Source organism: Lagopus leucura, unplaced genomic scaffold (genome assembly GCF_019238085.1).
Source record: "Lagopus leucura isolate 7727_CA_CO unplaced genomic scaffold, USGS_WTPT01 Super-Scaffold_1, whole genome shotgun sequence".
NCBI lineage: Eukaryota > Metazoa > Chordata > Aves > Galliformes > Phasianidae > Lagopus > Lagopus leucura.
In genome coordinates this window covers 20,230,353-20,374,531 of record NW_024962250.1, presented here as the reverse complement: position 1 = coordinate 20,374,531, position 144,179 = coordinate 20,230,353, and the positions used below count along the sequence as shown (strand labels likewise).

The following is a 144,179-nucleotide window of genomic DNA, read 5'->3' as shown; positions in this document are numbered from 1 at the left end:
ACATATCCATATAACTACAGATAACAGAAAAATTGATTCCGGAGTTTACTTAATTTTGATTTCCCTGTTGCCCTGGTTCTGTATATCCTGCTCCAGGTCCTATTGCAATTTAATCAGAAAGTGGTAATTAATTCACAAGGTAAAATAAAACTCCCAGCATGACATTAAAATTGATTGTAAATGAAAATGTGCAAACTACTTAACAATTACAAAATAATTAAGAGAAAATGTAAGATCTGTTATTTTTTGTGACCATAGTTAGACTCCACAAAGTTGAAAAACCATCAAATGGCAGATCACATCTGTCTGTAGCTTGTTTGAGCATACTATGGGCAAAACAATTAAACACTAATAAACGTTCCTTAATTGCAGGAAGATTAGTAATATTTTTAAATAAATTTAAAAAACCCACAAACATAATTTCATGTGTGCTACTGTCTTATTTACGGAGCGTTATCCACAGAAAATCTAGGAGGTAGGATACAGCAAATTACATGTATTTGTAGGTAAGTCTCAGTTCAGGCCTCACTGAAATTAACAAAGGGCACAATTAGCAATCTTGCCAAAGGATATTATGCATTATTCTGCCAGAACTATTTAAAATCTCTTTTGAAGGATTATTACTAGTGTAAAATCCATGACAGAGCCATCTAACTATGTGGATTTTCATTTTTAGCAGCTTTCTGGATACAGAATGTATACGTAATTTTTTGCCTTACAGTGAAAAATACACACATACATGAAATGGTTTTATTTTCTCTGCCTCACCTGACCTACACTTTGGTTACAATTGAATAAATGTAGGTGAGTTGTGGCAGACATTGTTTTTAAAGGGCTGAGTGGCATATCAATTTTGCAAAGCAACATTGGCAACATCTCACCTACTGCTGGCCCCAAGCAGCACTGGTCTCCTACAATGCACATCAGAAATCTCATTCACAGCAGTGAAGCTCAGCTGATCTTAAATACCCAAAAACTGCTTGATGAGACACATTATATCATTCCAGTGTGCAGCATTAAATATGCACCAGTACTCAGCCATTTAACACAGACAAGTAACTGAGAGTGTTCTTTACAAATAGCAGTATACCATTCTTTTATACCTGTTGTGACTAAAAAGATGTAATTGCCTGACAGCTCTCTGTTTTTACAGATTTGTGCTTTTAGACACTCGTTTGAAATTACACGACTGCTTGCAACTGCATCTGTAACTACCTCAGATCATTTTCCATATAAATGGAAAGAAGATGAGACTCTCCCTAAATTTTTTTCTAACCACAGTGTTCTCTTAGAGTACAATGTAGAGTACGGTATAGGTTTCAGAATGATACAACTTTCACTTGAAGTTTATGATGAATCAACCAGGTATGAAGTACCAGTAATTGGGAATGGAGTATATTCATCCAAGTCAAACAAAATTTGACAATTTTCAGCCTCAAACTATTCGCTTAAAAGTTCATCAGCAATGCAATTTACCCTGTAAATATTTTGTGAACATGGATCTCTTTATGACAAAACACCTTAGCATTTTATTGTACATTCCCTAGCGTTCAGATGATGTGATTTTCCTCATACTCTGTCTTGGGAATAGTGGGACACTTGCAGTTCTGTGCTAGTCCAGAAGGAATGCTCTGGGACTCAGATGAAATGAAATGCTAAAAGAAAGCTGCAACAATTAGAGTGCTCTCTATGTCTTCACACTGAAAGTAAAAGAAGTCCAGAATATTATTCCAGATGTATATTACTCCACTACAGATGCCATAGCCATGTAATATGAAACATGTTTGACTAGACAGAAAAGACATCTAACTAATACTGTGAAAGCATTGATGTGACTGATACCAATTATGTAGAATTAGTCAGGTATGCATAATAAAAGAGGGATTTTAAAATTGTGAAGAATGCATGGAAGAATAATACAAGGACTTGAGAAAATGGCTGACAGCACAATATACTGCTGCATGCGACATCAATTCAGACAAAATGTAGGCCTCAAGTCTATGAGTAATTCTACATTTCTCCGTAAGGACAGCTTCAGGATTGCTCAGAAACAGAGATCTCTCTAACTGCTGCTGCAGGCTCTATCTCCATGCAGGTTTCTACACATCAACAACCTGTCTGGATGTGTTCAATGTCTCCTTAGTCTCTCCAAAAAACATCGCCGATAATGAAGAAGACATAGACCTCAAATAGTCTCTCAGTCTGGCTTGCTCAACTGTCATTTCATTAACATCAAAAAGTACTGCAAAAGATTTTACACAAAGACTGCACCAAGCAAACTGCCCAAATAGACAAACTGCAGCCAAGTTCTGGAAGAGTATAACTGTGTCAGAGAAGTGGCAGTAAGGATGAACTGCATAAATATACTCAGTTGAATATATTCTAATGAATAATGGAATTGGCTTTTATTGAGATTGCAAACACTTGCATCAGAGGATATTTTAGCACCAGGTTTGAATAGTAGCCAAGAGCTGAGCAACCAGGTGCTAAGAAGAATATCTGTGTAATTATCATTCAGAGTACAGTTGTTTTTTTTTTCCTCCAAGACGCATGGAGGACTTTAATAGTACCAATTTCATATGCTTCACAACACCCTTTCAATAACCACTCTATCGAGAAGCTCTGGCACTGTGTTGCCCTTTGGGTCATTATCTACAACAGATCCAAAGTAAATATATAAAGAGTATAAAGCTTTACCTCAACAGTAGTCTATTTTAGCAAGTTCTCCATACAAAAGACAATCACTGCTGCAGTGGTATAGTCTTGGTGAATGCTCCAAAAATATCACTCACTGAAATCAACTTTGTATCCTAGTCAAAGAGCAGAAGGAAAACCTGCCACCTGGTTCAGTAATTTAGCTGCAAGATATTCATTTTTCCTTTCCATTATGCATTAACCTCAATACAAGTACTTGCACTGCAAATATTTTCAAACAGAAGAGTAATCCCAATGGAACAATTTGTGTTCATCAGGTTAAATATATGCACAGAGTAAATCAAAGGATGGGAATAGCCAAGTTGTATATGCAATGGGGGCACTGTACCATCAAGATTTTTAAGCAGTATTTCCCTCTGTAAACAGTGAAGTGCTCTGATTTATAACTTCTTTGCACAGAATACTAAAAGTATTTACTTAAAGAACACTGCTGAAATGTATGAAACCAAAACTAGGTTATATATCTTCCGAAGTTGAATAATGAGATAAAATGTTAATTCTGAAGAATGTAGAATGTGCAAACAGTACAAACATGGGTCCAAGTATAATCAGCAATAACAAATAGAAATCCTGGAAAAACTGTGGAACATAATTAACATAAAAGCTTTTTTTTTTTTTTTTTTGGGGGGGGGGGGAGGGTGGATTACAGTCATAGCTTTGAACAGCAATCTCTGATTTCGGACAATTATTTCAAATGCCTCAGGCAAACGTGCTGAGGTTTGCTGCTCTTTGTACACAGCCTATGCTCCTTGAACTGAAAATTCATGATGTACCAAAACCATTGCATTGCATTTTCTGAGCATATTTATTTGCAGGTTTCCCTGGTAAGCTTTACTTTTGGCTCAACTTTGTGAAACAGAAGAATGGGTAGGAGCAAATTATCTTCCTTTTAAAATTAGAACTAATACCCTAATAGTTGCTATCTCCCCTTACAATCTACTGCTCTTTAAAATGTTATCACTCATTCGGTTTTAGAATCATCTATATAATTTACATACTATCATTGCACTTGCAATAAAAAATACAAAAAAAAACAATTGTTTACTGTGGACTAGTTAGCGGTTTTGATGGGTCTTGAAAATATTACAGGAGACTCATTAAACATTTGCATAGAAAGGGAAAGAAAACACATAAATATTTTAAAAAGCAATACTGAAAGAATAATTAAGTATAGCATAGGCAAAGAGAAGAAAAAATGTTTCAAATGAAAAGAGGTTAGGGATGGAGACAGGAAGGGAAAATTCTGTGAACCAGATTTACGGCTAAGGAAGATGGGTGCACTGTGTGAGCTACATTTGCAGATACAGGTAAAGTTTTATTTTTGAACAAGACCTGAAAATGTAGGAGTATTTAAACTTCAGCAAAGAGAAGAAAGGCATCTGCCTTAATTTTATGTGTGTGTCTGCCAACTGTATGGGGCTGCTGAATACAGCCTGAACCTCTGATTAATCACCTGAGGCAAGCAATGAGTCAGCCATGGGAGTACAGGTGAAGGCAATTCACCTGTGCTGCTGGAAGGGGTAGAGCCTGGCTCCACCTCTCCTAGACCCATTTAAGAGCTCACTGCCAGCAGGAAAGGATCTGTTCTGGACATCCACTCCACCAGAGTTTCCTATGCAAGCCTAGGATTGGGTGAGTGTCCTTTTCTGCTCTAGTGTAATAACTACATAAGCCAAGCTCTCACATATACTATATTATCTGTATATTTATTGATTGTACAATTGGTGAGCCAGGCAGGCCAAATATGCTTTACATCATGGCTTTTTTGTGGAATTTCTATGAAGGGGTCAGGGGGAGCACATCATTCCCCTAGATAAAATGGTCCCTGGACAGATCCCAATGTTTCTGGGATCTCCTCATTAGCAATTAGCAACCATAGTTGAGAAATGAGGTCCCCTGTATACTATGGGGAATATTTCCCCGTTCCAGATGACAGAATACTTTCAAGGATGAGACAGAGACATCCTAACTACAAAAGACAGTTAGCTGCATCCACAGTGGCATGGCCACTGTTAAATGCCTTAAATCAAGCTGAGATAAGATCAGACACCTTAGAAAGTGAAAATCAGCTATTAAAAGCTTGTATTGAAAAACTGGAACAGGAACTTAATGTATTAACGGGGGGGGAGAAGAAGAAGGAAAAAAAAAAAAAAAAAAAAAACAATTTTACAGTCCCTAGGTCAGATCTGCAGTTTTTCAATAGATGATAGACTCACCTCTGAAGTAATGGACCTGGTTGAACAGGAAAACAAAAACTCTAAGTCAGATTTAGAGGTTCCACTTACGGTGGATTCCTTGGAACTCTGTCCTATTATAACCCAAAAGACAAAGAAAGACAAGATAGACCAGCAGGGGTGCCTCCTGACCAATGCCCTCTGCTGAAACGCATTTACGTGTAATGGCTAGGCTATATACACCAACAGAACTAATGGATATGGTGCAGCAATTTGGGCAGAGGCCAAAATAGAGCATACCTACATGGTTACTTAGATTATGGGATTTAGGGGTGGATAGCATCATGGTTAATGGGCCAGAAGTATCAAAGTTAGCCACCATGACGCTACACCCTGCTGGCAGGCAGAGACTGTATGCTGCTGTTCAGTATAGCAATGAGAACCATTCAATAATAGACTGGTTAATGGCAGCATGTTGCATGGTTTGGCCTAACAAATCAGATATTCCATCAAACACAGGATTATGGTCCTCCATGGAGGACCTTCAAAATTATATTTGTGAATTGGGCATAAGAGAAGCGATATACAAGGACTCATTTGATAGCCTAGATAGGGTAAAGTTTTTGGCAGATATGCAAGACACAATCTTACCACAGGCCCCTTCTTAACTATATGGGACCTTTTTTTTCTATATTAAACCCTCTGGTGACCTCGTAAGCTGTGATTCAACAGATTGCCCAGTTAGTAGCTGATCTGGGGGAGACAGAGCATCTGCGCGTTAGGCACAATATCAGAGTAGTAGAAGAAGCAGAGGTGCTTCCAGTAGTTAAAACTAAGAGGCCACCTGTGCAGAACTCTCAGTCAGGGCCTGTAAGGGTCTCATGAAAACAAATGTTTAACAACCTTATTCGGGCTGGGGTCTGACTTGCAAAGATCGACCACCAGCTCAATCGCCTCCTCCTTCAGCTGTCTCCACAGTTGAAGGACAATCAGAGGTTCCAAAACTACCCTAAGAAACCAAGAGTTATAGGAACAGTACTGATGATGATGATGTGGAATTTAGAGGATTTCATTGTTCCCAATAGAAAAAAGAAGTCCCCTCACGTGTCTCGGGCTACAATGCCTGAGCTACCTGAAGCAAAAGACTTGACTTTGGTCCAGTTCATGGTGTTACGAGGGATGTTAGTCCCCCTAGGGCCTCCAGATGGGACTGGAGGCCTATGTAGAGTTGACAATTTACTGGTCCCGGAAAAATGTCCAGAGTTATGGCACTTGTTGATACTGGAGCAGAAACATCAATTATCTTTGGCGATCCAAACAAATTCCATGGAGACAGAGTGATGATTGGTGGTTTTGGGGGACAAACTACTCCTGTCACCCAAATATGGTTAAAATTGGGGGTTGGGTGTCTCCCACCCTGGGAGTATAACGTATCTATTGCCCCAGTCTAGGAATACATCTTGAGCATAGATATTCTATGAGGTGAGTGGGAGAGTTCAGACTTCAACAGATATGTATTAGTATCCGGGCGGTGCAGGCAGTATTAAGAGGCCATGCGAAACATGAGCCTCTTTGCCTGCTAAAACCACACTGGGTTACTAACATAAGACAGTATAGACTCCCAGGAGGGCAGAACAAAATATCAAAAATAGTGCAGGAATTAGAAAAAGTGGGCATTATAAGACCTGTTCACAGCCCATATAATTCCCCCATATGGCCAGTGCAAAAATCAGATGGCACATGGAGAATGACGGTAGATTATAGAGAATTAAATAAGGTCACGCTGCCTATTCATGCAGCCGTACCCAATATTGCCTCCCTAATGGACACATTGAGTAGGGAGATAAAAACCTATCACTGTGTCCTAGATTTAGTGAATGCATTCTTCAGTATCCCAATTGCTGAAGAATCGCAAGATCAGTTTGCGTTTACGTGGGGAGGCAAGCAGTGGACCTTTCAGGTCCTGCCACGGGGGTATGTGCATTCACCAACGTATTGTCATAATCTAGTGGCACGTGATGTAGCTGATTGGAAAAAACCTGATAATGTTAACCTCTATCATTATATTGATGATCTCCTGCTGACATCCGACTCACTGGAGGCAGTAGGACAGGCAGCTAATTCATTAACCGCCTATTTACAACAGAGGGGGTGGGCTATAAATCCCCAAAAGGTGCAAGGTCTGGGCCTGTCTGTAAAATTCCTGGGAGTAGTTTGGTCAGGAAAACCAAAGTACTTACCCAATGCTGTCATAGATAAGGTTCAGGTGTTCCCAGTCCCTACAACATCAAAACAGCTGCAAGAGTTTCTAGGTATATTGGGTTATTGGCGTTCTTTCATACCTCATCTAGTGCAACTGCTAAGGCCACTGTATAGACTCACAAAAAAGGGGCATCTATGGGACTGGGGGAAAACAGGACGCTTTCCTACAGGCAAAATTGGCAGTTACCCAAGCCCAGGCATTGGGTATACTTGATCTTACCCTCCCAGCCGAGTTGGATGTTCATGTTATTCAAGATGGCTTTGGTTGGGGCCTGTGGCGATGCCAGAGTTCTGTTTGGACCTCCATTGGTTTCTGGTCTCAGGTTTGGCACTGAGCAGATGAAAGATACAGTATGATTGAAAAACAGTTATTGGCTGCCTATTTGGCATTACAGGCGGTAGAGCCAATAACTCAAACAGCTGAAGTTATAGTCAAGACCACCCTGCTGATTCAGGGGTGAGTGAAAGATCTGACCCACCTTCCTAAGACAGGGGTGGCCCAAGCACAAACAGTGGCACGATGGGTAGCCTATCTCAGCCAAAGGAGTAGTCTGTCTTCATCACCCTTGAAAGAAGAACTCCAGAAGATCCTAGGCCCAGTAAGGTATCACAGTGATGCACCAAAAGAAATACTGGTTGTTCCACCAGAGAGGAGTCCGGTTCAGGAGGGAAAATATCCCTGAAGATGCCTGGTATGCAGATGGGTCCAGCAAGGGCAACCGGAGCAAGTGGAGAGCAATAGCATACCATCCTTCTACTGAGACAATATGGTTAGACAAGGGGGATGGTCAGAGCAGACAATTGGCAGAACTGTGAGCCTTGTGGATGGTTGTATCTAAAGAAGCCGGTGATGGTATCCTGAGTATCTGTACAGATAGTTGGGCTGTGTACCAGGGGCTCACTCTTTGGATTGTGCAGTGGACCGCCCAGGAATGGACTATCCAGGCCTGGCCAATCTGGGGCAAGGACATGTGGTTAGACGTATGGAATATGGTCAAACGCAGGACTGTATGTGTCTACCATGTTTCTGGTCATCAGCCCCTACAGTCACTGGGAAACAGTGAATTCAACAAGCTGGCCTGAGTTCGATGGATTGAGAATTCACCATCTGAGAACATCGCCCATGGGTTACATCAGAAGCTACGGCATGTGGGACAAAAGACAATGTGGGCAGCTGCTAAAGCATGTAGACTGCCCATACAGCTACCGGACATCATCCAGGCATGCCGGGATTGTGATGCTTGCTCCAAGATGAGACTGAGATTGTTGCCTGAAACAACAGCCCATCTTGCTAGAGGACACAATCCTCTCCAGCAATGGCAGGTTGATTACATTGGGCCCCTTCCTCAGTCTGAGGGGGCGAGATATATTCTGATCTGCATCGACACTGCAAGTGGGCTACTGCAGGCCTATCCAGTGCCAAAAGCAAACCAGGCATATACCATCAAGGCACTCACTAAACTGAAGTCTGCCTACGGATCATCTCAAGTCCTTGAGAGAAACCAAGGAAATAGTTTTAGTGGTGCAACGATACAGCGCTGGGCAGAAGAAAATAATATTGAATGGCGATTCCACCTGCCACATAATCCAATGGGGGCAGGCCTCATTGAATGTTATAACAGTATTCTTAAGGCTGCCCTGAAGACAGACTCCCAGTCCCTACAGGGATGGATGAGAAGACTGTATGAAACCTTGCGGGACCTGAATGAAAGACCCTGAGATGTCAGACCCAGTGCCCTGAGAATGTTGCAGATGACATGGGCCACCCTGCTTATGATCCAAATTACGGGCACTGATCATCAGGTAAGACCCCAGATTGGTAATGAAAATAATGTTCTTCTCCCTGCCCCTGTGAATTTAGATCCAGGTACCCATAAAATAAAATGGCATTAGAGGGTGCAGGTAGGACCCAAGTGGTATGGCCTACTTGCACCTTGGGGGAGATTGTTGGAGGCGGGAGGCTCAGTAGTCCCTCCAGTAATACGTACATGGCCTACTGATATTGTGGTCAACACTCCAATTTCCTTTGCTAAAGGAGCTCCTATCATGTCCTTATGGTAGATCAGGACCCCTCATTTGGTGCCTGATATTATTATGCTGTGGCAGACATCCAGCCAGAAGGTGTGGTACAGGTGGCCAGGACGTGCCCCAGTACATGTGGAAGTGTTGACCAAGGATAGAAATACAGCCTGTATCTTGCCCTGGAGGGCAGACCTTCCCCTCTTGGTACCTCTGAAACATCTGTATTACACCCTGTGGGTCTTTAAGCCTTCAGGATCACCAGAAGGAACATAATGTCATCAAAGCGTTCCAGTGTTACTGTCAGATCACATGCAACACCCGGTGATGATCTATATGGGACTGATGGAACATAGGACAGACCTGCACCTCATGGCTGCATGCCTCCAGTAACATCATCGAGCACTGCCCCATAAAAGAATATCAATGTTCACTAATTGTCACTCATCTTGAATTCTACCAACATGTGGTGTGATGAAATTGTATAAGCGTCGTAGTATATTGGATCTCTGTATTAGGAAAAGCTCACCCATTAGTCAACCTAATCATTGGTTCATGCTGTGAAAGGGTGGAGTGTATGGGGCTGCTGAATCATGGCCTGAACCTCTGATTAATCACCTGAGGCAAGCAATGAGTCAGCCATGGGAGTACAGGTGAAGGCAATTCATCTGTGCTGCTGGAAGGGGTAGAGCCTGGCTCCACCTCTCCTAGACCCATTTAAGAGCTGACTGCCAGCAGGAAAGGATCTGTTCTGGACATCCACTCCACCAGAGTTTCCTATGCAAGCCTAGGATTGGGTGAGTGTCCTTTTCTGCTCTAGCGTAATAACTACATAAGCCAAGCTCTCACATATTATTATTAATATTTATTATAATATATTAATAATATATATTAATATAATATATTAATAATATATATTATCTGTATATTTATTGATTGTACAATTGGTGAGCCAGGCAGGCCAAATATGCTTTACATCATGGCTTTTTTGTGGAATTTCTACGAAGGGGTCAGGGGGAGCACATCATTCCCCTAGATAAAATGGTCCCTGGACAGATCCCAATGTTTCTGGGATTTCCTCATTAGCAATTAGCAACCATAGTTGAGAAATGAGGTCCCCTGCATACTATGGGGAATATTTCCCCATTCCGCATGACAGAATACTTTCAAGGATGAGACAGAGACATCCTAACTACAAAAGAAAGGCAGTTAGCTGCATCCACAGTGGCATGGCCACTGTTAAATGCCTTAAATCTCTTTTCTATTAGGAACAATGAAATCCTCTAAATTCCACACTATATCATTGATTGTACAGCATCCCAGTCCAATCTTGTTTGGCTTTTATGACCCTCTTGCCTTTCATTCCCATCTCTGAGACCTTAGCATGGAAAGGAGGTGAAGCCCACAGCAGGGGCACTTCCTCCTCGTACAATCTGCAATTGAGAATAGGAGGGAAGGGGAACCATAAAACAGACATGAAGCGAAATCGCACCAAGTGGAAATAGAAACCTGCTGCATTCTCTTCTGCATTCTCTCTGAGCAAAGTGTTCATGTAAGAGTTAAATAGAAAGCTCTACACATTTGTTGCAAGGCCTTTGACAGTAGCATGAAGACATGAATGGGAACAGCTCCAGAGAGCTAGTGGCTTAGATTTTGAGGAATTTCTTTTGTCATTGATTATAAAAGGTTTGTCATTAACCCCTTTTCACTCCTGCCCAGCTACACAGATTTGCCTGGCTGTGTGACATTCAAAGAGTAACTTTAACATGAAACATTTATAAGTCATGCTTACTGCTTTAGAAAGCAGGCAAATTAGGGAAGCCAAAAAGGCCTTTTTGCTTCCCAGCTGAGAGTAAAAGTAGGCAGCAGCCAGCCACCTGCTACTTATTGAAAATGCTGCTGTCTGTACCTGTAGTGTGCCATTAGCCAAACTCTTTACAAGCAGAAAATGTCAGGTTTAAGCTTATGCCTGCAAGAACTCAGCCAGTGTAAGCCTCGTTGCAGTCTATTTACTTTCCTGTTTGTAGCTCTCCTGAAGAGTCTCTAAAGTATTGCAGATTTAAAAGTACTTGTTTACTACCTGGCTCTCCCATCCTTATTCATAGTGAATGCTGATTCATTAATTATCTCCCATTTTTTAACCTGTTCTGCCAACTTAACTCTGAAATATGGGAAGCATTGCACCTCTAACACTATTTCTCTTTTCTTCTGCCATCTACTTTACACTACAAAATTACATTTACTAAAACCCAAAACCTCTTATGATCCTGTGAAATAGTTACACAGTTGTGTTCTTGGTTAAATAAATTCAAAGTCTAGAATGATGCAAGATAATTATTTATTGACAGAAAACAAATGTTCTAACTCAGTGCCAACTTGCTGGTTAACTTTACAGACTCAGACGTGTCTCAGTAATAGGGGTACTTAACTGGCAATGTCTTTACTCCACCATTCTCCATTTCTCTGAGGAAGCCACAGAATGGGTAGATCTATAATTTTCATTCTGCTTTTCCACGCCCACTTCTCATGTAGACCTGGTAGTGAGAAAATCCAACAGAACTAGAAAAGTCAGCATGGGTTCCTTTCTGAAAGCCTTCTCAAATTCATGAAGACAGTGAAAGAGCTTGGATTTGTTCCTTAGTAAAACAATACACTTTGTCTTCACCCTCCTCTGGTATCTGGAAACTCAATTGTATTTTGCAAGAAAAATTGCATCTAATCTGTAAAGGGACAATGAACTTTCTACAGGTTCCTCTGACAGATGGTACAAGTATCAGAGCACTGAGAAGTAATTAAGACTGTGCTCATAACTGCTTTTTCAATCAACAGATGAACCAAAATCCTGAAAGGCTTCAGTCCAAGCAAAATTTTTTGTACTGAGGAAAACTAATCAAAACTGTTTTGTTTCATTTACTCTTTTGTATTAGGAATCACCTCAGGTTTATGCATGTAGACAAGTAAGCAAATGAAATTATGCGTATAATTCACAAAACTATTGAAAAAAATGCTATTTTCTGCAACTATACGGTCATTTGGAGCTGAGCAACCTTAACCAGACTAGTAATTTTGAGCTGATCACTAGCTGAGAAGATCTAAGCATAACTGCTACTGCTTAAATGAATGCCCTAACCACTAGTCAACTGATCAGAATGAGACAGCACCCAGAATTTAGATCTCTACATCCTGAATTCCACTGTCTGCTGCACTAAAGGAAGACATTGTGGTACATCTAGCTCAGAAAATATATCCCAACTTATTTAGTGAGTTTCATGTTGGATCTCGAAGTTTGCACTTAAAAAATAATAATAAAAGCTCAACTATGATGATAAAAATTATAAAATTACATGAGGGCTAAAATACTGTTTAAAAAAAAAATAAGCACTTACACTTGAAATGTAACAGTGACTAACACTGAGTTGAAAAGGTGTGAGAGCTTTATATTATTATTGATAGCTTTGTAAGATTATTTTGAGAACCTGTCCTATTTGAAAACTGCTTATGTATTTTTATGCAACTATCTAAAGAATAAACCAAATTCAATTATAATAATTTCAAGGTGAAACTACTATTCAGGCATATCATGGCCAGATTTTGAAACATTTTGATCTCCCATATAATTTGGCATGGAAATAGAAAATGTAATTTAATGAAAATATATGAGCAATATTAAGTTTGAGGTCAACAAAGCAAATAGATAGTATATATATAACATCATAACTATGGAGAACACTGACCATTAAAGGGATCAGGAGTTATGCTATAAATAATCTTTATGCCACCATCTCAGCTCATAGATGATGGAAAATCAATTTAAGGAGATTTCAGGAAACCAGAGTACTTTTAGATTCTTTCTTTTATAACACAGTTTATAATATTCTGGATTGGGTAAATGTGATAACTTAAAATGAAGATAGATATTCATTTGATGCAGGACCAGAAAATCATCAGCAAGAAAAAGAGGGAGAGGAATAAGTGCAAAGACTCATGTTCCTATACAGATGATGGAGCAAAAGAGTTGATGAAGCTTCCCGAATACTCACATGTTGGATGCAAAATCAACACAGAATAGTTTATATCATCTTTAATGACAATTCCTCAACTTACTGGGAATTACTAGCTGCAGATCTGTCATAATTACAGCATTTCTTTCAGCAATATCTGACATGATATCAAACCTATAATTCACAAAGAGAAAGTCCTTGAACCTATCTTCTACAATAACACTATCACTACTAAGCTCTGATGAGTACAACACTCTAGCCTTTCTTGGTTTTGAGGGAAAACCTGAGCTCTAGGCAGAGCAGGTTTTTCCATTTAGAGACATCTGATTCCTTTTGTGTTCACTTTGGCAATGTGTAGCATGTGTAGTTCACTGGGCAGCATCCTGCTCATTTTGGTAGCTCCTTTGAGTTCCATATAGGCTATGGAACATACAGATGACCAAATCAGCAAAGTTGTACTTTATTGCAAATAGCCATGATGTCAAAGAACGTACAGCAAACGTATGTCCTCATCTATTTTCTCTGGAAATATTTTCCATCAGTTACTACAGTACACCTGAGCTCACAAGCTAGCAAGGAGAATAATTATAGGTCTTTCAGAAAGACCCTTTGAGAGCCACAAAACTCTCATGAAAGTTTCTATCACATTGATAATCAGAATACAAAAAATGTGAAAGGGCGTGCTAATAGGCTGCTTTGACTACTTTTGTTTTGCTAATGTCAATTGGATTAATCTGTATTCCTTCTTATCTTGTTTGCTCTTTCCCAGCTACACCATCTAACAATGCCATCTGCACCTGTCCTCCCTTCCTCTCTCAGTTCTGCACCCAAGAAAATTACACACCATACTACCAGCCAAGACAGTTATAGAGCAAGCTAGCCCTGCTCCCCCTCCACCTTGACCCTGAGGGTAGTTCTGTACCTCATTCACTTACAACACAGCATTATGGTCTCTATCCTGCTCTAGGTTTCCAATGCCAGATGCACTTGGCTGGTCTGACTTGCAACCTATTGTAGGACATAGGGCAATGGTCCTCGCATATCTCTTCTTTTAGAAGGAGTCTTGTTAAACAGACAAGGGTCCATCTGTAGGTTCTCCTGCCACAGGACTGGCACACGCTCTTCTTTTTGAAAAAGAATTTACCTGAGATCTCTAAGCTAGGCAGTTTGAGCATCATAGCTTTTATTCTTGCCTTTGCTCTGTGAAGCATTTTGCACAGACTCTAATTGCAGCTCAAATAACAGAATAAGAAATAAATCATTATTAATGATACATGCTGCCCAGCATCAATTTTGAAAAATGCCCAAGTGGAAACATACAAACCTTCCCTAAATCTGTTTCTGCTTTCAAAGAGTCTCTTAAATTGCCAATTAGTCTGGAACAGAAAAAAATTAACCACTGCTTTCCAGACAGTTACCCAAGAGTGACACTAGGCACTGTGGCTGGATATTCTATTGTTCTGCATCCCAAATACATAGTGTGGCTGGGAGGCAGAAGAGAAGAACAGTGCAGTGGGAGTCAGAAACAGGATTGATACAGCATTAGTTTGAGTTTTTGGTAATTAGTTGGATTTTAGGTAATCTTTAGGTAGTTTGTCAAAGCAGAAATCTGCTCTTCAGGAGGAACCAGAGTATTATCATTAGAGAGCAATGCACTGTCCCTCTTAATGCTTCTCTGTCTACTCTTCAAAAGCAGAAATCAGAAAAAAAAAGAAAAAAAAAAAAAGAAAAAGAAATCAAGCTGGACACAGAGCACTTTTCAGTTAGTCTTATTTATTAATTTTAATAAGCATGAGATTTATGCTGATTACTTTTAACTTATTCATGAAAGCCATTTTCTTTCACTCTGCTATAGTTAATAAAGATAGATTTATCTTCACTAGTTCTTGGGTTAGCCTCAGTATAATCATGGGCGTGAAATAACTGCAAATGAAATCTCAGGTCAAATTCTCTGTAACAGTTAAACTCCTGTGCTAGCAAGCAGTTTGAGCAGTACCATAAAGAAACCATTTCTATTATATCTTTTTTTGTGTGCTGTGAGTTCAGATGCGTTATTGATGAGGGCTGCTGTTAATAGCTTCCATGCTCCTTTACTGTCTTCAATAAATCAGTTATATTTGCCAGAATGCGACAAGTACCAGACTCAGCTGTAAAGACAGAGCTGCTCAAATTTGAATTTGAACATAATGCGCCTAATAACACAGGATATTATATGAAAGGTATAACTTCTTGTGATCAGTCTGTCAGGGAAAAGAAACCTTTCTTATGCTCAAATTAATTATGAGAAAGTCATTATAGTAATACATGCAATGTGTTACACTCAGAGAGGAATTATACCACAGAAGAAATAAGGATTAGCCATGTTACTGAGGAACTGTTCTTATCCTCAGTTTCGATTAAATCTCAAGGCTCTGTGACAGATGTCTCCTGTGAGTGGGCACCTGAACACAGTGATATTTCCATTAACCTGTCATCAGGTTTCCTCAGGCTTCTTCTTAGGCCATAGAAGAGGTCTTATTTTCTACCAATACTGCCTCTCATATTATTCCTTTATGTTTGGTGCACTACAAATCTTACTGCGTTTGTAACTGTAAAACTAGAACACATACAATGAGAACAATGCCAAAAAAAGGAGCTGGATTCCAACTAATTTTGTCCTAGAAAACTAGTGAGAGGGATCTGAAGTTTTTGCAGGAATTTTGCAGGATTTTCAGGATTTGATTCACTGTAAACACATTTCAATATTGTGAAAAAGACAAAACACTTAGTGAGAAAAATCACAGGTGTTCAGAGCTTTTCTGGTTATGATGCACATTCAAAGCAGAGGTCAGTATAACAGTCACAAATACCTGGATTGCTTTTCCTCCATCTTTCGCTAGGTGTTTTGTTTTGTTTTTTTTCCCCAGCATATTCTTGCCATCTCTTCCAATATTTCTCTCCCCCATTCTTTTTGACCCCCATCAACCAGGAGGGAAATTGGTTTCTTTTAGCAGGTAAAGCTGCTGTAAGGCTAAGGCCAGGACAAACCCTTATTTGTTGAGCAAATAAAGGGAGGTAAATCCATGTACAAAGCTGTGAAACAATAAATAGTGAAACCTGAGTGGGCCCATGTGCTTTGAAATCTATGGTTTCAGGAAGATGTAAAAGTGAAGACAAATTGTATATTCCACAAAGTACTCAAGAAGCGCTTTCAGGCTCTGAGGGAAAACAAGAATGTGTGAGTTATTTGGAGCAAGGTTGAACTCTAGTTTCAAGCCCAACAGTTGGTTATTCTAGCAATAAATTCCTAGATCAATAATCTTTTTGTTTCTACCTCCATCTTAAAGCAGAATTCAGAAATCTGAGACTTCGTCTCTCCCAAACCATACATCCAGCTAAACAGATTTCAGGGAACTACAGATGAAAGAAGTCTATAAGTCATTACAGTGTTAGGACATCCTCGGTGTTTTATGGCTTCTCAACACTATAAATTAGCTTCTCAGCATTACAGATTAAGTATAAATGGCCATAGTTTTATGATGGAAATACATTAAAGTGGAAACATTTTAGCCAGATCCAATAAGCATATAACAGTTCTGTGACAACAGCCCTTTAACCTCATGTTGCTTTTCATGCTCAGGACCAAGCTGTCAGCAGCAGTCAAACCATGCAGCTTTGTTAGCATTTTCAGAAAGCAGGGGAGATAGAGATGTTGTTTCTTTAATTTGCTCAGTCTGACTGCACTGGGTGACAATATGCAAAATTCAGCTATTCCTATGTGTGACGTTAATCTATTCCTGTCACTTTGGCTGTCCTGTGACTGAAAAGCCATTTGTTCAGGTCTGACAGAAGGAATTAACGTTGTTACAGAAAAACTGATGGAATTTATAACAGGACTGATCCTGGAAGAGGCTAAACAGTCCAGGTTGCTACTGACCTCCAAAGGGAGCCAGTAGATTTACAGATTTGTTATTCTACAATCTCTCACTTGCTCTAAGCGTTAAAATGTACCCTCTTTAAATTCTGGACACAGTATCATAGTAAAAATGAAGTCATACAGGACAGTTGTTTAAATTGAAGTTAGTGGTTTTGCTAAAAATGAAAGGATTCTCTCTATAAAAATACCTGTCAAATTATTATCCCCTTCCTCTCTGCTAACATATGTCATGAGCTTTTATGTCATGAGCTTTCTCTCTTAGTGTGGCAATATTTTAACAAGCTGGTAACAAGAGTGAAAAATAAAGATAGGAAAAAAAAAAAAAAAAAAACACTTTCAAAATTCTTCTTTCCAGCACTGAAACAAGTTGTCTTGTGAATCTACCTGATTCAGCCTCAAAGAGTGTTTCATGTTTTGCTTTATTTTTTATACCTTAGCTAATAGAGAACATTGGATTGGATCCTGATTTTAGCGTTATTGTATTGCTCTGCACAGACTAGGATATAGAATGTAGTGATGAGTACCTCTGAAAAATATATACATAATTCTTTCTGAAGGTAAGGCCCCCTATTTATTTCCATGAAAACTACAATAGATACAAAGAATACAATAACACCATTTGATTGAGCAAATTCTCAGCTACAAAATACCATTTTTCAAAATAGTCACCCCCATTAGCTATGCATTCTTTCCAGCCATGGGCAAGAGCCTGCATTCCACTCCCATAAACATCTGCACTAGTGGAAATGGTCCACTGTCACTGTTAGCACTGGTGGAATGCAGCACGACACCTCATCACACTCACATTCACTCTTTGGTCTCCATAAACATTCAGCAAGTGTCAATGAATGTCAGGGAGCGCCATTTTTTCCCACATCGATGAATTCATTTGTACCTCTTTGCTTCATTTGCACTCCCATGTTAGATGCCATTTTGTCAGACTGCTCCTCTGCTGCCCGCAAAAATACAGAATAATATATTGGTGGGAAGATTAAACATCTACTGCCACATCTCCAAAAGCCACCACTGACCTTGTGGACCAACATAATAAAACAAGAGACATTCCACTTGGAGCAGCCAAAACACAAGTTTTATTTATTTTTTCTGCTTTGCTTTAATTCCCAGGAGAATAAGTTTTGTGCCTTTTCATCATGTCACAAAATAATGCTTCATCAAAATGCTGAAGTCTCTACATCATAAAAGCTCATAAAGTAGTATGAGCATTTGAGTAAAAATAAGGACATTGATTAAAATGCATTCAAGATGTTGTAGTTCTGTTATCAATTGTATCTTCAATACATAATTTTCTTGCTATGTATTTCCCGAACAGGTAACAGATAGAGATTTTAACATTCTCCTTATACAGAGCTTCCCACTAGGCTTCAATACTACCCTTTAAATCAAACCTTTTCTCATCAATTCTAATTGATGAGAACTGGTTCCCTTAGCTCATTAGTCAGTCTTCTAGCCTGGGTAAAAATGTAGTGAAAAATGTATTGCCTTCACTTTCCTTCCCATATCAGACCACTTTGCTTTTGAATTTAAGTGGTTACTACCTTGACTATTTTTTACACCACTGTTTCACGTTACTTACTTTCCTGCTTATCCAAGCTAGTCTCTAGCTGAGAAAATTAGTTCCCTTTCCATAAGATGTTCTGGACAAATGGCACCAATAAACTATCACAAAGTTCAGTGCTCCAGAAAATCAAAATCTTCTTTCCCATCAGTCAGCTGTACAGCCTCTCATCCCTAAGATTCTCTCTCCTCTGTTGCTTGTAAAGGCAGAAAAATAATCTGAACTTTCCTTTGCTACTCTCCTATAGCTCTCACACCTTCACTATTGGTGCTGCTCCACATAGATCAGGCTTGCCCTGATCAATCAGCCTACCCAGCGTTACTGTTACATTTCTATATTTTTGCACATAAAATAATTTAAGTTGCAAGAGACCTCTGGGTGCCACCCTGCCAGCTTCTGCTCAGGACCTTTACATCTACTGCTGCTTTGTTTGATTTCTGCAGGGCACTGACCATGCTTTGTGGACCACAGTCTTTACAGAATCAAACTTTAAGAGCTACAGCTTTTCCCATTAGCACCTGTGAGGCACTGTGTCCTGAGGAAATTATTAGATATGATCTCTCAACGACAGCCTGGAAGCCTCTGCATTATCTGAAAAGATTTTATTGGACACTTTAAAAAAATTCTTTTCACATAGCTCTGCACTGGCACATCAGCTACAGTAAAATTAAACTGTAAAAAAGGTGAGCAAGAGCTAATAGAGATAAAAGGTTGGAGTTGAATTTCTGAACATTACAGCTCTGCCATTACTTTACTATCTATTCTTGTTTATAGAAGGGGAAAAATGACCAAAATAATTAAAGTTAGCAATGGCCCTGTCATGAAGCAGGTTTCAGCCTGGGTACAGAAATGATGTACCACCAACTGCAATAAAGACCTTATCTATATAACATGATTTAAAAGCTTAATTAAAAACTGAGGCCAAAATCACCTTGAGTGTATTGCTGGGTTTCACTAAATGGATTTAAGAATCACATACATAGAAAGACCTGCACAACGGAGCATAGATAAGGCTAGAACTTAGTGCTGCATTACCAATAGCCCAATAGAGAGCCAGAACTAATTCTGGTGTAACAGCCCTCACATTAATAGTTCTAGATTCTTCTGCTTTTTTTGGAAGCAGTAACAAGATGTGCTGCACTTGTCTGTGATGATGCCATCTTGCATCTTGAGCAAGTCTTGCAACTCATTTACAGGTTTTCAAGCTCCATGCTTCACACCTCTGTTAAAACTCTTGTATATTATTACCAAATTTATTCACCCATTATTTCTTGACATTGAAATCAATTGCACCACTTCAGAGATATTCATTATAGCAGGTGCTTTAGTGTTAGGCTACTACAGGAAACGGTATACTACACACAGTTTAGCCATGAAAACATTCTTTAACAATGAACTTTTGTAAGGTCATGCAGTAGTTAGCGTTTGCAGTCCTTAGAATTTCCTGATAATAAACACAGAATCTGGGGACTAATGACTTCAGCTGTCTGTTGATTGTCTATGCTACAAACAAGCAACAAAAACATAAAGTACAGAAAAACAAAACACAGCTTATATAGAAACACACTCTAAATCTCACAAATGGGACTGTATCTGAGAGCTGCCTACTTTTCCCCATCCATTTCTTCTAAATTGCTGAATTTCTGAAGTTCTCCTCTTAAGCCAAAATGAAGCAATTAATGAAAGCATTTCAGGAATTAAAGATGGCCACCAGCAAGTTAAGAAAGTCCTGAGAACTTTTTGAAAGTTCAGAATGTTTCTGAGAAGGAAATAAAGTGGATTTTTTTCCCCCTAGAAAGGCCTGGGTGAGAGCCTGCAGACAGAAATAATGTCATTGTTGAGGCGCTGTGAAAAAGTATCCTGACTCATTGGTGAACTCAGCTGTAGTACCCATCTGAGACAGAAAGCACATGATTAAGAATTATCTGTCTCTTCAGTAACAGAAGCTACTGGAATACTGCAATGCTGTCATCTTCTGCCTCACCTTGCTGGATGATCTGAAAATCACCTGAATCAAATCCACGAGTCTTTTCATTGAAGTGATTTATGGTGTGAGCTCAGGCTAATTAAAACAGCTACTGAAATCTGGAAAGGCCTAGCAGTACCTTCTGGAAGTGCAGGGGGTCCTCTTAGAAAAACATAACTTTCCTAAAGGCTGATCCAATTCATGGAGTAAATGCTCCCATGAACAAGGAACCTAGAACATCACTGAAGTCTTCATCTTCTCTAAGATCAAGGCATATATCCTTCTGTTTTTATGTACATGTAAAAATCTACCCCAACAAAAAACCCTATCAAAATAAAGCACCTTACTGAGCACATTACACTCCCTTCAGGAGCATCAGGAGACAAACATATGACAGATGGTACTTAAGCTGCATAATGCACTGATGAATGGTACTCAAATATGGAGATGATAAATGTGGTAGGAGAGGCTATACAGAGAAAAACAGCTAAGGTTATACAATAACATTCCGACAGTGAGAAGGAAGTCTGCAGGTAAGTCCAGTGTAGGGAGAGATACATGCAATGGATTCTGTCCCCTTCACCACAAAATCACAAATTTGTTAAAAATGTTGCAATCATCTCAATTTAGTGTGGATGTGTTTAACAATTTTTAACTAAGAGAGTGACACACTAGTTTAAAAGCTTGCAAAGAAACCTCTGACCCTCAGAAAAGTTTTTTTCCTCCATTCAGTTCCATGTGTCTGTGGTGTCATCCATTTGATAGGTATGTGTTATTAAAGGGTAGCTGGTAACCTGCTATGTTTGATGAATGTACACTATGAGGTAAGTGGCTCCTCAGATGATAAGTACTTGGATAGAAACAGTTTGACTATGATAAACGTTTAAATATTTGGAGCACTGCTTGCAAAGATGGGGAAAGTAAAGAAAAGGGGAAAAGAGAAATAGCTTTATGCTAATCTGCAATTCATCTTTTTTTTTCATTCTGCAATGAAAGACAGCCCCTCCCTCCTGCATAATTAGGAAATTGAGGCAAGTCTGGAACATGAAAGAGAAAAGGTTGAGAGGTCCCATAATACACTGGTGGGTAAGTGAAGCTATATTATTAGCATATAATCAATGAATATATGGATGTTATAATTAAGAAGTATACAAGAAAGTTAGGCTAACCAGGTTACCACGCTAAAGAAGAATGGATGGAAAGCCTACCCTTATCCTGGGCTCGCTGAGAAGAATCCAAGAGGAGTGACCTCCAAAAAATATCCTTCCCCTGTGGCAGTCAGCTCTTAAATGGGGTCTAGAAGGGGTTGAGCAAGGCTCTACCCCTTCGGGTAGCACAGGTGAATTGCCTTCACCTGTGCTCCTGTGGCTGACTCATTGCTTGCCTCAGGTGGTCAATCACCTGATGGTTCAGGCCATGATTCAGCAGTTCCCATACAATTAGCTAAATCAACATTTTTTTCTCAGGAGAAGAGTATCTTCCCCAACTTCTAAGTATCCATCTGTTTGGTAATAAATCATTGGATACTTCCACTTCAGAGTCAACATGTATAGGTCATATCTGTGCTACTCCTCAGAACATTGTACTCACTCCCTGCAAAAATCACTACCTTTTCTGAATATAGTATCTCTTGTAGCACCTTCTGTAGTCAAAGACAGAAGTCAGTAATTCAGGTATGAGATTTAAGATTGTGTAGATCTGTTGGTTATTAACAAAATTCTATAATGAATTAAATGTGTAGCCTGCTAGAGGAGATAATGAAAGAATCACAGAATATGTTGGGTTGGAAAGCACATTAAAGACCTATTATAAGACAAACTATAAAGCCTATTATAAAACAAATATTTATTTCATAGGATAATTATTTGGAAAATTAACCTGAAAGCAACTACAGTTCCTCCAGTCATTTTTCTGACTGATGCAGTTTTACTACAAAATAATTATAAATGTTGTGACCCTTTTACTAATACATATTTTCTAAAAAAAGACATTGACACATGATTGTAGTACAGAAACTAGATACTTCAGAGGAAAATACTATTAGGAAAACCTGAAAGAAAAACAGTTTGACAGCCTACATCAGAAATAACTTGGCTATTAGTTCTTCTGACCTCATTATTTTTTATTTTGCTCTAAATTCAGCACTGCAAGTAAATTAAAATAACAACACTCAGGGGAACAGTATAATTAATATATTCATGTGTGATTATACTGCATGTGAAACTTTATGGGCAGTGAGACAGAATGCTATCTTATGCCAGTGTGGACACATAGTCTGTCATAGTTTTCTGTTAAATGACTATCTGAAAAAGTTCAGATTGGTCAAGGAAAGATTGTTCCAGAGAGATGCTTTGTAAAATTACATCTATTATTTTTTATTTTATTTTTATTATTTTTTTATGCTTAGACTCTTTTTCTAAAGCAAATATATTAAATTTTTCATACTGATAAGCCAAACCAAAATATCACCATGATTTCAAAATATTTGCAGAAATATTTAGAATGTGAAGATGCATTGATTGAGAAGAAGTGAGCAAAAGCAGAAACAGTGAGCTAGAAAGGACAGTATAGATAAGAAAAATGAGATTGGTAATGAAAGATTTCCAAGGAAGAGAAATCAAGACTAACAGAACACACAAACAACAACAAAAATTTCCAGACAATTTGCAAAACACAGTACATAAAGCTTAAAACATCACATGAGAGGAAAATCAACAGTTCTTCCAATGTAATAGAACTAGAGGAAAACTGTTTACGTGGTCTAAATAAACCATGTGGGCATTTCCCTACTGAAGTCTTTCTTTTTTATTTCTGATTTGGGATTTTATTTTTCCTGTGTAACAAAAAATTTGGGGTGTGTGTGAAAGCAGAAGTACAGGAAGGTTGACAAATCCTCAGGGCAGGTCTCTTCTGGTATTAACTAACTGTTTATTCATTATTTGAGATACACAATTCCTTTCTTTAGGAAAAGACTGAAAACCTCACAACTTCACAATTTCCTGAAATGAGAAAACTGCCCTGCTTTTGGGCTGGACGATCCAAGAAAAGAGTGTGTGCTGTGTGAGCTGCTTGGGCTTTGGCCCCCACTGGAGAGTTATTAGTAATCAGAATTGCTTGGAAAAGCTGCTGCTTTTACTCCCTTAGCTTCCAAATCTACGTTTAGAACACCTGCTACTTTTTTTTTTGCTTCTGGAGTGAGGGCTTCTGTATGACTGCTCATGCAGTCACAGCCTCTTAATCTTCTTTTCTCCAAAGACTTGTCTGTGTTACACCTACCCCGCCAATATGCTCCATCTCTCCTTGGAGCAAAAAGGGATGTGAGAGCAGCTTAGTCATGAACCTGAGTCTAGGCTAAAGTCCTGCAAAACTGCAGTTTCTCTATGGAGATGAAGAGAGCATAAGTGCTTTTTGGCTTAAAACCCCATGCAGTTGCACCATGAAATGTGACTTTCAACACACAGAAGACGACGACATTCCCAGAAAGAAAGTGTTTTGAAAAGAAGCTCCCAAAGAGGGGAAAAAAATTATCTGAAGGCAGATGAAGGGACATGAGCAGTCACTGGTGACTCAGTGCCACCACTTAAACGCAATGGACTGACGATTCATATGGAGATATCACACTGTTCTAGAATGTTGTAAAATATTACTTTAAATCATAAAGAAATAAATAAATAACTGATTAAAATTGAGAATGAAGACCATTTAAATGATAGATTAAAGGGTTTGGGCTTTTTGGAAAGCACATAAATTGGTATGTAAGCTAAAAGTTATAATTATTTAAATGTGCCACAATTTGACATTTTTGACAAATAAAGACAAAGCTTATATCAACTGTAATTATGTTGTTAGAAAGATAGAACTGAAAAATGTTCAACCACTATATGGCAAAGGTTTACTTCCAATAATTAGTTAATGATTTAAAGGTAGCTTACACCATAAAGACACATGAGGCCCTGTCAAGTCTCTGTTGTCTCAGGAAATGTCAGAAAAAATTACAGCAAATAATTTGTATGGTCTAAGAATCACAAAGCAGAAAAGAAATGCTTAGGAGTATACTTAGGAGTACACTGTTAAAGCAAAAAAAGGAGTTATAAACAGTAAGTACCAGAAAGCAGCTTTTCTATTTTGAGCTAGTACTACTTAAGAAGATGATAATCATGAATTACAGCTTTAGTATGTAAGTGATAATAACAAAACAATGTATTTTCAAGTGCTTGAGTCACAGTTTTTTTGTATACAGTTTTGGAATAATCCAAGGAAATGCAATAACATGGTTGTGTAAAAAGTAGAAGGAGGTGTGCCTAGGCTTACAAATTAAAACCTCCCAGAACATAACTCAAAGCTGTGGTGCTCACAGCTATTTCTAAACAAAGCAGTATGAATCATATTAGGCTAAATTAGATACAGAGGAGTTTCTTTTTTATTTCATAGCACTCCATGAAACTAAAGCCACTCAATTATATTTAGAAAGCTTCTAAGCCATTGCGAAGGAAGAAAAGGAGGGGGAGAGAAAGCAGAACAAGTGGAGGAACACAAACCTGTGTTCAAGCTACAATAGCTGTAATCATGCTGAAGGGCTTTGCGGGAGATGCAGCAACACTTGCAATCACTGAAATCTTTTTCAAAATAAAGACCTCTCGTGAGCCATCTTGGGGGGATTACTCTTGCCTCAGCCAGCATAAGAGAGCTCCATCAGAATTACAAGTTACGCTGCCACCTGTTTTGTATACACATTCCAGTCAGCTGATACCCGCTTGCATAGTCAAACACAGGTTTTTCATCATAAGGCTGAGGAAGGTTGTTTTAGTAGTAACTAAAATTAAGTCATGAATAGGTAGTAAAAGCGAAGTCATTAGACTTTATTGTGTTTGTATGTGAAAGTTGCAATTAAATGAGAATTCTCTAAGCTAATGTAATTTCAAATCAGCTGACCTCAAGGGTAAATATTTTGTTCAGAAATAAGGTAATTTAGTAATATGACTTAAAAAGAAACAGGTTTTCAGATTTGTTATGAAATAAGATGATTCCTACAGATGCTATCCAGCTGCGTATAGCATGCAGGCTAACTTCCAGCACTGTTCTCTTTTACATGGACTTGTAGATTGCCTAAATTTGTTGCAGCATTCTTCCCATCTTTGATACTTTTCAGCTTCACAGATCTGCTTCACCAAGACCCGGTATCAGGAGCTATTACTTCTGTCTGCCTAGAAAGCAACAAACATCCGCGCTAGAAAAAAATGCCATATCTGGGTCCATAATCAAATGTCTTCTCTGTAAACATATAATAGGAAGTGAAGGGTTCACTGACTTTGGCATAGCAAACTGTGAAAGCAGTTCTATTAACTGCATATTGAGCCACAGAAAATTATAAGAAAAAGGTTGGTTTGCATTTAGAAAGCAGGCAGCAAGTGTTATATCATACTACAGGTCCTCAAAAGATACTAAAATGCCTCATGTCCAGTGGCTTCAAAGGAGACTAGATGTATGTATTTGTATAGGTCATGAATCTGTCAAGATCCAATTTTCAAAGCTTCAAAACCAGATAGGGGACATGATCTGATCTGCCACTTAAGAGCTTTTCTTTAATATTAATTTCTTAAGATTCCAAACCTCCGAACCTTACATTAAAAATTAAAGAAACATATAAGCTTAAATAATAAATATGATGTTGCAAGCATCAATCTCAAAGGCTGTGGTAGTATATGGAGAATGGACCTTTTTAAAAGATAACGGTAAAGTAAGAGGAGATTTAGGTTAGATGTTAGGAAAAAATGTTTAGTCAGAAGGTAGTAAGGCACAGGACAGGCTGCCCAGAGAAGCTATGGATGCCCCATCCCTGGAGGCACTCAGGGGACTGGGTGTTTTTTAAGGTCCCTTCCAACTCAAGCCTTTCTATGATTCTATGAAAAAGCAGTTAATTGGTTTTATTGATGGGAAGGCTGACATTCTCCAGGTAAATGTATGCCCTCATATACCTTCAGAACAATTTCCTGTAATCAGAATGCCTCTCCAAGCAAAATCCTCACATAACCATAATCTGCTGTGCACTTACCTTACTCCACAGTGATGTCTAGGATACAACTTCTGCCAACCATGCTGAACACAGCTGGAAGACTTTCCTCGCTGGAATGTCATTAACATTATGAGAATTGTTTTCCCATTTAATCACACTACCCAATGTGAGATTCATAGAAAAACGCAGTAAAAATTGCATTTAAAGATTGTCTTATTTCATCAAAACACCACTGAATGGGGCTATAATATCTGTTCTTGAAAATAGCACCTCAGTTTTGGACAGATTGAAACAGAATATTGGGTATCCAAGGATCTGAGCTCCACTTTCAGATCTACCACTCACAATGCTATCCTCAGCAAGCCCCTTAACTTCAAACGCCTGCTGCTAAATTGTTATTTATTCACTAGGCATCACTCATGACTTTTGAAAGCTCTACAGTTCATGTAAGGTGATCCAAAATAGAATGGAAAATAATATGTAATATTAATTGCTAATGAAAAGAAATTACAGTTACTTTGTTGTTTAGCCCCAGTTGACTTTCACCAAAAAAACCTGAATTTAAAAAACAGACAACTAAGTTGATATTCATATGTAACACCAAATAAAATATAATCTTCATATTATTTTCTCCTCATTTAGAGTTTCAACTGCATATCAGTGATTTCCAGGCCATCATGGTGCAGCCTGAAGCACTTCTGATGAGATTTACCAGTGCAGACTGTCTGCTTTGCTGAATTGTTTTTAAAAATAATTTCTTTCCAATTACCTTCTAAAATAACAGTTTCTCATGCAAATGAAATATCCAAAGGCCTTTCTGTGGGGTTGGGAAACAAAGTAGTCTCTCAACTACTTGCATCACTTATCTGGCAGGGTCAAAAAAGAAGCAGGTGTTTAACAAAAATACAGAGGGATTAAAATACTTCTCCAGACAGCACATACATTTAGACCATTAATGACGACTCACAGACACAGAAACCAGCACTAGATTAACACACACAGCAGGGAGGTTTGATAGGTAATGTGCATGTGTGTGCACGTGTGAATTATCTCCTCTCTTCCATGTGACTTTCAAGATCCTGGAAAGGGAAGCTAAATGTGCTTGCTATGAAAATGATAAGAAAAACACATTTATTTTAATATTGATAGAAATTGGTCATTTTTCCCTCCTAAGCCAAATATGTCACCTTGTCCTTTGAGTTACTAAATTACAGGAAACACTATCCCCTCAGTACTCTTTTCTTCTTATCTTTCACATCTTCCTTTCTTGGATTCTACAACATTCACTTTCTCCTTTCCCAGCTTCTTACTTCTGTCCTTGGTTACCCAAATCCCAATAGTTAGTACTTTCAACATACAGCTAGCTTCAGCTGTCATCTCTGTCCAGAAAAAATGCACATTTCTCAACATTTGTACTGCAAGGGAAAGGCATAAATATTCAAAATGTGCTGCAACTACTGAGGAGAAAGTGGTGAGAAGGAAAACATGACCCCTGGACATAGGCAAGGCTACAAGGAGAAAAGTCTCAAAGAAAACTGAAACCTGGAAGGGAATCTACAGACCCTGAGTTTTCCATACAATTAACCTTTGATTATTAAGGTGCTCAAATGCTTCTTTTTAATTCTTCAGTTTCTATTTCATCTTACTGTCTATGTAGTACTAACATTCAGGTGCTATAGGACTTACTTCGTGAAAAATGAATGTAAACGAAGTGACTACCACTTACTTTAAATGCATCTGTTTAATTTGTACATGTGTTGAATGCATTGTCAGGTCTCCATTTGTTGCTTATCATCTGAATCTTTCTTAATAAGCAAGAATTTTTTTAAAAAGTATATGTTTCTGTTTCAAATAGACTTTGTAGATTTAAAATCAGGTGCAGCATGTGAAAGAGAGACTAAGAATGTATAAAGGCATGTTTCAGTATAATCAGCTCTGTTAAGTTTATGTTCTTTTTTGCTTTAAGACAATATGATAGCATATGCCAAAGACAGTATTTGTTAACTGTTTACAGCAATTAATATAATTAACACTCTGCTCAAAAGGTGAAGAAGATGTCCCCTATACCTTAAAATGTGAAAATATCTTCCCAAAAGGATGAGTCTCCCCAGAGTTACATATTTCAGATCAGATAAATGTGAAATCTGCCTATGCTGCCAGATTGGCAGGTACCTGAGCACCTGGCATTACTTTCCAACAGATCATTATGTGCAGCCAGTATCATATGACTGTCATAAGAGTAAGCCAAATGTCTGGGAAAGAACTCACTGTAACGCCTAAGTAATCTGCCACAGAGTGCGGAAAACCAATCCAGTCTATTAAGCACACCACATTTCTTGTGGGTGACATGCTAGTTACATTTATTTCCCAGTGCCGTGTTACCGCACATTTAGATTCTCATTGAATTTGTCTCCGCTCCAGAGCAGCAACAGAAAGTCATTGGATATGTATTTGTCACCTGTACATTTCCTCTCATCAGCAGCAAGACTGACTCCATCTGGTCTTTAATATAACCCAGGGAGATAAGTGGTGGCAGAGATAGAAAGAGGAAGCATTCTTGTTCTGTGTACACAGACGAAATGTGTGGTTCCCGATACACAATTACTAACATCTTGTGTCTGCACAACATCTACATGGTTTTAAAAAATCAACATTTCACCAGCTGTTAAAAAACATGTTGCTCAAAGGAGTTCATCTCCAACAAACAGGCTCTATTTTTAGACACTATGATTTCTTTTACAATTTTTTCCATTCTAAGTTGACAAATTATTTGATGTAACCACAATGCTATCATTATAAATGTTTTAGAAGTATCTTCATGGTGAACATGAGGAATGGAAATCAAATATATGGGCTTGTCACAGGTACAGAGAATTTTAAAAAATGATTCTAGCTTAAGATTCACAAATAAAACAAAAAGTTAAGCTTAATGGGCTTCTAAATAACTTTCAGGATCTAATCTAGTTAAGTTCTATTTAATATTTTGCTACCTTATCATAATATTTACTCAACAATTTGGAAATGGGATCTCAATCCTCATAATATTTTGCATTCGAAGATTAAGCACAAAACCCTGTGCTCATATCAGTTGAAGCTCTTAGAAAAAGGGCAAGCAAGCTGAAAATAATTAATTCATATTGAAGATGCAATGTAGAATGAAAAAAAAAAAAACCCTCAATAAAGAGACAGAAACAATTCTTTTTCTCATGTATTAATTTGAAATTTCAACAGCAGGTGCCCCATGTTATGAAATAAGCACACTGGATATTTGAAGCATGCATGCATTATTTAGCATTGAGACAGCCTTGAAACCTTATCCTTCCACAATATATTAGTGGATATATTATATCCACTAATTATAATATTATATATATATACATATAATTATAATAATATATATTATAATATCCTTCCACTTAATATATTAGTGCTTAGAGATGTCTGCACTATAGACTGAGATTCATTTGATGAACAGCCATGATTTTTCCCCCTAACTGTCATTTTAACAATATTCTAAGAAATGCACTTCAGATTTGATAGAGACATAAAAGGAATCTATTCCTGGAGTCATAAGGTTGCTTTTCTTGTTGCAAATGACTGAAAGTTTTGCTCAAATTTCATTAGCTTTGTTACGACAGATTCTGCTTTTGGTTTTATATCCAGACTCAATCTTTTGTAAAAGGAAATTATTCTTGGATGAAAAAAAGTGATACACAGATCATGACTGTTTACCTTGTTCACTTTTTTATGCTGTGACCTGATGTGTACATTTCAGAGAATGTCTTTTCTCTTCACAATGGCTTCAGAAGAGATGATTTAAATGTTGTTTTTACTTTTCTACCAATTGCCATTGGGAGATCTCTAGGAAGAGAATCCTAAAGCTTCCCAATCAAAGAGATTAACCTGTAGTGTTTAAAAGTAATAGTTTAGACAAGTGCCACTAGCTTGTCACTTTGCTTAAATTGTTCTTTCAAGTGTTTTAGCTGGGTGCCACAACCTAGAGAAAAAGAATTAAGAAGGCATTCATGTTTTTATAGCTTGATTTCCACCAGCACTAGAAAGGTTTGCATAGAAATACCACTCACTGTGATCCAGATGGCAGTTTCAGTCATCAGACAGGCAGCAAATCTTAAAAAATCTCCCTTAAGGCAGTAAGCTAGTAGATACCTGATTGCATGGCTATAGCTGCTCTGATGTAAAGTAAAGGCACTAATTTGCAATGCCCCACAGAGCACTGGGAACAAAGCAGTGCTTGTGCTTGAGCTGTTCTGTGGAACATGAGCTCCCACATCCACTCCTAGGTTGTGGCAACTCAGCCTCAACATCTCCCTGTTGTAGTTCAGCATAGCTTGTCCTGCTGGAAGGGCTCATAGAAGTTATTCAGGACTGTAGGGTCTTGTTTAGGTCTAGCACAGGTTTTCTTTACTAAGTGCTGTACCTTTTTGAACTGTCTCCATGTTTCTTCCAGGTACAAATAACTCACCTTTCCTTCTATTCCAGAGCTGGCTGCAGGTGACACAGTGCAGGTTCAGGTACACAGCTCTGCACTCTGCACCTTCTACTGCACACAAGAGAGTGTGGCTGCTTCTGGCTCCAGTCCTCCTGCTATCAACTGATGTATTAAAACAAAAACTGCAGTGATAAATATATCCACGTGGGTCATGCTTTAAATTGGAGATAAGAAATCTCTGCCTTTTTACTAGCAGAGCAAACTAAGTTTATATTAATAGTTTCCTAAAGCTGCCATTTAGCATCTGATTTGCACATTCAGAAATCTCCAGAGATTAAAATGTTAGGTTTTGATCATTGTGTTTAGACAGAAAAAATGAATATTCTTATAGTGCTGCAAATTCCTATTTACTTACCAGGATGTCTCACTTCATCTGTTTCAAAATCAATGGGAACACTTTCCAGGAAGGAAAGACACCTCCTGGCTGAAGCTGGGTGTGGAGAAAAGGATATGAATTGGTAAGTGCTAGCTATGTCCCCCTAGAACTAGAATGAACCTAGAGCTGCAGTGTAAGGTTTCTGGTTCTTGCATGTCACCACTGCAGACTTTTTCTAGCCAGATTTCTACATCTAAAAAATATATTTCAACTGGGCACAGAGATTCTTTGTTTGGTGCTGTGCTAAATCTGATGGTAAATAGTAGGAAACTTCTTAACTAAGATCACCATAGCCCACATGGTTTCATGTTAACCACAGGAAATTGTCTCTTGTGCTCCAAAAAAGCCCAAGCAACTAAGGAAATTCTCCACTGTTTGTTAGTAATATCTGTTATCTGTCAAGAAGAGGTTCTGATACACTAGAAAACCATTAAGTGTGTGTGTGTGCGTGTGTGTGTGTGTATATATATATATATAGCACATTTATATACACGGATATGTTACATACCTGTGTGCATGTAAATACATGGTCCAGTGTAGGATAAGTACTACAAGCAATTGCTAATGGCTACAAATAGCTGGGGCAGGAAAATAACCATGTGTTTCTACACAAGAGTCTTGAAAACTTCTCCCAGGCTGCTGCATTTTTTGAGTGAGTCTGACAGAAGGGTGGCCCCTCTAATCAGCAGCAATCATTTTCCCATCATTTTGACTATTTGTTAGCAGCACGGTCAACAAAGTCGACTGTCCCCATCCCCTTCAAATTTCTGTCTTTTTTTAAGTCAAGAGTTGCCTAACATGTTACTCTTCTGTTATTCATTGCTGCTACAAGCTTCTAATTAACTTTAGAACAACCAACTTGAAGAGAAGATTGCAAAATCCAAAAGGATTTTGTTGTGCCTGGGTGTGTGCACAAAATTCCAGGCCTCTAGCCATCAGGAATGAAATGGTTTGAAGGGGAAGCAAAATTTTGTCCTAGGTATGCCATGTTAACAATGATCAATTGAGAAAAAAACTTTACTTTGTAATGAAACCATAGTCCAGCTTAAACAATGGAACACTATGGAACTATCTGCATATCCCTGTATTCAGAAAATAAATTGCAAAAAAAGAATGTTTTGGTAAAAGAAATATGAACAACTATAACAGAAAAGTTAATAATGGTGTAAGTGAGGATAGGAGAATGTGACTGGGCCCTACACAGTAAAACCAAAGTCAAAATATTTCAGATTTTCTTCTTTACAGTTGCTTTTGTATTTGTGCATTATGGTATGAGAACTATGGAAACATAAACTGAACCTGTGCAGGATTATAAGCTTATAAAATAGAAAATAATAGCCATAGAACTCCTGAGCCCAGAGTTCCCCAGCTTTGTATTTAGAAGAAAAAAGAAGAAAAAAAAAAGCCCTCATTTATAAGCAAAATATGTTGGAGGTTTTTAAACAAATTTTGTTATAAAGGAAAATGTTGGTATAAATGTCACTTTTAAATCCTGCTTTATAACAAAAAGATTGCTATCATGCAGCTCTGGGTGTGCCTAGCAGCATATGGAGCATATTCATTTTCCAGCACAGCTTTTGGCTTAATACAGGGAAGACAACATTTCTGATTGTTGTCATGACATTTGCCTCTGCAAGATTAAAGTGTTTCCATTCTAACTTCCACAGCTATTATTGAAATAAGATAATTTGTGAGTTATATGAACTTGCACCTTGCCTAGAATAATGAGTTAATGAGGCATTTGTATGAAGAACAGTGTTTCATTATTAGCTGTAAAATATATGAAGATCTTCAGTATGAGCTTCACTGCAGCTTGTGCATGATTCTTTGCTCTATTTTCATGTTCTGATGCTGATGAAAAGAAACAGCAGTTGTATTGTGGCAGCACCACACAGAACAAATTTCACTCTCATAATAGTTTCCGCAGTGTTTGGACATCAGAGAGCAGTAAGAAATCCCAGCAGTGCCATCTGAAACACTCATCTGGTTAATCTCTATGTGGCAACTGCATCTGCTCTAGCGCCTACTGCCTGCACCCTTGCAGGGTTTCTGTAGGATACCTGCTGATTCCAAGGCAAATTTACTTTTTTAATAAAAGTAGAATTCTCAGTCAGCAAACAGTGAGGGCACTTGATTGCTCTGGAGAAAAATGCAGGGAACAAAGAGACTCATAGCAGAGTAGCTGGCTGTGCAGCTGGGAAGGCTTATCTCTTTCTCTGTTGACTACTGAAGGTGTTTGTAATGATTATATTCTTCCATTAGTTGCCTCAGACAAATGTCTGAAGCCTTCATAACATCCTCCTAGGCTTCCCATGGGTGCCTATGCCACACTACTCCAGTCACAGAAGCTAATGGCAGACCACATGTTGGTCATTTGAGGTCTCAAAAATCCTCTTACAGAGAAAAAAAAATAAAAAATAAAGTCTTGCATTATACCTGGAAAAGACAACAGGGGGATATTTTAATTTTAAATTATCGAATGGTGATTATAAGCACTTCCCAGATGACGAAAGTGTGAGTGTTCATGAGTTTGACCTTCTGAAAAAAAGCCTGAAGTTAAAATTAGTGAAAAAAATGCATGGTTTGGAACACAAGAAGCAGGCATGATTTGCTGATCCACGGTTTGTCGTGGATCAAATCATATTTCTCATTATCCTTTTTCATCAGAAGCTGGGATGTGTAATGCTGTCTGTATTTGCTTTTGATAACTGTGACTGTAGTCTGCCAGCTTGTTCTGTTCTCCACAATGAAGAACTAATTAAAAGGTTAAAGATATTCCCAGTCTGAAATTCTGTGGCTAATAAATTCAAATTGAGAATGAAGGAGTATTAAAGCTCAGGTACTGTGGGTTAATCCACTTTGAAACTTACTGTGGTATGGAAATAACAATACTGCATAAAATGGTCTTTAGAACCTTGATTCAAATAAAAATCAAACTATGTCTGAAGGCATTCATGAACAGTGTTCACCCACATGAGGGGAACTTTCATATATGAATAAAGTTTTGTTCATAAGGGCACATTTGAGAAAAAAAGACAAAAACAACACACACAGACACAAAACCCAACCAAACCAAAAGCATGTTAAATGCACACAAGTATGGTGTGCATTCGTATGATTATACATTTTAATGGACTTACCAGCTCATTCAGAAGCCACACATTTAGAGGTAAATACAATCTAAAATTTTTTCAGTGACCAAACATAAAGTGTAGTTAGTAATTTAGAAGTAGCAAATATTTGAGTGAATTTTATATAAAACAGTAGATTTTACTGAGAAATTTACACACTTGCTCCTCTAAATTACCTTGGATGTTGGTGAGATGCTTAAGAATTATTCCTGGATTGTTTTGAAGCAGAGAAAGAAATGATACCTAAGGATTTTTAATTTAATTTTTAATTTAATTTCATCATTTTCTACCAGCAGCCTTCAGATAAATTACTTTCAACTTCTACAGTATGCCTTTCTGTTCATTTGATGGCACTATAAACAAACTATTTCAAAGAAATGGTCAAGTATTTCAAATTTGTACTAACTTTGCCTATTTCCTTTTTTAACTCTCAGATTAGAACAAAGAATCTTGTATGGGAATATGAATTGCCATGATAGAGTTAAAGCTGCAGCATATATTTCAGGTTTGGTGTCTATGAAGCGCTGAGAGATGTTCAGTTAAAGCTGTTCAAAGAACAGGATTGCATCTGCCGCATGGTGGGAAAATTTTGGTGGTAAAAAAAGCCTTTGCCTTGGGCAAGCTGACTCATTACATTAGAATTTTCTGCCGTGTTAATCACAGCAGCGCAAAAACTCCTCACACCACTAATCAGGTGAATCCTTGACTGTTGACTGTAACACTGACATTTTCTGGTGGTCTTCACTGGAAAACAGAGAGCTAAACCAACAACCTTTTGTTTCCAAAAAATCATTTAGCTTATCTTGCAGTTAAAATCAGACCAGGCTTGCTACTCCACAGCCACAGTCAATGCACAGAAAATGCCAAGATTCCCTTTCAAATTCCCTACAAAAGTGTGGGTTATATGGCAGAGTGGAAGAGAGTCTTTGATTCCTTTCGTGCTACAGCTATTTGCACCTTCTTTGAGAAAGAAATAAATTAAATCTGCAGCAAGAAGAATTTTTAGCTTTACAAATGTCTCTGCTGAGTCTGACAGTGTTTAGTTCACTCTTAGAATTTGCTTGCTTTCCTGTATCAGTGACCTTGCCATAACCTTCTTATATATGGCTCCATTTTCCATTCTCACATTCTCAGAGACTAGTGATTCTCTGAGGATTCAGTGACATGTGACATGACGCAGCTCTAAAATGAAGAACATACTCAACAAGCACAGTCTCTTAGCTTTGTAAGGTCATTCACTCCACACTTACTACTGAAGAAGTCATTAGAAAAATTACGTAGGTCAAACTCAAAAAATACACTGTGGTAGGTTCTGTTTCTGCTGTGGAAAAGTTTAAAAGAAACATATGAAGCCTAGCAGAGTTTTGGACTTGACAATCTCTAGAGGTCTGTTCCAACCCCTAAGATTTTGTGATTCTGGGATTTCATAATTCAAAGTAAGAGAGAACAAAATTTGGCCTGTCAGTCCAGGTGAATATCGAGGGAAAATATGTTGCCTAGGAGAAATAGTCCACAGTCATCATCGTACTAAAAACTCTGAAAAACTTCTACATAGTTATAAAAATTAGTTCCATCCAACTATTCCAAATCTTGCCAGCAAATTTAGAACATGAAGCTTAAAAAAAAAATATATATATATATATATATATATATTTTTTTCCATTCTTGACAAACCAAGTTAAAGATATTTAACATCATCTTCATCTTTGGAACTTTTCAAGGGCAAAAATTATTACCTACATTGTCAAAGGCCATGGGAAACCAAACTATTGGTATCATGAAATGCACATCATATGTCAGGGAAAATGCAATTCTACTTCTGCTTCTTGGCTGACAAAGACTGAAGAAATTGTGTATGACAAGGATACCAATATCTGCATGAAACAGAATTGGAAAACCTTCAGTGTGATTTATAGAAGATACAATCATCCACAGAGCTGGGGGGGGGGAAAGTGGAAGTAAGTACAAATATAATAATAATAAACAGGTCTTCATTGGTGCAATGTGTCAAGTTTAGGAAAAAAGCCTATTTCACTAGTAAACACTGTAGGGAAACCGTTTCAGTCAAATAAATTTAAGATAAAGTTTTTCACTATTCAAGACTGCTAATTATAAATACAGAATCTGCCTGTTACTTTTTTAGTTATTTGGCTTAACTATTCCAAATTTTCACAAATGGAATGATCAGAGAATGTAAAAATTCTACATCGTAACCAGGAAATACAAAGAAATTAGAATTAAATGCTGTAAATACCTCAAAGTTTAAACAACCCAGAGAGAACAGCTATTGAACTAGCTATTGAACTAGCAAAAACGTACAAGAATTGAAATTAGAGTGAATAAATACGGATTGTCCCAACTAAATGAAAGCTGTAAATTAGAGGAAAATGTGCAATGCTAATTTCATTATGTACAGGAAATGTGAGAAAACCTACTCTTCTCAAGATGAAATAATATCCATATTTATGAGAAAAGTTAGTTGTCTGTGGCGTCAAGGAACTTCACAAATCAAGATCCCAGTGTATCAACAGCCAAAGCTCCCAGCTCCCCTTTAAAGTGGAAAGAAAAACAAAACAAAAAAGAGGGGGAGGGGATTTCCTGCTGGGAAAGTCATTCTGACATGCCATCACCCATCCACTATACATCTAAGTCTTTGCAGTATCCTCAAAATATGCTACAAAACCTTGAGCTCCATGTCTCTAATCCCTATCAGTTAGTGAAATATAGTTAGTGAATCTTTCTTTATGCACACCTAACATTTTCACATGCCTTGTCTGGATGGATGAAGATATATTTTAGGTATCTATTTCCAATTCTGCTCAGTCAGAGTTAAATGTCAAAATACATCTAAAAACCTGGCCTATATTCTCACAGCTTTTATAGCCACTAACACACTGAAATTAAGTTTGCTGAGATACCTGCTTTATAATGAATAAATAGTATGGAGTCCAACAAAAATGTCTTTTCCTATTTAAAATTAGAACAATCTGTTCACAAGAAGAATATTTTGATGAGGTAAAAAGAGTATGCTTTGATACCTCTCAGAAGAGAAATAGTGTTATCAACTTGAGTACTTTGTTAGGTTTTTAAGTCCCTACAAGACATTGAGGCCCTGGAGCACGTCCAGACAAGAGCAATGAAACTGCGAAGGGTGTGGAGCACAAGTTCTTCGAGGAGTGAGTAGCTGAGGGACCTGGGATTGTTTACCCTGCAAAAGAGGAGGTTCACACTCTATGTGAACAGAGGTTGTGGTAAGATGGGGGTCAGCCTCTTCTCCCAGATAACAGCAATAGGATGAAAGGCAATAGCCTCAAATTGCACCAAAGGAGGTTCAGGTTGGATGTTAGAAAATGCTTCTTCTCCAGAAGAGTGGTGAGGCACTGAAATGGGCTGTTCAGGGAGGTTGTGGAATCACCACTCCTGGAGATGTTCAAGAACCATGGAGATGTGGCATTGAGGGGCATGGTTTAGTTCTGATGGTGGTAATGGGCTCAGGGGCTAGAGGATCTTAGTGGTCTCTTCCAACATTAATGATTCTGATTCTATGATTCTATTAACTGACATCATAAATCAATGACTTCCCTATAGGTGACACTGATGAACAGAATTCCAGCATGTCTCCATTTTCAGAGGTCCTTTATACAGCAAATGTTAAGCAGGAACTCTGGGTATTAGTTTTAAGGAAAAAATGCTTACTAATTACCATTTTTTATCTGTTTAGCATCAATTCTTAAAGCTGTTTTTGAATCTTGTAGTTTTACAGGCGTCTGTTGCAGCTTTTTGTCTCAAATAGTCTACATAAATTAACAGAGCAGAAGACAACTGAATTCCAGCAATATATAATTAGCTGTTGCTGGTTTTGCTAAGCAGGTCACTTTGCTTAGTGTTTTTCCCTGTAGAGGTAGGCATACTTGTGCTTGTCTGATATTTCTCTTAGAACAAGCTGCTCAGTTAATGTCACCACTACTAAAAATGTCAAGGACATACTTATGTATCTAAGTTCAAATTCTCTTCATTAAAATGAATGATTGGCAAAACTGTGAGCAAACTGCATAATTGGCTGACTCTGTGTAAAGTCCTTACTGTTCTCCTTCAAGAAAGATGCACAGTCTTCTTAGTGCCCAAAACATAGATCCCAACAACTGTGAAGGTGACTCTAATACTTCACACAAACTAATATTGGCTAACCCTGACTTCATGCTGGCAGGCTTCCATCTCCATAATAAAGTTCACTAGTCGAGTTGTGAGCATCTAATTTTGAACTGCATGCAAAGGTATGACCTTATTCCACTCTTAAGAAGAGAAAGAAAGAAAGAACAGCCTTACAGGGTAGGACAATTCAATTACACCTTTCACCCTAGGTGAAGAAAACTTCTGAAGTTTTCTCTCCAGACACAGAGAAAAAAAAGGCTGCAGATGCAATTTTGAATCTCCTGACATCAGAATAAATCAAAGCATTTTTGTTGACCCAAAGAGAATGGGGCATGAAAGCAATAGGATAAGCTACACAAAATTCTCACTTAGGATGCATCCCCCACATTCCCGGGTTTCATAACACACAGTTGATTCAAATAGAGCCTTGGATGTGCATACAACAATACTAATACCTAAAGGCCACACAGACCAGTCTGGGACAGTAATTACCAAAAGGAGACCCAATGCAGTCCAGGTGCCTGGAGTCAGCCCTTCCACCCTATGCTACAGACAAGTCTGAGACTGAGCCCTCTTTTTGGCATCATGTAGCCCAGAGGGTCCGCTCTCTACAATGAGACAACAACTGACATGTAAATGTGTTTAAAAATATATATATCATTATATGCCCTGAAGGACTGTTTTCAGTACAACCATGCTATGTTTTATAGCATGCCCCCAATCACCTAGCAAGGTCCCACCCTCCTAAGAAAGGGCCTTAGTGATTAATTACAGAGGGTAGATTAACAGCCCTGAAGTCCACTGCTAGCTAGAGGTGCCCCACCCCCCTCATGCATGACATTTCAAAAGCAGTTCAGCAATGGGTACAAACTTCAGAAATCACAAAGAAGAGCACATCTAAATAATATTTCCAGAAACCATGAAGATTTACTTCAGCTGGGTTTCAAAGCACTTCTTTGGAAGAGTGAAGGATTATTCTTAGGTTGCTCACCTTTGTTTTTGTTACAGTTTTTCAGTTGAAACCTGTCTTTCAGACACAGCTCTTAATGCTGACAGAAAGCATGCACTGCACTCTGCCACACTAGAAAGAGAAGCTTCTTAAGACCAACAAATACTCTGCTATGAAGAGTAAGGCACAGTTCAAAAGGCACAATATCTTGTGGGAACTGATAGTATGATTTTCCAACTCGGCTTTGCTGAGGAGCAACACTGATAGCTTAGAACAAAGAAAAAATGAGAGAATATTTAAATAAAAAAGGGCCCAGTGAAGCATGTAATTGGGAGAGAAACTCCCAGTAAATGGCCATTGTGCCTGTAGCAGAAAAGGGTATTGCCTTAATGATTTACATGAATGAGAAAAGATGAGTTCATAACTGCCAGAGTATTGTCACAGCAAAAAGCTGGAAGGAAATTGTATGGAAAATTTAAAATGGGAACTCGAGGAAGCCCATTTCTACCTGGTTTCTCTGAATATAAAAAGAAAAATGGCAAAGAATTTGCTAGACAATTTAAGATATTCTCATTATTCGTTAACAAAAAAAAAAAAAAAAAAAAAAAACAAAAAAAAAAAAAAAAACACCAATCTATTTGTGCATTCATAGCTCACGTTGGGATCTGAGAATGCAGAGAGCAGAAGCAACTTCAGAGTCAGGGAAGGTGAGGCATTGCTGAAAATATAGTAAGTATAGTACTGCTACAAAAGTAACGTCTCCTATTTTATTATGGTGGCCCACAGTGTCAGAAGCAGATGTTGGAGGTATGGCAGTAGACACTGAACTTTCCCACCAATACTCTGTTACATGTTGTTGTTATGTGAAGGATGGCAGAAGAGGGGCAGTCTGTCAAAATGGTGTCTAACATGGAAGTACCATTGAAGAAAAAGCATGTCATTGAATTCCTCCATGCAGAAAAAATGGCATGCACTGACATTCATCAGTACTTCTGAACATTTGTGGAGAACAACCGGTGGATGTGAGCACAGTGAGGCAGTGGGTGGTGTGTTTCAGCAGTGGCAACAGCAGATAATCTCCACTGGTGCAGATGTTCATGAGTGCAGCATACAGGCTCTTGTTCATGGCTAGCAAAAATGCACACCTAAAGATAGTGACTGGGTTGAAAAATGGTGTCATGTAGCTGAGAATGTTCTGTATCATAAAGTGTTATAATGCTTTTTGTGTCTGTTGTAGTTTCCATGAAAATAAATGGGAGGCATTACTTTTGAAGAGAGCTATGTGCGTACACATGCATATAAATGTACACATTATGTTTCTAGATACAAACACGAACACCCTCAGCATTAAGCACCTCTTTACTGAGGCTCTGAAGAGGTGGCTAGAAAGACATTTAGTAAGACTTTCAAGTCCCATAAACCCCCCACAGTAGTTTTTGATACTATTTCAAATCTGTTATGAACTAACCAGTCATCAGAGCTGAGCTTTTAAAAAGATAGTTAATTCTGCATAAATTGAATATATTTAGCAGTCTGCTAAAACATAGTTTAAAATATTCTACCCGGTTTTGTGATTGCTTTCTTCCTTCCAAGATATGAAATAAGAATGAAGTGCCTTTACCTAGCGTAGGATTTTGCCTGCAAGAATACCAAGAGAGATTTCCAAGAATACCAGAGAGCGTCTCTTCCACTGTCCTGCCTAATCCCAGTACTGCTCTTTTTTTGTTGTTTTTGTTAGTTAAGAATTTCAAAATCTTGCATGGAAATGGACTATTTTGTAGACTTTATTTTTAGTTATCTTCTTGCAAAGCAAGATAATAAATGACTAGCTATCAAAATTAACTAGGTGGGAAACAGTAACCTTGCTCACAGACTCTGTGAATAAGAATTGGTCCTTCCATCAACACTCACTCTTGGTGCAGCTTGAACTCAGTATGTTAGCAAAGATTGAGCACATTTCTCAGTATGTTCAAGTCTGCTGTTCAAACTCAGCCTTATGGGCAAGGGAAAATAATTTCATGAGAACGTCTACGTGAGAATTAGTCTCAAAATTTGAAATGCCGTGCAAAAAGCTTCCCTGCACCTATGGTGTTCTGGCATGAGAGTAATGTCATGTTTTTGCTTGCTCTAAGTACTTTTTGGACCACTTTCCCAGCTCTGATTTTTTTCCAAAGAATAGGAGAATAGTAGCAGTAATAACAGCAATAAGTCTGTTCAGATAACACGTCCAGGTTCAAACAGCCATTAATAAATGCACTGTTACCTATCAGACCCTGTTCTGCAAGTGTCCTATTTTATGGGCTGCAAGTTGCTCCCCATTTGTTATGTGTGTGTTTTGGAGTTAGACTCTCTTCTGTACCAGTGTAACTAACTGGATAGGCAAAAGTCCAGTAGCTTTATCTTACGGTTTCAAATCAACAGAAATGGCAAATACCTTTTCATCAACAAAAATATTTTTCTGAGATAAGGACTGGCTGTAGTAAGAGCTCTCTCATACACTTTACTCAAGACAAAACCCACCAGTCATATATAGTACACTGTACCTCCTGGAAGGTGTCATGTTTGCAGGGTGCTTCAGATCTTCTGGCAGAAATGTGTGGTAGAGGAGATAAGGCACTCTAAGCCATTTCAGACCACGGAGCAGTTAAAGAGTAACATTTTCTGTTGTCCTGAAGGCCAAGTACTGGTTTTCCTCAGGATACTCTGGAAATCTGAGTGTAGATGGGAGGAAGAAGAGAAATTAGCTTCTTCTCTGAACTACTGACAACTTTTCAAATGCAGGCAAGCAACAGTAACTGTAGTTCCAAGGAATAATATTTCAGGACAGATACAACTAAGATACACTGTAGTTCCCTAATATTACCAATTTATGTCGCTAAAAAGATACAAGTTCTGAAATGCATATACCTACCAGCCCGGCCCCACAGGCATCTCAGCCTGACCAAACTTTCTAACCAAACAATCCTGTCCTGGCTGGCCTCCTGGGACCCTGGAAATGAAAGTGGAGAACTTGAAGGAGAATCCTTCACTGATGCAGTGACTAGGATAACCTATCCTTTTGCAACAGAAATTATGAAGAACCTTGCAGAACCTTTTTCTGTGTCCCCAAATCATTATGCTGGCATAGATATGACTCTGAAACACATTTCAGCAATCAATTCTACTTTAGTTTTCACACAGTAAAGTGCAAAACATTATGTATGACCCTTATAATTATAAAATTGCAAGAACCATTAAAATTGCAAGGATTAATTTCAAGCCAATTAATACCACAAGTATTAATTGCTGATAGTATCTATGATCCCCTACAGCACTGTGGAAATCACAAATAGCAGTGGGAAGCTAAAGAATCTGGAGCAAACACGTTAAGTAATGCAAGCAATTCAGAAATCTAGGTGCTTTTAAGGCTATGAAAGATGCCTAAGACCCTTTTGGGTGAGATATGACAGTGGCACCTGAAGAGGTCACAACAGTTACGGAACAAAGTTGTTGCTATGCATTCTAGCAGGGCATAAATGTATGCCTTCAAGCTGTGCAATTGACTAAGCATAACATTCATCTGCATGCCAATTGCTTGCCATACTGTCCCTGGTTACAAATAACTCCTCTGACATGCAGTAGTAATCCACACATTGCTGTTAGAAATAAATGCACCCAGATTAATGTGGAACATGAGAAACTACTTTTATATTGCATGCTCCTCTGTTTCCTGGAGAGAGCTATTTCTGGTTGCTAGAAGCACTTTTTAATGGGACCGTACAGAACTGGACATTACCCTCTTATTTTACAGCAGGTGTTCTGGACTTAACTGCAAGAAATTCTGCAATTAACCCAGAGGCTTATTGATCTGGAATGACAGAGAGAAAAACAGTGTGTTTTTCTTGGTTATAGGATGTCCATAAGCCACCAATACGATGTTGCTGTAGAAAAAAGGGAAATACAATTATGAAGTGCATCAAGTAAAGTATTTCCACTAGTCTTCAAAATGAATGAGTCTTGAAGTAGATTCATAGGATAATCACAAGAATGTACAGGCTTTTCAACAGATAGGAAAAAGGAAAAATTGGATTTTGAATCCAAAAAGTGTCATCTCAAGCACTGTTAAGTTAAAATTGGTTGTGAATAAACACAAGCTGAAAATAGACATTGTTGCTCCTTTGTTCTAGAAGAGACTTGGTAAGAGCTGTGAGAGCAAAGATGGCACTAGATCTAGATATTGTAAAATACATATATGAATACATATGAAAATATTAATTTGCTCTATTTTGGAAAAGACTTTATATCTTAGCTACAGTAGTGGAGGACTTGAACAGTTAATGAAAGAAACCTTTTCAGTCTTTTAGCTATCACAACTGTAGTGAAACAATTATTTTACTTATACATCCTGTAGCAGAAAATGGAACACAGAATAAAGCAATTAACTTTTAAAAACACTTTGGGGGATGTCTACACTGACATTTGCATGACAACCAGTTTTCTTACAAGCAACATTTGCACATACAGTAGAGAGCTGCCAAAGAAGACAAACAAAGGGAGATTCAGATACTGCTGTGAACAGCATGCCCAGTGGTCCCTCTTGGTGCAATCAGCAATTTTCTAGGCAGACAAACCCTGCAAAAGAAGCACTCCCCCTGAGAAGGGCGAGCCCTTGCCATGGATATTCTGCGTCTGTCAAAAGGCAGAATAAAGAGCTGCATGAACTACCAGCCTAACCCTGCAGGGGACTTACACCTTCAAACAAAAATTTTGCAGCCTTCTCTTGAGGAACAGTAGAATTTGGACTGCTTGTTATGGAAAGATATCTTTGCAAAACAAACAAAAGACATTATGCTTGATGAAGAGCAGACTGCTCTGTCATATCCACAGTAAAACCAGTCTCCAAGGTTTTAAAGTTCATGGAATCAGAGTCCTGCAGTGTGCAACAGGTGAGATCCTCCCATTGTTACTTCACCTTTCCAGTTCTTACAAAACTGAAAGATTAAAAAGACAAAAGCAGTCCCCGCTTCCCAAAAAAGGACTGCCATCTATAGTGAATTTACTTCCAGGAAATTCTTTATGGTTTTAACACCTAGAAGCAGAAAAAGAGAATTGTTTGCCACAAAGCATGTAGCTGGCTGAGTATCATGCAGTCAGACCTTACTTGAGAGCACGTTTTGAGAAATCTCTGTATCCACTTGTCTCAAAAGTATTCCATTATGGACCTATGCTGCAGTTACAGAAATGCACCAAGAGCAATGAAAAACAGCTGCTCAAGCTCTACTATTCCATACGGTAAACAAATATGCTGAAAACCTTTTTACGACCCATGCAGCTCTGCACTATGGCAGGCTCTTGGCTTGTCTGTTTGGAAACAAATCCACTTCTCTGCCTAATAAATCTGAAAATAAATCAAAGAGTTAAGTGAATGTTGAAGCACCTTTCTGAAGTTCCTAGCTCAGAAGCAGCATTTGTAGTTGAAACTTCATGGGAAAAATTTTTGCTTGGATACAGCAGAAGTACTGCTCTACCTCATATGTTTCTCAGTGTGGAGATATGTGGATATGTGGGATATACACCTATTCCTGAGAAATGTAGCTTCTAATAAGTCAGTAAAATTTGCTTGAAAGGAAGAGGAAAACTAAAGAGAAGGAAAGAGTTTCTTTAGTGTTTCTTTTTCTACCTCTTTTATCATTTGCTTGAAGCAGATTTTATTCATCAAACCTGGAGAAGATGCAGAGAAAAAGGGATTTGCTTGTGTTGTTTACAACTCTTAGATGTCTTTATTCTGACTTGTTTGTTACTGTCACTAGAATATAAGCTGTGAACAGAGCAAGAGCCAATAGTGAGCTCTACAGGGACAATAAAAAACTTCCCAGGTATCCTTGAAGATGCAAAAGAGATTGCTCACATTGTGAACAAGTTTGACAGCAGAGATAAAACAGACACAGTTAGTAGCTGGGAACCTGTGGTCTATGCTAATGATATGTCAAAAAGTAGTATAAAGTTTTCCCTGCAGGTGATCAGGCAGATGAAACATTATAAATTAGCAGAAAGGAAGTCTGATTTGAGTCTTCTCCTTATCCATGTCTTAATGCCTCCTGTGGAATTAATTTTCCACAAGAAAAAACACGGAAGCAAAGACAGAATGGCATGCCTTAAAGACTTTTTGACACCTTCCTATTCCTCTGCACTCTATGCAAGAAATATTCCCTATTAAAAACCTGACTAGCCTCTTTATGTCACTTATATTCTGGTATTCTAGCTGATTCTTTAAATAGCTGACTTTTAAATCCAGCTTTTAAAGAAAACTAGTTAAGTTTGAAGGACTTGGAAGGGCACTGTTGGTTGTTTTTTGCTGTTGCTTTTTCCTGTTTCATAGTTTGTATGTTATTTTCATTTTTTTTATAGACAATTTCTAATCATTATACCTTCTTGCAACCCCTGACCAAGAATGAGTAATCTAACAATGTAGCTTTAGGTCAAGTTGAAAATAAGGCAAGTCTGTATTAAAAAGCTTAAAATGGTGCTGCATGCTTTGAACAAACATGAGAACCTTTTGCTTTCCCCTCAGCTGCAGAGCTACTGAGATGTAATTTATTGATTGATCTCTTTCTCTGAACTTTAATAAAACTTTGCTCCGTTTCGTACCTGGAATAATAGTTCTTAGAATAATTTCCAATTGCTTTTCACTCTAAAACATGCTCTGGTAAATTATTAGTCTCTTTACATAATTTGCTGGTCTGTGTTTTTGATTTATGCCAATTAGCATTTTCTTAAATGTTAGTATATCACCTAGCCCAATAGACTTCTATTAAGGTGGATCTACCTAAGTGAATGTAGGTAAGCTTCAGTAACATTTGTTAATGGGTATAATGCTTTGAATATTTTATGTCAGGATTTTGAACTTCTCATCTATTTTTATGCTTAGAATGATTCTGCAAAATTTCTGCCCTGCATTCAGTTTGTAGCTGGGAACACTGTTTATGGAATGAGTCTCTTATGCAATAAAATAAAATATGAGAAATTAAATGACTTAAGTAATTGCTATTTCTGCAAAAAGCAAGATGGTTATTTAATGTTTATACTAGTAAATACGTATTTGCGAAATTAAATAGTTCAGTGTGCTTTCCTAAAATGTTGGCTAAAATCACCTCAGACTTCTAAATAAAAGTAGAAACATAATCTTATGCTCTTAGACCAATCCAATAAATGCAAATTTAAATCTGGGCAGTTTCTCTTTAGCTGTAATACAGTTGCCATTGAAAAAGCCAAATATGTTTACATTTTCATTATTTCAAGAGTAGGAAATGAGGGGTGAGAAGTTCCGTGGGCTCTAGAAGCTGGTGGGTAACCCAACAGAGCAATATACCAGTCTTTGCAGTGAGGTAGCCCAGAGAGCACACCTCCAACTTCGCTCAGCTATAATAGCCATCTGAGTCCACAGGTCCTCTAGCACTTTGCACCCAGGAGTACTCAAGAGAAACCTCAGCCCTGAGTTTATTCTCTGCACTTGTGCAGTTTCTAGATCTTTGTGGATCTAGGTCTTCCTATCTATATCTATGTACGTAAGGATGTGGGCAGGTGTATCCTGAAATTCAGAGTGATTTTGCATAGCAGTAGAACGGCTTTCCAGAGCCCATTATCCACATAGGAGCCTCTGAAACCATGGGCAGTACCTACTGAACAAAGCATTAAAAATCAAGAAACAAATACCATCCATTCCCTGCTGCGAATCTGAGCAGCATTACTGCAAGGAATGTAACACGAATAATAAAAATACTCAGCCAAAATCACAATTGCCCCAGAGTTGTTCATTCTCAGAGGCCTACAGAGTCTACAGAACAGAGGTACTTGTACATTTAGATCCATCACCTTCCCCATCTTTCATATTGTGCAGACTGGAAGCTTTGTGTGCAAATGAGGTGACACGCAGAGCGAGACAGCTGGTGTGCTGCCACATCCCCGCGGAGACCTGCTGCCCTCCTCATCTCCACACGGAATGGGCAGCGCTGGCTGTGACACAGCACAGCTATCCAGCAGTGTTCATGTTGGGGAAAGGCAGAACAGACACAGTGTAGGTTATTACTAAACATCTATAGCTGAACTGTAAAAAAAAAATTTGTTCTGCTGTTAGAAAACTCATTCACTGTCAATGGAGAAGCTGTGGAAATTACAAAACAGAATTTATGTCAGCACACAAATAAAAGGAAATTTGACTCATCTCACCTTATGAAAGAATATGAGTCTAAACACAAAAAACGTAGCATTTTTTTAATTTCACAAGAGTTGTGACAGTTTTCAACACGCTCTTGAAGGTCACCATAGTACCTCAAGGTCAGCAGTGCGAGAGGAGTTACCTGAAGCAAAACACCACTGATGCTGATTAATAATGGAGGTGAGTCACTGTGAACTCCCTCAATGTTTCTCCATGGCGAAGGCAGGCTCAGACATGAGTCTGTCCGTCATTTTGCTGAATCAGAGCTAGTTGCTCTAAAACTAGAAGTACCAGCTGATAGCATGCTAACATCTTTTTTAATCTAGCACCAGGCCTTGGCAGCTCATGTCCTTCCTTCATCTGGCATTTCTAAACCAATCCTACATGACAACCAGAATAAGTTGGTCTTAGAGGTACTGGCACTTCTGTGCTACCCAGTGTCTGAGTACTGGTGCAGCGACAAGAATATCTGACATCCAAGAAGATAGAGTTAGGTACACTCATCCCATCCATAGTTTTGTGTTATCTCTCTGTGATGTCCATGCAATCTCCAGAAAAATGTTTGTGCTTGTAGTATCCTAGCTGCTTATGGCTAACCTACTTGTAAAGGAAGCATTATGAAAGTTCATCTCTTCCTATCGCAGTTACACATGCCATTTCATAACTCCATCATGTTGATATGCATTCAATAGAGAGGAATCCCTTCCAAGCATTTTTGCTTGCTGATGAGAGAAAAACATCACTGACAGATTTATGATAGAAACCAAAAAGCATATTGATTGCTCTCTTTCTTCTTGTGTACACAGGGCGTCCTCACAGAGCATGAAAAGCCAACCAAGTATATCCACAGGAACACTTCTGCACTTAAATGCTCTGCTGAGCCTGAGCCTTGACAAATGTCCTCATACTCCCTTTATCTGCCTCCCAAGTGCATCCATTTTCTTTCAAGGATGCAGATGTAATAAAAGCCAAATCTGTCTTGTCTGTAACTTGGTGCCTTAGTCTTAGTAATACTAAGAGCTATGTACAACTCTGTAACCTTTTCCTAAGCCACTGAGGCAGCATTACCAGAGCCTGTGTCAATATTTTTCCCTAACTCTTCTCAGTCCACTGCATTCTTACTGTTGCTTTCATAGCCTTGTCTTTACAAATTCTGATAGTTCTACAGTGGGTTCTCATTCACAAGTAACACAGGCACCACTGGCATGGAAATCAACTCTTGTTGCCCCTTTCATTCCATTTTGGAGATTTTGCTTTTTATTGTACAAATCCAATGCATAGTGCACAGTAAAGCAGTTCATAACCATAATAATCCTCAGCACACATTAGCCAATAATTGATGTGTGCCAACATGTAACAACCAGACCACCAGCCACTTATGCTCATTTGACACCAGAGCCCAAAAACAAAGAAGTAAGTAGACCCAAGACATGCATATTTCATCTGGATATGTGCTGCACTACATACACAATTGCTGCATGGCAGTGCACATAAGAGACAAAGGTTAAGGCTTAAAACTAGCCTGAAACCACAGTGCGGATTCTCTCAGCATGGATGCGGTACCAGGAATAACTTAATACAGCAGCAGTATTTCTGGAAATCACAGGAGTAATCTGTTATATACATCTGACACTGGTCATTAATCATCCTACCTGCAGGCTTTTTTTTTTTTTTTTTTTTTTTTTTTTTCCCCTCAGATGCTCTTTTACAATAATATAGATGTAAATGAAGAAGACACTGTTGGCCTGAAAGGCTAGTAATCTCTTGGTGTTTCAATGGTTCTGCAGTTCTGCTTTCTCAAGAGAGAAAGAGCACTGCTTCCTTTGCTGCTTTAGGAGAAGTTAATGCAGTGGTCACAAAATCTTACTATATGGTTCAGTAGTCACAGAGGAATCAGATACTGGCAAAGTCAGAAAATACCAACTGAAATATAAAGCAGTGAATAAGATTTCCTCTTGAAAGTCTCAGCTTAATTTAGAAGCTCTGGAAGTAGCCAGTCACATATAAAGTATACAGGCACTCTTCTAGGTTTTCTGTGTGGTTTCTCTGGGGAAAAGCGGAGGCCAGACACTTCTGCATGTAAATGAACCGTGCTTCTTTTAAGATGCCTATAGAAGAGAGGCAATTTTAGGTTAGATTTCTGTAAAATCCTTCTCTGTGGGAAGTGCCATATTGTAATGCATCCTTCCCTGCCCCCTGCAGCATTTCATAAACCCTTCTCTGCAGGAAACTCTATGTTTCAGCTGTTGTGTTCCAAAACTTCTCGATTGCTTTAAATTTAAACTCGATCATGATATGTTCAGTCTAAATTTCATTTCTTTCAATGAAGCATGTTTTCTTGTTCTCGTTAAAAATAAGATCTCTAAACATCATGTTTCGCCAGTGAGAGAAGTAGCATTATAACTACAATAATGGCAATAGCATGAAAATCATTGTATCATTTTACTTCTTAACAGGGTAGAAAAATAAGGCCAATAATAGAATGTAGAAGAGAGTTTCACAGGAAGACTACTCCCCAAACTGTTCACAGTACCTTCTATTGCTTGCCAACATGGTAGAACTTGTCGTCACAAGCATTGTTGACAATAACAGAAGTTCAGGTATATGCCTACAAATTTTAAAATGTGCACCCATTATTTCAAACAGGCCTCTGTTTAGAAAAATAACAGATACATGCAAAACTACCTGCACAAACACAGACTTTAGATTAGTCATTTTTCTAGAAATTGTGTTTAAGCAATGTAAAGATTTGTCTCTTTTATAGGAGAATGAAAAAAAAAGCAGTTTTCAGGACCCTTTGAAACCTATTGTCTAAGTAGGAGTTTGTATTTAATACCTCACTCCATTGCAATGACACAATATATATCAGAGAGGAAACATGAGCTGCTGCATTTCTATACCTGAGGATCAATCTTCCCCCTTCTTTGCCTTGGATATAGCCTTTTCCTATTCCATGAATGTTTAAGGAATGCACCACTTTAAAACTGACTTTAGTCATGAACGCACAGAGGAAGAATCTGGAGGAAATATCTTCGCTGCCTCAAATAAAGAACAACATGCAGAAGACATCACTGCTTATATTACCTGGGCAGTTTGTTCTCTTCTGGGGATAGAAAAGCACTGGCAGATAGCAGGAGCAGTGACCTGGATGCATCAGTCTTAGGGCTGCATTATCTGCTTCAGTCACAGCTTCAGTCTAAATGTGTCCTCAGTAGAAATTTAAACCTCCTTCCTGTCAGCAGGAGAAGAAACTGTGCTTTAAGTCCTTGGTGCTGCCTGGCAGGCACAAAACTCCCAGTAAGAGATCCCGCCTAAGGCCGTGGTCTCAGAAGAGCTACATTATCTCTCTCATGTATGTTCTTCTCTTGAAAGGAAAAGCAAACCAACAAAAACCTTTCAGAAAAGAATCAGTTATGGCTGTGTTTTTGTGAAGGGGACACTGACTGGTGATAGGACAAGAGGGAATGGCATCAAGTTGCACCAGAGGAGGAAACATTTCTTCTCAGAAATGCAGTGATGCATTGGAACATGTTGCCCTGGGAGGTAGTGGAATCATAGTCATAGAATCATACAATGGCTTCGGTTAGAAGGGACTTCAAGGATCATCAAGTTCCAACCTCCCTGCCACAGGGAGAGCCTCCAATCTCCGTATCTAATACTAGACCAGGCTGCTCAGGACCCCATCCACCCTGGTCTTGAACACCTCCAGGAACGGGGCATCCACAACCAACAGTCCCTGGAGAAGTTGAAGAAACTTGTAGATGCAGTACCTAGGGACATGGTTAGTGGGTATGTTGGGGATGGGCTGATGGTTGGACTACACAATCTTGAGGTATTTTCTAACTTTGATGATTTTATGACTGTTTATGAATGGAATAAACACAGCCAGCTCACCTCCATGTCTACTACACAGCCATCATTATCATTTGGCCACAGTTTTGGATTTAGCTTCTAACCAGTAACTTAGCATCTGTATATGTTTCTCTTGATATGACATCTCAATTCCTTTACCAGAGGAACCTTCCTAAGTGCTCCCTACAACTAACAGCACCAAGATGCAAATGGCTTTTTAAAAATTCTTTCCCATTTCTGTACCATGGTCTGAAATGCTATTCATCAGCTTTTCACTATTTTACCTTCATTCCATAAATCAAATAGGAGGATATAAAAAATATTCATCCCTCTGGTAATGCTCTGATTGGGCAATGATCCTTGCCTATGCTGAGGTGATGGATTAATGCACTTTTGATTAAATGATGGTTGTAGAGAGACACCATCATGGCATGCTATACTTCCTCTGATAGAGTGCATTGAAAGTGAGAGATGTGACTGTTTATGTCAGGCTATTCTAAGGGCTGTGAACCTGATCTTAAAAGCAAGTCAGTAGCTGAAAACAAAAATGAAAAGAAAAAAGCCTGTAGCATCCTGCCAAACACATCAAAATATCTTTGTAACAATGCATGAGTGAAGAGTAGAGAAAATCCTTTGCCAGAACTTGGCTTTCAATGAAAATCAAGAAGCCATATTCTCTTGGTCTCATTTTCTTTTCCTCTCTTTACTTCTTTTCTGTGCCTTTTCCCAATTTGTGCATTTAATGTATATTTAACCAAGTGACCTTCTACATAACCACAGTCTGCATGAATGTCTGTAAAGCAGCATGCGGTGCATTTCTACCTGTATTTTCAAGGTCTTCTAACCTGTTTTTGTGAAATATCTTTTTCAAATTCACCAAACTCAGAGGACATCTTTACAAGGGAGTGCTATAACTACAATTCACCTCAGAACATCAGCTATTTTTGTTTCATGTGTAGATAACAGTTTATTCCCCATCTCCGTTCTTAGCACATTTACTTAATTTTCTCAGGCAAACCAGCCAACCATAAAATCAAATTATTTAAAGAAGATTATAGGATAATGAGCTAGTTAGCATTAGTGTAATAACCATAGCAATGTGCAGAACACTGAATAGTTTTTTACTGTATAAAATATGGCAATATGCTAGTAAGTAAACAGATGAGTTTTCTAGTGGCAAAAATAACTGTTCTCTAAGTATTTTTCTCTCTTAAGTAGTATATTCCCTTTTAAACCTCACTCAATGAAATAAAGTTCTAACACTTGATTACATCAATGGGCATTGACTTATGGAACAAATTTTGAGTGATTTTCTCTTAAAATTCAATCTGAGTCCAGTAAACATCACACATGACACAGTGGAAACAATTCCTACTCCTTTTTGAATGCTGTAGATCATTACTTGTAGATTCCAGCTGATCTAGAGTGTGATCTTAGAGTAACTAAAGATTGTGTAAGCCATCGACATCAAGATGAAGTGAAAGGCTAATTTTTGAAACTTCCTATATCCAATGGAGGAAGATGGAGGCCATTCATACTAAAAAATATTGTCTTATCCCATCTGCGTGTCACATATGAGAATAACTCTCTAAGGAATGTGCACGGACAATGTCAGAGAGATGGTTACTTGCAGAAATCATTGTCTCTCTCTGTGGGACTGTCTAACTTTGCAAAATTGTTCATAAGAAAACAGTAAATAAAATCAAAGTAAAAGAAGTAAGAGGTTTTAAAACTCACCTCTTACTTAAGCTGATCTCGTTAAATTCATTGCATGTAAAATAATCCCAGATAAGCCTCATAAGTTCAGTTCTTACAGAGATTTGTTCATTTTTCTAACTGATTGACGTGTCACTTCCAATTTTTTCTATTTCTGAAGCAGGCAAAAAAACAAACAAACAAAAAACACAAAAGAAAAAGGAAAAATCCCCATTGATTCACTTGAGGAATTAAGATGCTTGAAATGCCTCAGAATGCACTAGTTCATGTTCACCCAGTTCCAAATAGGAGATTTCAATGTAGAAACATTTTCAATGAGATGTGGAAGACGTCCTTCTGGAGTCCTATAGGCAGAGCTATGGCAGAGGGGCTGTTTTCAAGCTGTGGATGCCATTTCAGTGAAATTCTCCAGAGAAAATTATGTACTTTTCTAAACTACAACATTTGTAGTATTAAACAGAGAAGCTGTACATTGCCATAGTTTGGGCTGCACAAAACATCCTCCTTTTTTCAGTTAATTGATTCCTGTGTCCACATAAATACGCCCAGTTTGATGTGCTCTCCATCTTTTGACAATGTTTCACTGGGTTAATTTTATTTACTTTGAACAGAACACAGAAACAAATATTAGATTTAATTTTTTTCTACAGTGTGCATTAAGGATTCAGAGAAAGTTATTGAATAACTATCTTTCCATTAGTCATAGATTTAATGAACACTCATTAATATTTCTTATATATTTAAATTAGAATGCCTCCTCTCTACAGTACAATACTGATTTCCACAGTATATTTTCTGTCCTGCAATATATTCAGAAGCTGCATTACCATTATCAGATAAATTTCACAAACTTCACTGGGTTTTAGGCACAAGACTAAAGTTCTCCTGAGAGGAACAGCTCCTTTTTACTCATGACTTTTATTTGCTAATCCCACTACGTCACTACCTAATCCTAATGTATTGACCTACACAGCTTCCTCCCTTAGGACAATGTTGAGAACCTGAGAAACATTTAACATGATTATTTTTTTTTGCAAAAACTGAGAGTATGTGATCTGATCTTCTTTATCACTTACTGAAAATACTTTATAAATATAAATATATTATTGCATACACATTTATGCATCCTTTTTATGTATACAAACTGGAACAGGTTGCCCAAGGAGGTTGTTGATGCGCCATCCCTGGAGACATTCAAGGCCAGCTGGATGTGGCTTTGGGCAGCTTGGTCTAGTAGTTGGTGACCCTGCACATGGCAGGGGGGTTGAAACTAGATGATCATTGAGGTTCTTTTCAACCCAGGCCATTCTATGATTCTATGATAGTCGTACATATATGTTCATACGCTCATTTTCCACATCTTTCTTCAACTGACTCATCTGCATACCTGGATTTTTCTTTTACATGTTTCACAAGCTTTCACTATACTGAGTAATTTCCCTCTCTTTCCTCTTAATACTTGTCAAAAGTTCCAAAAGGCCCACAACAGTACTATAAGAAAAAATGCCTCTGAAACAGATTGAAAAGTGCCTTCACCATTAGCTCTTGTCATGTCAGGATACTGGTCTCCTCTCCCCTATTTTCTGCTGCAGGCAAAACACAAAGATGCCATGCTCTTTGTTTCATAATTTTTATAGAAAATTTTAAATTTTTTTTTTTTAAAAGAGGGCTGGATACAATGTAAGAGCAACATGTTAACTATGTAAACTTATCAGAAGCACCATTACTGCTGCATAGCACAGAGTGATTAGAGGATGAGAGATAATAAGAGCCAATTTTTAATAACATGCTGTGATTCATTCAAGTGCAGAAGATGTAAAATACATTGTCTGGACAGTCAATAAGTAGAGCTAGACGGAGTACCACACAAAGCTAATTTCTAAATAGAATTTTATGTAATCACTCTCTATTATTTTGCCAGCCATGCCCTCTAATGTCTTTGGGGCCTGTCTGGGACAATTAGAGGGATCAGTCAACAGCCGCTCATTAAAAATTATCTACCTTGTATTTACAAATAAAATTTACACAGATGATTCACAAGTCACAAAAAACAGTAAATATTAGAAATTATCTGAAATTTGCTCATGCCAGATCTTTCCAAATAACAGACTCATTTTTTCTTACCTTCATCTGCTTCCTCTTTGTTGCTTTGAAGGCAATATCCTCATGTTTGACCTCCAAACAAACACCAGCTAAGCCAATCAGGAAACCCTACTGGCAGGAAACATCAACCCATCAAATATGAATCAGTTCAATCTTAAAGTAAGAAAATAGGTTTCCTGTTTCAGAAGGAATTCAGTTAGTCCGAGAGGCTGCTCTTTCTATATGGCACTTCCCTTCTACACTTGCAGTTGCATAGCAGCTAAACCCTATCTTTCCTCACCAGATACCCATGTCCACTCCAAATTTTGATAAGTATTCCTGAAATAATTCAGTTATTCATTTTTCCAAGTCAGCAGCAAACATGTAATAAAGAGAAATTAAATTACACATTTTTTTTACTGTAATCTAGAAAAAGAGATGTCTAATTAAAAATTCTTTGCGGAAGAAAAAATGTCTCCAAAAATAGACATAAAAGAACCCATTCCATGATAAATAGATCAAAGTTTTACTGTACTCTCAACTGTGTAATTCAACCAACTGGAAATATAAAAGATCAATAATATTACCCAGAACTGTACTTCACATGTACACAGATGTTTCCACTAAAACTTCCTCTTAGTCCAGCACTAGGAATTATACTGGTGCTGAGAAATTAAAGACATTTATTTAAGTAGGACATCCTTCCTGAAACAAGAAACAGTAACATCCCTATGGGACTGTGTTGTGGTTTAAACCAACAGGTGACTCAGCACTACACAGTTGCTCGCTCACTGTCCATCTTCCCAATGGGATTAGGGAGAGAATCTGGGAAAAAAGTAGAAATTCTGTGTTGAGATAAAACTATTTACTAAGATAGAGAAAAGGAAAAGGATAATAGTTATGATTATATATATGTGTGTATGTTCGTATGTGTGTGAGTGTATGTCACAAATGATGCACAAGCACAAATTCCTCATCATTCTCTGACTGATGCCCAGCCATTCCCTGAGCAGCAAAAGAGAGATTAAGTCCCATCCCCATTAAAACTCCTTCCACAAGATGTCATCTAATGTGGAATATCCCTTTGCAGTTTAAGTCATTTGTTCTAGTACTGTTCCCTTGCAGCTTCTTGGGCTCTGCTTAGCACACAGCTATAAACACCAGTATGTTATCAGCATTGTTTTTCTCCTAGAAAAATATAGCCTCATATGAGGCACTCTGGAGAAAACAATTCCATCCCACCTGAAAGTAGGACAGACTGTTGCAAAATCATCTATATTGGGACTTGACAATATGCCACACCAACTAAAACTAGATCCTTTGATTCTTTTCCTATAAACTCTCTGAAGATTTTGTACTTGATTTTTTAGTTTTACTCCAGTGTTTGGAAATAAAAACATCTCTTGAAATTGCTAATGCCCTCACAGGTGGGTAGACAGCATTGTTATTGCATAAAATTAAATATCTTTCTATGCAAATAAATACTTACTATAAAGGAAAGGTAAGTGAACTGCTTTGATCAAAGTTTCTCCACACAGTACACAACTGATTGTCGTATGCTGAATGATAAAATGCCTAACTACTGTCACTGAACTTTAGTTCAAAGTATGGATGAGCTGTTCCCTCAGAATTACGCGTATCAAAGTTGTCACAGAGCTTCAGAAAGACTTGTAGGACATATGAGAACAGATGCGTTCTTGTAAACCAGGAACAGTTCATCTATCAGAAGGCAAATAAAAAATAACTACTTCTTAAGGTAAAAAAATTGAAGAGGATACCCTTCCTTCCTTCAAGGACATAGGTATGTCTTGATCTGCAAAAAAATACCAGAGTTCTTTAGAGTCTCATTAGGAAGCCATGACACTTTAAAACAGGTCCAGTGAAATCTGGGAAAGAACACAGCCTATTCCAAGACAAGTTCGGAAGTGTAACAGAGAAGTTGTTTTCCTTTTCTCTCAGATAGATTCATTTACAGCTGGGCTGAGGAATAGGGGATCACAGTGTCATAAGACATTTCAAGGCCAAGAGGAAATAAAAGCACTCTAAAACAATAATGAAGTAATAGTAAGAGAAAATAGAGGATAACCAGTGAACTGTGCCCAAACATAGTGACAACAATGCTGAAAATTTGCTATGTCCATATCAGATTTCAGTATTTTGTCATATTTCTGCCAAAATAATATCATTTGAACAGACATATTGGATGAGACATTGCAAAAAATGTGTCAAATAGTTTTCTCCACAATTATCTTCAAAATTACTCACCATTTAGGAATTTGATCTGTGTCATATAACAGCCAAACACTGGTGTTAGCTGCTATTTGGGAACTCCATGACACTGGGCATTTGGCGTTGGCAGTCTTTATAGCAGTCTGATGATGAACTTGGTACCACTTTACTTCCAGTGACAAACACAACCCATTTCTAAGTGCACTTGTGCCTGGGGTGTGCCTTGTTCCCAATAAATTACATGTCAAATGGTACAGGTATGGTACATCTACAGATTTCCAGTACCCATTGTACACTATGTTTGTACTTTTTTTCCAGTGTCACAGTAACCAGACAAAAGCTGAGCAAGCTGACCTGATCTTTCTGCATGTGAAAGACCTGCCAAAAGTAGTTCAGACTGCTTAATTTATTCTCCATGAGAACACAGAAAGAGCTCAGTAACATTTATTGTTCACTGCACCTATCTCATTCTCGTAAGCAACATAAATAAAGAGGAAGAAAGGATTTACATTCCAGACCAACTATGTAGAATGGGAAATTAATAGGTTTCAGTTGTCTGAAAATAGAATATTTTGCAAATTCATTTAAAGATTAATGTCCTTTTCTAAAGATATTAGATATTAGTCCTCTAAGGGGTCAATATTACCCCACAAATTAAGAGTTTAGTTAAGTGTTTAATGGTTTAAAACCATTCCCCCTTGTCCTATTGCTATCTATCCATGTAAAAAGTTGATGTTTATAAAATTTCTTTAAATATTGGAAGGCTGCAGCAAGGTCTCCCAACAGCCTTCTCTTTTCCAGGCTCAGAAATTAAATTTGTTTCACTGAAAATAAAATAATGAACAATATCCATTTTGGAGAGACCCAATGTATTTTTCCACTCTTTTTTTTTTGTTTTGTTTTGTTTTGTTTTGTTTTGTTTTGTTTAATATAGCCATTATACCGAAACAGTTGCTTTTACTCTAGTCATACTTCTTCTAAATTAAAAAAAAAAAAAAAAAAGTAATGTCGGAACCACAAAACCCATTCTCATCATGTGGTCCAACATGCATCTCAGATAACAGCATTACAATGACATCAACAGACATTAAAAATGTCAGTGAAAGACATACAGAGATAAAATGTTGACTAATTAGCAAAATGTAGGAAGGGGTGCAATTATATGATTCTAAAAACAATTGGGAAAAATCTAGTTAGAAAATGTCAACACAGAAAGAGGGAGTTATAGTAAATAAACTAGAAGAGTGAAAGGTGAGAGATTCACACTCACTTTCAGCTCAGCTACAAACGTCCTGAATAATGCTGGACAACTCAAGTGGGTTGATATTTCTTAAGTTGTGCATATTTGTGCATTAAATTTCACAATTCCAACAGAATTAATACTTCACATGTCTAACAGTCATTGCATTTTGACATCTCAGATACGCATTTACAAGTCTGAATGCCTCTGCTTGAAAACAACTGTAATCTTAGTGCCTCAGCTTTCATGCTGATTGTGTAGTAGATGCTAAAACATCTGTTGCATTGGCTGAAAAATTGATAGATTAATGATGGTAATGATGACTAAAAGATGAAAACCCTAAAATGAAGTAATGTCCCAAAACATTATGTGTTATGGCAGACATCATGCTGAGGCCCTGAGAAAAGATCATTCCATTTTACACAGCATTAATGTGACTATTAGAACGATAATTTGAATTGTTTGCAATGCAATACCTTCTCCTAAAAATATTTTAATGTGGAAAAAATATACCAATGAATAGACTATTGTTAGACGAACAACTTCCACTTAGTCTTACCTGGATATAAAAAAAATAGATGAACACACGTGCACATGTACAGAGATTTACATGTAGACACAAAACCGACACGAACCACTTATCCTGAGTTTATTTGAACGTGATTTATAACTTCTGCAGGACCTAGGCTGCGTACTGATAGGGTGCCCTTACACCACACCCAATTCCTACACATTGAAAGAGCATGCAGAACAAAAAATGACATTATTGAGGCAACACATAAACAATCTCATTTTCTCATGCCACTCTCACCTATGCAGCAACTCTGTGGCCTCACCTGTGGGTTGTTCAGGATGAGCCTCAGCTGTGTCCAGTGACTACACAGCAGAAGTTGGGCTGTCCAGGCTTCAGGGCCATTGTGATGGTGGACCTTTCAAATACCAAAAAAAGAGAAGGGTAAGCATAGCAGTGGCTTTAAAAATAAATTTCAGAGTAATTTCTCATGCTAGTTCTTACTTAAAGAGCTATTTCAGGTTTTTCTGTTTCATCTTAATGCTGGTGCCTGAAGTTCAAACAACCTTTCTGACTGCAGAAAAGGTCACAAACTGAGATGTACTTCCCTATAAGAGCAACTGAAGAGATGAAAAATAATGTAATGCTAAAATTAAGTACTATTTCTTTCTTCAATGTCAGGGTATGATTTTGAAAAGAAAAAGCATACATAAAAGATAAAAATTCTGTCTTACTGACAGACTCATGTGCAGTAGTTTCTCCTATTTCACTGTTATTTGCTGTAATTACATTTATTGTGCCTGTTTCTCCATGTTGACCACTTGCCTGCTTACACAATGCTGGAGACTGTACTAACAGAATTACAGACAGCTGCAGCCATGCACTAAACAGGGGCTGCACACAGAGATAGGGCTGGAACTCAATATGATGAAAACAAATGTCATCCTTGTTAAAATCCCTATATTACCTAAGGTGGTGTGAGCTAAATAGGAGCAGGTCAGCTATAGCCCAGGTATGCTCCAAAGCTAAGAGGTAGAAACTGCAGAAGAAAGGATTGGAATAAATCACCAGTCCACACAAAACAAGGATAGTCCTGCCTGAACTGATGCTTTTTTTTATTATCTTTTCAGAGATGGGTTCATTGCAACTGCTTCTGCTCACTGAAGTCTCTAGCAGTCTTCTTGTAGGAATTCTTGCAGGAATTATTGCCTACTGAATTCAGTGCCAAGGATTAATGATATCACATCACAGACATAATAAATAACAGAATTTCTGCTAATTAGACCAAGATCAAAACTCGTACTTTCTGAGTTTTGACACAAAATTTCATAGCATGCCTGAGTTAGGGCATGGTTGATACCACACTGAAATGGAAGAGGAACCAACAGACTATCGCAGAGATGATCTGTGCTGGCAATTTTACTTGTAAGATAACACTATAATATAGGTATCCTGCTATCTTTGATTTAGAGAAACTATAGAGACACTCCCAATTACAGTGGAGACCAAACCACCACAGCAGCATCAGCAATCACACGCACTTGGACTTAACCTACCTTTGCATGGCTGACCATTTGGTTTACTAGCAGAATTTCAGTTAAGCAGAACTATTCTGACCAGCTCAGAAAACACTAATGAAAGCAAAATATCTCCTCTTTTTCATGAAAAGAAATACTGTGTGATCTTCAAATAATTTCCCACAAGTACTGCTATCTGCTGAAAGTATTGCTTGATTAGTTTCTCATTTGAAAATGCAGCCACTGGGTCATGCTGTCACTGTAGCAGATAACAGAAATGCTGCACCTGAGATCATCAGCATTTGTGCAAAACACAAAACTGAAGACAGCAAAGTTAGACAAAATTCTGCTTTCACTTGCATGAAGGTACTAATAGCTGAAAGTAAAAAAGAAAAAACAGTGGCATGAACAGAGCAGCACAAGTATGCACCAGCAAGAGGTTTCAGTGCTTGCTTTCTTAGAGTCCCTGAGTCATACAGAAAGTAAGACAGAACTCATGTCTTTACACCTGCCTTTCTGCAATGAGCTGCTTAGGCTCTCAAATTTGCTCCAGTAAATGCTCAGTCTCCTTCTCTTACCTGCATTTGCTGACTCAGCAAAATATGCACTTTGAGTCCCAGCACTATTTGAAATCTTTCAGTCTTTTTTCTTAATAAGTCTGTCAGTTGATGCTTGACGTTCCTGATCAAGCCAAACACTTCAGCCTGCATCTATTTGGAGGCATCCATTCTTGCATGCCTTTCCCTGCTTCTCCACTGTGAGTTCTCATTTCTTTTTCAGATAGCTACAAATTCTGTGCTTATTTCTCAGATAACTTATTTCAGAGTGTTGCTAATGCATCTACAGCCTCCTTTTTCTTCCATTTCTGCTTTGAAAACACCGCAGTTCTGGCAGGCCTTGTACGTAATATTTTGTTCTTTCTCTAGACCAGGATTCTGTTGTCCCTATTTCCAGAATAATTTAGGGATTCCACAGTGGCTGAGCACTTCTTCACCGATAAGAGTTTTCCCTCTTCCTAGCTATGTTTAGGAGTCCAGCAGGTGAAGTGAAATGCCACCCTCATTCCTTCTACCCAAATGCCTAACAGTACTTTCCAAGTGTTGGAAAACATTGATTGAGACGTAAACACAGATTTATCAGAAGAAAATCTAGGTCTATGATGCTGGCAGAGTTGGGCTTTGCTAGGATGTTTTAGTACTTACAGCTCAAATTTTCCACTTCCTATTCTTTTTAACATTAAACCATCATCTATGATGAAATTTAGTTTTACTATAGCACAGCTGCCTTCCAGGTACTATTTCACTCTGCTTCCTGATACCTCTTGGTAAGTACAATTTCCAAGAAGTATGCACCTCCATTTGTCATTTCTATTTCTGTATAAACCACTATGTAATTGCCCTAACTTGCCATATATTTCTACGTAGGCATATCTGTGAATACATTTAACCCTTGAAGGATAAGACAAATGAGCATGTCTACAAACAAGAATGCAGGAACGTGTCAAACAAGTTCCTGTGTCCCCAGCCAAACTTTAAATAGCCCAGGATGTTTACAGGGCACAGCACAGGTACATTGGAAGGATACTTGAGCCATGTAGTATCCATGTGCCTCTTGTCCTATGACTAATTAAACAGAGCACACTGTTGCCTGGAGGCAACTTGTCCAATTTTTACTTAGGGAGTTCAAGATCCTGCTGCAGAGCCTTAGCCCAGTTGTAGCTCATGGCCATAAGAAAACAGAGGAAATATTTGCACTTACTGAATAACATTCTACACATAAACACTTACTGCTATCTGCTTTTTATGGGTCTTGCTGAAAAAACCATTTATGCTGATATGAATAGTAGAAATTTTTACTTTGTGGTTTCATGTTCTATGAGAAGTACAGTAGAAAAACATTGCCACAGGCTGCAAACAACTATAAAAAGCAATGCCATTCTAAATCAAAATTGGCAAAGTAGCTGAAACAGTGTGCCCTGCAGTGGAGTCCTCATGGCTACATATTTGGTTGATCTCACTAAGGTGGATGCCATCACCCACAAGACTGACCAAAGAGAGAATGGAGTTGGCAGTAAGTGGGAAAGCTATCAACTGAAAAGCCGAGAGTGAAACCATGGAAAGATAATGAATGCACTCAGAAGGCAAAGCTTATGGATCTGAGGTCAGAGCTTCATTTTAAATGTTCCAGACAAAGAAAAGTGCATGAGGAAATGGACAGCTGCAAAGAAAATATTTTTCACTTTATGCCATGCTGGAACTCATGTTTTGCAGGAGGTCAGCACATCCTTGTGAGCAATTGAAGCACTTTGCTGTTCATTGTTAGTTAAAGTCACAGACTGTCAAAGCATTTGATGCAAATGTCTGCACTTCAAAGTGCTTTACACACTAAGTTTATCACCCAGAAAAGTACAAGTTTTACCCTATTCTGAGCTAGGTTTTGTTACTGAGTTTCAAAATACCTGCTTTTTTTTCCTGTCCTTTTTTTTCCCAGCCAAAACTGTCTTTGACATAGTTGAAGGCCAATTGATTTGCTATCTCACAAAAAGAAGCACGTTCCACTGAAAGGTTTTTGTGGGGTACAGTTTACTAATGACACTTCTAGGGAGTAACTGCCTAAACATCTTCATCACTAAAACTATTAAGAACATGAGTAAAGAAAATTCTACTCATGCTACTATGTGTAGTTAATTGCAAATAGAAAAAGGTTCTTCACACCACAACTCAGGTCTCTGTCTTAGAAGTGAAAATAAAATGGGAAAGTGTGTTAATCTCGTATAGAGCAGTGTCACTCTAGCAGTTCCGTAGCAACCCTTTTCCTAGGTCCTATGTGAGGAAAAATGAACAGCTCAGGATGGATCTGTATGAAGGAATAAGTTAGTCTCTGGCTGGTTGCTATATGCAGAAGCTTTTCAAAGACAGCAGCTCTAAATGTGCAGTTGGAACAGTCCACTATTGTTTAGATGTACTTTTACCGAACATTTATGATTTATGTTATGGAAGACGTTAACTGATGTCATGCCAGTTTTGGTGTTCCAATTGAAAATTCTATTATATATTAAACTAGCCTAGAAAAGATGGTTACTGGCTTCCCAAGAAGGATAACTTGGTTGACATAAAACCAAGTAGAAAGCTGCCTTACAGTGGGAGTAGTTTCAGTCATACTGATGGCAAAGAATTAAGAACGAGAAAAGAGAGACGCACAGGAACAATTGCTCAGTTGATGCAAAGTAAATCTGCACTTACCTCTGCAGAACATAAAATATTTTCCGGGAGAACTAACAATTTTAACTTGAAACTTGTGTAATTCTTGTGTTCTACATGATCCTCCACAGGATGATATAGAACAGGATGGCTTACTACTTCTTGGTTAGTTCCTTGCCTGTTAATGACTCCACGCTTTTATCTCCCTCAAAAAGATTATTACAATATTTTTTATCTATATGCTACTTATATACTTTTTATATAATATATATATATATATATATAAAAGTATATAAAATACTTATTATTCATATTAGCTCGATTTCCTGTGCTGGTTCTGCACAATAATTATCTGTAGAGTAATCCGTGTCAATTCTAAACCTACAGTGTAGCAATGGATACAGATCTGGACACCTCCATCTGTCTGCCTTAATCCCCCCTCTGAATCAGAGACAAACACACTTCATTGGTCCCCCTTTATAGCTCATAATCTTTCAGCACTGGGCAAACACAACTCTCCAAATTTGCTTGTAAAAAATATTCTGAGTTCTGATCCTGTGAGGACACCTAGTGACCAATTTCATACCAAAACAAAGAAGTAACTTCCTATAGCATATGTTACGAGTGCGCACTCAAACCTTTTACTGCAGATATATTATAATTACTGTTGAATTACAGCAGCTTCTATAGCCAGGCAGTAGTTGCAAAAGGTTCTATTAATTGCACATAAAAGTTATGTCCCAAAAGCTTACAGACTAGTCTAGCTCACACACTTTTGCAAATACTTAAAGTGTCTCCAAAACAATAAATTCACTCCATTTTAAATATCCTACTCTTAGGACTGTTGACTTCAGCTGGAGCAGGAGCCTTCTGGAGGGGCTCTGCAGTGGCAGATGATGGTTGTGGCTCCACTTTCCCAAGAGCATGGCCCCAAGCTCTGCTCTACCATGGTTTCCTCAAGCAACAGGAATTCTCTATGCAGATACAGTAGGGAGAAGAGGTGATGTGAAGAAACAGGTCACGTATGTTTCATACAGACTACACAAGATTTCATAGAATCATAGAATGGTTTGGGTTGGAAGGAACTTGACAAGTTTCTGTTTATGGAGAGAAGGAAAACGCAAGTGAGATTCAGAGCTTAAAGTAACTCCGGGTTCAATCAACAACAAGGCATGGTACAAAGAAAGGCTCGCTCTCACTGTCTGGTTGGGCTTGTTTTATTTTTCTCCTGGGTAAATTGATTCTCCCACTCACTGCCATGTTATAATTTGCTCATAGTATTTCGGTATGATTGCAGTCACTATTAGACTGAAAAAGTGAAAAAGATTGCAAAAAAAAAAAAAAAACACCAAAGCTTGCAGAAATTTGATTAATCATTCTGATGATTGTCCTTTATCTAAAATATGTGCCAAATTTTCATCAAAATAGAAATAAAGAAATGATTAGCAATAGATAACTTTAACTAGAAAATATTCCATAATAACTTAGTGAAGTTTTAAAGGAAGGAAATCCATATTTCAAGGAAGATCTATTATAATGTGTCTAATTATAACATCTGAAAATTTAGAAAAGGCTCTGGAGAGACCAGAGGTATACCTTTCAATATTTAAAGGGGGGCTATAAGTAAGAAGCAGTCTCCTTAGAAGTGTGTGTTTTGATAGGAGAAGGGGAAATTGTTTCAATCTAAAAGAGGGGAAATTTAGACTGGACATAAGGAAGAAATTTTTTTTACAATAACATCAGTGAGTGCTACAGAACAAGTTGCCCAGAGAGGTGGCGGATGTTCCATTCCTGGAGACAGTTAAGGCCAGGCTGGACCAGGCTCTGAGCAACCTGATTTAGCAGTGGATGCCCCTGTTCATTGCAGGGGATTTGGACTAGATGACCTTTAAGTGACCCTTCCATCTCAAACAATCCCATAATTCTATGATTCTAACTTGCAAGATTTAGAAAAATATCACATTCAGCTTCCAAAGACAAAATTTCCTCTTGTACAGCACAGCACACAAATAATATTTATTGAATTGTACATTGTAGTTCCCCAGGGTTTGTTTTTTTCTCTAAAAAGGTAGTGACTCTCCCCTGGAAAGATGTAAGGCTATGAATCAGTAATGTCCTAAACACTGTTTATGGCAGATGTATTAAGCACTAAGACTGCCAATTTTCACCTAATTAGTGCACTAGTGGATTTCCCCAGATCCTCACTATTATGTAAGAAGCTGCCATGTAATACAACAAGCTTAACAAAAAACAGAAATTGACCTCTGGAAGAATTTTAGATACATCTCATGGCATAAGCATAGGGAATCCAAAAAAAAAAAAAAAAAAAAAAAAAAAAAAAAAAAAAAAAAAGACTGAAAAGAAGAGCACAAGTAGTAGATAAAAGCTTTGGTAAATTAATTAGTCCTGACTCATGCCAAGGTTTTGTATGCCTGCCTGCCATTATTGAGTCATCCGGACAAGTCTACACTTTCAAGAATCTTCCAATCTACTCTGTGGTAACTCTGTCTTTCCACTGAAAATCACCCTCCTATGTTAGCAGAATTGTCAGAGATCATACACATTAATTTCACATATTTCAAAAAGTCAATTAGGTATTGTAAGAGAAATACATTTCTTAGTATTTTGTGAAAGCCATTCACACGTTGAAGTGTGTATGGGCATGGAACTTCTGAAAGCACACTTTTTTCTGTTATATAGGCATTAAATATTAAGTAGTTCTTACTGAAGTGATGGACAGAAAATATTCTCAGAAACTTCAGAAAGAAGACTCGATGCTGACCTGATTTGTGGAATTATGTTAAACATCTAGTGACAATTGCCATGTTATTTGATCAGTTATTTTGCAAGCAACCTAAAATAAGCTTATTTTTTCTGCTTTAAGTCCTCTTTTTTTCTTTTTCTTTTTAATTATCTATGAACAATTTGTAGTTCCTTGAAAAAATGAACATTTGGGAAATAAAAACATTTACAAAAATTGCTGCAGGGGTATCTTGGGCATGAATTTCTGTGCTAGTGATTGTGAAGAGTGAGACCACCTAGAAATGGTTATGTTATATTAACTCAAGTGAGCGAAAAGCAAACAGTAAGAAGAATGGCAGAGACAAAGTCAATTAATTCAAATAAATCTCCAGTACCCAACATCTGCTTATGGGAGGAAGTCAAATCACTGGCAATCATCAAAGCACTGTTCATTCTGGCCCTTGCAAAACCTACAGCACCCAAAAGGAATCTCCCAGCCTTGATCAGTTACTCAGGACAAGAACACCACTCATAAAATTCATGTCTCTTAAATGGCTTTGAAAACCTTACCCTGGACAATTGCTATACAAAATGCATAAAATGCAAAGAGCTGCACATAAAAATGATAATGACTTATTTTATTCTACAGGAAAGGTTAAAATACGACCTCTCATGGAACATAACATCATTCTCAAAACTGTTATTTGATTAAAGGACTACTTAACATTGTCTGCATCCAATTTAGCAGCAGTGTCAGAGCAGATCCCAGGAACTCTGTGCAGTTCAGTGCTGAGAGCTCTTGGAGTGCTGGGAAGCACAGTGTGTGAGGTCGGCATCAGGTGCCCGAGGTCAGCCGGGGGTTCTAAAACCAGCCACCTCACCTCTCAGGTGGGGGCTTCCAAAGCTTCTGGTTCTTCATGCTGTTCCTTTACAATTGCTGGTCCAAGGGTTTACCAAAGCAAGTGGTAACCAGTATGTCTGGTTTTCCACATCTGGTGTTCTGCTTTCATTTATTTTGCTGTTTCCCCAGGCTTCACTTCACTTAAAAAAAAAAACCATGCATTTACCATTGTGGTACTAAAGACAATTGGGCTCCTTTTAACTCTTTTTGGTACAATCATAGAAATGCATTATTTCCACACTATAAATCTTATTAAATTATGGCACAAGGAAAATGACGGGTAAACACCAACTTTCAGTGCAACCTACAGTATGAAATAGGCTTGGTGGTCTTTGCAATCATCATTTATGTGCATAATGATCTTAGATTTTCATCAATTTAAACAAAAATAACTTCCACCAAGGAAACAAAAGCCATACAAAAACTTTAAATTGTTCATTGCGAAGTCCTAATCAGATCTCAATATGAACTGCAGCTGAAATTAAGCATGCAAAATTCAATTAAGAAGGAAAATAGCCATGCTATATTCTGAAGTATTTTTTCTAATGTTCATAAATAAAAATATTTTCATTACCATAAAAATGTAATGGGTTTATCTCAACTTAATTAGTTTGTTTTTATTCTTTTATGGATATTTCTCCCTATGAAGTGAGATTCCCACTGTTTGATTTGTTTCTGTCACTATGTCTTTTCTTTTACTTTTTTCTCCAGAAAGCTAATGAAAGAATTTTTTTTGCCTCACCACAATTTCTTATCTTTCTTAGCTTACAGTTTTGTTTATGCTTGTAGTTTTAGACCAAAATCTGCCTCAAAAGTCCAGAGAAACAAAATATGAGGATGAAAGGAAAAAAAAACTATGAGCTTTCCGAAACTTCACACTTCCTACTTTAGTTTCTTTCACCATGGCTACATTCTGCTGCAGAGAAACAAAATGCACAGAGAAAAACAAAAATGGTAAGAACACAGAATTTTAAAAATCACTAAAAGATTGCAAAGCATACAAAAAACATTCAGAAAACAGTCGGTAAATGTAAGTCTTCTGTTACTGACTGGAAATATAGCACAAGAAAAATCTCAAGTCTGGTTTAAATTTTCAAAATGTAGTATCCTCACATTGACTGGGAGGAGAACTAGACTTTTTTGGTTTTAGAGAAAGTAAAATGAATCTGAAATCTTTATATGGTTCAGAGAGGAAGTGTAAGTCCCCTTTGGAACTAATACTCCAGATGAAATTTCATTTTTGGTAGACTAAGATTTTTCTTTTGGGCTAATTAAAAATGTTATCAACTCAATTATACTCCTTTCAACCTTATTAGTAAAGCAAATACAGCTTTTCAAAAAAATAAAAGCACTGTTTTGAAGCAAAAGTCAAAGCACTTTATTCTGTAAATATCAAAATAGAAAGTCAGTGGGATGTTTTATTTCAACCAGCTTCCATCTAAACAAGAATACTGAGACAGGAACACACTTGCAAAGAATGTCTGAGTTGTGATAGAAAAAACTTTCTGTCAAAGAACCCTAGTCATTCAGTCTTTCAACAAATGTTAAAGTAGCATCACTGATTTTCAGATTTATTTACATTAACATGCAGATAGTTCTTAACTGGAATATTTTAGAGTGCTGGAATATATATACATCACTTTCAAAAATGAGAAATAACCTTCTGACACATTTGGGTATTTTTGAAAAATTTATTTAAATCTGAACATCACATTTTGAATTACCCTCGTTTCCTTCTCTCTCAGGGAACATACAGAAAATAGTCATTTTAAGCTCAACTGTTTAATTTTGTAATTATATTTTGCTTAAAGAAAAAATGTTTTGGGAAATCCTGGCCACTGTGCTCCAGAACAGAAGGCAGGAAAGCTCCACCATTCATGTTGGACTGTGTTTTGTAATTTCCTGCTCGACAACACAAAGTCACATCAGTCGCAGGACTAATGGATCATTAGGGAATGATTAGGATACCAGCACAGTTGGCTCTGCTCTACTGTTGGCTTTCTTGTGTGTTCTAAACAAGTAATCCATCTGTTGTTACTTTCCAGAAGTTAAAGGAGAAACTAATAACCGGAACTTGAGAGCTATGCTATCCATGTGCCCTCCAACTGGACTGAGCTGGCAGCTCTGCAAGTCATCCTCATTCCTGGCAACTGATGGAAGATACTGCCAGCATTTCTAGAACAGTGAGCTCTGTTCATCTATCCAAGTCCAGCTCTCATTTCTGCAGATTACCTCAGTACTTTTGAATGCTGTAAGAGGATGCTACCTTACAGAAAACCTTTGCTGTAGCATAATGAATATCAGATAAATCAGCACAGAACAGCAAAGCAGGAAAAAAAGAAGATGCGTGTGCATCCATTACAACCAAGTTGCAAGAAGAAGCAACCTCCTGCAGCTGAACAGGCACGATTACCTCACTGACCTGTATATCTCACAATGCATACATACTGTTCACAAAAAATTTTCTTCCTTTTCATTCTGCTGGTCTGTCCAGCCTCACAGTAGGGGCAGTCTTGTTTCAGACAGTCACATTAATGCACTTATTAACATGCACACCAGCCTTTGTACCCCAGCATTTCTGCACAGAGCCTGCAAAATTTTATCAGAGGAATGTTACCACCTCAAGATGACACTCCGCTGGGGTTCCTTCCTTGGCATTCACTTGCCTTTCTGAAGATAAGAGGTATACTGTCTCCAGCAATAGGAATAAGTCCTCTGTGCATCTCTTCTATTTGGGGCAGAATCTTTGAATTGCCACACCTTGCTGTGCCATGCCAGAAGGACTTCTGTTTACCAAATTCATGAATTAAGAGCACTTCTGCAAATGGGCCAGCAGTGGACAGCAGTTCTTCTAGAATGCACTGTTAAATATTTCATGGAGAAGGACTGCTAAAGAAGTGCTAAGGCCTTCCGTTGTGAATGCACTTCCACTGTTACAGCTCAACACTGCAGACGCTCACACTCCCAAAACCCATGTAATAATATAGCAGCAAGAAGAGCAAAAAACAGTTTGCCAGAAATTGTGAGTTATAACTTGGGCATTAAAAGCTGATTGTAACCACTAGAAGCCTTCAGGTGCCATGGGGATGTCTGCGAGGCTGCACAGTTTCATCTCTGACTAGCGGCAACCACTTCCTTATCTTAGTACACCAGCTACACCAGGACCTGCAGACCATTTAAGCCTTTAGAAGATAGTACCAGCTGTTCTCTACATCTGCAGCCAAGGGTAGCCTCTCCTTATCAGAAAAAGGGCTGCTTGTTTGCTTTTCCACAGACCCAGTCCTCTTACACAAAACATTGCAAAACCAGAACCCCATCCTGTGACTGAGAGCAATAGCTGAAGAAGGATTTATTGCATAAATACTGCACAGTCATAGCCACATTGCTTGGGATGATTAATTTATCATGGGATTTATATCTCCAAAAAGCCGATTCTCAGTCTTCTACCCTTTTCTATACTCACATCCTACTTACTGTTGTTCTGTTGTTGCTTTCTAGATGCACATACCAAATGTCTCACATGTATGTTTTAACACCTGAAAATTGGCAATATCCCCTGATACAGAAATAACACTCTATTACTTAATGAGATTAAGCAAGGCAGCAAGTTTACGGCACTGTTAGAAAATAAAATGTACTTTCTCCCCACAAGCTCATGAAAACAACCAGGAGGGAAGGCTAGCATATTAGATAATGCTACTACTAGAAAAAAAGGCTAATGGCTCTTGAGCTGATTAGCTCCCTATTGATATTACCTTAGCACATTGGTTCTACTTGATACTCAGCATAGTATCTAAAGAGCTAAACTTCAATGATGCAGATTTTCTTTCTTCATGGCTTCCGAATAACGCTAATCAGAGTTAAAACACTATTTGGAGGGCCCAAAAATAGGTGAAAATTACTTACCTAAAGACAACTGATTATTTAAAGACACACATAAACATTTCTCATTAAAACCCAGCTTACAGTTGCTAACTGTACAGACTGGCTTTCTTAGATTCGTCAACATGTTAACTGGGGCCAAGCAAAAGCCTTACTAAACACACAAATAAGATACTATTCCCACTTTTTAAGTAAGTGAAAATGTGCCTTAGTTGAACTTTTTTAGTTCTCATGATAGAGACTGGCTGTGAAGACTATGTAGACTCCTTCCATTGTAATTAATATTCCACACTGGCTGTCAATAGTTTTATGAAATAAAGCACTGGAGGAATACATTACAGATTTCATTTTGCAAACAATAAATTAGAATTTATCTCACAATGAACAAGCAGATCAGAAAGGGCAATGCTATAAACACAAAGCTTAGAAGAATCTGTATGAAAGGACTCTGATATGAAGTCTGGGAAAATGCAACCATGTGACCTACATCAAGTCTGCTTACTATACGGACTTTCAAAATAAGAAACATCACCATGAAAAATAATTTTCTAAAAGCTTTATGACTCATTGTACCACTGTTGTTTTCAGTTAGTGCTCTCCCAAAGGCAGTTTCATTGCCCGGTGTGCACAAAGAGACACTGATTTATTGCAAATTTGCACAAGTTTTAGTTTTAGATCATCTCCCACAGTGATAGCACAAACTAAGATTTTCACAGTGCTTTTTAATCAGTTAATAAACTTTCATCTCCTGATCACTTCTCCAGTACAGCTTCCAGCCAGTCTGTTAAAGACAGGGCTCTTCTCTCTACCTGCAGACCAGCTATGCATTCTAATTAATTGCATGTTGTCTCAAGAAGCTTCTGTCTCCAAAGACAAGCTTAGTCATAGCATTGCTGTTAAGGATCCCTCTAGTTAACCACGTTCTCAATTACAAGGATGATCATTTCAACCTGGAAAAAGGTAAATACTTGCTATATTTAAGGATACACATATAAATACTCTTAATAAGCTCTTCTTTGACTGACAACGTTAGGATAGAAGATCACTGGAAAAGGGTCTGTGACTAGGCATATGTATGAAGGATACACAGAATAGCTCCAACATTCGTTGCCACCTAGTATTTTTGAGGAAAAGGGATCTCTAAGAGTAGCAGAACCCCACTTCGCCATGTCTAATACAAGCTTTTCATCAGTTTATACCAGACTTCTCTTTTTAGCAAGACTAGAGTTAAATCCAGCACATGATGACATCCTTTACACTACAGTAGCCTGCCTGGGAAGCTACTCTCAAGTAATATGGCATATGCATTTCTAGCACATTTTTTGCCCTGCAGACTTTGTGCATTATCTCCCCATGTGAACAAAGTCAGTAAACAGTATGCTTAAGAGATTGCAAAATGAAGTTGCACACGCTACTTGATAAAACTATTTTGCGCAATATAAACTTGCTTACGCACTGTAGATTTACATCTGGGAAGTTGTAAATAAGCTGTTTGCCACACTGCTGTTAAACTTGTCTGTTGCATTGTTGTTTTTGTTTGTTGGTTGGTTTGGTTGGGCTTCGTTTTTGTTTTTCTCTCAGGGAGAAGGCGCTTCATTTTCACTTTCTGCAAATGAAACATTGTGCCAATCTTGAGAATGGAAAAAAAAAAAAAAAAGAGAAAGAGAGAGAGAGAAACAGTCTCACAAAGGTCACTTTTCCCTTTGCAACAAAACTAAATTACAGACTTCATACAGCAAATAAAAAGTGGCATACAATCTAAAGCAACCTGCTGTAAAATATAACAGCTGGGAGCAGTTAAAAGCTTCCACGCTCTTTCCCTTTCTTTTCTGAATGCCTCATTTTGTAGAAATGTGCCTCAAAATTGGAGAGAAAAAAACAGCACACAAATGGAGCTGTTATTCAAGACTTGTGCTGTTTACTGCTTGCATTACTCTATATGCCTGCATGCAAGCATGCACACATGTAAATATGTTTAGTCTCTAAGTATTATATTATTATAATACATAACTAACACAGAATATTAACAATGTCTATTACTTAAAATCTTGCAAGGTATTTTATTGTAAAATAATTGTATATAGCATATCAAAAAGGAAGTAAGAAAACAGTACTGTCAATTAAGCAGTAGACCCTAGCACACACCAATCAGTTATACAGTAATCCCTCCTCAGAACAAGGAGCAGCAGATGCCAGTGTTACTGATCTGTCCTGGTTCTCCCACTCCCAGCAAAGTTCTCCTACTTGAGATTACAGGCTGCCATCTGCTGGCACTCTCACATAAATTCTTCTTTTGAAAAAAGGTTTCTTAACACATTGCCTTTTTTGCACTGTTTCTTTCAGAGCACATAGGATCACAGAAAGGCTTGGGTTGAAAGCAATCTTGAAGCCCACCCAGCCCCAACCCGTGCCATGTGCAGGGCTGCTCCTCACGAGCTCGGGCTGCCGCCCATGGCCCCATCCAGCCTGGCCTTCAGCATCTCCAGGTATGGGGCACCCACAGCTTCCGGGCACCTGTGCCAGGGCCTCAGCACTCTGAGTGAAAAATTTTCTCTTAACATCTAATCTTAAGACATTTTCCCTTCTGCTATCACTATTAGACTGTGTAAAAACACCACAATTTCACTGATACTACAGCAAAACTAGTTTAGCAAAGTAGAGCTCTGTTGGATCACAGGTAGTGCAGTCCTTAACAGTAAAGCATAACACATACAAATGCAATACAAAAGCAAGAGAGATGTTCCATTCCTTATGTATTATGCCCTTCATTACATAAATCTGATCTAGCAGTGCACATCCCTGTTCATGGCAGGGAGATGGAAAAGATTACTTTTATGTGTCCCTTCCAAGTAAGGATTCTACAGTTAAATGGATTTGTTTGGGGTAAAATAAGAAATACAGAAAAAAAATTAAGCTCCACTGAAAATACTGTAAACACAGGAAGAACTACTACCACTATATAACAACAGACAAGAGCTTCTCTTAAAATGAGTTTGGAAAGCAAATTTGCTTTGGTAGTACCAAGTATTAAAAATCACTGGATCTATTACTAGCAGTGGAAGAAATCTCAGACTTTAGTAACCATCCCACTTTGAATTGGGCAAAGTCTAGGCTGCAGCAATCCTAGTGCCTTCCAACATAGAAGTTCAAGTGTTACTGTACAGCCTGCAAAATACAATTGTAATTTAGTGGAAAGAAGACTTCAGAATCACTATTATCCTTGTTAGCAACTTTATTTTAAAAAACAAGGAAGTACTATTACACAAAACACTTCCACTGAAAGTATTAGAAAGTATTTATATTATAAAGAAAATTATAAAGAAAACTTAGAAGAACTATTTGAAGAAAAGAGACAGTAATTTATTTTTCAAAGAAATCATGTTGTTTGTTGTTGTTTTTTAACCATGCAACCTGAACCCTTCTTGTTATATTGTGCAAATATATTCTTCATCCACAGCATCTTTCACAAGCATCTAGCATGCTCCCTAAGTTGTGAATGAGTGTGATGCTAAATTATGAAATCAGAAATACACTGGGTCACCACTGAGCATGAAAAACTCTGAAGAAAAAAAAAAAACCAAACCTCCATGCAGCCAGAGAATTACACAATTTTTCACTTTTTAAGAATTGGAAATACCATCCAGAATATAAAATTATTACAAGCAGAAGAGAAAACAATAACCCGTGTCATTTAAGTTATTCTCTCAATAGTGAGTCATAATGGATTGTCCTTGGTTTCATGTTTTAAATGTGAAGATAAAAATCTTATAAATGCCCATTTATGTCTGACATTCAAGAGGAGTTAAGCTAAAGAAAATCAGCTCTGAATACCACAAGAAAAGGATCTAAGGGAAAAGTTTGACCTCTCCATTCTGATTTAATTTTGATGATGTTCTATACACGATGAGGGCATTGCTATCTCACAACTCATCAGCAGGTAATTCATAAGGAGATCAAAGAAAAGAAAATGCCATAGAATCATGCATAATTTAATGATTTCATCAATAAACAATTCTTTAGATAATAAAGAGAACTGAGAGAAATGTGGAGAAAGAGAAAGGGAAAAGAGACCCCATTTTTGCATCACATTGAAACCACTTTGCAAGAAAAGTTTGGATTTGAGCACATATAGGAAATCAAGTAAATAGTTTCCTAGTTTGCATCAACAACCATGATAATCATGCACTTAAGTATAGATGCATGTAAATGTATACACTGTAAATTATACTTGATCTACTTGTGTAGGTTGCAATACTCCATGTTACAATACCAAACAGAAATAATGTATCATCATAGAACATCTATACCTGTTTTAATTTAGCTTATAAATGTCTGTTTTTAAAGAAAGACTAATCATGAATTAAGAAAAATTAAGTATAGAATACATGGGGATTCTTTTTTTCTTAACTTGTATGCATTTCGCTTCATCTATTCCAGTCAACCATAACGTAACAGATCTTACAAAGTACAAAGTCTCATCACTGTAGGTGTTAAGCACCAAAATAAGAGAGCAATCAAGGAGAGCAGGGATAGAGTCAAATGCTTCTCTGAATTAAGGCATTAGTTGTGATACTCAATTTCCAGTACTTTTGTTTTTTCAGCCTAAAATCATAAGTATGACAAGCATAGAAATGTTTATAATGTAATATGATATTACAAATGCAAAATTTAGCTGCCAGAACAAAGCTAAACTTCTTGTCTGTTATATTGGCTACACAATTACCACATAGGTATGAAGAACAGGGACTATACAAAAAGAGTGTAAAGCATTGTGTTAAGTACTCAGAAAACAAAATGTGATTTTTTTAATGACAAAAATCAGTGACATTTTTTACTTTCATCTCAACAATACAACTTAACAAAAATCACTTTTGGAGTGCGAAAAAAAAAAAAACATTCTTCACTTTTCTAAGGCTCCATCCTCCATCCTTCTCTATAGTATGCCAAAACTAGGGGGTTTAATTTAGCACGTGAGCAGAGCCTGACAGTTTTTTAATGTTGATCACATTGATTCATACTTATATCTCCATATCTATTGATTCTTATAAATTTAGAACAAAACCTATGGTCTATTACTCAGGCTTTTTATATGGCTCTTCAAAGCTGATACACTGTAATACATTTACACAGAAGAAAGTGATCTCAACTTTGCTTTCAGGATGAATTACACCTTCCTCTCAAATTCAGCTTCTTGGAGTAGTTCTCATGCACCACAACAGCATATGTTACACATTGTCTACTGCCAGTGGCAGGGGACAGGGAATATTATGAAGAGGTGTAGAAGGACAATAAAGTAAAAAGTGAGACCTAGTTAGCAGTTACCAGCATTTGATAGCCATCAACCTTAAAACTATTACTTCTTAGATGGTCCAGGCAACATACAACATGCACTGTAAGCATTTATACTGGTTGGTAGCATATCTCTCTCATCCTTCTGTCACCAGAATTTCAAGCTTTTTGTTTGTAATTACTACTACTTTCATTTACCAAACAATTAAATGTTTTTTCAACCATTAAGAAATAAAGAACAATTTATAACACGTAACAATTAAAATATGGCATTTTGTTCTCATAACTCTGGCTGAAACAAAGTAATTATAGTAGTTAGGAAAATACAATGTGTATAAAATATATTAAAATATTTCTTGCACACTGGACTTTTTAATTGAAGTGTGAGAAATGTGTAAATAGAACCAATGTCTTTTCACGTGTAGTCAGTCTGTTCTTGTATGCTGATTGCTTGCTTGTAGTCTTCTATAGCTTCTCTACTGAAACCCAATTTAGCACGAATATCAGCTTTAAGTCTGTACATCATGGCATCATTAGGCTGAATTGACAATGCTGTAAAAATCAGAAATAGAATGTTAGGTAAAGAGAATCACAGAATTGCAGAGGTTGGAAGGGACCTCAGAGATCACCAAGTCCAACCCCCCCTTGCTAATGCAGGCAAAGAAGCATTGTCAAAAAGTTTGTGTTCTGATTCTTCTCCAAGTATGTTTTCATAAGAGAAAACATTACCTGTGCTGATGTTCCATGAAAAGGTAGGCAATTTTGTCACAACACTTATTTCTTAGATTTTATTTTCTTTTTGATGAAATTTACACATCTCACCTTCAACACTGCCCTAACAGCAGAAACTATGCTGTCCTATGTAAAATGAGCAAAATCTTAAAGAGAAAATACTCTCACCATCCACATTTTACAACATGGCAAGCAACCCAATATCCTACTCAGTTTCTCTTTTATATAAGAAATACTTGGGAAATTGGTGGGAAGTTTCATCTGCTGTTTTAAATTCTGCTTTAGAGAGAAAATTAGTAGTCTAGTCAATTTTCATTATTAAAACACTATGGAATAGTCATTAAAGCCAAGATGTAATTATTATTAGTCACAAAAACCAAGATAATTTTGATAAGTCTTGCTGTAAAAATAGCTAATTTTTCAAAAAGAAAATCTACAACTTGGAGTTATTCTTTACAGAAAGTTCACTATTTGTGCAAACAAGTGTTGTCAAATTAAAGTCTATTACTAAATTTTGTTCCATAAAATTAATATAAACTAAATATAGCTTTGGTTTCCTGGAAGAAGTGGCCTGTGTGTCCAGAGTTGCTGGATCTCTGGTGAGTACCAAGGATAGCAGTAGCAAGGGAGTAATATGGTTCAGCTATTCTGAACCTAAACAAAATGTTTCTATTTCACAAAGATCAAGATAAAATCATAGAATTGAGTTGGAAGGGACCTTTAAGATTTAGTTCCAAACCCTTTGGTATAGGCGGGGACAGCTTCCTCTAGACAAGTTGCTCAAAGCCCCATCCAGCCTGGTCTTAATTCTTCCAAGGAGGCAGCATCCACAACCTCACTCAGTAATCTGTTCCAGTGTCTCACCACCCTCACAATAAACAATTTCTTCCTAATATCTAGTCTGAACCTACCCTCTTCCAGTTTAAAACTATTTCCCCTTGTCCTGTCACTACTTGACCTTATAAGTCCCTCCCCAGCCTTCCTGTAGGCCCCCTTCAGGTACTGGAATGCTGCCATAAGGTCCCCTGGGAGCCTTCTCTTCTCCAGTCTGAAGTTCTCTCAGTTTTTCCTTCTAACCCACATAATTCTTTATTTTTAAGATTGGAACAAAGTCTGAAATTAATCAGTCTTCCTCTTTCTAGTCACATCACAATATCACATCAAATTAGTTAGAAAGCATTAGCAAAAATACATACACAGTTGCTAAGTTATGAAATAAAACCAGGTTGCTTACCATAATTTCCAGTATGCTACTATACAGTAGGTAAAAAAGATTACCTGTTGAAATGTCTTTCTCAGCTAGCTCATACTGCTTTAATGCATTATAGAAGTTTGCCCTGTTAAAATACACCACTGCAGAGCATGGACAGAGGCAGACTGCCTTCTCAAAGTCTTCTTTTGCCTCTTCAAAATTTTTTAATATTGTATTTGTAACAGCACGATTCATGATAGCAGATTCATTTCTTGGTTCAAGATTTAGTACCTCTGAATAATAGCAATAAGCCTGTAAAAAACATGAATTGGAGATAAAATAGACTGAATAAACATTCCTCAAATTTTAACATTCTGTTTAGCATTATTTGCACATAGAAAAGAGGCACACACAGCATCCACATGGCCAGAACAGCTGGCCCTACCTGATGAAAGTGATATTTCACACCACAGTTGATGGTTGGACTGGATGCTCTTAGTGGTCTTTTCCAACCTTAATGATTCTATACAGCACTGAGCTCATCAAAATCTGGGAGAAAGAACTACGGAGGAGATAAATTTAATCTGATGGTGTCTGTCTTGTCAAGTAACCATAATGTACAATGAAGCCCTGTTTTCCTGAAAACGATTAAATACATGCATGCTAATGGGAAGTAGTGAATGAACTCCTTGTTTTGCTTTGCTTGTACACACAGCCTTTGGTTTACATATTTCAAACTGTCATATGGTCTACATATTACAAACTGTCTTTATCTCAACTCACAAATTTTCTCACTTCAACCCTTTCTCTTCCACATCACACTGGTAGGGACAGAGTGAATGGCTACATGGAGCTTAGCTGCCTACCAGAGTTAACCATATCATCCAATAGTCACCTAGACAGACTTCTGAAAAAGGAGCAGCTGGCTTCACTGAATTGTAAGTATAGCACAGAATAAATGAACCACACACTAGGAACAGTTTAGATTAACATACAAAGCAATTAATAGTCCAACTCCTTGTTTCTCCATAAAGAAACAGCTTCTGGGAGACAGAGTAAGGAATCACAGAACTATAGGAAAGATTAAACACAACCATTCCAAGACAAGTCTTGGTGAATGATTCCAGATGCAGATAAAAAGAGAGTACAAGATCACAGGAGAAGCCACACGCAGGACACTGGCCTTGTAGTCTTGTAGCCTTGTAGGAATTTATGATCCATGTTTGACTAATTCTATTGACCGAGCAACAGGGAGTCTAATTCAGAGAAACAAACAGGAACATTAAATTGCTTTCTGACATCATTGATTTCTTGTGCTGTATGAAGTACAATCTCAACTTCAAACCATATGCCAAGTCTGTACTACACATGATGAATTTCTCAACATGTGAATTACAGGCTGAAGTGTTTACAGATGCAATTCTAGTATGGGATTAATTCAAGTTGATCAGAAGTGCTGAAGCATCTTTACTGGTTCTGCATTCCTACAACTGCTGGACTATAATGTTCTAGTCAAAAGCCTGATTTTACCCATGAAATGTGATAAGCAGCATGACAGGAAGCCAAATGGAAAAAAAAAAAAAAAAAATCAGTGTAAGGGCCCTCCTCACAGAGAGAAAAACAAATGGTTCTTGCCTTCAAGTTTTGAATACTCTCAGGAGGAATTTGAATATTTTCTCTGTATTTGGAAGATGCATACTGTATTTTAGCAGAATTAGGTTATTTAAAGTTCTTAAGTTACTGTACTTACAGATGTAAGATCTGACTTAAGATCTTAAGATCTGACTTCTTTTAATTTTCCTCCTAATGGTATTATGGTGAATCTGGGCAAGTTATTTAACACACAGCAATTAGGCTTGAGGGAGCTTACTTAACATCAGTGAGATTTTGGTACCATGCTCCATTACAAATTTTTGTAATGAGTATCTTAACTGTCATGAATCTCAATTCATATCAATGCTGCAATAAATAGTAGTAGGGCAATTACTTATTACTAATTACTACAGTGAAATTAATGTCCTGTTAGAGGATCACAAAAAAACAATGTAAAAAAGTGTCAAGTTAAGCATATTAGAAGACATTAATAAATACTGTAGGTACAAAGATAAGTCAAATAAAAAGTTCTCTAAGACAGCATAGAGACAGTATAAATTTTCTGAAGACTTACCTGTGAAAACTGATGATTATGGAAGTAGATATTTGCTGCACAGAAATAAGCTAATGCATAGGTGGGGTCAACAGAAATTGCCTGTTGATAGTCCTTCATGGCACAGGACAAATGCCCCATTAACTGATTGATGACACCCCGATTTGTTAGCAGTGGAGCAGTAGTAGTGAGCTAGAAGGAGATAGCAGAGGCATCCTTATTCAGGGAAAATTTACACTTATGTAGTAACTGTCATTTTTCAAAAATGCATTTATTTGAAGTAGAAGAGCACTTTCTAATCCAAATCATCAATTGTTCAATGTACAGTATTGGCTGGCCTCATAGAAATAGGTTAATCTTAGTAAAACCACTGTAGTCTAATAGCTACCTTTAATGCAGCATTTATGTCTTGAAGCGCAGAAAAAACTTCACCCATTTGAAGAGACACTGAAGCTCGTCCTTCATATGCAGCATTGCATTTTGAATCAATAGCAATGACAATTGTTAACTGGTTCCAAGCACTCTGGAGCTTTCCAATGGCCTAAAATGAATTGCAATATGCCCACAATAAGAAATCTACAAAGTATCAAAAACCCTACTAATGGTCCAACTTAACAAAACTACAGTAGAATATGGAAGCATGCTTATATTTACTAAATTGTAAAAAAAAAAAAATATATATTACAAGGCTTTGTTAATTGTGCAATAATCATTGACTTTATAACTATGCTATATATCAACCATACATGTTTTTTTTTTTTTTCTTAAATCATAGATTAACCAAATAGTTGAGGCTATTCCTAACTCCTTGCTGAAAACAGGGATGGAGATTTCACAGCCTGTGTGTAATTACTCTCAGCTTTAGCTCATCCTCACAGTAAAAATAATAATGATAATCTGACTTTTCAGTTGAATTTACTCTATTTTAGTTACTGCCCTTTTATTTCTGTCCTATCACTAGACACCATTAAGAAAACCTGGCTCCTCTTTCCTCTGTGCTCCTCCATTATGTATTTTTATACATTGATAAAATATCCTCCTTATACTTCCAGATTTCCCTTTCCCTGTGGCAATAATACAGACTAATTGTAAAGGTGGAAAGCTAAATATCTAGTTCCCCACATCAAAATACTCACACACATGTATGTTTAAGTCCTAAGGGTATGATCAGGCTGAAGAAAAGGCATTTAGTGAGATTTAGGCCTCTTGAAATTAAGCACCTGCCATTACGTGAACTTTCTGGATTTCCTCCTGCCTCTGAGAGATCTAATTTCTAACTATGTGGCCCCTCCAAGTTTTTTCTCACACTATTTCACAGACCACTGTGATAGCAGTGTACTAATACTGTACTAGTAAATCTGTAAGGTAAAGGAAATTTTTGACACTTGCGCCAAACGATCTGACCCAAGCCACTGACATTAGTCCCTCAGCTACATTGGTAAAAATAACTCCCAGCAAGATTCATGACAGTTCAAGACATTTCAGATAAGTGGATATAATAAATCAGAGTATGTAAATCATAGCAATTAGACACAGAAGAAGGAAAACTGTCAAGTCATATTTTATATCCCTTTGCTAATATAGAATTACATTTTCTATGTAGTTAAGTATTTTTCAGCGACCACAAGCTCTTTTCCAAGGGATATTGTTAGCTTTGCTAACACTATTATAGATAATTGGAACAGATAAGATTGTTTTACACCGATTTCCTTTTTTTGCCACTTAAATCTGTAAACAGCTCATACACACAAAATATACAAGTTCTTAATGTTCATTTATTAGATAATCAAATATGCAAGTCAAACGTAAGGTTACTTGCTATTTCATTAAGAACAGATAAACAAGATGACTGGGTACAAGTGTGATCTACCCACTGATTTAAAAAGAAAACACACTACAATCTGTCTTAAGTATACAGATTGTTCTATATTTTGCATTTTGCATGGAAAGGATTGCCAGTCTGGTGCCTGGCAACCCTGCCCATGGCAGGGAGTTTGAACTACATGATATTTAAGGTCCCCTTCAACATAAGCCATTCTATGATTCTATAGAAATACACACATAATATTAATTTTTATGTTAGATTATACATCATATTTACAATGAATTTTGATGTGTTACCTGCAAGTTGTACCCCAAGCAAATTCTGGCTTTCATACACATTGGATTCAGGTGAATTGCTTTCAAGAAATCTTTCTGTGCTTGTTCAAGATCAGCCTCATGTCCTTTTTTCATATATGAATTTCCTCGTCCAATATAGGCTTCCACAGAAATGGGTTCTAGTCTGAGAACCTGATTAAATGATCTCACAGCGTCTTCAAACTCATTAAGTCTAAAAAAAAGATTAATATTAACTCTGTTTAATGCTTACAAAATTTATAAACAAGACTGCCGTAATGCCTTCAAGAAGTAGTTCAGCTCCGACTGAGAATACTCTATTTCTTAACTTTGCTTTCTATATGTGCACCTTGATGGTTATTATAAACAGAAGACAGTCAAACATCAGTTTAAATTCCTTGACCTGAAGAAGAAAGCAGCAAAACTCATTCAACTTCTGCTGGGCAAAGATTTCAACTTTTCATCGTTTGTCCTGAGCAGAGTCTAGTACAGACTTCATCTGAGTCATTCACACTATCCAAATCTCATGACCAAACATACTTTTGGCATTCTGCTCAGGCAGAGGTTTTCAGTCATAAATCATCTACATCTAAGATTATCTGACATCCCTCATATCAATTCTTAAAATTATCCAAACTATGTTAAAACAGCAGGGCAAAAAAGAGCCAATATTCAGCCAATTCTAGTTTTAGGAGTAGGCCAAATGTGGAATTCCATCCTTAAACAATATTTTATATATCTGGAGAGTATTCCAAGTAGAAACAGAATTCCAGAAATACCTGACATGTCAATGAGTGCTGGTAGGTGCCTTTACATACAAAGCAAAAATTTCAACATGTCAAAATAAATAAGCATTTCACTGAGACAAAATTGAAAGATGTTCTTTGATTATAAGCTACCTGTTTTGAATCTACCTGAAGAACAGCCTGACAAAAAAGGAAAGATTATAAACAAAGATAACAAAGAAACAAAAGGATAAAGACTAAATGTTGTGGATTTTCTTCCAAGTAGAACAACTTGCAAAAACAAACTTTTAAAAGTTTATAATACATGAGTTGCCAGTGAATCTTTTTGGTAGCTATATATACATAAACACAAACAAATCATTTTTTAGAAGCAGGACTCAGCATTGTGTTAATTCAGAATCATTCAGACACTGAAAGATGGAGCCAGCAGTGCTTTAACTACAAGCACAGTAACACAAGAAGTTTTAATGCTACAAACCTGAACATGTCCACTTCCAGAGTACCTCAGAAGAAATAAGGTTATACAGTGATAGATGACACAGTAACCTTAGGGAAAAAAAAAAATTGACTAATAGGTAGAGAATCATTAAAATTCCCTTTTTACCCTAGGTGATATTTGTGTGAAATGGGAATGACTGACTCCTCGTGTCACTACAATAAGCAGTCCTCTCTACCACTTTTCCTTCTCTCCGTTGTCAGTGCCCTCAATATGAAAAAAGTAAATTCTAGGAATTATTACATTTTTCCACTCTGCACAAAAATTACATATCTTACCGATAATGGCAGGTTCCAATAGCTTGAAAGATCTGGCTATCACCTGGACTAAGCAGCACTGCTTCTTTCAAGTCCTGAAATAAACAGATCCAAAATGAGAATTTACTTTGTTTCACTCACAGTTCTACACCTCCACAGGAAAAGGGAGATAACTTCTGATGTTGGTGCATATCAGAAGTACTGCATAAGTTAATTGTTTTCATATTTTATGGCCCGTGCTCTGATAGAATGAAACCTCTGACGTTACATGATATCACAGTATTTCTCACAAAGCTGGAAGTACTACCTCCAGGGGGAGGGAAAAAAGCTTCCCAGAGGGATATTGTTTTTAATAAAAATGATAGCTATTCTTAAAGACAAATACTGAAAGTATGTTTTGCTACATGCAATTTCAACAGAACTCTTTTAGTAAAAAAAATTATTTAATTACTACTTTTTTCAAGTTACAGTAAACCAAATTCATATTTGTATTAGAACTCTACTCACAATGTTCTAGTGAAGGACATCCTATAAATTATTATTAATCACTGTTCCAGGGCTTTTAACTTTCCCTTTTTACTAACACTCAAAGCATTATCAAAACGCCTGTGGCTTTCATACTCATAGAATCATTAACACTGGAAAAGCCCTCTAAAATCTAGTATTGTCATCCCCCTACCACCTACATAGCCCACTAAGCCAGTTTCCAATTGTAGTTTCCTTAGTACTCACCGCTTAGTGAGTTCAATTGCACAATTGAACTATAATGTACTCAATTGTAAGAACCATAAAAGTGATTTAAAAATCAAATGCAATCATTTCAGTTAGGATATAAGGAAGCACTTCAGGACTTTTTAACAGGAAAGAAATCAGTAGGCAGTAGGAGTGGTTTAGCTGTATAAAATTGTAAAATGGCTAGGACTGCCTTATATTTGCATATTCACTGCCTAGTTTGGTATTAGATGCTATGCAAATTAAATAAGGAAACCTTAACTATTTTAGAAATACTAAATCTGGCAAATTTATCTCTATGTAACCAAGGGCTCATAATTAAGAGAAACTCTAGATTTGCTCTGCACAAAGAAGGATTCATTTGCTTATTTATTTTACCTCACAGGCATTAGCGTAATCACCAAGTTCCATGTAGAGTAGTCCACGATTGATGAACACTTTTAAAACTATTTCCTTATGCTCCTCATGCAGAAGAAAAATTCCGTAATCTTTCAAAGCCTGTGTAAAATGTTTTTTTTTAAACAACTGTTTATTCAGAGAGATATATACATTGCCTTCCATAATTACATAGATATCCAAACCCAGAGTACAAAATTAAAGATAATATAGATATATTAAACAGACTTCATTAAAAATCATTTTGTTATTTCAATTTTTTTTTTTTTTTTTTTCAAACTCAAATTCATAGTGGCTTCTACTACTAAAATTTTTGTCTATATTCTTATTTTTAATATTATAAATGCATTATTCTTGATCTATTATTGAAATAAGGTATTTTTAAAACTATTTTCAAATACATTTTATTTTTACTGAAAAGACTAAGCACTACTTGCATTAACTGAATTTTTCTTTTAATTTTGTGAAATAGTGTTATGACTAGGTATTAACATCAAAGTGATCATGTGATGTTGTAAAATTGTGTATTGTACCTTTCTGAAATTCTTTATTTGATGATAACAGATTGCTCTGTTATAATATGCCAAAATGCAGGTATTGTCAAGGACAATAGTTTTTGAAAGATCCTCAATTGCAGCTTTAAATGTCTGGAAATGAAAAAAACATCAAGTACAAATTATAATTCACAGCATCATATATTCTTCCTGAAATAATAGCATTTTGTAGAATTTGATTTCATAGTTTTCCATTCTTATTTCTTCATCAGTACTGGAAGGTATCATTTCACTAAAAATGAGTTTATGTAAAGGGAATGCTTCTTCAGAAGCTCTATATGGACAGTCAGGACATCCAAATCTTTTTTACTGATTGCTTAGAAAATTTTCATATGTTGCAACACATAATCAACCTTTAATTTTTCTGGTTTATGTTTTAACCCAAAAAGTATATATCATGTCTATTATTAAGTGAGAATCTATGCCGTAGAACTTCAGAATAGAACATGCAGATAGATGCCCAGTAGCTTGCTCAATTCATCATTAAAACTATACAGATCAGAGTGGCTTCAGGCAAGAAAGCAACATAATCATTAGGTTCCATTAGTAACACTGGTTTCCAAAGTTTTACCATTATTTTACTATTATGAAGTGATAAGATATGAGGGCTGGCTGCTCCAAAAGTAATGCCTCCTATCTGTTTCCATGAAAATTACAATAGTGTTATAGTGTTCTCTGTAGCTATTTGATAAAAAAAATTCTCATTTACAAAACACTTTTTTCCCCCCAGCATAATCACCACCATTAGCTGTGCATTTTTGCCAGCATTGTACAAGAGTTTGCATGCCACACTCACAGAAGTCTGCCTGCCTGGACATAGGTTGTCTTTCATACAAACATTGCCACTGCTGAAACATACCACCCACTGCCTCACTGCACACACATCCACTCTTTCGTCTCATCAGCAAGAACTGATGAATGTCAACAAATGCAATTTTTTTTCCACATGGAAGTATTTAATTCCATGCCTTTGCTTCATGCACACTTCCATGTCAGACATCATTGTGTCAGAGTGCCCCTCTGCTGCCACCTGTCACATAGCAATAACAAGTGATGGAATACTGGCAGAGGGTTCAACCTCTACTGCCATACCACCAATAGCTATCTCTGTTGTTGTGGGCCACCATAATAAAATAGGAAGGATTACTTTCAGCGTGGCCCTCATACACTGAGCTCTAAGGGAGAAAGCAACAGTACAGCAACAAGAGATACCTACCTTATTTTGATACTTCAGTATTCCTCGGTAAAAATAAGCTTTTACACTGTTGGGATGAATTTTGATTGCTTCATTACAATTCATAATTGCCTTAGAATATCTGCCTTTACTTCCATAGTAAGCAGCACGACCCATATATGCCTATAGAATTGAAGACAGAATAATGCTAAAAGGAAAAAAAAGCTGCTTATTTAAGACAAGGGTTAAATAAAAAAAATAAAAAAGCTTTATAAAAATATCCATCATTGTGCTTGCTGGCAGATTACAAGGCAACATACCCATAAATGCAGAACCAGTCATACTCTGAACCCATCCTAACATGCCTCAAGGAAACAAACCATCAGGAGTTTTTATATTACCTGGAAATGTGATGGACAAAGTTCAAGTGTATGATTGAAGTCTTGGATGCACCTTGCTTGTCCGAGTTGCATTCGACACAGCCCTCGTTGATAAAAAGCATCAGGGTAACTTGAATGTAGTCTGATAGCCATACTAAAAGCATCACAGGCCTAAAAAAAAATTACATATCATCTGACTTAAACAGTTGGTTTGTACAGCTGAAACCATAGGCTGCCAGTTAACTGATTCATTTTTACAGGAAGATTATATTCCAAATGCATAAATAATTTATATGTGTATCCACTTCCTTATTGTTTTTGCCCACTGCAACTTAAAACGCCCTAATAGCACAATCACAACAACAGGGAGGTACAATCTAACTCATTTTATGATCTTCAGTGAACCTTAAAAAGCATATGGTCTTCTGTCTGTAAAACCTGAAATTGTGCAGTTATGACAGTGGTTGATGTGAAACTCCTTCATAATTCATCCAGGCATTTTTTCCTTCCACATTGCTCATTACACAGTCATGGGCTTTTCCAGGATCTACAGCTATAATATTAGATGTGCAATGGCATAGTTAACTTCATCAGTTGTCTGGATTATCTGGTGTGGTAACATATGACAACTTTGAAAGCCTTCTACCAAAAGAATGTCACTTTGACTTACCACAACTCAGATCAGAGGCAGACACGGAAAAACATTGTGCCCTGTGAAAATTTGATGTTTCAAATGATTCTAGTTACAGTCTTGAGCCTTTGGTAAATTAGCTACTGACACATATTTACTAAAATATCAACATAGAAAACATTTTCAAGAACCCGCCCTAAGCCTGCCACAGAGCTCACAGGTAGACTTTAATGCTTTTAATGTTTTTTTCAAGAAGACTAGTTTTTTTTTTTTTTCAATACCTCTAATGTGTGGTATTGATTTTATTGAAAAATGTTTATTATTACTATTTGTTTTGTTAAATATCATATGTAAGTTAAGTGCCAAATAGAACCATCTAGGGGGTGTTTTGAGCTACAGTAATACAAAAAACAGTTAAAATACAAATTCCATAATTAATAGAATAATCTAGGATTTCCTTTGTCTAAGTTGAGTACTTATTAACAAAGCCACTAATTGCTACATGAGTATTTATAAGATCTGTGAAAGTATTGATAAGAAAGAAATTAGTGCCACTTTTTAATGATATCAGAATATGAATTATTTTCATACATTAAAAATCAGAACATTAACACTGAAAAATGATTCACAAACTCACAAGACAATCTAATGTACATCATAAGTTATAAAGAATTGTTAAGGCAGTTAAGGCTGTTGGAAATACTGAAGTTACAGGCACTGGAGCCAAACAAGTCAAATATATATAACGAGTACCAACCTCTAATAAATTTATTTGTTCCATATAACACAGGCCCATGAGATAATACATTTCTGCAGCTTCAAATGTAGGAGGAAGGATTTTTTCTGAGGTCATCAGCAGATTTATAGCTTGTTTAAAACTTCCCACAGCATCCTACAATACAGGGAATTTTAAGAATTTTAAAGTACTTGAGTGAAATTTTTAAATGTTTTAGTCTTTGAAACATAAATGCAAAAATGACAAGTACAAAGTTCCTTAATGCTGGAGCAGCATAGCCTGATGTCTGGTCATTTACTCATATTAGAAGAATTGTCTAATTCCTGTCCAGCAGTGAGGCCCCCTCCCTGGTACTAATACTCTGAGGAATCAGGGTAGGACTCTAATACACATCTCTTAACTGTGACAGCTGAAAGCTGGATCAGATGGCACTAACAATTGCCATCTTTCACTTAGCATTCTTTCAAAGACAGTGGAAATAATATTGCTCCATTATGATTTGAGACTAACAGAACACAAAAGCTTAACAAAAAAAAGTTGAATGTGTCAAGATATTTCAATTGATACAAGCACAGAGGAGTACAGTCTTCGCATAGAGTATACCTAACATTCATTTAAAGAAATGCACAAACAAAACCTAAAATGAAACAGAAGGACCATGCAGGTCAAATACACAACTCAATATATAGGTAGATTCAAGTCACTCTTGATCTACCTGTTGCTTGCTGCTTTTATTTAAGGAAACAAGACTCTGTACATTCTGCATAAATAAATAGGACTGTACAAAAAGAAATTGCATATCCATAATGCTGATTTCAACAATTCTGCAGGCTTCAAGCATTAGCTAACTACATGAGCCAGAGAAGTGACAGTATTAGTTAAATCCTATGACATGTAAGTATTTAAGAAGTTGAAAAATACTTGCAATGTTATATATTCACTACATATACATTAATGAAATATTTGTACAGTAATTAGAATAAGAACACTAGATATTATAGTTATTTCACAAAAAAGAAAAATTGTTACATGTAGTTATAGAATAAGGTCAGTTGATTAACAAAAATGTTAATTTATTTTAACAAAAATGTTTTAAAATTCAAATTGCCTAAATTACGCAGAATTGCTGTTATTGAAAAGTTTTACACAGGTCTTCTTGAATTTTAGCAGTAAGGTGCACCAAAGATTTATCAAATATCAAATACTAAAAGAATTAAGAAAAAACATTGTCCTGCTTGGCATAGGCGTATAACAAATCTTTCTAACCTCTATTTTCTCAGCTTTCATTTGCATTTTTCCTAAGAGGACAAACACTGAAGGCTCAGGTTGAGTTGTAGCAGCTTCACGTAAGCATTCTATGGCTTTACTGTGATTTTGACAAAATGACTGTATGAGTGCTTGCTGAACAGGCTGAACCTGAAAGGACACTGGAAGAAAACCATCACAGAAAATTATAATCTTTTACTTCAACATGTGTTTTCCAGTATAAAATCTCTTTAAATTACATGCGAATTTCAGAATATTGTTAAAATAGTTTGTTTCAAAAAGACTAACAAAATTCCATATAAAAATCTCAGGCTGAACAATTATTAATAAGCAGCTCAACATCCACAAACCCTCCTCTCTCCGTATCTAGGAAGTCTGTGCTACGTTGAAGTATCACCACACACTTGCATCGTTTCTGTATTATTATACTCTGCACCCACAGTTTGTCCCTACCAGAGACAGATCATTCATCTTTAGCAGAATAGGTATTGATATAGATTCCTAAATAACTGTAAGGATGCACTGGACACTGACATTTTATGCTCATCACGTAAAAAGGAACTTCTATACTGCAACATTTTTACTGTTCAAATGCATTGCAAAGGCTTAATCCTGGAGCTATGTAGTATTCTTTAGGAAGGACAGTAAAGAAGTACAGTACAGAATCCTTACTCAGTATTCCTTTTAAAGCAGAAGTCACCAAAATTGAAAGGAAAAAAAAAGCACCAAAAAACCCACCACACAAACTCAAGAAAGAACAACACCACAAGAACTCAAAAGAAAGAAATTCTGAAATCACAGGAGGTAATCAGGAAATAATGTGCATATCAAGTTATCATATTTTAGCTGATTCATGATAACTAACCTATTAGAGCGCTTGAACATTTTTTTTTAAACATAAAATCATAATTCCTTGATTAGAGATCACACAACAACACAAGCAAATTGACATTACCTTCATTCATTTTTGCAAGTTGATGAATACATAAACTTGCCAGCTCATATTTCTTCAACTCCAACAAATACTGTCCCCTGTAAGGAAATATTTGTTGGATGCAATTAGCAAAGTTCTTCCCAGGTATTTCTGTCAAAATGCAAATGCTGCTGCAATTTATGTTCTTTTATAGAAAGAGAGAAAAAAAATGAAAAACAATGCATTTCAATAAAAGCATTTGAATTTTTTCCTTTTTATGACCATCAGAAGTATATATTCAATTTTATTTTTTTCCTCTAACATAAAAGCACCAAGAAACAATATGCTTAATTCTTTGCAGATTGTAGGAATTACAGAACTACATTTCCTTTGAGATTATATTAACAGGATGACATTATACAGATAAAGTTTCTAAGGTTTGAAAATGTCATTAAAATACATTTTTTTAAACCTATTGAGAGCAGGATTCAAAGCACACGAAGCATCTACCAAAATATTTCCAATGGGAAATGCTGTTAAGGATAAGGTACATGTGAAGACTTCCACTAAACACTTTCCTACCTTAGTATCTGCAGTTCTGACTTATCTGGATAAAGATGAATTACTCGATTTATGTCTTTCACAGCATGTGATAAATTATGAATCTGTAATTTAAAACAAAAAACTCTACTGTTTAGCTGGTATTATGAACACAACTTGGAGACAATTATTTCTGTAAATGTGGTCCTACAGGTCATAGTACCCACGTAATAACAACAACTCATGAGGGATATGCCTTCTAAAGTAAGGGCTCAACGCTTTTTAATTAAAAGGTCTGCCACCTACAGATTTCCATACTCTCCCACACAGCAGACTTGAACAGCAGACATTTTCTTTACTTTTCCAAAATCCAAATAAGATTCTGGACTACTGGGAAGAAGAGTAGATAATGAGATCCACATGCACATATTTCCTGATTGATTTTAAATGCAAATCATTACAGCAATGATTTGTCAAGATTGTGTCTGTGGTCCCATTCACTGTTTTTCAGAAGGGGAGGAGAAATGGCAGGAATCATTGCAGAAAAGATCCCAAGGACTAATCTATCCAGATGGCTGGGTGCCTGCTGGAGCTGCCATCAAATAGTATTGCTGAAATTCACATACTAATCTTAATTTAGCTACGCTACATATTTCAAAAAACTAGAAGCAACCTGAGCATTAGTAGAAGACATTCTATGTGAACTATGAGACAAGTTCTTAAAGTCAGTATCATATCTTTAAATTTTATTTTTTAATAAGAGTCCATCCAAGTGAATTGATGAGTTAAAAGTAGTTTTCTTTAGACAAATAAAGTGAACAGTGTTAAATAACCCTCAAAACACTTAAATGAGAAATAATTATTTCCATCTTTCCAATGACAGTCCACAGAAATTAGGTCACACTATGTTTCTCATGCTCCTGAGAAGTTCACAAAAAACAACTGCTAGCTGAAGCTGTTACAGATGTAAAATATATTAATGGGAAATTACAACGGCTCCCAGTTTCCTGAAAAACAAAAGTTCTCAGGAACCCTAGGTCCAGAAAAAAGTGTTTCAATTTAATTTATTTCAAGTATATTTTATTAAAGCTCTGACTAGATGAACACTGATATAGAAGAAAATTGAATGAAAATTGAAATATTTTATGTTGTTGCATCACATGCCAAGTTTGTTTTACAGTATTTGAAATGTATGTAATTCTATTATAGTGATGAGGACTACTTGAAGTGTATACCTATAAACAAGTTATAACGATGCAACATCAAGTTGTAAATATTAAAATACTTGCAACAACACCAAATATAGAGCTGTATAAGTGACAATCAAAAACTAAAGGGGAGTATTACCTTGTGATATGCTTGTGCTCTACATAAGTAGGCTTGAACATTGAGAGGATCAATTTTTATAGCATTTGTAAACTGCCGAATTGCTTCATAGTATTGATCCAGATGCAACAGCAGTATCAAACCAGTATTTAAGTAAGCAAAGATGATAGAGCTAAAAAAAAAAAAAAATTTCTCTTTTGTTATTTCATTAAATACATAACTGTATAAACTCTGCAACAGGCTTAATTTGCTTTTATGAAATTTACAACATATTGTGATCACACTGAGCAAACTAATATTAATTTCCAGCTGAGGAGTTAGCTTCTATGCACAGAATAGATTAACAATAGACCTAGATGGTAATTCACATATTCTGAATACACCAAGGAACACTGAACTCTCCAACATAAAAGCATAAAAGTTTACTTATAAAAGACTCCAACAAAACATACACATCTCCCATTTAGCCTGCTCCTTTACTTCTTTGGCTAGCAGTGTGAAAGATCAGAGATTCCAGGATTTACAATATCTTGTGCAGCCATCTCTTGGAGAAAGTTACTAGGCAAGTTCTAGATTCCCAACAAAAAAGCCAAGAAAAAAGGAGAGCTGAGGGGATTGTACATCCGCCACAGATTGGAATGGAAGCATTTGCTCAAAACAAGACTGTTGAAGCTGAAAGAACTCTATCTTAAAAGAATGGGTAACTAATCTAAATAACTGGAATAGGAAGCTTTTTTCAATTTGCAAGACTGCGTGCAGAAGCCTACCATGCAAACAGCCTGTTTATAGAGTACTAAGTGGTAGGAAGAAGTCCAATTCACAGAAACAGCATGAGCTTTAGTCACCAACTGTAACAGATCACAAGCAGTTTTGTTTTATTTTGTGTTATCAGGAATTTTTTGTTTTAATTTATTTCATGGACATTACTGATTTTGCTAAGCAAAATATTGTAACATAGTTTTTTGTTTTTTGTTTTTTTTTTTTTTTAAAAAGGTGCTTTCATCTGCATTGTATGTATAATTGTATAATGTAAATTTCCTTTCAGAAGACCTGTGAAATAATTTTGGCAAGAATGATCACCTGTAATTAAGATTGCAGTTTCATCTTTCATTTGCCAAATAGCAATTTGTTTGCCAAGTTGCCATATAAGGTAAAATAAAATTTAAATCCAAAACAAATAAATAGTTTTTATTGTATTTTGTACTAGGTTAAAAGAGAAGAAAGATACTGTGAAGAGACAGCATCGTATTTCATTGTTTTAATTTCAATCTCTTTTCTAAGTAGTGACTTCACTTTATTAGTACTTATTTCCTTGGTTACTTTTTTGTTTGTTTGTTTTGGGTTTGGTTTGTTTGTTTGTTTTAGTATTTTTATGCTTTAAGTTAATAAGAATATAAACAAAATACATTGAAACTGTCAAGTCCAGTTACCTGTCCAAAGCTATGACGCTTTCAAAGTCACGGATTGCAAATGACCATTGCTGTTGCTTTGAGTAAATGACCCCACGATGAAGAAAAGCAGAAAAATTTTCCTGAGTGTCATTGATGAGTACTGTGAGAAAGAAATGAAAAAAATCAATAGTTAAAATATTCTCATGTATTTCTGTTACTCCACTCAACTTACCTGCAGTTCACTCTTTAGCTTTCTAAGAGTTTTATAAAATATAATTGTTTAACAGCATTGTAACAACACATTATATCATAATACAGATAGTTTTAATAGTGCTTCAAATATCTTCAAGGTGTATAGAATTCTCAGTTAGATTCATTCAAAGTGTTAGAATTGAAATAAAAAAAGCTTAGGGATCAGAGTGAAAATACCTGAGGAGTAGCAAAGGCAGCAACAGTTTATGTAATGAACTTAATAGAAAAGGAACAAATTATTAGCATATACTGAAAAACAACTATATTTTTCAGAAACTGAACAGGAAATAATTTTGCTGTACTATAATATAGTAATTAATGGCTGATGATCTTTTTAAACAAAGATGTGCAGCTTTAGAAGTAACAATACCAGAAACACTGAAGTCCTGCAGAGCTCTTTTTGGATCAATCTCCCGTAAGATGCAACCTCTATAGTAGAACGCTAACCAACAAGAGGGGTCTAGATGAATTGCTGCTGCCAAGTCTTGTTCTGCATTTCTATACTGCTTCTGTTTAGCATATGCTCTTCCTCGATATAGCCTAATAAAGAAGAAATAATTTGAGTCAACTTAATAACAAGCATCCTTTCTTTAATGCCATGCAAATTTGAAGCACTTAGAGGGGAAAATGTTGAATATAAGCAAATGCTTATTCTGTTTCTCAGTGCATTAAAAGAAGTCTAAAGGAACAAGATCATACAACCTATACCATATAGGCAGATTATTGCACTTCAATAATCCAAGCTCAGTATAACACAGCACTATCAGCTTAGAGATGAGTTGAATGGGAGACTCTCTTGAGTTCCACAGTGTACTGGTGCAGCAGTTTGAGTATGGAAAATTCTAGTTTTCCTCAAATCTTACATAAACAAGAAATAAAAGCAGTCTTATTACTATATTAAAGCTTTCTGAAAACATCCATTCTATTTTCAATATTTAAGGCAGACAGGTTTACAGCCACCTATTATACTACTCTTCAATGAAATTCAAAGTTCTACATCTCAAGGAAATAGCACTTACATCAAAATTCAAGTGTCATCATATGGTATTTGTATAACCAAGATGTTATAATCACAATATAATTGAGTATAATCAATAGATATCAAGATGTTATAAATGCAATATAATCAAGAGAGTAAGGTAAAGCAAACAAGGATCACAAGAGAGAATAAGTGGAAGAGCTTACCCTTGGGTTGAGCTCACCAGAAGATACCAGAAGAGGGGATCTCCAGAAGAGATCCTTCCCCTCTGGTAGCCAGCTCTTAAATAGGTCCAGGAGGGGTGGAGCCAGGCTCCACCCCTTCCGGCAGCACAGGTGAATTGCCTTCACCTGTGCTCCTCTGGCTGACTCAAGGCTCACCTCAGGTGATTAATCAGAGGTTCAGGCCGTGACTCAGCAGTTCCCATACAGGTATTGCATATTGCATCTTTTTAATTATTTCATAGATTACAGTATAGAAATAATGTAAAACTTTGTAGGAACTTTAATAAAAATTGAACACATTTCCCAATGAAAAAAAAAAAAACAAGAAAAAAAAAGTCTTTCAAAGTCAAAACTCAAAAACATTGTTGTAATTTGAAAATAAAGATTATTTTCATCCATATATTTGGATTTCTTTTCCCCTGCAGAAAGCATTAACTAAGCATAATGTTAAGAAGTGTCAAGAAAAGAAATTGAAATTCAGCATAGATCTACACAATACTGAAGATATTTTTCACTTTAAGCATTTATTTAAATCCAGTTCTTTACAGCAAAGCACAGTCCAACCCACTCTATATTTGCAATACTTCAGATGAATCTGAATATATGGTTCTATCCTTAGTTAAATTAAGGTTTAGGTACTAATCCAAAGTCACTAAAGCAATACAAAGATTCCTCAATGAATATCATGGCCTAATAGTCTTACTCTATTTCTGACATATACTTCTTTGAAAATGCAATTGCTTTATTACTGTATAATGCATATTTAGTCTTTCGCATAGTAATGTTTTAATAATCCAATTGAAATTCAAATATTTATGTCATACTCTATTTTATACCTTGCTTGAGCATTGCTAGGATCTTCTCTAATCACAGCTGTAAAATCCTGAATAGCTGTAGTCAAAATTGAATGGTCAAAGAAATATATTCCATGTTTCATACGTGCATCTGTTCTTTTTGGGTTACATTGAAAACACTATAATAAAAAAATAAAGAATTACATAATGCTATAAAAATAATGTTATAAAATTACATTTCTTCATTCTCTTTTTTTTTTTTCCTAATTCTCTTCTCTGCTATCATTTCCATTAACAGTTCAGTGAGATAGAGTAGCTATGATGCAAACTTATCAGTGCCTGAGAATGTGTAGACAGGAATAACAGAAATAAATTTTATGACACTGATTTCTTTTAAAACATCATTTATTAGAAAGGATATCTGTGCTCAAAGCTACTTTCCAGATATATCCACATACAGTTTATTTTCAAAGTTAACAAGAACTACAACATTATTGTAACAATACAAAAAAGTTAACTTACTTTGGCATAATCATCTACAGCCAACAACAATTGATTTTCCTCAAAATACAACTCAGCTCTTCTGAAATAAATGTCATCATCTGTAGAGTTGCATTGTATTGCAGAGCTGTAATTGATGATTGCCATTGTATTATCACCCATTTTTCTGTAAATTTCAGCCTTTGAGAGGTATGCATCTGAAATAATGCCACAAAACAGAAAAGGCACTATTTAGCAGTCCAAAATAATGTCATCTCCTTCTTACATAGTATTTGAAACAAGCAGTAGAAATTAAATCAAAAAGTTTGGAAGTCATTTAATCTGAGCAACAGAGCTCAGAAATTTAGAGCTGTGTGCTCTGTCCTCAAGCCCATATAGATGGAAACTGATAAGTACCCGTGAATCCCACAAGAGCTCAAATCTCTTTGCTCTCTGCAGAGCTCAGTAGAAATGTCCCATCAAGCCATTTGAGTTAGTCATGTTGACCACAAACAAAGAGTAGATTTGGTTTTCAGTAACTGTAAATAGTTACTGAGCCTGGTCAAATAGAGCTAGCTTTCTTCTTAACTGCCCATGCGATGCTATGTTTTGAATTTGGGGCTAAAACTAGGGGTATCAATACTGCATGTATGAAGTGGCGAGCGATTGTATTCCCTTTCTTTTTATCTTTCCTTTTTATTTGTTAAAGTGTTAGCACCTCAAGCCACAAGTTCTCTCTTGATCTACCTATTTTCTCCTCTCCTGCCAGGGATGGGGTAGAGCAAGGGAACAGCTATACAGATCCTTAGGTGCTGGCTTGAGTCAACTCATCCCAAATGTTCACAACCACAAATGGCTGAACACTTCCCAACGCCTTCTAACAAACTTCTTGTGAAAAAAATTCAAAGAAAAAATTGTAATAAAGCACTGAGGACAGTGGCACCAGAACAGCAGAAAACAAAGGCACTAATAATCTTTTAAGCTTCCACACTAGCAAGTAATACAAAACTTCCAAATGATCCTCAGAAGTACAATGTTCTGAATTTTGTGTTCTGTAGCCTCAACCACAATACCAATAACAAAACAGAACTCTCCAGTAGACACTGACAATCTGATGAAGGAGTAAAATAGTTTCTCCCAGCCCTAAGCAAGGCTGGCCGCTAATCAGTTAAAACTGATCATAAGTAGAGAATAAGCAAGATATTTGAAAGTGAGGGTGGGAAAAAAAAAAAAAAGAATGAAGAAAGCCACACCACCCCCTGGTCCTTACAAATAGCTTAGCCAAAGCCCTGAGTAACATGTAATAGATGTAATGCAAGAAACAGCAAGTCACTTTTCCCTTACTTCCAATAAAGTAAAGGACCTGACAACCAAAGACCAGTATGAATTTACATCTGTATAACCACTGTTAAATACTGTTATAAAATTCATTTCACTTTATAGAGCTCTGCCTTAAAACCCTCACTTAACTACATTACTCAATTTAGAAAGCCACTCCTGAGCTTCATCCCTAAAATGGTTAGAAATCTCCCCTAATTCACAACTCAACATTTATCCGTGAAAAACGTACAGTCACATATATTGCACTGTCATCCTTAAATTTAAAGTTTTTCTCCTCATGAAAAATACTTCCCACACCTACTTGCAGCATATAGATGTTTATCATCAAATGTAGGCATTTGTTGATCAACTCTAACAATTTAAACAACACAATGATATCAAACAATGAATTTATTGTGTTCAAAACAATACAGTGACTTTAAAATTTAACATATTGCTTACCTATCCTTTGGATGTTCTGCACATAGAAATGGTTTCAGCAAATTAAAATCTGACTTATTTGAAGAAGCATTAAAGAAAAAAAAAAAAAAGGTAGATCACAAAGGAGCTTTCAATTCCCCTAGTCCAGGGGCTTAATTTCAGGACTAAATTTTAGGTCAAGCAATGCAGGGCCTTGTCCAGATTTTAAATCTCCAAGAAGTATCTGCTTCAGTACTTCACCATTCCTACAGCAAATATTTTCATGCCCAAAGATCTCCGCTGTTGCAACTTGCGCATACTATCCTCCATTTGACAGAGCATCTCAAAGAAAAGTCTGATTCTGTCTTTCTTATTACTATGCATCACATAGCTAAGGACATTTACCTATTAGCCTCACTTTCTCAAGGCTAAATCAGCTGCCTCAGCCTTTCCATACAAAAAGGTATGTTTCAGGCACATGACCAGGCACCTCACAGATTTTCGAAGGACTCTCTCCAGTTTCCCTCTGTCATATCAAGCACAGTACTGGAGACGCAACACCACAATCAGACAGGGGAGAATCACTTTACCTCACCTGCAGGGCCACACTTTTCAATGTACCCAGAGCACAGCTAGCCTCCTCTGCCGCAAGGCTGCACTGATGACTCACATAACTTGTTCTGGAGAGCTGCTACTCAGCTACCAGTTCCCAATCCATACAGATAACAGGCACATAAAAAACTTATATGAATTCTTCTTTAGAAGACACAGACCAAACTTAACTCTTCATACTTCTGGCCAACAGGTGACACATTTTCCTTTTAAGGTCCTCCTCCATAGTATAAATCTCACAGTAGAACAGGTCTGACTGAATGCACAATAGCATGTTGTCCCCACTACAGGAAATCAGCTTTCCCCATTAAATTAATGAATATAATCTTTTTTTTTTTTTTTTTAAGTACAATGTAATTAAGTACTTATTTTTTTCTTAGAAATCAATTTCCTGTCCCAAACACTTGAAGATGTCAGCTTCACAGTTTTCCTATAATAGGGATAAACCAACTGAAGTTTATTAAATATCTACTTTGGATGAAAAGCAAGCTGCTTAGAAAGTTAAATTACGCTTCAGTAGATACGTACCTGCTTTATTTTTGTTCCATTTAGTAATGAAATTCAGGTCATTTAAAGCAGCAGAGAATTTGTCTTGAAAGAGGTAAATCAAATGTCTATGCCAATAAGCATCAAGTAGTAGTGGTTCTAAGCTTATAGCCTACAAACAAAATAAGAATAATATTTTGTTTTGTGGAAGAAAATTCTGAAGTGTGCTAACAATAGCACATGAGAAATGAAATCTTTTTGTACTAAAATGATTTTTAATAAATCTTAGACAAACTTCTATTTAACCCATGAATCTGAAGAGTTTGACTGATGCACCCATTAAAAGCAATATATGCTTACAAATAAGCATGATCAGAAATCAGTCTACCAGAATTCAGTATAAAACAGATCAGTTGTGATATTACCAGATTTCTTTCTTTAGTAGTTACTTGAATTATTTCTAGAAACTGTATGTAAGAATGTTGCTTGCTTATTTCTTACTTTCCAATAGGTATGTCTCCATTAAAAATGTATCCATTTTTCAAACTACACTGTTACGATTCCTATAAAAGTACTTCACATTTCCTAGTATATGCTAATATTCCTATATTCCTAATACCCTAAGATATTATTTGATAGATCTTATCCATATATATATATATATATCACTGTGCAGACAATACAAACTTAACAGCCATATGGAAATAAGTATGTAGACAGATACACATCTGAGACTGGTCTGCTACAAAAGTAATTCTCAGATTTGGGTCTGTAAGCCATTTCTAGGATTCATTAACTACACAGAGATTGCGTTTGTGTACCATGAAAATAACAGCCAATGTTTTCACTAAATTATGCAGTAGCTTTGCAAGCAGTTAATAGGGGTCCACTGGTCAATTGGTCATTTTGTCAGTGTGGAATTTTTGGCCTTTTCAGACACCTGACTGCCCATTTCTGAAGTTCAAGGTAAAAAATTCATTTCCTTTTTTTTTCCTTTTTGTCAGTGTTTTTATTCTGTTGGATTACTTCTGACTAGTTGTGCAGGGTATTTGGCAGAATTAACAGCAGGTTTTGTAGTCCTGCTGTTCCCCTGTACAGAGGAAACAAAGTTATATAAACAAATATGCACAGAAAGTCACTAATACTACTGCATAAAACATCAGTGTTAAATGACAGCTCAATCATAAAAAGAAAATACATTACTTTCCATTTTAATTTCTCACTATGCTTTTGCAGAAATTAAAAATACATTTGTCAGTAGCATTACTTGAAGCAAATAGCCTCCAACCTTTCCATCTATCCTCTCTCCAACATACATCATATCACTTCAGGTCTTAAGTGCTGTATCCTGAGCAAGAGTCCTAAGTTCAGTTTAAAAAAAAAAAAAAAAAAAAGAATAGAGGGGGCAGGGGGCCCTGACACAGTAGGAAAGCTTGGCATTAAGCTTACTTTTTCCAAGTCATCCATAGCTGATTTTAGCTTGCCTAACTTTCTTCGTATTGCTCCACGCCTGCAATATTGAAAAGCTGAAGGATGCTCAACCTTTTCTATTAGATCAGTCAGTCTTCTTACTTCTTCTTCTAAATCTTCAGTGTTAACTACTGCATCATCAAGCAGAACAGGTTGTATTGAGTCAACTAGTTCTATTTGTAGATTTGTTTCTTTAGAGCCCACTGCCTTAGCTCCTTCTAGCAATTCAGGACCTTTCTCAGGAACAGTCCCACAAGCAGGGAATGTTTCATCAAACCAGCAGCTCCAGATTCCACTGACCCATTCACGAGCAGAAGTTTCTTTTGGAATTCCACCCCTTGCTTTAGCAAACTTTTCAAAATCCAACAAACAAGGGATGCTTGGGCTTTGATATAGTTTGATTGCTGGCGACACCTTGATAATGAATTTATTATGAATAAGAAGTCTTCCTAGAGACATAGACCTAAGGAAAAAATATATTAAAGTTAACTAAATATTTTCAGCTATATTAATGATATTAAATTACAGTCTGCCAATCAATAATTAACAAAAGAGTTGACAATACATTTATGAATAATAATGACTTTTAAACACCAGCCACTTATAAAGAATGCTGTTGAAGTTAGGAGGTAAGCAGAATCCTGAATGATCCATGATCCCAAGTAGTTCAGTGCTTATTTGCAATTTCATGCTAATTTCTTCCAAAAGCTTCTTACTTCAGTTTACAATGACAGTGCTAAATTTAAGAAAGGACAATATTTCAGTTTGGCTAAATATGTTGATGACAAATACTAGATGGATGAATATATTGATGATAGATATATATATGATACAGATATCTATCTATCTATCTATATGGATGATAGATATTCAAAGGAGGCCATGAAAATATAAGATTTAGCAATCAAAGTTAAACAACTACAACAAGACCACATGAACTCAAAAGGACACTTCCAAAATTGTAAGCTAAGAAAAATTGCCTGTTCTAAAAGAGCCTCCACAAAGGATCATGATTAACATCTGCTTGGGACCTCAAAGTGAAAGAAACAAATCTTTAACAGAAACATTCAATATTTTTCACAAAGAATACTCTAGCCTTGCTAACACAGAATGAAATACTAGGAGAGAATACTAAGAAATCTAGAATGCTTTATATAAAAGATATGTAATTATAATATTTATATTTTAAATTTGAAGATCCCACTGAGAAAAAGAGAAATTGAAGGAAAAATAAAGCAATCTTGTGTATGAATATGTAAAATAATACAAAGATGAAAGCTTTGTGGATTAAATAAACTGATATAAAATACTTAACAACTTCATAGTACTGTCTAAAACAGAACTTTGGAGAAAGGCCACCATCTCCCTATGTTTCCTCTTATTATAGCAGTGTATCACTCAGTAATTTCAGTATATTGATTTTCTTAACAATAAACATACAGAGAAGTGTAAAGGCAGAAAAAGGAGAACCTGAATGTGAAACTGGCCTGAAAGACCAGGCCTAAGCATCAATATAAGTTACACTGGGGACACAAAACATGATTGCAAACAAAACAAGAATAACTTTGGGAGGTTTTTTGAGCTTATACTTTAAGCACCTGTATTTAAAAAGTATCATTCTGGTAAAATCAAAACTACAGCTTGGATTTTTTTTTTTTTTTAAGGTAACCCATATATAAATAATAAGCATTCACTAGAACAATGTTTTAGAGCAATACTTAATATGTAAAAAGATAACAGCTGTAATTAGATAGTACAGCTACAAATTAAAATACATTCTTTAAAATGGCAAAACAGTAAAAAAAGACCTTTTAAGAATTCTTGGAGGTTCATTTAATTTCTTAATCACAGCTTCTAATTTTCTAGTATTTATTGCTTTCCTTGATTTCTTCTTTCTCTTTCCTTTTGGGACAATAACATATTTAATTCCAGCCTTTTGAGCTCTCTTTGCAAGTACAGTATTCTCACTATCCTCTTGTCCAGTCAAAGTAGGCATTTTTTCCACTGGTGCATTTGTCATCTTTGAGTGGCAATCATCACAGACTTGGTTCAAAAGATGCTTGGCAGGGGAGCTGTTCGCAGTCTCAGTCTCAACCTTTGACTCAGCTATTTGTTGCTTCATAAACTTCAACTCTTTCATACTGGTTTTGAAATCAGCTGACATCTTTAATAAAGTATCATGTTTGAAAGCAGTCATCTCCGGTGCAGAGGCTGATCTTTTAATCAAATTTATCTGGTTTAAAAAAAAAAAAAAAAAGGAAATTATTTTTCATTTAAATGTTCATTTGTATTAATATTTACGTATCACATTTCCTTGGTTTGAATGGACTGGATTTTATTTTGAATAGAATTATAAAGAAAAAAGCAACCGGGATACTATACTTGAAAACCACGTAGTATTGAATGGGACAAAAGAGCCACACACCTCCAGATATGTATCAAAATAAAGGCATCTGAAACATTAAGTGAAAGTTATTTGAAGCTCGTATAAGGCTAAAATTAATTTTCTCTAGAATGTTATCATGAGAAATTTGAAGTAGATAACCCCCCCCAGAAGGAATGGAAAAATTTTTAAGTGAAAAATGTACACCACTGGTGGTAAAATTAAAAATAAAAAAAAAAGATGAATAGAGATATATTCATAACATTAGAATAAAAGATGGGACAACTGTGAAGTTTGGAAATACTGGAAATTGTACTATCTAGAAATACAGTTGAGGCCTGAATTGAATTAGGCATCCTTATATTTTGTGTCCCAATTCCCGAATCACCTGACAAAAATAAAAAATAAAAAAGAATAATTGTAATGATCTGGTGTTTAACTGTAGTCATTATATAACATGTGAAATTTAAAAGCATATTGCATCTTACTCTTTTAGATAACTCCATTTCACTTGTCTTACACTATAATATGAGGTATAAATTTGACATAAATTTGTCAAAGAAATTAAAATGCAATTTCATATCCACTACCTGAAGGTTAAAGAGGAAAGAAAACATTTGTTAATCTGAAAAAAAAAAAAATGAAGCATTGAACAAGACTACTTGTATTTGAATAGGAAATGCTGATGCTTTAAAAAAAAAATAAAAAAATCAAGCATCAATGCTCAGTTCAAACTGCAGACATAGTGTTTAAGTTACTCAATTTATTATTACATGCACTTTGAACTGCTACCATGCTTCCTATCCCTCTTACAAATAAAATGGCCATAACACTTTAAGCAGGTTTTTATGACCTATACAGAAATTTTAAATATAGCCTCTGCAAATTCTTACTCAAAATCAGATTTCTCAATTAAACACTATCTAATATAAACTATAAACTCCTTGTTGTGTAGGTGTAAAACGTGCATGATTTATTGCAGCTTAATGTATTTCATGAAACACCTAACATTACTTCAATTTTAGAAGACATCATCTTATGGGTTGTAAACTTAATGTTGACCCCACTATATGTCAGAAATCCAAACTAGATACTGCAAATCTTTACTGGCCTACTGGTCCACTTATATCACGTTGAAGGAGTACAGGCTCCTCTCACTTACCTCTCTCCAAGTGCCTGTTAAATTAATGGGAGTTTCTCATTACAAAGCTATGTTCTCCTAATAGGAAACTGAAAGGTTTAGCTTAACCAATGCACTTGAAAAAGATCTTTGAAGTGTTCACTTTTCATTTAATATGAAAATATTAACTTCAGTTTAGTTCAGCATAAGAATTTCTTCTCCAAATAGAAAATCACAGTTTGGGAACAAGTAAATATAAAATACCTTTGAGCTCTCCCTGTCAGAAAAATGCGAGAAAGACTGGCATCTTCTCAGCTGATTTTCTGTCTATAAGTAAAACAAAAAGTGAAAGTAAATCATATCATAATAAACCAGGTTTCAGTTGTTTCAGATACACAAATACTCAGATTTTCCTGTGGGATCTGGGTAAGCTTTTACCTACTTCTACCTCTCAGATCCTTTCACTTAAATATGTTTACATAGAGTTAGCACTTTGAAGTGAATAGCATAATTTGGCACTTGAGGCTCTCTGTGAAGCCTATGGGTCTCATTACCACACTGCCTCCAAAGACCAAAGCCATTTAAAATGTGCACGATTTTATAAATGGACAGACTCACACTACAACTTACATTCACAGTTCTTGTTTACAAATCACCTGCACAGAATTTCTTGACTATTCTTTAACATTTATAATACCTTCAGAGAAATTCTACATAAAAAATTCACATGTGGAAATATTCCTCTTCCCCTGTTCTCCTCCTTGCCTCCCCCTGTTTTTTTTAGATGGCTGTATGTAATGGAACATCCAGTAACCTTTCTGTTGTACCCCAGAAATCTCTTATTTACATTATAGCTTCTACTACAAAAACAATTAAGAATAGTTTTGGGTTCTAAAACATGAAACCTAGCATTTTCTATATATTCAAAAATGAACCAAATTTAAATACTATATTTCATTTGCACACATATCAGCAGTCAACAATACATATATCACTTTATGACTTCAAACTAAGAATTGTTTTGTTAAGCTTAATTACATTCAAAAAAATACCATGATACACACTGGCAAATAATCATAGAAATCAAGATCAGCTTGCTCAGTTTCTAACTCTTCTTCATAATCAATTAAGAAGTCTTCATATGTGATGTCTTCAATAACGTTGCTCTGAAATATTAATATATTCACATATTTAAATAAGTACAACATTATTATTTGTCAGCTACAGAAACCATAGTAACAGACAAGCCAAGCCTATTCCATATTTGAGCTAAAGAGATATGATGATCAAGATCAACATCATAGAAGCCATTTATCTTAAACTACTGAAGGACAGGCAGTGGAACACATTAAGATCAAGAATGATATGGTGCAAAGGGGCATATAACATGAAATAAACAGTTATTGCTACATGATTCCATAAAGTTTTTATCTGTAGCCTTTGTAATTTACGTCAGCTCACAGCAGTCCATATAATAACACTAACACAGCTTTCAGTTCAGGTAAAAGTAAGGCTAGGAAATAGCAAATAACAAAAAGTTTATTCCTGCTGTTAATTAATCCAGATGTGTGTTTCACATCTTGCACAGGGGTGTGGACTGGTTGTGAAAGGCTGGTTGTTTTTTCTGTAACCTTTGCCATAGGAAGGTGCAATGTACCATGAATATGGGATTCCAGTAGGCATGGCCTTTTATGAAAGGCTAATCTCTTGCAACAACATAACCTAACAACATAACATAGAGGAGTTTTTACATTCAAGAAATTCATAATTCAAAAACATTGGCAACTGATAAAATAGACTTTGATAGATGTTGCAATTTTTTAAAATTTTGATATATACTTCAGCCAGCACAACAGAAGAAAGCCTGTGCAAAAATATATTTACATTTATGTTGAAAGCCAGTAAGACAGATAGAGTAGCAATTAGTAACTACTAATTCTACTAAAGAACAACTACTATCAGAAACTTTCTTATTGTTAAAATGGAAATTAAATAATACTACGTCGTGTATATTAATACAAACTGTACACTGAGTTATATACCACACTTAGAAATAGTGAAGCATTACTAAAATAGCAGTTCAAAATGCAACTATGACATTCAACAAATATAACATTAGAAAATCAAATATTTTTGCAAAAGATATGTTTTCAGAATATTTACCTCATATTCAGGAAATAAAATTTCCTTCATAGAAGAAATTGGAGCAAAGAACTTTGGTGGAACAGGAGCCCAAAACATTTTCAAAGCTTCTGGATAAATGGAAACCTTCAAAACCAATGGAATGCAGTTATCAACTGACACAAATCAAGCTTATTTCTGTCAGTATTTAGTCTAAACTATTAGATGATAAAATATGATTTTGTACATGATTTCGTAAAAAAAAAAAAAAACACAAAACAAAACACACCACTTTAAAGCACATCAAATACAATGAAATTTTGTGACCTATAGGGCTCTGCCACCCAAAAGAATTACACTGTTTGTAGTTATGTTTGTTATTAGCACATTAGCATAATATTATCAGAGATGAGAACTGAGCCATGAGATTTTAGAATAACACTCTCCATCAATAAAAACTTTAAATATTGTTACACTGCATCTTGTCAAGTGTCAAAAAAGAAAAATCTTTACTTCTTTCATGCAACAGAAGAAAAAAATTTAAAAAAACTTCCAAAATATTGTGCTTCAATTGCAGAATTGCACAATTACATGACATAATTATTAAAATTATTTCTTACTTTCTCTCCTACCAGTTGAAGCTGTGGTTTTTTAAGACTACAATCAGCTTTTTGCCACTCAGCTAGCGTTTGTGATGTATGAGCTGGAAGAGAGCAAATCCCATCTTTCTGATCATTCTGAAACAGTTCTGAAGCAGGAACTCCTTCATAACAAATTCTGCAGCAACACAGAAGAGGATTTAAGTTATTTGGATGCTGTCAGGTTTGAAATTAGAAAAATAGAAAAGTAGGTAATTTTTAATCAAACTAGAAATGCTTTTATTTTTTCTCAGAAGGAAAGAGCTAAAGGCTGAAATGACTTAACTCATTCAAGAAACCTGCTGCTAAGCCTCTAGTTTTAAGACTTCCACAATTAGGTCTATGGTGTATATTACTTGTAAATGAAGTCACAATATAACAGTAACCTCCAAGTATGAAGTACGTTTTATAAAATAAGTAACTTCATGCATGGCAAATACACAATTCAAGAACTGGTTATGGTTAGATATACTTAAACAACCAAGAGAAATTATATCAGCAGGAACGTTGTGCTGGTTTTGAGCAGTATTTTTTGTGATTACTTTGGGATAGGATTCTGATTGTTTGCTTGCCCTTTATTATTTTAAATAAACTCACCTGTGTTAAATAAACTCACTTGGAAAAGAATTTCACTTCAGAAAGTTGCTGAAGTAATTATGCATCTTAATTTTCTGTCATTGTTTCAATTTCAAAAATACTGAACACTTAAGCAACACAATGTAACTCATACTTATCTGTATAAGTCCATATATTATATAGACACACACATATATATACATATAAAATCCTATAATAACTTATCTTTATTTCCTTTGTTCCTGGCACCTGAAAAGCCAGATTTAGATCTGAAGAACATATTACTTCTAAGAAACTAGTAAAACTGTTTTAGAGAATAGCAGCAATCACAATTACAAGTCTACTATCATTCATCACTTAAACAGGTATTTTACAGGATTTACGTAAAAATTGATAATGAATATTTTTTACTTAAGAGAGTAGAAAATACATCTGTATATTTAGCTATTCTTGTTTTTGCTTGTTTGACAGTACAATAATTACTTCTGTTGTCACTTGTATAATTATTCAGTACCAGAATTACAAGCACAAAATACATTCAATGTTTCATCTATTATTATATATACAGAGGAACAAGAAAAATGTAACTAGGTATATGCATGCAAACAGCATATAAATTGCTTATGACATAAACACAATTTTTCATAACATATTGGCACATTGGCATATGCCAACACTGACATCTACTGGTGTTAATCAGATTTGGGGTAGTTTGCAAACACTAAATAATGAAGTTTCCTTGTGTTTTCATGGAATTAAAGTGCTTGATTCCTGTTATCTGCAATGCCACTGTCAGCTGTATATCTGCTGCAGTGGGCTTCATTCTCACTTAAAATAGAAATATGTTGCATTTCATTTAAGACTTATCAAAACCCTGTGTAAATGGGAGCAGCAGGGAGGTCTCACTGTAACTAAGAACCAGCCATTTGATTTAGCAAACAAAATGCCTCTGAAGTACAACCCCAAGTTGAGAAGGAATCTTTAAAATGCAGCACTAGTGCAAAGAAAGATTGTAGACCTGAGAGTACTTCTTGAACTCTTTCTGGAATGCTCATTTCTTGAAGTGGAAGCTTTGAAAAAAGACCTGTTTCTTGTAAAATGAACTGAAAGCCTAACTTTTGGCAAGTGTATGGCCTTCCTAGTTTTTGTTTCCATTTAAGTGGTCAGTGGTTTTGAGTCTTCAAGGTGAGAGTCTGCATAAAAGTATGTCAAGAAGTTATAACAAGATAGAGAACGGTATAACAGTCAAAAGATTCTTTAGCATTTGACCATCTTAAGTGAACAACATAAGAGTTGTTACTCTTTTAGGGCACTTTTGTCATAAATAGTTATCAATTCAGTGAGTTTATACCAACTAATAAAATGTGAGTTAATGTGAAACAACATTCAGGCTTCTCATTTCTGGAAGACAGAAACAAATGAAGAAAAGCAGCTCAATGCAATAATAATAAATTCTAATAATATTCTTATTCCACCTGCTGGTTAATAAATACAAATTCAATCAGAATGTTTCCAGGAGATTAAAGCATTCCTGCTTGAAGGAATTTTAACAAAGATAAGATGAAGCTAAAAACCATGTTAAAATATTTGCAAGATTTCTGCCAGGAATGGATTAGACCATCCACATATAATGTTCATAAACATACATTCTGATTAACTCTTAAGTCTTTATGGCTAGAAAGTAGCATTTTTAACTCTCAAACAACTGATACTTGCAGAGCATGTCAAGATTAAGCAGGACATAGAAAGCAAGGGACCTTTGTCATACATGAAATAAACACAATGCAGCCAGTCCTAGTTTCCTGGTTATGGCTGACCTGGAGATGTATATATATTGATAAGCAATACTCTGCTCTGCTATATGTTTTTCACAGATGTGAATGAAAAGTTTGTTGTGAAAAATATCTGGAGGTTTAAAAAACAACAATGTTGAAAGCAAAATAATTATTGCTTTATTAATCTGATCCACTATAAAAATCACACAATTGTAACTTGCTTGACAAAGTCATTTAAATTTTACTATGAACTACATAGAAATCATGCTTATTCTGTTAGGTTATTTGTATTTGTGAAATTAGACAAGTGCCAGGAATTTTTCAGCAATAGATGTGAGTAGTGTAAATAAACTTAAATTAGTACCATATAAATGATTTTTGTTATGCTCCTGTAAGTGAACCAGTTCTTAACTGTAACAGGCTGTAGCAGGTTACGCCACTAGATGGCAGTGCTCCAAAGAGTTACGTTTTCTAGTTTTTCCAGATTAAACAAATTTGAGCAAGGATTTTTTTGGTTTTGTTTTTGAATTCTTTTTAAAGAAAACAGGCATCTTAAAACTTCTCATCTGTGGGAATTTAGATCTGCATTGAAACCTTTCTGACACTTAAAGCTCAGGCTCATCCTTTGCTCATCAGCTACCCTTGAAAACAAAACCATTTTCACCTTCAAGCCCCATCTTCACATAGCTTCCACAGTTCTTAGTTTCACTAGCATCTCTTTACATTACGGCATCCTGTCCTCCACTCATTTCCTCTATTCCTAGTAAAATGTACAAATAAACACCTTGTACAAGTCGCCTCTCCAAAATAATGAATCAGTATGATTCATAACTATTCCGCACCAACAAAAATATCAAACTACCCACCTCCTAGAGATGCCAGTGCTAGCTCAGCAAGTCTGAAGTTCAAGGATCTTACAAGACTTTGCAGTATTCATGGTTTCCCCACTACTTGCTTTCATCACTATGGTGAGCACCTCCATCATTCAACAGGCAACATTCACAACATACTAAAATTAAAGCTTTCTTTCAATCTCCCTAATAAGCTATTTGTCTGGTATTTAATATCACCTCAGTTGCTGCAGCATCTGTTTCTTTAACCCAGATAAGCACCACCTTCTTCTATTCACTCATTTTGTTGTTCTGTTCTTGTTCATTTAAAGTGCTACTGCAAAGATCATAGCTCCTTGCTTTGAATGTTATGCTATTCTTTGAGATAACAAAAGAGAGTGCTAATGCAAATATGAGATGCTCCTCTGCTTTCAAAGCACTCAAAGACCTTCCTTTTTCTGTTATCTCCAGATTAGTAAAGCTGTGCCAACTGCTATTTCAACGCAACTTCTGACTTCATCACTGACTTCCTAAGGGTTTTATTTTCCCCCTTTATGAACACTTTTTTGCCCACACTTAAATTGCCTCCCACGCTTGAGAAAAGAATCACAGCTATTAGCTTATTTTCTCAGAATTTCCTTAATGATCTTTCCTCATGACCTGCAAAACAATGAACGGCCAGGCTTCTGGCCGCTCCAGCAGAAGCTGACACAAACCTATCAGAAAGATGAGGGCCTAATCTTAAATAATGCCATACTTGATGGCTGGGAGAAACTTGACTGCATCAAAAGAATTCAAGATCTAGAAGCTTTCATACAACAATTTTATGGATTCAGATTTTATGGAAAAAGAAATATTATGACAAACCCGTATTGATCTTCCAAACAACACAAATAATGCAACTTCATCAATATTCCTGCATTAAGCTCATAGTTCCCTCGATAAAACTCAGGATACAACTCAAAGAAATTAAGTCTTGATTTAAAAACTACAATCAGTGAGTAGTTTCATAAGGTACTCTCATTGCTATGCAATGAGGTCTTACAGCTACTCTCGAATTTGTCTAGACTGAAATGTCAGCTACTGAGTCTGTTAAGTTTTCATTTATGCAAGTTCTCTTGCAACAGAAACTACGCCACTTAGGTAACAGATTAAAAGTATCTCTTATTTCTTACACAAAGACCAACATAATGATCTTTTTAAGTGTCTTCACATAGAACAAGCATTCAAGTAAGAGAGAGAACACATACAGGAATCCAGATTTCTGTTAGCTCCCCAAGAACAATATTTGGAACTCACTGCTAAGTGCACAGCATTCCTACAAATCTGCATGCGGAAGAATGGCAGACACCTGCAGGAAGTCTATTGCCCCTTTCTTAAACTTAGATTTCTCAGAGACTGCAGGCAGAATTTTTCCTCCATTTCAAATCCAGAACATGAGGCCCTTTTCTCAGGGTACACTTCCCTCCCCCCCCCCCCCCGAAGGGGGGGGGGGGGGGGGGGGGGGTTTTTTTTTTTTTTTTTTTAAAAAAAGAAAGGGGAAAAAAAATGCAACAACGGACTATTTCTTTCTTCATGGCAATTTGCTATTGAAGCACAGAGCCAGGATATGAGAATTCACTGCTTATCTGAGGATTCAAACCTCAATCACCTCTACATGATTTGACTGTTCTGGGTGCAGGAAGTTGTGCTGCTGAGCAGAAAAGAATACAAAAATCATGTAGCCAGGAGAAAAAACAAGTGGTGGCACGATTGCCTCAGTTGTAAGAGCACTTACCTGGAACAAAACAAAGCAAAACAGCTCTGTATAAGATTTCTAACCCCAAAACTATTACTTTCTCTATATCATTCAAAGTGTCTCATCTCCGTTTTAACATACATGCTTGAAGGTTTGAGTCTATTACATAGCCATCTTCAGTTACTTATCTTTCAAGAGTGTAAAACTCTGCTCAGAATTACAGCTTTTCAGGATACAATCTGCCCTCCTACAAACAATGACTTCTATTCCCTATTCCTAGCCTTATGACCTTGCATTTGGCTGCACTAAAATGCACGTTTTTCAAGGGAGCCCAAGTTAACAAGCTACACAAATTGCCCTGTAAAACTGACCTGTCCTTATCCTTATTTACCTCTCTATCATTCTTTAGATCACTACAAACTTTACGAGCAATAATTTTATATTTCTGGAACTGGTGCAATACAGAAAGTCAGTTGCAAATTGTCAGTCTGAAAAATCTTAAGGAAAAAACTTGAGTGTAAAGGTTCTAGTACTAAGATGCTCATCCAGAAAGACACAGAAAAAGGAAAAAAAGTAACTGAAATAATATGGAGTGAAAAAATGAACATTCTTCATGTTGTTTAGTTTTATTTCACATTATTTTAGCGTAAAATACATTAAGAAAACAACAAGTAAGGATTTAGGAATTCAATCAAATGTAAAAAATGATAATGCTGTTATCATTAGTACCTCTTACATATACGATTAGTATTGTTGACTACAGATCTATCCAAGGTTTTATATCAATTTTGTATGCGTTGAACTCAACAGAACTTCATTAAATTACTTGAAGTTACGCTTGATGCTAAGTGCTTAAAGAATCAGGATCATAAAATTGTCCATTTGATAAAGGGTTAGTGACTGTACACTTTATACACCTTCTACTCTTGCAGAATTTTACATTCATAGGAAGCTTTGTCTAAGTGTTCAACATTGCTTGTTATTACAGTGAGACTCCTCATTAGTAGAGCTAAATACAAAAACTCATTCATAACATAAAGTGAATTTCACTCTTAAAATTTAACATCACCTTTTACATTCTAAGCAAGGTAAGACCTTTGGGCTATATAATTTAAAGCATACCTTACAAACACGGTAAAAAAATCAAGCCTTTTTATTTGCCACTTCTGTGAAACTACTAAATACTGAAACACCATTATTTCTCAAAATATAATCCCTTAATTTACAAAATTAATTAATTAAATCATAGTAACATCAATAATAAGTTCATACCTTTTCTTTTCAGCTTGTTCTTTCAAGTAAATATACTCAGAATATATGGATTCTTTCTGCCTATTGTCTATATCCTCTGCCGTAAACAAGATATTGTGACCTCTTCTATTTGAAGTATGATAAATTCTTGAAGCCATTTGTAGATACGGAGGCAACATAAATCCAGGAAAAGCAGTACATAGATGATGAATGCTCGAATAATTTTGCTGTCTAGAAAGGGAAAAAGAAGCCTTAACCATTCTCTGAATTGTAAAAGTATGCAACTTACCTAAACATTACATCCAATGGTCTGTAACTTCACAATGTAAATTGCTAATATAAATACTTGGCAAAAGTTGCCTGGTAATCCAGATGACTTCTACTGAAAGCAGAGTTAATATCATTTGGAGTATTGGTGAAGGCAAAGGGACCCACAGGTAAAAGCAAAAATGTTGGTAATCTTAAATTTAAAGAATAACTGCAGTAGTCACATTTTTACTTTCCCACAGCGAAGCTTTCACACCGTCTGCCCTGAAAGCTTAAAGTATCTAAGCACCGTATATTTACAGCTTAAATTGGGTATCTGAATAAATGTTATGTTAAAATGTTATGTGTACATTCATCTGTGCATTCTCTCTCATGACAGAACACCAGGTAAATACTCTTAAATTTTGGAATTAGTTTTTTTTATGCTATCATTTGAACATTTTTCCTAACATTTCAATTCAGCTGTTGATTTTGGAGGAAACACAGTAAAACACAGTACCTTTGACTATCTTTAAAAAGTTAATAACTAAAAAAAAAGTCTACCATTTAAGCCTCCAATCTAAGTTGTGCTAAAAGTGATGAAAGTCTATTGACTTCTACAGGCCATGGATCAAGCTCTAAAAACAGTCTGCAGCTACTGTATGAACTCTACAAAGTTAATAAGTATCTAAAAGTGCAGACAGCTACAATGTGAAAAACAGTATAGAGAAAATATCCAAGCCCCAAAATGGCTCCCCAAATGCGTGCTACTTTTAATTAAAGTTCACAAATATCAACCTATTTAAAATAAATTCTTAAATGAAAATGGTTAAAACTCCACTTTGAAACTATGCTGATTAGCTTTCAGGTATAACTTTTTGTTTTTAGTCTTTCAGCAAGTTGTCTATTTTACTGATAACTATGGCTTTTTCTTTTTTAATAAAGAGATTATAAAACGAAAATTAGTAAAAACTACAAAACAGGGAAAAAAATACAAGATCAGTCTAATCATGCAATACATATTCCAGTTAATGTAAAACATTTTTTAATGTACTTACCATTCCTGAAAAGCAATGACAGCAAAAGAAGTTTAAAGAAACTACATATGTAAAGAAAATAGACAAAAAATAGTGCAATATAACATCAGTTTGACTCACAATTAAGAGCTTATCACATCAGTTATATTATTCTCAACTGAGTCCTGATGTTTACAGGCACATGACAACAGAATATAAATGAGTGGCAACAAAATAACATTTTAATTAAAATAATTTCTGTCAAGCCATAATATGTTTATGCAATATATGTAATATATAGAAATAAGATGAAGAAAGCCTAGCCACTTCACGCTTCAACAAGACATTTTTACCATAAACTGCAATCCAAAGTCTCTACTCAAATTTGTGATTTTTTTTTTTTTCCTAAAAGAAAACAGGAATTGAATAAAGTGTGGAAGCTAAACATTTAAAATGAAATATCCAGTTGGAAAAGCAACAGAGAATACATAATACTGATTAGAATGCAAGGCTTACAGCAGTTCCATATAATGAAATTGATAGGCTTGGGGTTTTTTGAAACTAAATTCATACATTTCACAGCACAAATGAAAATAAGCAATTGTTCCAGTGTGTGAAACCAGAGATCCATGCTTTAAGATCATGCTAATTTAAAATAAAAAGAAATATTCCATGATACTTTAACTGAAAAAAGAACACCTAATATGAAATATTTTATTTCAGGATTCTCTAACAGTACACTTACTCTGCAAATCAATACATATGCATTTAAAAATAAAAATAGGCAAACAATTCAACTTTGAACTTCAAACAGTTGGAGTAACATATGTAAACAAAACTAAGCAAAATTATTTTAAAATCATATGGGAACTTTTTTCACATAGATTTCATAATTTATTTAAAATCAATAAAAACAGCTTGAATTATATCTTAATTGTAGTATAATGACTTTTATTTTATAGAAGTTTATCATTTCATTGAATTAACTAACTGAGTGCTTTATGAATGTAAACTAAAATATTCAGGGCATGCCTCAGGTAAAGGTGAATGTTTTTACAACACACGCTCTTAAAACAGACTATTTATCATTCTTTGAAAAAGTGGACATGAAGAAACAATACTGTGTGTGTGGCCTACATTACCCTCATTTAATGCACTAAATACAGGTTTTTTAGAAAATCATGCAGTTTCTGCACCATTGATAATCTGACAGTAAGTATTTATTGAAGGTAAAACACTCATTGTCTGTTGTCACTATTTGTTTTAATATATAATCTTGCTAACCAAATGATCTTTAAGCAATGCAGATAAGCAATGGCATGCAAAGGGTCACTTAAATGCCAATTTGACTGTTTCATAAACTTAAGCATTCTTTTCCCATGACTATTCTCAGCTACTTAATTGAAAGTATTATCCATTTACAAACTTCAGACCTCCCATAAAAAGGCTCTCTTCTGTATCCAACAGACCATTCAAGACCCTAAGAACAACAAAAGCTAATAATTAAAGCTGCTTCTCTCACTCTTTAAAAAAAAACTCAAAAGAAAGAAGTGAAGAAGCAACTTACGGTATACCTAAGCAAAGCTAGCCATAAAGATCTTAGTAGCGAACACCATAAAATTGAGGAGTCTTACTCAACATGAGGCAAGACAAGATTAGTTAAATCAGGACACAAGCTGTACTACTTTTGTAATCTGCACTCCTACTAGAGAATGACAGATGCCACCTATGACAACAGCAATGTAATAAGCAGTTGTCCTTAAATTACTGCTCTGTGTAAAATCTCCTGAATTTCAGACAAGCACTGACTGTAATACAAATTCAAGTTAATGAATTTTTAATATATCTTCTCTATTTAAAGATGATGACTTACAGCTGGCATTGCTTATATTAAATTTGTGGTATGTTCCATTGTTTGTTTTTAATTATTTTGATTAGATTACGCTTGGAATTGTATGGACAAATTCAACCTCTGCATAAGCAACTTCAGTCTCTGCTGCAGTCAAAAAAAGTTTCATCTGCATACAGCAAGAATGAGCAGGCCCTCTAGATTTTAAAAACTGTAAATCAAATCCATTTCAAGGAGGTAAGTAGCAAACAAGCCACCAAGCTAAACTTAATAGATCAGAAATTGCTTAGAACTTTATGTTTCAGATCCAGATTTTGGGAGATAGCATTATTTCTTCTCCGTACTTATCTGCCATCATATGTTTTTGTAACTTAACACATTTTCCATATTAATTTCATTATAATGAAGTAAGATTAAAGTATTACTTGACATTTGAAGCATGAGTGGGCAGGAAAGACAAACACTGTTGCAAGTTGTGTTCCTCTTGTAGATCTTTCTGAAACTCATTTGGTTTAATTTTTGATATCGCTTTTCCTTCCACCCATAGCACATCTGTGGATGAAGCCTAAGATGTTCACAAGCAAAAGATAAGCACAGTGTTATAGATTGCAAGCTATACAGATATTTTCATACCCACTCCACAGAAGAACAAGCAGCAACGGTACACAAGAAACCCTGACTAACAGAAAACAAAATTCAGTTAAACAAGAGTAGCACGTAACTACTGTCTTTGAGCAGTAGTTACACCCAGTAACAGTAACACCCACAGCTATTCAGGGCACAGGATATGCAGAAAAGTGTGGTAAAACAAAATGTCCAGTGTACCCTATGATAATCAATAGAATAATCAAAAGAACATCAAAATTATCACAATTTAGAACTCCTACTCTTAGAAGTACATGAGTACCACCTAAAATTTGAGTAGTATCTAGAATTTGTATTTTTATGCAAATTAAGATAGACAAATGTGGTTTAAAGGATAAACTTTCAGAAAAGTTTATTCAAAGTTATGTTTATTCAGTACAGCAATACAAAAGGAATTGCTATCGTTTCCACCCACAGCTGATCATTCCAATTTATTAATGCCAATAATTGTTGTTTTTTTTCCCCCACACAGTTAAAACAGACCAGATAACTGTTGAAAAACATTGTAAAAAGCATGCAAGGAGAAGGCAGAAATTAATCCTGATCTTCGATCCCTGTTCCACCAAAAAATTTTGTCATGGAGCAGCTCATTGAAGTCCAGGAGCAAGACCAAACAGCAAGGGGAAGGAACCTCTTAAAGATATTACTGTTCCCAAGGCATCTACATTTGTTTCATAAACTTGAGCTTCAAAATCTACAGAATATGCTGGAGGCTATCATAGCCTAGAAGAAACAGAAGCCCCTTCCAACTTTAAGCATTTGACAACTCTATTTCCTGCAAAATGTTAAACATCTTCACAAAACAGACTAATTGCAACCAATAAAAAGGATTCATCTGAGCTCCCCCGAAAATTTACCATACGTAATACAGCAAAGCAGGTTCAAGAAAACTAAAAGCTATAACAAAAGCTATATGAAAGATAGAAACAGAACACTGTGGAAAACCAATTGGAAAAAAAAAAAAAAAAAAAACACACATTTAAATTCTGCAGTACTTACATCAAGTAGAACTAAATGTATTTTATCTTTCCAGGCGCCTATCTTGGAAACTGCTTTTTGTTGTAACCTCACTAAACATATGTTTGATGGGTGTTGTTACAACAACACTGCTAGAGCATTACAGAAGTAGCATGTTGCCCAAAATAATACTGTCTAAAAACCATCACAGTACCCAAGTACTGTTTAACTAACTGTGAAAATACTGTTAGACAACAGTATATAATTTAGAATATGTAGTTTTAATATAGTCTTAGATATTATAAAAATTATTTGACATTGTATTGTATATTGTTTACACATCATTTAGTACCTATTTCTGTAACCAACAGATCAATATATATTATATATATATATATATATATATATATATATATATATATATATATATAGGTATGATTGTAGAGCAATTTCTTACAACTACCTATGGCAAGCATCATTGTTAATTATCTAAAGTCAAGGACAGTACAAATGATTAGAAAAATTTCCAATTGCAATTTCTAAATATTGTAAGGACAATGTCATAAGAATATTATTTCTAATTTAGAAGAAATTTTTCAAATTACTGTTATCATTCATGCTCTTCAGCAGTAGCAATCTAATCTGTCTAACAGAAATTATGCTTCCACAAGAACAGATACAACCAAATACTTGACTGTAGAAAAATGCCAGTCAACTGGAACTACTCAGACCATTTAGGGTTTTGCTTCACATTCACTATAGCTCCAACACAAAATGCAACACCAGGAATGATGGGGAGTTTGTTATCTCCCTGTAACTTACTCTCAGAGTAGCCCACATCCTTGAGCTCTTCAGAACAGGTTCTTAGCTACCCTAAAACTGATGACGAAACCCTACTATTCTGGGTTCCTAAGGGTATGACTACCACTCTCTTTGCCTTTCTCCATGCCTTTTGACAAGACACAACCAGAGCCGAACTACAGTCAATGTGAAAAGCTGAAGAAGCAGCCGACAAAAGGCCCTTAGGCATGCAAAAAGTTTCTCATTCTGATTAGATCTGTCTTATGACTAGACCTAGAAACAATCTGCTCTCCAATAATATGGATTTCTTGTTGATAGGAATCTCTCTCTCTCTCGTCCCTTTTCATTTTGTTCCCTTTTACCTCCTCCATTTCAATACCTGCATCTGTCTTCATGTACCATATCAAACCTTGTGTTCACCTCTAAGTTTCGGCCAAGGCTACTTAGTATTTTTGGTACATAACTATCTAGTGGAAACACCCCCAATCTTGGTTGTTCTTCACATAATACATTTAGCAAATGTGGTAACTGTAAGATAAAGTAATCATTCATATAGAAGCAGCAGAAGGAAGCACATTAAGGTGGTATCCTCAAAACACCAGAATGATTAAAACCGGCAATATGTGGCCAAAGACATTTTTTGGTCTTTGTAACAAGTTTGTCCTGCCTCTGTAATCTTGGTATATGTTCCTTACTAGAAAAGCTTTAAGGGGTTGATATCAAATGAAAGCTCTTGTCATGTGTGAAACATCACATAACCAAAAGGATGTTGATCATTATGCCATTTTCCAGGAAGGCACACAGTTGTTAAATGTAAATGAGGATTCTATTTATACATTGTTTCATTCCTAATCTTCTCAATCTCATAATGAAAAGCCTAACCCAACATATGACCGAATGAACCTTAATTTATTTTTTCCTCTAACATTAAGCTGCAAGACCAGTATGGAGACCTGTATTATAGAAGAGTCTTTTAAATGGCAGGTGGTTAAAAAAAAAAAAAAAAAAAAAAGCTCACAAATCCCCATATGCTCTAAAACATCAAAACCTCAAGCATGGGAAAACTAATACTATCTCACAATAGTACAAAGCCTGCTTACCTGTTTCACCTGCTTATTATATGTTAACAGCTCATCTGTAGGCTGAGATTCATTTTCTGCTACTCGAGATTCTTTTTGAACAACTGGCATCTTTCAAGAGAAAGGGAAAATCCATTTAGGAGAAGAACATATAGCATTTTCTTAAAAACACATTTTTACACTCCCTGACAAATAATTCATTACAGTATTTATTATTTTCAATTACTCTTTCATCGTACATGCATTTTATGAAGCACATGGATCACTGTATCTATTTTATCTTAAGCCAAATATTTCTTCGATCGAGAACTGGATTTACAAAATCAGTACACTAACAGGCAAAGGGTTTACAATGATCAACACTAAATAATAATATATAGAGAGATTTCTTCTGAAAAGCTTATTCTACAAATTATACTTCAAAAATGTACAAATTAACATACATCAGAAATGTGTATTAATATATATGGATCCTTTAAAACAAATAAATCAACAACTCTAAACATTAAGCAACATCTCCAAACACATCTAAGCTTACAAATTTAAATTTTAAAAACAATTTGAATGCAAGACAAAGTGATGAGCATTAATATACATGAATATCAGTGAATGCTTTGCAAGTTCATTGCCCTAATCCTCATACTACTTAATAAGAGGGAAATTCTGCATATCCAGTAACTAAAGAATCAAACCCCCAAAGAAAAGAAAGGAATAAGAGACACAAAAGGGATAGAAATAAAAACAAAAGTATATTTACAATTTATGAAGTACCAAAATGTTTTCAAGCACTATTTCCTTTCCTTCCCTGTTTTATCAGTTTAAAATATGATCTACCTATCTTAACAACTCTACAAGCAAATAGAAGTACAATTAACTTATTATATTTCAACATTCCTAGATAATGTAGAATGTTACCAGGCTTGCTTGGTGAAAACTTGGCAGGATTTCCTTGCTAGCTTGAGAATCAGTTTTTATTTCCTTACATTCAACTGGGGCCTGCTGCACAAACCAGAGGGAAAGATACATATATATATATATATATATATACACACACACACACACACACACACACACTATACTATAGAGTGCACTATATATATACATATATAGTGCAATTTTCACTACCTAATAGAACAAAACATCAAATCAATATTCATGCACAAATTAAAGGCTGGGTCTTTATTATATATATTTGAAATATACTTGAAATCAACAGACACATGCAGAAACAAACTTAGGGTGATCTTTTGAAAAGATTTCTACACATTTCACTCCTTATTTTGTGCATTGTCCAACCAGTAATCTAAAAGTGTATTTTTAATGCCTAGGATTTTTTTGCATGCCATACTCAATTCCATTCTAAAAAAAACATGTAAAAAGTGTGTTCTGAGTTGCAACATTGTTCTGCTCGCGTATTAGAAAATGAAGATGATACGAAAGGAGTTTTCAAGCAAAAAAAAAAAAAAAAAAAAAAAAACAAAAAAATTGCAAAATATTACATGCATTGGTGATTTTATTTTTAGACAAAGCTCTAGTAAATAGTTACTTTTGACAGAAAAGGCAGAGCTTAATTTAAAAAAAAAAAAAAAAAACAACCTTATTCCATATAACTTTCATAACTATGGAAAAACAAAGGAATGAAACATCCTGGATTAAAATACAGATTCAGCAATACCTTCCCAAACTACACCAAATAATCTTCCTTTTCTTTGCAATACATGCACATTTCCAGACACAGTGACTACAATGGACTATTAATTAGACTCCATCTTACCCAAGTGGAATTCTTTCCCCCACACAATTTATTATCTAATGCATGAATTCAAAGAGAATTTTTCACATATCCTTTCATTCAAACAGGCTGGATCAAAACCGACAGAATAGGTAGATTAGTTTTCTATACTAATTTCCTTATCAAAATCAAAATTATATGAACAAACTGAATGAATAAATGAATAAACAATGAACAAAAAAAAAGTATTTTTTTCATGCTATTTTAGACACCTGTACATGTTACACAACTGCTTTTCTTTGCTGGGTGTGGTATTTCTTCTTTTGTTCACTCCCCATGGGAGAATTGCAGGCACAATGCTGTTCTGGTATTTTAACATAATGTGTACCACATGTATATGTACTATGGGTTGTGTGTTTGTATTAACAAAAACTAAGTCAATTTTATTTAGAAATAAAAGTGTTGAGACCACAGCAACTCTTAATTCCTGTGGGTCCATTCTCAAGCATTCTGCTGATTCTTCCTGCACTGATATTTTGTGACAGAAAATTTTACTGTGCCTTTAAAAAAAAATGCCATTTGAGTAGTCATAGCCTTCCACCTCATTGTAAAAAACAATTTATCAATTTATGGATTTAAGTACCTTCATAACTAACTAAAAATGTTGGAACAGTTTCCAGTGATTTTGATACGTCTTTGGTATCCTTGGGTGCTGAAAAGAAACTTTTAGACTCTTGACATGTAGAAAAATCAAGACTTTTTAGTGTTTTTAATAATTATCTCTAAATTCATCTTACCAAAAATTTTCAACTTCACCTTTAATAGTTAAATGCTATGAAAATAATTTATTTTAAAAGAATACTAGAATGGTTTTGGTTAGAAAGGACCTTGAAGACCATCTAGTTCCAATCCCCCTACCATGGGTAGGGGCACCTTCCACTACAACAGGTTGCTCAAAGCTACATCTAACTTGGCCTCAAACTCCTCTAGGAACAGGACATCCATGGCTTTTCCAGGCAGCCTATGCCAGTGTCTCAGCACCATTGTTAATAACTTCTATATATTTAATCTCCCAGCTCCCTCAGCCTGTCTTCACAGAAGAGGTGCTCCAACACCCTGATCACCTTCGTAGCCTTGTTCTTCATTCACTGCAAATGATTTCTCTCTTCTGATGATAGAAAGCCATCATCAATTTAGAAAAGACTCTGATAAATGGCAGAATAAATGTAGTCCTGATGTGTGATCATGCAAATACCCTAAAACACTCTTATCTTGGTGAACTTGTACAGATTATTTATACAGGCATTGGTAATCATCCTGTATCCCTTTGACAAATCTTGAAATCGTATGAAATTACAGTTTATCAGATTAAAATCAGTTTGTTCTCATAACAGCATCCCACCAGACTAATCAGGAGTATTCTCCCCTTTTGTTAGACTTCAGGGTAAAAAGACAGTCCATGAAGCCTGCAGCATTTCTTGCAACAAGAGGTGATTATGTGGTAATTATGCTAATAAGCATAAAGAACCAGGATACTGGAAAGTGATTGTTGATACAAATCTCACAAACTGCACAACTGGATTATCTTTAGTTAGTTACCTGTATTAGTAACTCTGAAGAGATAAACAGATTAGATTCCAGATGTTCCCACATGTATATCATATAATAAGCATTTCTGATTAGGCAGCTTCTTGTAACATCATTAAAACTGTATATCTTTAAAAAAAATAATATTTGAAGTAGTACATGTCAACTGTTCCACAGGGAAAAAAAAAAAAAAAAGAAGAAAAATCAAACGTATAACCAGGATTGTTAATGTCTACTCCTGAAGACTGACTTCCTTATGCAAAGGTAGGCAATAACATTGCCTTTGCTATGCTATGATTAACCTTATTGAGTATAATCAATAATACGCAGTTACAGAATTAATAATACACTAGAAAAATCATAATATAAGGCTTCATTATTGTGACTCATGAACTTTTTACACATCCAAATAAATAGAGATCTCATTCATTTCCAAGAAAAGAATACACCTTACAGCACTTCAGAAAAATATTTTCAGTGAGCCTCCTACCATTTTAGTCAAAAGAAAAAAAAAAAAAAAAAAAAAAATCAATACATGATCTGATGTATAATTTTCACGTCAGTTGAAATATAAAGAAGCTATACACTAAATACTTAAGATGCTATAAAGTGATGAGCAAATACTTGTTTATATTTGCTTGTAGCTAAAGCAAACAGAACTGTACTTCTGAGAGAGTACTAATATTTTACTGAGAAAGGCTCCTCAAGGCCTCACTTTCTGTTGAGTAGTTGAAGAGTTAGAGATGTGTACCAAAGCAGAAGAATATTTTGTTTGTTCTTTGATGGCATGGTGCACTGTACCATCATCCTTTAATAGAAACATTCAAATCTGATTCTATTTTTCCAGAGAGAAAAAAAAAAAAAAAAAAAAGTGTTTTCTTTTAGTTACCACCTTCTCATGCTCATCTGAAATACCAAACAATTGATCTGCTGAAAACAATAAGCCAACTAAAAAAAGATGAGTTGCAAACTCATCACTAAGAAAGCTGAACACCAAGAAAATGTATTTCTGGAATGAATATAAACACCCTCCTATGGATACTAAATCCAACATATAACTTGATAACAAGATACTTCAGGGGTGCAACATGCCCCAAGGCAACAAAGTGACTCCAGGCATTGGAAATGATATTCTGATTATAATAAGCATTTCACTTTTTAACAGAAAATGTGATAGGAATAATTATTTATAACCGATTTCCTCCAAGGAAACAGGGCTAAGTACTAATGTCCCACAGAGCTGGCATCCCATTTCCCATGTAATGTTCTTTGTAACACTGTGGGGGGAAAAAAAAAAAAAAAAATGCTCAGACTCCACAGCAACAGTACAAACTATCAATACTAACCAGTCATTAATTCAAAATGAAAAATAAGATAAAGAGAATAAAATACTTTTTTTTTTTTTAGGGAATAAAAATCACATTTAATTCTGAAAGCTTGTTTTCATTTTAGTAGTTCTGTTCTATTTCATTTAAAATAATATACTCCTTATTTCATCAGAGAAGACAAGTCTTGAAGCTCAGTCTAAAGCAAACAAGTCACACATAATAATAATAATAATAATAAAGAATTGCTAGAGACCTCATCCTATTTGTAAGGTCACTTCAGTTCATAAGATGCCAGCTGTAAATGCCTTTAAAAAGTGCAATCAGTAAGTGTCATTCATATGCATTTTCCATAAATCCATATCTAAAAAAAAAACACTAAACAACTAACAACTGGACCAGAAAGTCTGATCACCAAGTCTCAACTTTTGTTTTACTTTAAATTTGATTGATATGTTTAGTTATCACAGTACTCCAGTACTACACTTTCAAAGCTCAGAGTGCAGTAACTCCCAATACAAACAACGGAAAACTCAGTTCACTTCAAATCAAAAACACCAGGACCTGATAGAGGCCAGATTTTGAAAATCTTACCTATAAAACATAAAATACAATTGTAAATGAGTAAGACAGGACAAGCAATGTAACATAATTACCGCAACGCTAATGACTTTTATTTTTTTTGTAAGTTGAACAAGAAATGGTTTTCCATGTCTGGGATTTTCTTTAGTCTTCTTCATTTCCCAATCTCCTCTGACGCCTTTTGGCAAACTTCAACCAGACTTAACAAGAAAAGAGACTCAAATTATTACATTCCTAAAATCAGAGTAAAGCAATGAAGAGGGATCATACAATCCTGCCACACTGAGGAAAGGCTTCTCTCATTTCAACCCAAATATACACCAGAAAATATACAGAGTAAAAGGCATTCTGAGTACCTGAGCCACACAAACAGCTCTGAAAACAAAAGTAAATCATAGGACGTAAATCTATTAGAAATGCAGTTTCAGACTATTGCTACTCAGACATAATTAAATCAGTTCTGCATTCTTTTTTGTCTTAATTTTTTTTTTCAATCTAACCAATGACAATCAATCTCACATTAAAGAAATATTAAGGTACTGCACTTACATCCTGTGCAAGATACTCTGTAATCATAAAAGGTAGCATTTTAATAGCTGTAGGAAACAATTTCCATCATGATTTCCTAAAACACAAACACATCAGTCTTTCAGATGATTCCTTGCAATGGCAGTTCCTTCTTGTAAGTATTGCATCCTATATGGGTGTACTCCACCCCTCACAAAAAAAGCTAGTATGCATACAAAGTATGATAGCTATTTTCATAACACGAGTTTCAGCCCTTGTGAAATGGTTCATTCTAACAAAACCATTACTCTTGCTCAGAGAAGACAAAGTACTGAGAGTAATTTACTAGTAAATCTAAGTTACTAGTTAACAAATAAACCAGCAACAACAAAAGAGGCTACCCTCTGGTGAGAATACAGGAAAGTCCTCTATGATATTGATGTTACTGGTGCCTCTTACTGTAAGTGAAGGGACTCTTACAACAGCTGATACAATCTACTTAACTACAATAATGAAATTGTTTTCTTGAGACTTCGTATGCCAAACTGAAAGGAACAATGCTTCAGGTATACTTAGTGCACTTCATCATCTCTTAGACTGGAATTGCCATCTTAAAAAGGGGAAAGAGCAAAAAGAAAAAGCTGTACTAATCTATAAATAGACTAACAATTCCCACCCCAGAGGGTTTATGTTTTAATAGATTTTGATATTGACTCATTTTCATATGTTAAGGGAATTAAAGATCTGGCAGAAGAAACAGTGAAGAATATTCTACGGTACATTAGTGTTTGTGTCTGTTTGTTTTGTCTGGCTTTTGTGTTGTAGGAGCTGGAAAAAAATATACAACTCCTATAAAAGTAATATTTACCTAAGACAAAAATATTGCTCTCGTTCTGGTTCACCTACTTCCATTTTTATGTTGCATTTCTGGCCAAGAACACTCTCCAGGAGTTCTTTGATCATCAGTTCTGAGGAAGATGGAGAAGTAGACTGCGGGGAAGCGATTATTTCATCAACAATCCTTGCAACTACTTTCACAGGCAATGCTGCTGTGGAAGTAGGTTCTTCAGGTTTGCTCTGCTGGAAGTTCTCATATATTTTTGAAGTGTCTAGTCTAGTCACATCTCTTACCTCTTCCAACTGTTCCTGAGCAGACCTCACACTTGGCTGCTTGCTTCCTTTTCTCAGCACTTGTCCCAATTCAACACATAAATCTTGCTGCTTTAGTTTTGAAATCTCTTTGCTTCTCTTCTTACAGCTTTCCCTGGTTAATTTTCCCTTCCTGGGAATGTTTTCATTTCTCTCTAAGTCTGCAGAGCTAAACTCATCACTATCTTTAATCACAGTACTTATTTTTTCAGCTTTATCATTCCTTAAGTTGTAGAGATTCGCCTGTAGCATACGTGCTCTATCCTTTACTTTACTAACAGTTTTTGTCTTCTCCAACAAGACCAGGGAGTTACTGGTGCAAAAATCAGATCTGCCATGTCTTGGCTTCTGAGGTGGAATTTTTTTAGCAGTACCTGCAAACGATGCTATTACTGGAAGTTTTACAGTGCAACTTCCATGACTATAAGTGGCATTTTCACTGTGACCTTTTTCAGAGCAACTTTGATTTTTGTCATCACTGTCTTCTCCCAGAGTTCTATTTCTGTGATTCATTACCCTGTGATCAGAAGCTTGTTTTTTCATTTTTCTTCCGAGGATCTCCTTACTTTCTGAGCAATTAATAAGGAATATTTTTATTTATATACATGGCAGGCTTATGTGAACTCTTTGACCTCTGGAGAGGATAATATTCTTAAACAGTGCAATTGACCTGGTGTTAAATCTTGCACATGCTCACATTCCTAGAAGCAGTAACTATTGCTAATTTGATCTTCAGGCTGTCCCGCTGAGATCCCCCACATACAGCCTGGTCCTGTAACCACAGCCAGCTCTTCCAGATAACTCAGTTCAAAGCGCTCACATTTTCCAGCAATTCTCTCCTGCAGTACACAACCTGTAAACTCAAACAGAAATTAGCTTTTATACTTCATATACCAATACAGAACCCAATCCTTTTAAGAAGACTGCATTTTGCTGAAGTCTCTATGGATTTCATTATGACCACCACGTAGTGCATATCACTAAGCACCAGTGACAGTACCATTCTACCAAGGGAAAGAACTGAACTGTTGCTATCTTTGGGAGCATAAACCAGAAGTCGCACAGAAACTCCCAGCAGAGGAAGAAATGAGGCAGGCTGAAGCTCTGCACTTACTAAAGTAACTACAAAGGCTTTCCACCTACAAAAACAAGTGACCTCAGGCCCCTGCCAGCCCCCTTCCTCCTCCCCCCCACAGCAGGAAAAGTACCTCCCACGAGGATACGCCAGCAGCCGCGACACAGCAAACACATCCAGCAGGCACAGCACGGCCCCCGAGACCCTATAAGACCCCGCCGCTCGCTTCTCCCCGCCCAGCGCCGCGGACGGGGCCACGCCGCTCCCGTCGTACGGAAGGACGCGCTCCGTAACCAAGCAACCGGGAGGCAAGAGGGCCAGCAGGGAGGCGAGCGCCCCCTACCGGAGGGGAGGACACCTGCGTGTGGCACGCAGTCACACACACTCATGCTGTCAGAGGCTCGGCTGGGGCGCAATGGATAAACCCAGCTGCGTGCGCCTGGTTAACCATCACCAATAGCTTTGTCAGTTATTAGTAGGATAGGCTTCTTGCAGATCTTATGCAGCGTTAATGTGTCTGGAAGTCTGAAACAGCTCTCTTAGGGGAATTGTGGGAATGATGGCACGTGTCAAAAATCACCAGGTAAAAAGAGCCAAAAAAAAAAAAAAAAAAGCCAAAGCAAAACATAAATTAAAGGAAAGTGTGAAAAGTACAGGTCTACAAGGTCCTCACAGGGGCCCTTAGGCAGTTCACAGCTCATAAAGAGGGAAAATGGGCTTCACAGAGCCATGATGTCTTGGGTTGGAGGGGACCTTTAAAAATGAACTGCTTTTCAGGAGTCCCTGGGCTGTAACACTTCACGAAATTAAGTTTGCAACTAGTGTATGCCTTTTTGGTGGGTAAAAAATAAAATCTTTTTGTTGTTGTTTGGATCACCAAATACCTCCATGTAACAAGGGGATGTTGCAACTATTGGCACAGATTGGATTGAAATAAGCCACACAACTGATTAAAAGCCTCCACTGATCTAATGGAAAAGTGTCTTCCATTGTCCTCTTCTTTCTTTGTGGCTTTCAGCTTCAGCTTTTTTCCTTCTTAATTGCATTCCTGGAGCCCAAGGGGGTGGCCAATGCACTTCCTGCAGACAACACGCCTTGCACCAGGTTTCATGACCAAATTTTGGCTTCCTGAGGCAACTAAGGACTTGTTAAAGATTAAAAACTCATTAGCCAGTCACATTAAAACCAAATTTAAAGTAGATTTTCTTCTTTTTTATAGTAGATAACTGATGAAAGCCATGTAACACACCCTAGGAACACTATCTATTTAATATTACTTAACTTCTCCTGCTCCCTAGCAGGAATATCAGAATAGCAGGAAGAGGAGTGGGTGGAAAAGAAAGCAGTTGTTCTGTGTGGAAGGATTCCCACTTGTCCAAAATATTGGACAAAATATTGGAGATGTTCTGAACAGGAATGAAAGTGTTAAATTCCCTCATTGAAGATAAACCTGATCAGCAGTTTAATGTAGTTCTGAATCGAGAGGGAAGATCAATTCCAAACTAGTTACACAGCCAGTGAAGCCCCAGCAGTTTGGTTTACTGAGAGCAGCTCCTCTCTGCAGGAGTCACAGTGGGACATAGGAGGAAAAGCCCTGCATGTGAAGAGGTATTTGCATCAGGAAGTTCCAGGAAGGAGCTGCTGAATGGCAAGAAGTATTTGCATCAAAAGAAATGTTAGAAAGGAGAAAAAATCCTTAGGCATGGATTTCTTCTTCAGGTTAATAGCTGTGGTAAAGTGGTCGTGTGCAGCTGGAAAACAAGTATTCTGTATTATCTTACTGTGTCTGCTATTCATCAGCTCTGCTTGTAGTAAAGCAGGGACTGGCTACAGGAAGATGCAGTTAAGTTGCACGAAAGGTTCAAGCAGTAGTTCAAAAATGTTTCCTGTGCTACAGCATTGAGGTTCTCAGTTTCAAAAGGAATTAGCACCCAAGGGTGGCTGATGACAAGTTAAATCCAAAATGTGATGTATTTTACCTACTAAGCCCCACACATTGCTTAGCATTCAACCCAGGAGTAAGTATATCCTCTAGACCCTCAGCTTGAGCTCTGAAGATGACAATGAGCCCCAATACACAGAAATTAATGGAAATCTTTCTCCCATTTCCCCAGGTATTATTAGTATGTTCCCCTCCTTTCATAATCACAGTGCCGCTTGAGACCAGCAAGTTCTCTTTTTTTTTATTAATGTGAAGTATTTATTTAAACAGGTTAAACCTCATCTATGTAGCATGCAAAGTCCAAAATTTAATGAGCAGATGAATCCTTATACTGAGCAAATGGATCTAGCTTTGGAAAACCTTGTGCAATTTTATTCCCTTGGTACACATTATTATTATTTATTTTAATTACATCTTACCAGATCACTAAGCTTTCTAATATCACATAAATTTTACCATCTAGGTTATTTGTCCATAAATGTTACAGGGAATTGTGTTTTTTTTTTTTCTTTCTAGGAAGAAAAGCAGTTATTAAAAATTGTTTTTGTTGGTTGGAAAAAGGTCAGAAAGCAGCTTCTTTTCTCATTTATCATCTGAGTCCACACCCCGGTGCACACATTTGCCATAATACAATTTCAAGCTGGAGTGAAACATTGACGGCATTGTCCCTCAGGCATTGGAAGGACACAGACATGAAATCAGGAGTAAGCATTGTGCTCTCTGGAAGCCATCTTGATCTTGGCAGTTGTGAATAAGGGGAAGAAAGCACATGAAATATGCACAACCTGGTATGTGCTGCCCAGCAATGCCAGAAAGAGTTCCTGTGAAGCTAAATAGCAATCACTTAAAGGAAAGGCAAGTAAGGGCAGAATTACATTGTTAGTTCTGTGGCTTACACCCAGATAGCCACTAGAGGCTGGGCCTCACCTTAACATCCAGCTGCAGCTGGCTGTGAAAACTTTTTCACCTGAAAAAGCATAAATTCTCAGCAGCTCTGCTGGGTGCTCTTGATCTCCCTTTGGTACAGCCAAAGCATGCCCTGCCTCAAAATGGGACTCACTCAGTCAAGGCTATTTATCAGTGTCCAGTATACCATTTCAGAGACCAGAAACTCAGATTATGGGTTACTGCTTGCTCTTTAAGGGCATCAACATCTTTGTTTTAATGTTTCCAACACATATATGTATAAAAATGGCCATAAATACTCAGAGAAAATCAAATGATTATCATCTAAAATACCGATCAGTGAAGTATTGCCACTGTGGACACAGAAAAAACTTTTATGACAATTACACTGTAGGAACAATAATCTGCAGCAGAACAATGGAGTAAACATGTAGGTAGCAAACAATCTCTTAGATCAGACAGTGTCAATACTGAAAAGGCTTTTGATTAGTTGCAAGAGTTTGATCCAGCTGAGCTGAAGAAAACACCTTTTTTTTTCAGTGATCAATCCATGCTGAAACCCTTGAGCAGTAAGCACAAGCATAGAAAGGTTTTGCAGAATTAGTATTATAAATCATACATTCAATCCCTCTGTGAGTGTTGAAAGCATCGTCATGCTTCTAATCACTATATCCTCTCTTTGACGCATTACAAATACGCACACCCAGCCCCTACTAATCTCCATTGTGATTGTGTGATATCTGTACTTGCTGGTACTAAGCCAGAAGAAGTAGTTAAATTTTTTCTTCCTCCTATGATTTTGAGCTTTGCTTCCCCCCACACAATTGAAAGACTTTGTTTAAATAATGATGTTTCCCTTATAATTCAAAATAAAATGCAGTAAGAAGATGGAAACAAGATGGAACCTTTTCATTTTCAACTATACTTGAAATGATAAAATCAGGTTGTCTTGAGTGATCATGAATCCCAGGTTTATTTTTTGGTATGATGATACTGTAATATTTTCAGTTATGTGCCATTTTATTATAGAGCCCAAGAGAAATTACATGAGTTTCTTCTAGCAGCCCATCACTCACAGCCTTTATTATAGGCACAAGGTCAGAGGCACTCCTGGCTTTAAAAAGGGCTGTAAGCAATAAACAGAGAAATTACAGCAAAGCACCTGCCGAAGTCTTTGTTGGGTTCAGCCCTTTACTTGCTTTAGTTCTAAAATTTGATCATATTATCTCTGTTCTCCACTGTCTTTCAGTTAATACTAGAAAACAGCAGGTTTTCCAGACCCCTATTCCTGTCCAACTCCTCTTTTCTCGTAGGACAGCAGCTTGACTGTGGATATATAGAAAGATACAAGTGTGTGTTTGTAGATCTCGTAGGTTTCACAGCTGGAGTATCAGCATTGGGGAACATAGAAATCCCATTTAATCACAAGAAAAATTTTCACATCTGCTCTGTTTCTTCAGCAAAAGGACATGTCCTCCAAGGGGTGAAAAGAGAGATCTGCAGAGGCTGAAGTTTCTGTTGTATCTAAGGGAAAGGTTAAAAAAAAACACTGAGTGAGTAGTGAATGGAATATTCCTTGGTATTGATCCTGAAAAAAGGCAAAAGATTGTAAGTTCAACAGATAACAAGAAAGCCACCTTCATCTAGCAATGAAATTATTGGGCTGGAAGACTAAGTTTCTCTTTGGAGGAGATGAAGGAAAGCAGCGCTGGATTCTCTCCCAGTCATCCTACCTTAAGTTATTACCTAAAAAGGAGTAACCCTGAAACCACATGAACTTCAGGAATATTCTGACACCTGCCTCATTGCCTGGGAAAGGGTGGAGGAGGAATGAATTGCATCTGCCCAACCTGGCTCTCCTTGTCTCGCCAGTAGTTGCACAGAGAGCAGAGTCTGTGTGGAGGCAGAAGGGAAGGCATGTGATGAGCAAAGTGACCTTCCTGTTGCCATTGCTTTAAATCTGCTCAGCAGGAAGATTCACCCCCAAAATGCCTGAAGAGCAGCTGAAGTTCAGACCGACTGCTGGGTGAGCCAGCCACTCTCCAAACTGCTGAACAACCACTGCCCCTGAGGAGTCCCAAAATGCTTCTGAATCCAGATCACCCTCTACTTTCCCATAGAAGTGAGTTGACTGTCCTATTTTACAAGTCTTGCTTATGATTTCATGCTGTTTAGAGTCTCACTTTCAACATAAAATGAACAACTATCGGACATTGTTACATAGAGCCTCTATGCATCCTTTTTCAGGGCAGATATCATGCATGTCCCATGAAGGAGAAAATGGCCAAAGTGTTTCTGTATGTATGTGATCACACACTGCCACATATCCCACAGCTTCTGGGTGTCCTTGTTAACACAGCTCAAAAAAAGTGCAGTTAATACAGACAGAATTAATTTGTGTTCTAAGAAGTGCAAGCCAAGTAACACTGCAGAACTGCTCCCTGGGGAGGACTTTAAGTAAGCCAGCCTTGATTTTATACATTTGATTCTTCAGAGCTGAAGGCAGTCAAGGAAGCTATTTATAGTGGATACTGCTCTCTATCTTCTGTAAAACTACTGTAAACACAGAGAAGGGAAAATAATCTTTTATTTCATTTATTTATTTTTTGGTAAGGAAAATGGGGGGGGCGCCGCCCCCCCCCCAACTAAAAATGTGGTGCTAAATCCAAGTTGCAAATTCAATCTTCTGCATAGGAAGGTCAGTTTGCAGAAGAACTGATGTGTTTCTGTTGACATGAATATCCCAAGTCGCTGATCAGCTCTGCATCAGTTGACCAGTACAGCAATATTTGGCTTATATCAGGGAAACAGATATTCTCCCAGAGAACTCATTGCAGTGTTTGAAGATTCATGGGGTATGAAAATACCTTTTGTTCAATCAGCAAATAATATTGGAAAAGATGGACAGACAGTGGTCCACGAAGTCACTCTCCAAGCTCTAGGTTCTACACAAAAGTGTGTCTCCTCCCAAGGTTTGTTTCTGATACTGGTTTATGTAGATTAACTGTGCAGGCTTTGATTTCTTTATTCCTTATATTTGTGTTGCAGAAGTCTGTGTATGTTTTATTTTTAAAAAATTGTTTAAAAAATTAATTTTTCTATGCAGGTGAAACTCTACAAACTGGGTGCCACTGAAGTATATTTGTTTATCTGTGTGTAGTCCCATCTCCTCTGATACTGCTTCTTTTGTGCTGTATTACTGCAGTTACTTAGAAACAAAATATGGTTTTTAATAAATTTGCAAATAAAACTTTCAGAAAGGGACAGCGGCTGCATCAGAATTGGCACACTGATTAAAATAAGCATCAGAAGCATTGCCACTCGTGTTTCAGGAAATATAACATAAATAATACACCCACTAATTGAAATGCATACAATATGGCTGTTCTTGATTCAAGTGAGAAGCGTGAAATGCATTTATTTTTATGAAGAGTAAAACAGACTGCCAACAACACACAGCAGGGTGGGCATCCTGCTTGCTCAACTTCTGCAAGCCCACAGCCAGCCCTATTAACAAAAATGAAGTGACTGAATACACCGGGGTGTGATTTACCTGCTTAAGAACTATATTGTTGCACTGAAGAAAAAAGTAAACCAAACCCAGGGACTTCCTTACTCTGATTTCTGTGCCCGTTGGACAGTAGGTTATATGTAGCTTTTCAATTCGTTATTTGTGCTTCTTTCTCCTTTAACTGGGCTGTGATATATGAGGGCTTTCGGGTGTAGGCAACGTATTTTTTTCCGTGTCAGGAGTGTATCAAGTCGCTACCTGTGTGCTGAATGATGCCTGAAAAAAAGAAACGTAATGAATGTTAAGGAAATGTAACGAAAAATAAAAAGAGAGAAAAATAAAAAGAAATTAAATAAATTGAAACAGAGTAATAAAATAATAGATAACAAAGATAAATAAAATGAAACAAATCAAAATCCAGCAGCGTCAAGTCGCTGCTGCAGCGTCCTCGGGGCCTCGTGGAAGGCAACGTGCTCCATGCATAAGACCCCGGGCGCCCCGGTACGAGTGGGAGCTCCGTACCGGCGTTGCTGTGGCCGAAGAGTGGCCCCGCGGCTCAGGGAGGGCGAAGAAGGGGAGGCAAAGGCCGGCAGGGGCTGCACGGTGCGTCCCTCGGTGCGGGGCTGCCGCCGGCCGCCGCCGCCGCTGACAGCGTCCCGGGGCTTTCATCCGGCTGCGGGCACCGGCGCGGCTCGCACGCGATTCCTGTGTTCACTTTTACGTGGGGGGGGATTCCAGATCGGAAACGGGTGGAACGGGAATTTCCTACTGCCGGGAGGGATGGGTGGGTAGGAGTCAGAGCCAGGGAAATGGAAAGGCGGCCGGACAGCGATGAACAGGGAAGGCATTCTGATGCAGTCTCGCTGTTCCTTCCCGAGGTTGAAATCTGCCCCGCACGGACGCTGCCGAGAGGTTGCCGTCCACTGGAAATAATAAAACAAGACCCTACAAGTTGAACTAAGAGCTGCCTCTTCCAGAGGAAAAGGAGCTCTTACGCAGGAGCGGGTTGAAGTAGCGCTGTCCCATCCGCCCCTTGAAGTCAAAATGATCGCTGTCGCCTATTCCATCTCCCATTCCACGAGTGGGTCAGTGCCCGAGCAGCGCGGGGCCGGGGCTCCCGGTTTGTGCGGAGCTCCCGCGCGGTGCCGGCCCTGATGCCATCCCACGGGCGAAAAAAAATGTAGCAGGTACAGCTTGATGAGAAACCGACAAAACGGCATTGCTCTAACGAGATTCGGGGAAAGGCTCTGGGGCCGCGATTACTGTTCTAACGGCTAGAATGGCAGAAGTCTTTCTATGTCCTCCATCCCCGCAGAGCCCTGCTCTCCCCTCCCCTCGGGGGCTGCGGAAGGATACGGTCCCGTCGCGCCGGTGTCCCCGCGCATCCCTCACGGCGCTGAGCCCCGGCCCGACGGGAAGCACCGCACCGCCGCGCTCCGCTGCAGCACACACGGGAGGCTTCCGGCCGCCGGGGTTGGGAGGGGGATTTCCAGGACCGGCTGTCAGTGCCCGAGGCGCACTGATCCATCCGTGCAATAAGCTGAAACGCTCTCTTCTAAGAAGATAACAGACCGCCTGCCTGAGTCTCACCTTCAGGGGCAACGTTAGGAGCAGGAAGCCGCGGCCGGACAACAGGAGGCGCTGCGGCTTTGCACAACCCCGGCTTCCGCGCACCGCTCGGCACGGCTCAGCACGGCACTGTCAGCGCGACTCAGCGTGTGCCCCAGCGTAGAGCTACGTGCCGCCCGTGGGGTCCGTGCCTGCTGCCCTCCCGGCACACGGCGAGCCCTGAACAGGCTGCCCGCGTCCCGCCGGGCGTTGCTCTCGCGGGGCCGTGCTGGGAAGCGGCAGCACCGCCCCGAGGTCACCCTGCGGCGGGCAGCGGGCTGCCGGAGCCCTCCCTCCGTTTGGGAGGCTTTGAACGGAGCCGGAGCACCGGGCTGAGCGAGCCGGTACCGAAGGGTCTCTGTGTTCAGACTGTTTCCACTAGGGAAAGAGAGAGAGTGCATACATAAAGACCGCAATTTGAGTATCTGTTAGATTTTCCTCTGGGTTTTTATCCGATCTCCATTTGTGCAGTTTGACCACTTGAGAGGAGAAGTTTAACTCACTGCTTTTATCTTTTTAATTTTGTTTCCTTGAAAACACATTCTCATCCCTTTTTCTAGCTGGATTATTCCAGGTTTGCGTCTGTTTCAGGGATTTGACTTAATTCTGTTCCCAGATTTAAAGAAAAAAAAAGGGGGGGCGCGCCCCCGGGGGGCGGGCCACGGAAGAGGGGAGACAGGAGGGAAAGAACAAAGAAAGGGAGAGCAGAAAACTCAGAGGACAAGTTAAAACATTGTTCTCGAGGAGGAGATAACCTATAACTTGGAATTTCGGTCCCGCGTCTCTGTATGATAAACTTCTTTTAAAGAACGTTTTTGTGGCGGTGACGTCCTCGCAGAGCCTTGGAGTACACACTGGTGTGGGAGCACCAGGAGCTGGGCGATAAACATGCCCGGAAAAAAATCGGATCCAGGCATTGTATTTTGTGTCATATGGTACGCCTAAGGTTTTCAAAATCCCAACAACCTTTATTTCCCCTTCAAATTGCCATTCCACGAACAGCTACTTGAGTTTGGGGTTTTATGTTTTGCTTCGTTGGCGTGTGTGTGGCGTGTTTTATTTTTGTTTCTGGGTTTGTTTACTCTTTTTTTTTTTTTTTTCGCTATCAGATGATAAATGTCGACTGGAACGAAAAAGTGCAAAGCAAGAAACCCAGGAACAGTCAGCGGTCTTGGCGTAAGTTCGAAGAGCCGGGCAGGGCAGGGACAGAATGGGAGTGTGTTAGATCCGTCTGTGAAGACTGAGGTTCCATACTTTAAAGAGCTTTGTCCAATATCCATTTACTTTCTCTCTGTGGCCCCTTTTCGCCCTCCAGCCTATGCAGATTCTCCTTCTTCCACAAGAGAAGCTGGGAAGAAGGCAATGGTGCTTCCTGGTGCCCGGCCCCAGAGAAGGCTCTCCAAGACTCTCAAACAGCCTTCTGGCCTGGAGGTTTTCGCCAGAAAAGAAATAAAATGGTTCCATGACTCACCTGGTGTTTGTCAGGCGGAGGCTGACCTCTGTGGATCCGCATTCGAGTCTCTGTCCGCATTTATTGGGTGTCTAGAGTGTTACCGCTCAGCGCGGTGACTCATAGAGTTTCTAAAAGTAAGACAACAAGAAAGAGGTATCATCACCATCACCATCACCGTCACCGTCACACTCCCGGGTGGAAGGCTCCGCGGGCTGAGGGCTCGGGGACCCGGATCGAACCCCCTTGCATATACGGGAGAAAGAGGGGGAGCATGCGAGGACTTCCCTGCCATTTTATTAGAGGAGCATCTACTGGACTTCAGTAAATATGGCCCCTAATCTCGGAGTTTTAGGGCTGGATGGCCTTTAGCATTCTATTCAAACAGAGGGGACTGCCCTTCCCTTATCTACCTCATTTCATTTCCAGTGAGCCTTCCTAGAGCTTGTCCTGTCCGTCTACGAGGGGGGACTTCCTCCCTCCCCTCTCCCACCTCCGTCTCTCCTTCTTTCCCCGCAAGCTTAAACCAATTACGCCGCTTTGCAAATAAAGTGCCGCCCCGAGGGGAGCCGCAGGCGAGGGGAGCTGCCTCGCTGGCAGGTGCATCTCCGGCTTTGTAGGTGCGAACGCCTTTGTGAGGCGGACAAATGGGGAGAGGAGGAGGAGGGTACTTTGTGCGACGTAAGATCCACATCAGCTCAACTCCACTCACATCCCAGCCGGCACTTCCTCACTTTCTCGACTGTCTCGCCCCGCACCACTCCCTGCCTCCTTTTTGACTTCATTATAGAGGCAATTTCGGCACTCCCGCCCCTCCTGGGAGCTGGCTTCCTGCTAGGTCGGCCTCCTGGGCTCTTTTCCTGCCACCCGTCGCTCGCTTGCAAGAGGGCTGGATGGTTACACCGGGCAGGTTGGTTCCATAATGTTAGGGACTGTGAAAATGGAAGGGCATGAGACCAGCGACTGGAACAGCTACTACGCCGACACGCAGGAGGTGAGCGAGTCCCAGGTCCGCTGTACCTCCGAGAGGGAGGTGAGGGGACCGGGGAGGGCCGGGGTGCGGAGGGGGGCAGTGAGAGGGGGGGATCGATTCGCACTGCGGCTCCCGCCAGCGCCATCGTGTCTCTCCTCGGCCAAGCCGCCCCGAGAAACTCCGCACCGCCCGCAGGAGAACCGGGGGGGCAGCGCTGAGCTCACCCCAGAGAACTCCTGGTTCGGAGCAGGGGACCGCTGCGTTGCCGTCCCACTCCCCACTGCATATGGCACGGCCACAGGGCGCGCCGGGCCGAGGGCAGCACACTCCCCACGCCTCCCCCCCCTCCCCTGGGGCCCCACGCTGCTGGCTGCCGCCGGGGCCTCACCTGTTAGAGCCGAGAGAAAAGAAAGGAAGAGAAAAAGAATAAATCGCCGTTTGTTCGGATTTTGCGAGACAGCCCGCCCGCGGTGGGCGCTGCTGCCCAGATACCGGCGGGCGGCGCTGCGGAGAGCGGCCGGGGAACCCGAAGGGGGCCCGGCCCGGCCGCCCGCCGCCGACCCGCGGCACCCGGCAGCTGCTTCCGGGCCCCCCCCGTGCTCCGGCGTGGTGTGAGAGGAGCGGCCCGAAGGCCGTTAGGAGAGGGCCGGGGAGCGCCGTGATCCAGGCCCCGGTATAGCCTGGCCTCTGCGGGGGTCCGCGAGGGAAAGCAGCGTGGCACCACCGCGGAAGAACCGGGAGCGGTGCCCGGGCAGGAGCCGCTTTAAGGAAGTGCGGGAGCCGCGAGGTGCGCACTGGCATTGCATCAGCGCACCCGGACACGGTGCCGTCCCCACGCCTGCAGGGCCGCACAGCTCTGTGTCACCCCACGGCCACCCCGTTGCCACGCCACTGTTACCTCGCTGCTACCCCCTCAGCGGGGAGAGCTCAGAGAAAAGGGGGGCATCCCCGTGGGGTGTCAATACCGCGCTCGTTTTTCCTCGCCACGCTCGTTGTCCACGCACCTTAAATTACACGACCTGCCCTTTTGCTGTTTTTTAGCCCCGCTCTTTTCTCCTCCTGTGCTACTGAACTGGAATCGCTGTTTGGGTGTGAGGTGGGAGCCCCGCTGCGTTGAGCCCTCTCGGATAATTACTGAGATCCTCCAAATTCAAACCGCATTGAGAAGTTCGCGGAATATGTAGGGAATAATGGGGAATGTTACAGAGCGCTTAACCCGCGCCTAACAACCTTTCCTCGGCCGCATTGCCTTTGTTCGAGGTGAACGGGAACGCGTTTCGCAGAGCCCTTCTCCCTCACGTGAAATCAGATGCGGACCCGGAACGCATATTCTGGGGGCTCCAGGTTCTGCATTTTGTGAGAGCGGTGAGGAGGGATCGGGCTGCGATACCCCACGTTGGGGGCTACAGAGAATCCCGTGCTTTGGGAGCCGGAGCTCGGCGTGCTTCGCGAAGGCTGGGGCGGTGGGTTTGAACTTTAAGCCCGACTCGGAAATGCGAACAGGGGCAGCTTTCCACAGGTACTATGTGCAGACAGAGCTGATGTTTTTTTTTTTTTTTTTCCCAAATATTTTTATTTGTGACAAGACACTATCTGTAGGAACAGAAATATAAATCAGCGCGGAGGGAGACCTTCATGCGGTTATTCCGGGAAAGTTTTCCCTAGCACACCGGCGTGCGCCCATAGATTGCAGTAATCGGACGGATTCAAACACGGGACACGGAGCCCGCAGAGCCCTGCAGCACTCGGGGCGACCAAGCTGAGGGCCCGCGGTGCCGGGGCTGGGCTCGGCGGCACAGAACGGTCTCTCTCCGTTCCCGTCACGAGGATTCGGGCTCTCGGCGATCGTCCTGGGCGGGTTCGGAGGCTCCGCGGTGCCGGGCTCCATGCTAACCCTCTCTCGTCTCGCTGCCCTAGGCCTATTCCTCGGTCCCCGTGAGCAACATGAACTCGGGGCTGGGCTCCATGAACACCATGAACACGTACATGAGCATGAACACCATGACGACCAGCGGCAACATGACCTCCGGCTCCTTCAACATGTCCTACGCCAACACGGGGCTGGGAGCCGGGCTGAGTCCCGGAGCGGTGGCAGCCATGCCGGCGGGCTCTGCGGGTGCGGTGAACGGGATGACGGCCGGCGTGGCGGCCATGGGCGCGGCGCTGAGCCCCGGAGGGCTGGGCGCCATGTCGGGGCAGCCGGCTGCCATGAACGGACTGGGCCCCTACGGCGGCATGAACCCCTGCGTCAGCCCTATGGCCTACTCGCAGTCCAACCTCGGCCGCACGCGGGACGCCAAGAGTTTCAAGCGGAGCTACCCGCACGCCAAGCCGCCCTACTCGTACATCTCTCTCATCACCATGGCCATCCAGCAGGCACCCAGCAAGATGCTGACGCTGAGCGAGATCTACCAGTGGATCATGGACCTCTTCCCCTACTACAGACAGAACCAGCAGCGCTGGCAGAACAGCATCCGCCACTCGCTCTCATTCAACGACTGCTTCGTCAAGGTGGCTCGCTCCCCCGATAAGCCCGGCAAGGGCTCCTACTGGACCCTGCACCCCGACTCCGGCAACATGTTCGAGAACGGCTGCTACCTCCGCCGCCAGAAGCGCTTCAAGTGTGAGAAGCCGGCGGGCGGCAAGGCCCCGTCGGAGGGCCGCAAGGACCAGACGTCCGCCTCGGGCTCCGGTTCTCCCCTGCCCCGCGCCCACGGAAAAGCGGCGCAGCCCGACGCCGCCGCCCCCCTGCCCGGCCCCAACCCAGCCGCCAGCCCCCAGCCCATGGACCACAGCGGCCCGAGCGCCGAACTGAAGCCCTCGGCCCCGGCCGCCGCCTCCTCGCTCGGCTCCGTGCCTGCCCTGGCATCCGTCCCGCACCCCCCGCATTCCCTGGCCCACGAACCCCAGCTGCACCTCAAAGGGGACCCCCACTACTCTTTCAACCATCCGTTCTCTATCAACAACCTCATGTCCTCCTCGGAGCAGCAGCACAAGCTGGACTTCAAAGCCTACGAGCAGGCGCTGCAGTACTCCTCGTACGGGGCTGCCATCCCCGGCGGGCTGCCCCTGGGCGGCGGCTCCATGGCGGCCCGCGGCAGCATCGAGCCCTCGGCGCTGGAGCCCTCCTACTACCAGGGGGTGTACTCCAGACCCGTGCTCAACACCTCGTAGCTCGCTGTATCGGGGCGCACGCCGTGCACAGGACTGTTACTTCCCGATGGTCGTGCGCTGTCTCTGTCCCGCATCCCCCCTCGCTGTACATATGCCCCGCACCCCGCAGGGTGTCACTGAAAAGAAATGGGTGAGCTTGTAAACTACTCGTTGTGCTTTCCGCCCCCTGCCCCGCTCTATAATCTCATGTAAGTTTACAAGGTATGTGGCAATACTTTACCAATACGGAGATGAAGAAGCGAGTAGAGATTTAAGGCTTTTTTTTTTTTTTTTTTTTTTTTTTTTTTTTAATTAAGAAGGCTTTGAAGGACAATACTGCTGTGAAGTAGCAACACACTAAGAGAATCTCTAAGCAACAAGAGGACTGTTTGCTCTCTCGGATCATCCTTTTGATACTTGCAAAACAAACCTCCGGCTCGGACAGCCGCACCCCGCACCCGGCCCAGCTGCAGCCCAGGGTCGGGACAGACACCCCCCGCCCCCCCCCCCCCCCCAAACCTTCCTATATTTTTTTCCAAGTGTTACCTGTCTTGGGATGTAATATAAAGTTACAAGAGGTCACAGCCAGTTGGATTTTTTTCTTTCCCATCTGTTACTGAAGGTTCTCGTTCCTCAGGCACTCTCGCCGACGTGTGGATGACATGCTTATTTAATTTAAGGTCTCTTCGTCGCGTACCAGCGGAGCTATGTACTGAAAACAAGGTTATCCCCTTCCCGGGAGGCGCTGGCCCTCACACCAGCGCCAGGAACAGAGGAGAGCCCTTCCTCTCCCCTTTCCCACCTCGTTTAATACATTACACACCCATCATTTTTGTGGCCGTTTAATTATCGCCATCATTAGCTTGTTTCATCCAGTGTTAATGCACTTTCCACAGTTTTACACGGTGTTAGCATAGCCAGACGGGTTTTATTATTATTCCTGTTCGCTGTCTCAATGTCCTTAATTTATTGCATGGTTTATATTTTTTTTTTTCTTTCTTTACAGCTGGAAATTGCTTTAAATGACAGTAAAAAGAATTACACGTGAATTTAAGAATTTTTTGTTAATTTTATAAATGTGATTGTAATTGAAAAAAAATATTTTGATTTAAAACGATAACTGAGAATTTAACGCGTGAAGTATGGTTTTTTGATCATTTGCAGTTAAGGACTTTAAATAAATCAAATGTTAACAATGAACGACTGCCACCGTTTCCTTACGAAATTTCTGCGGCGGGCCCCGGAGCGCGGAGCCACGCGCGGTGCGGGCGGACGCGGCCGTGGGAGCGGGTGCGGAGAGGCACCGTCCGTGCGGGGATCGGTGCGGGCCTCGGGAGCGCGAGGCTTTGGGGGGCGCGCAGCTTGCGCCGGTGCGGGTGGATTTTCGAGATCCTTTTGTAGAGCTCGCACACGCAATGGGCAGGGGCTGCCTGCGCCTGGGTTGGTATCATACGTATTTATGTATATATACATATATACCTTTTTTGCTGTTGTTGTTAACATTCCGGTGGCGGGAAGAAGGCACGGAGCCAACTGAGGGAGACACCCCTCGCTGTGTCGGCTCGGACTGACCGCGGGAATACCAACAGCGGCTCCGATCCCCCACGAGAGGCACCGCCGCAGATCTCCTTGCGCTCAGCCCCCTCGGGCCAGACGGCCCGATGAAAGCTCTGTGTCATTCTCGTAATTATCGCATAATTGCCTCCTGATGGGTTAGGGACAGCGGCAACAAACTACATTTAGAAGGTGATGTATGGGGGGGGGGGGGGGCCCAAG

The 144,179-nt window shown here is 37.7% G+C and overlaps 2 protein-coding genes and 1 long non-coding RNA gene across 4 annotated transcripts; 1 reads left to right on the top strand and 2 right to left on the bottom strand.

The window, feature by feature from the left end:
• Positions 1 to 76,726: 76,726 nt before the first annotated feature.
• TTC6 (tetratricopeptide repeat domain 6) lies at positions 76,727 to 129,034 on the bottom strand. The gene is made up of 33 exons (XM_042862875.1): positions 128,994 to 129,034; positions 127,505 to 128,638; positions 126,486 to 126,504; positions 121,819 to 121,899; positions 120,925 to 121,014; positions 117,847 to 117,986; positions 114,332 to 114,541; positions 108,123 to 108,279; positions 107,545 to 107,649; positions 106,446 to 106,547; positions 105,646 to 105,708; positions 103,687 to 104,111; positions 101,858 to 102,341; positions 100,451 to 100,580; positions 97,613 to 97,788; positions 97,133 to 97,269; positions 95,464 to 95,633; positions 94,881 to 95,001; positions 93,472 to 93,622; positions 92,167 to 92,249; positions 91,627 to 91,703; positions 90,672 to 90,832; positions 89,427 to 89,561; positions 88,060 to 88,209; positions 87,701 to 87,841; positions 86,464 to 86,577; positions 85,913 to 86,032; positions 84,824 to 84,897; positions 83,307 to 83,517; positions 81,574 to 81,726; positions 81,207 to 81,377; positions 79,126 to 79,351; positions 76,727 to 77,667 (listed from the first exon to the last, which is right to left on the bottom strand). Exons 2-33 carry the CDS (start codon positions 128,326 to 128,328, stop codon positions 77,531 to 77,533), a joined length of 5,538 nt encoding a protein of 1,845 aa, XP_042718809.1. The 5' UTR covers positions 128,329 to 128,638; positions 128,994 to 129,034; the 3' UTR covers positions 76,727 to 77,530.
• Positions 129,035 to 131,169: 2,135 nt separating this feature from the next.
• Positions 131,170 to 136,950, bottom strand: LOC122177859. Of its 2 annotated transcripts, none has more exons than XR_006178180.1 (3): positions 136,810 to 136,950; positions 135,262 to 135,495; positions 131,170 to 133,232 (listed from the first exon to the last, which is right to left on the bottom strand). It is a non-coding gene; the product is annotated as an uncharacterized LOC122177859 (long non-coding RNA). The 2 variants fall into 2 exon arrangements; XR_006178179.1 differs by lacking the exon at positions 136,810 to 136,950 and adding an exon at positions 135,742 to 135,833.
• Positions 136,951 to 138,835: 1,885 nt separating this feature from the next.
• Positions 138,836 to 142,706, top strand: FOXA1 (forkhead box A1). The gene is made up of 2 exons (XM_042867590.1): positions 138,836 to 139,271; positions 141,168 to 142,706. Exons 1-2 carry the CDS (start codon positions 139,200 to 139,202, stop codon positions 142,422 to 142,424), a joined length of 1,329 nt encoding a protein of 442 aa, XP_042723524.1. The 5' UTR covers positions 138,836 to 139,199; the 3' UTR covers positions 142,425 to 142,706.
• Positions 142,707 to 144,179: the final 1,473 nt, after the last annotated feature.

What these genes read in the sequence shown, in the direction of transcription:
- TTC6 (XM_042862875.1), bottom strand. Translation starts at nt 128,328, where the DNA reads ATGAAAAAACAAGCTTCTGATCACAGGGTAATGAATCACAGAAATAGA. An exon ending in TTTTATTTCCTGAATATGAG is followed by an intron (nt 106,548 to 107,544) that starts GTAAATATTCTG and finishes TTAATATTTCAG; the next exon opens with AGCAACGTTATTGAAGACAT. An exon ending in TCAGAACTGCAGATACTAAG is followed by an intron (nt 91,704 to 92,166) that starts GTAGGAAAGTGT and finishes ATTTCCTTACAG; the next exon opens with GGGACAGTATTTGTTGGAGT.
- FOXA1 (XM_042867590.1), top strand. Translation starts at nt 139,200, where the DNA reads ATGTTAGGGACTGTGAAAATGGAAGGGCATGAGACCAGCGACTGGAAC. An exon ending in ACTACGCCGACACGCAGGAG is followed by an intron (nt 139,272 to 141,167) that starts GTGAGCGAGTCC and finishes TCGCTGCCCTAG; the next exon opens with GCCTATTCCTCGGTCCCCGT.